Below are 112,438 nucleotides of genomic sequence, written 5' to 3'. Positions count from 1 at the left end.
TCTGTATTCACCAGCTGGATACTATCTTTTGGGAGATGGGGGATACCCTTGCTTGCAGCATCCTATTGCAATCATGACCCCATACCGCCAGCCTGTCGCAAGTAAGAACACTTTTTTTATGTCAGACAGACAGACACACACGATAAACCAAATTTTTACTGTTATGAATTTGCAATACACTACACATTTTCTACACGATTTTTGATTAACAGGCCAAGTTGAAGCCCGATACAACAGGCATTATGCACAAGCACGGAACATCATCGAGCGCACTCGATGATGGGATATATATACTCGATGATTGGGATGTTAAAAACTCACTGGCGTGCAATTTTCTTGCGGGCCCTGGAGATCAGGCCACTGTTCGCCCCAAAGGTGATTGGTGCCTGTTGTATCCTCCACAACATCTGTGTGATGGGAGGTGATCTCTTGGAGGAGGAGGAGGAAAGCCAAGGACAAGAAGACCGCGAGGATGGTGAGAATGCAGCAGTGGGTGAGAGGGACCTATCAGGGAACCATCTCCGAGGACGTCTGGCTGCGCAGCTTTCTTCTCCCGTGGAACTGCCTGGGTGTCTAACTGAACAGTACTACATCTAGACAGTAAACCTTTCCAGATGTTGTCATGTTCATTAAAAGAGCAACATAAACAGTTGAAATAGCTATGACATTAATTAGAAAGATAGGTATGAATAAATGTGCAAGTAGATGGGTATAGATACATTTATACGTTTTCTTAATTTTGGTATGTTCTTCTTGAGATTTAACTGCATGATTGTAAATAATTGTATACCACTATAGACATTGGATATTACATTATTTTATATTATTTGTGTTTTTGTTGTAAATATAAAGAATACACTGTTGCTATAACAATGATTTGCCAGGGTTGAAATTGAAACATTCATTTTTTATTTTTTTTAATTCAAATAATCTATATAAAATCATTTATCATTAAATACAACATTAATTTAGAATTTATTAAGTTTTTCAAACAGAGACAGATATGTCTCTGCTCTGGCTGTTGCTGCCCTCTCTCTCTCCTCTTCTCTCGCCAATGCTTCTCTCTCCTTCTCCTCTTCCCTCTCTGCCTGTTCTTTTAGAAACTCAAGAAGAGCCTGGCTGTCCCGTCGCCTCTTTCTTGACTGCTGGCTACTCCTGGCTTCCACAGAAGGGGTAGAACCTGGTGTGCTGACTGAGCCACCTGTAGTGGCAGTGGGTTTGATGCAACAACTACGGGCATAGTAACCGAGTGCTGCCCTTGGAGTGCAGCATCCATTGCAGTGTACCACTGCCAGGTGGCAGCAGTCACACTACCGGCCTCTACCCCTTTTCCTGTGGGTGGGTCCCTAAGCTCCTGAAATAAAGCAAAATGCTGTCATGTTCTCACCTCACGTTGTTCCACACTTTTAGACATTTTTTATTTTTGCTCTACACAGAGAAAGATATTCTTAAGAATTTTTGTAACCTAACAGTTTGAGGCACCAAAAAATTACACATGTCAGTGGTGCCCCAGAACTCTTAGGTTACAAATATTCTTCCTTTGTGTAAAGCAAAAAAAAAAAAAAAAAGAATAAATAAATAGTGTATACAGGTGTGAAACAACTTAAAATTGTAGGTGAATGGCAGAATGTTCATTTTGGGGTGAACTATTCTTTTTACAGTCTCAGAGTAAACAATGTAAACGGAGTAAACTACATTTTACAAAATAAAATGTAAGGGCCAATGCATCTATGTTAGGTTTCAAATATGACCGGAAAGTCTTTACACACATCTTGGTAAGCCTCTTTCAGTAACAGAAAGTAGAGAAACAGGCAGATTACCTTGTATTTATCTTTTAGGTTATTCAATTTTTTCTTTGCCTGTTTGGCAGTTATGGCCAAACCAGAAGTGGAACAAAATGCCTATAGGCAAAACAAAACCATAAAGATTTACATGATTCCACTTCAATAACGTATTCATTTTTATGGATGAAGACTGTCCAAATCTAGCTCCAAACCTTCAGACATGCAGGGAATTATACAAGCACTCAAAATGAATACTCACTCCCATCAACTTTTGGAGGAATTGCGCCTCCCGGTGAAAAGCCTTTCGTTGGCCGCCCGCCACTCTATCAAGGCCCGAGTTTCCTCAGCAGTCCCTTGATAAAAAATAATGCTTAATTTAAGTTGATGAAAAATAATACAATTATAAAAGAACTTGTAAAAAAAATTTAAATAAAGACAAGCAAACTATTTGGTTAAAATGACAAGAGCACTCTAAAATAAGGTTTGCATTTGATATAAGTATCGTTAGGCAAACGTTAGTTAGGAAACTTTTCCCTCAGGCAAAACAATTGCCCATTAGATATACCCAAAGCAAAATATATCAAATGTTTATCCACTACAGAATCAACACAGGCAGCCCCATATTTTACAAAATGTTACAGGGCCTAGCTACTTTTTTGGAGGACTTGTCGAGGGTTAGGCTACTTTTCAACTCGTAACGAAATCGTCTGAGCAAATTTTCAAATAGTTCCTTAAAATTCGACGGTAGCTTTGAAGTTTAAACAACATTCTGGCATCAAAACTCTTAGAACTACGTTACATTTTGTGATAAAACAACAATAGTATTTCGAAATGTATAACTTACAGTTGTGAGTTTTCTCCTCCGCCATTGATGCTAACCTGGTTCGAGCTGAATTCTGGGTTATGGCCCGTATCAAGTCCGCACAAGTCACCTCTCCATGCATCCTCGGTAAAAGGAGCGGAGCAAGAACACATCCGGGGATTTGAACTGGACTTGGCTAGATGTGAACTTTGAAAAGGGAAACAGTACTTGGGCAGCGACTGATGACATTTCACAAGTCCACAAGTAACGTTACAGACAAGTACGCATAACATGGCCGATCAGGCAAGACGCCCCCCCCCCTGGATTTAAGCCAAAACGTGATTGGTTGAAGCGATAACGTGCTACGATTGGTCAGCTCAATGTGGCCGTTATTTGATTGGCTTGAGTAAACGGTGGGTGGAGTCCACTTATTTGTGGATTTATCTGCACGTCGACGCTAGAAGTGTTTCAAATCCACAAATGCACAGGAACCGATCCACAAATGCGTGCAGTGATTTACAAATGCACAGACAGCGGTTCACAAATAAATACCAGGTAGAGTTGTGTTTGTGACATTAAACACATTTGTAAATATATATATTTTTATTTGCAAATCTGATTTTATTTATTTGTGAGTTTTATATATTTTTTTTAAACTCTGTACATTTATTTGTGAATTTGATATATTTTTGTGAATCTTGTTACATTTATTTGTGGATCATAATCTATTTATTTGGAATAAAGCAACAATTCTAACCCCATAATATACTCACACACACACACACACACACACACACACTCTCTCTCTCTCACACACACACACACACATACACACACACACACACTCACGCTCTCTCACACACACACACACACACACACACTCACGCTCTCTCACACACACACACACACACACACACACACACACACACATACTCACACACACACACACACACACACACACACTCTCACACACACACACACAATTTAAGTATCATGGTATTTCTTTTCTCTTTCGTTTATATATATATACTCACTTCCAGTCAAAAGTTTGGGATCAGAGCCATTTTTTCAGGAAAAATATGTCATATTGTGAAATATCATTATGATTTTTTTTTAAGAAATTAAAACTTTTATTCAGCAAGGATGTGTTAAAGTGATAAAAAGTGACAGCAAAGATTTATATTAATGCTTTTTTTTTTTTACTTTTTATTTATCATAGAATCCTGAATAAAAGTATGACAGTTTCCAGATAAATATTTGTAAGCAACTGTTGATAATTCTAATAATAAATCAGCTGTGACACTTTACACTGGAGTAATGATGAAGGAAATTCAGCTTTGCATCACAGAAATAAATTATATTATAAAGGATATTAAAATAGAAACCATTATTTTATATTCTAATAACATTTTGCAAGATAACAGTTTTTTTCTGTATTTTTTATCAAATAAATGCAGCCTTAATGCGCAGAAGACACTTCTTCAAAAAAAGTCTTACTGATCCCATACTTTTGCATTAATTCCTGGTGATGTTCCAAAAATATATTTTTTTTACTAAAAAAAGTTTACGTAAAGGTCAATTAATTAATCTAACCAATTAATTAATCTAATAATCTAATAATTTAATAATCAACACTCTCATAAAAAGCCAAGAGAGCCTTTTCTTTGCATAATTAAATATATATTTATCCACTATAGAAATTCACACAGTGTGTTTACAATATTGGTTTATTTTCACGGCTTTTCCAGGGCTGATATTTCCAAGGTTATCTACAGTTTATTTTCTAGTGATTCTAGAGAAATTGTTTTACAGAAACCCCAAAATCAAAAAACTATTTTTTATTTAGCTGAAAACTGAAATTAAATTAAATAATCGATTTAATTCATCAATAAATAATCCAAAGTAAAAGAGATTTTAAAAATGTATATAAACTATAGAAGTGTAAGATTATTTTGAAATTTTGATTTCTACTCATGACTATTCCAGGTTGTTATTATTATTTATTTATTTAATTTTTTTTTGCCAAAACACTGAAAATGAAATTAAAGTTGTAAAGTAGCTGAAAAACAAATATAATAAATAAATTATAATAATAATTTAATAATCAACATTCAAGTTATTTAATCTGAACATAAGACATACATTTTTATCACCTTTTTACATTTAATTTTTTTTTTTTTACCTTTTTCATATAACACTAAATAAAAATAGCAGAGAGCTGTTTCTTTGCAGAATACAAAACATTTATGTTTACCCAATGTTTTTTTACTGGAACATTGAAACTGAAATGAATGTTTACATTTAGCTAAAAAAAATAATATATATATATATATTTTTTTTTTTAAGTGATAAAACACATACTAGGGTTCTTTGATGAAGTGGGTGATGGCTCAGTGATTGATCAGGTGTCTCTAGGAGCCCGTGTGTTGCCATGGTGACACGTATGATCCTGTACTTTGAAACGCTCTGATGATTGCAGGCATCATTAGTCCTCCAAGCAGATCAATACTAACTGCTCACACTCTCGTCCTCCTCCTCCATTAACATCCATTAATCCATCAGTGTGAGTCTGCATTAATGACATCACAGCCTCACAGCCAACACAAAGACTAGGGAGCGAACTGATGCTGCCTTCTAAGAAACCTTGTTTAACTAAAAACTAAGACAGCATCGCATGTATATGTCACAGAAATTAAAATCCCCAAATTGTATAGTGCATTTCATGCACAATAGTAAATCAAATGTGCTTTAATAATAATGCTTAAAACATAACATTAAAAATGCTTAATTTTTTTTATGTATATATTATATATTTTTGATATATTTACGGTAACAAACTTACAAAATATCTTCATGGAACATGAGCTTTACTTAATATCCCAATGATTTTTGGCATAATTTTGACCCATACAGTGTATTTTCCGCTATTGCAACAAATATATCCCATCGACATATAAACATATACATTTATTTAATAATATATATATATATATACTTATATATTTATAATCTAAATGTAATTATAGGTAATAATTATACGTATTATTATATGATTTAAATATATTGTATTTTTATATCATACTACATTAAATATTTTATTATTATTATTAAATAATATTATTAGTTAAATTCTTCAATTATCTAAAAAAGCATTTAATAAAAGTTGTAAAAATAAAATATATATATATATACACATAAAATATAATTTAATTTAATTAAAATAAATGTAATAGAATTTAAGTAGGTAAATATAATTTAAGTAGTAATTACATTTAGAATTAATTCAGTAGATATAATTACTAATATTAAATAAACAAGCAAATTGTTTATTTTAATAGCACATTTCATACATTTAATTGCCCTAAAAAGTTTGTTGGGTACAAATAATAAAACAATAAAAAGTAAGAAATATTTTTGGGGGGGTTAAAATGAATCCAATATGGTGGACGAATGCGTATATTTTTAATTTAAATGTCTTTATTATATTATATTTATTATATAAATGTATCAGTGTATTTATGATAATATAAATTTACATTTATTACATTTATAATTTAGACAATACTAATTCAAAAATGAAATGCAATAATTGGATATTATAATAAATATTTTAATAAAATATTCTAATTGGAAAATGTATATTTATAAGTATTTGTAAATGGTGTATTTTTATAAAATTGAAATATAAGTGTCAATATTTATGTGAAGTTGCTGTCTGCGAGAGCATTTCTAATCAGTCGTGTGTCAAAGTTCTATTTGCTGCCTTAGAAGTCAGCTGTCTTCGTAGGGCACTAGGATTTGGAACAGTTCCCATCTCAGCATCTGATAAACAGATTTGTGTCCTTTAGAGAAATGTGTGTGTTGCAGTGTGTGTGTGTGGTGATTTTCATTCTTCTCTTATTTCTTTCATCATTCATCTTTCTCCAGATGATTGTAAGTATAACAGCGCTTGATTCTGTTGCTCTGTCTCCAGTCTGTCTGTGTCTCTGTGAAACTCTAGCATGATGCACGACAGACTGTCTTCTTCATTTCCTGTCAGCACTCAGCTTGGACTTCCTGTCTCCCTCTCACTGCTTCCTCTTTCTCTGTCCTTCACGCACATGTAACTCTAATCCAGCAGATTGAGTCTGCATCAGGATCATTATCCAAAACCAAAAATAAAATAAAATTATAATTTTATCAATAAAAACGTATTTATTACTTGAAATAAGAAATAATACTAACTAAAAAAAATCTAATTAACTTGAAATATACTAAAGTAACTAAAACTGAAATAAAAATTAATAAGATCATTTAGACTTATTTAAAAACTAATACAGATGTAAAAAAAATATAAAAAATTATTATTAATATATCAAAATATTATTTAAAAATATAATAGTATGTAAATTATATATTTTTTTAAAAACCTGGTCTGGATGCCACTGTGTAGTTGTGAATGCAGCATATATCATAAAATAATTACTAAATTAGCTAAATAATAATAATAATAATAATAAATGCATGCTTGAGTGTTCATATTAATCAGTAGTTTTTATTTACAATCTTTTTTTTTAAAACAACAGTTTAAATTTTCATAGTCTTGTCTGGATAGTTATAAATGAATTTTACATAAATTATCATCTAAGAAATATTTAGTATGGTAAAATTGTTTAATCATAATAAATAATCATATTAAATTAAACGCTAATAAATATAATTATATATTTAATTTAAACATAAAATATTTAGATATTAAATTGTATGTATTTATTCAAATTATTATTTTGTGATTTAATCATTTATTTTAATTTAATAATTAGCTTTTCATGAACTCACAATGGTCATATGACATGCAGGTTAACAAATAAAATATTTAATAATAATTTATTTTTATAAGTGTTTTATATTGATCTGTTCTTTTATTTTAACATTTATTTAGATTTAACATTTTTGTTTTTGTAGCTTTTCTTGAACTCAAAATGACACTAATGTGATCTGCTGTAATCAAAGGAAGCTTTTCTCTTTTCAGTAACTGTGTGAGAAAAGTGTTGGTCTTTGTGTAATTGATCACAATTCTTGAATACAAAATATGCTTTGCAATGCCCTCTGATGTGTGTGTGTGTGTGTGTGTGTGTCTGTAGGGCACACAGCTCATCTTTAATGCTGCTAAAGAGTTGGGTCAGCTCTCCAAACTAAAGGTGCGTTCAAACGGACTTCACCTCTCTAAACTTTTATAAAGACACAGATGAGTAAAAGCTCTTTGTGTCTTACAGGAGCACATGGTGCGAGAAGAGGCCAAAGCACTGAGCCCTAAACAGTGTGCAGTCATCGAGCTCGCACTGGACACTATTAAGGTACGAGTGAATCAGATCTGTCTGTTATCAGAGTTAGTTTTGTCTGCTGCATAATGGTTAAACTGATAATCACAATTACTTTCCTCAACATTAATATCCTAATTGCTCATCATGATTGTTGTCTGTCAGCCTGTACGCACAAATCATGAGAATATCGAAACATATGATCTCGTTCCTGATTTATTAGATTATATCATAAATACAAACACTCTTTACATTATGGAAACTGGTAAAACTCATCAGCGACTCTTTCTCGTCATCGTTTTTGTGAAGGGAATGAATATTAATGCTGATGGTGTGTGTGTGTGTGTGTGTGTGTCTGACAGCAATACTTCCACGCAGGGGGTGTGGGTCTGAAGAAGACGTTTCTGGAGAAGAGTCCAGATCTTCAGTCTCTGCGCTATGCTCTGTCTCTCTACACGCAGGCCACAGATAAACTCATCCGGAAGTTCGTCCATTCGCAGCACACTCAGGGTACGCTCCGTCTGCGCACTGCATTCTGGGATCGCCTTATCTGTGAAACATGCAGTGCTGCTTCTTCAGTCGGAAACAAAAGATCTTTTAAAGGGGTGGTTGATTGCGATTTCACTTTTTCACAGTGCTGAAAGAACATCATCTTTTTAAAATTAAGGCAGTTTGATGACTACAAAAATGGCTTTAGGAACTACAACGAGCTACTTCCTGGGTTCGTGACATCACAAACCCTCATAAACCCTGCCCCCGAGAACATGCCACAAAGGGGGCGGGGCCATGCTCCGCTGCTTTAGAAAAGAGAAAGGATTCTTCTAACGATTCTAATGGATTCACAACTTTCAAACTCCTTAATCCTGTTCCTTAGGCTCTTTTGTACGTCTCTCTTTGTCTCTCTCTCATTCAGATCATCAGCTCCAGCAATGAACTGTTCCAGTTATACACTTTATGTGTATGGACATATAGATATTTTTCACATAAATATGAGAAGTGTTAAACATGGACGCAACTGTATTAAAACTTTAATCAGGATAAAAACGTAACGGAAAAAATGTATGAGATGACAACAAACAAAAAACATGCCGTGTGTTTGCACAGGTTCTGCACGATCCTCTTCGCTTATATTGATGACGTCATTGTTTACATCACAAGCAGAGCACAAAAGCACAAAGAGCTGAGGGGTGTGATGTATAGATGCACTCTGGCAGATCAGCCAATCACAACACACTGTGGGCCAGCTAACCAATCAGAGCCCACCGCGTATTTCTGAGGGAGGGGCTTCATAAAAACATAAAATCATCAGGGCGTTTGTATGAGAAGGGACAGAGCACTGTAGAATATAATGCGTTTTTTAAAAGCGAAGCATTAACACGTTAGACTGCATCCTATAAACACAATCAAGCCTAGAAAAAAACAGTCAACCACCCCTTTAATAGTGCACACTTGTTTGGAGAAGGAAAATACAGTCTATGTAGACAGCTCAAAAGAGTTATACAATATTTCTTTGGTTTTCTAGGGTTGTTTTTTGTATCATCTCCATAGGAAGAACAATCAATGATGAAATGCTTTTGTGCCTTATAGTTAAAGACCATATGTGACCTTAGAGCACAAACCCAGTCAAAAGGGTCAGTTTTTTTTAATTGAGATTTATACATCATCTGAAAGCTGAATAAATCATCTCTCCATTGATGTCTGGTCTGTTCCGAGGACAATATCTGTCTGAGATACAACTATTTGAAAAATAATCTGGAATCTGAGGGAGCAAAAACATCTAAATATTGAGAAAATCATCTTTAAAGTTGTTCAATGAAGTTCTTAGCAATGCATATTACTAATCAAAAATTACGTTTTTATATATTTACAGTAGGACATTTACTAAATTTCTTCAAGGAACATGATCTTTACTTAAAATCCTAATGATTTTTGGCATAAAAGAAAAATGGATTATTTTGACCCATACAATGTTTTTTTGGCTATTGGGAGACTAAAGATTGCTTTTGTGCTCCAGGGTCACATATATATGCTCAATATTAATTTTTGGTATTTACTTAATCTATATCTTTCTATAATCTATAATCTAGGAATGGCTGTACATTGCAATAATTAATTATGGATAATTAAAATTATGAAATTCCATAATCTTAATAACTGAATGCTCATTATGGTCCACACTTGTTATTCCCAATGAATTTATATGACTTGTCTAGTATGCAATTTTTTGTTTAAACACATTTTTCTAGTCATATAGGTTATTATATAAAGGGTTGTATAAAATATATTACGTTTAACTTTTTGTAGTTTAAAAAAAAAAAATTCAATTATTTTTTTCCCACAGAAATTTACACAAACATTGGCAAAAACAATATAAATTTGATTACATTAATTTATTCAGTTATGGTATATTTAAACATATTTTTATATAAAAGACAAGATAATACTTGTATTACTTTATTAAAAAAATATATTATAATTATTTATTATATATTTTATTTTAACTTTTTTTTTCTTCTAAGTTGATAGAAAATATTTTACAATATTTATTTATTTCTATGGCAGAAGTCACACATAGAGTATATTCAGGCCATCCAAGAACATGCGAGTCCTGGTTCTTAAGGGAATGAATTAAAATAAAAAATATTATTTTAGATTCCATCTTGTTTTTGCTTTTTTAAACCTTTTTTTGTTTTATTTAAAATAAATGTAAGTCATCTTGTTGCCCTTTTGGGAAGCTCGCTGAGGCCCCCTAGTGGGCCCTGCTCCTCTGCTTTAGATCCACAGCAATCAGATTCAATGGAGATTTTTGCAGAAATCACGAGAAAAAGTGTCTCCTGTAAAGTTCAGACATTTCTCACATGATGATCTGAGCTCTAGACTCTCATTACTGACTCTGGTTTTCCTGTTAGTGATGTTTAATGCTCTTCTCTTGTGTGTAGTTCACGGCGGTAAAGGCGTTCGATACACTCACAGTGAGGATGTTTATCCAGAGAAGGGTACGTATCTGCGGCTCTCCGCTCATTTATATTCATAGATGCAGATATTAATCCATATTCATGTGATTGTCTAGTTCTCCATCTCGAGTGTGAGGATTTACACAAAACTAAAAGATGTTTTGCATGGTTTACCTAACAAAAAATGTACTCTAGTAATAATAATGTCTAGGAAATACAACACATATGCTTGTTGTTATTATTATTATGGTAAACTAAAATTCTTCGGTAGCTTGAAATTGGCCACAATTGTTAGAAAAACAAATTAAAGTAGATACATTTTTAAAATTTCATAAGGAGTTGCATATTAATAACGATTTTAACTATAGTTACTATCAGTGTTGGGGAAGGAAATAGTTAATATAATATGTAAATATTTCAATCATTTAAAGACACATTCGCATGTTTACAGTTCTGTGATGTTGGTTAAAGCTGAGATTTCATGCAAGTTAAAAAATATAAAATATTTAATCTTTTTAGTAAGTGTTGAATCCTATTTTTATATAAAAAATTATTATATATAGAACGGCACGACTTGTTTATATTTGATTGTTTTTTAATTATTTATAGGACTGTATGAGCATTGTGATTATTCCATAGTCCATTTTGAGTTCAACTATTATTAGACGGGGTATTAGTATTAACTCTTATTATTATAAATTAAATGACTAAAATGTATATTTACTGTTGTAAATGACAACTGTTGTATTATAAAATAATGAATTTTTGTTATATTTTATAATAATAGTCATTATACTAATATCAATGTCTTAAATTCTTCACTTTTCAGAATGTTCAGACCCTCAAGAATTAACATTTGAAATCATAACGCTTTTATTTTGCCATAACTCGAAAGGTTGGAAATAAAAGAAATACTGTAGAAATAAAGGTGCTTAAAAGATGCCATAGAGATTTTTGGAAAAGGTTCTTCGATAGCATCGTGAAGCATCTTTATGCTATAAGTGAATGCAGTGCACAATATGTTCCTAAATGCACATTAAATCTTTTTTAAATGTATTCTGACCTTTGACCTGTTGCTCAGCCTCAGGCGTGGATGACGCGGTGGGTGAGGTGTCCATGACCGTGGAGATCTTCAGTGACCCGAGCACAGGAGGACACAAGATCACAGTTAAAGGTGCTTGTGTCTGTCAGCCCTGTTCTGTTTCCTCTCTGTGTCAGGAGGATCATGTTAATGATGTGTTTGATTGACAGTTGTGGCAGCCAATGAGCTTCGCTGGCAGACCCAGGGAATATTCCGGCCCTTCGTGGAGGTTTACATCATCGGGCCGCACCTCAGCGACAAGAAGAGGAAGTTTGCCACCAAATCCAAGAACAACAGCTGGTCTCCTAAATTTGCCGAATCCTTCCAGTTGTACGTTTGTAACCGTATGATTAACTCTTCTATTGATTTTTTTTTTAAATGCTTTATCCAAATAATTTTGACTTCTACTTGTTGATTTTCAAAATGGGTTTATGATGCCATTAATTTATGAAGGCATCTTCTTAAATGTATAAAAATTACATTATAAAAGTATATTATTTATTTATATTTATTAAATACAGTTGTTTTATTTATTTTTACATTTTATAAAAATTTGTAATAATTGTTTAGAAATTAAAATTTGAATTAGAAATGTTTCAGAATTGATTTGTCTGCTACTAAAGGTTTTTAAAAATAGGATTATGATGGCGGTAATTGATGATGGCATTTTCCTAACCATATAAATATATAATGTATTTTTAGTTATTTTAAGTCAAGTTTTCTTTCAGTTTTATCAATAATTAAGTAATCCGAGTCAGAAAAATTATTAGGCATATTTTTATAAAGTAACTGCATAAAAATGTACTTTCATTATTTATATGTATTGCCGAGTCATGCACATTTTATTCTCCGTCTCTCTCACACTCTGTGTTTGTGCATCAGTTAAAGCAGTGCATTAATATAGAGCAATGATTAAACTAACTTTGTACTACCTGTGCATTAAACAGTTTAACTGCATACCTGCCAGCCAATCAGAATCCAGTATTCAGAGAGACCATTGAGTGTTCTCGGTGTCTCTGATGTGATTCTGTCTCGCTCCCTCTTTAGTGTGCTGGGCAGTGAGCTGGGTCCCGAGGGTTACGAGCTGCAGGTGTGTGTGAAGGATTACTGTTTTGCGCGTGAGGACCGGACCGTGGGGATGGCTGTGCTTCAGCTGAAGGAGCTGACGTCCAGAAGCAGCGCCGCCGTCTGGCTCCCGCTCGGCAAACGCATCCACATGGACGAGACGGGGCTCACCGTCCTCCGTATCCTCTCACAGCGCAACAACGACGAAGTGGCCAAAGAGTTCGTCAAGCTGAAGTCGGACCAGCGCTCGGCCGAGGAGGGAAGGGGTAGCTGAGGTGTAAAAGCACCAAACGAAGGCAAACCGTCCCACAGCACACAGCTGCTAAACTCAGACACATGTGCGATCCCACGGGATTCATGCAACATCAACTCCTGACAAAGATATGAAGAGTTGAGATCACTCAAAAATAGTTTTTTCATTGTGCATTCCAGTTATTCTCCATCAAAGTGCAGTTGGGTTATTTTGATTAGGTAAAAAATAACTAAAAAACACTAGCTGAATAGCACTATAAAAAACATGATAAAATACTAAAAAACAAGATTTTTGACATTAAATTAAAGGAGTTATCTGTTTTTGCAAATTAACTCTTCATAACTTTGACCCACGTTTACTTCCATAACAGACTATTAGGATAAATCAAAACATCAACATGTTTTCATTTTCATTTAAAGTTGTAATCATTTTGTGTTTTTGTCATTTTTATAATTTTTTTAATGTCTATGTAGTTTTGGTTTTAGTCTAGTTTGATCATAAAATAAACTAAAACTTAAATGAAATTAATAAAAAAATATGTAGAGATATTTTTTACGAAAATGACTAAACAAAATGGCTAGAACTTCAACAAAAATTTACGGAAGAGGATTAAGGGCAAGCAATTATAAATAAATAAAAAAAAACATCTCAAGATTTAACTCATTACATTTCGAGAAAAAAGTAGTGTTTCAAGAAAAAAAACTTGTGAGAAAAATTTACTTACGAAAAAAAAGTCTACATTAAATGTTAAGAAATAAACATTAAATTACGAGACAAAAAAGTAATATTTCGAGAGAAAGAAATCGTTACATTTTGAGAAAAAAAGTGAAAATTATTTGTTGAGATTAAACTTATGAGAAAAAAGTCATTGTTTCGAGAAAACTAAAATCATTAAATAAAAAAAGTCAAAATTAAATGTTGAGAATAAACTCATTGAATTACGAGAAAAAAAGTTGAAAATGTTGAATAAACTCATTACGAGAAAAAAAGTAACTGTTTTGAGAAAAAAAAGTTGAAAATGTTGAGAATAAACATTAAATTATGAGAAAAAAAGCAATGTTTTGAGAAAAACGTGTTAAATTTCGAGGGTTGAAAATAAAAATTGAGAAACTCATTACAAAAAAAGCAATGTTTCGAGAAAAAACTCATTCAATTTTGAGAATGTTTAAATTAAAGATTGAGAATAAACTCATTTTAAACTCAAATTTTTATAATTAATTGTTTCAATTTTAGTCAAGTACATCGAGTTAGTTAAGTTTAAATGATAAATGTTAATTTGTTCAAAAGTCCTGCCCTGTTTTTCTCATTAAAAATCCTGTTTTTACTTAGAAATATGTCACATTATGGAAGTAAAGTGGGTCTGAAAATGCTCTTTCATGTTGACTGTAACATTCTCACAGTAGATTTAATTCTACACACTTTGTTTTGCACTCCAGGGCCGCGTTTAAGTTTTACAGACAGCCCTAACCTTTAGCACAACGCTGGTTTAATGTTACGCTGTCTCTTATTGGTGGATTACAGACTCCCTGACCAATCAGAGATCACGATACTGCTGAAGGTTAAGTTCACGTCAAATCAGAATGTGCGCAATTTTAACAAGTCTTGAAAGGTATTGGAGCTGCATGATTTATAAAATATAAAATTTAAATGCAATAAATAAAGCGCAGCACTGTGTTCATTTACACGTGAGCTGCTCGTGACTTTAGTGTCTCCAAGCGAATCACAAAATGCTGCTCCACATTAACATAAGTTGCTTATAATGTGCATTAAAAAATTTAATTTATATAAAACTTATGAAAAGCACTTATAAAGCGGCTTTTGTCAACAAAAGGGACTTCCTGTGGTTTTCTCCCAGAATAAATGTTTGATCTTTCAGATTGATTCTGACTTGACGTGAACACAAGATGATAATGTTGAGATGATGCAATACTCCTCATGATGAAAAACATTTGCCTTCACATGCACAAATGTTACCCACAATGCATTGCAGCCTTGAGATGCCCAGAAGCAGATCCGCTGACTCAGTCTTCGATTGGTTTGCTATCTCTGGAATATTTTGCACTTTCTGCATGGAGTCTCGTGCTCTTGGTGTCCGTCTCTCGTCTCCAGCATGTGAAGATGAGCCTTACCTACACTGTGACTCACTGCAGAGCACACGCTGTGCATTATGGGCCTTCTGTTTGTTTGTTTGTGGAGATATGGCCAATCTTTTCTCTGCAGAGCATCCAGAAACACTCAGTAATGGTGGAGGATGAGGAGTTTATATTCTTCCAGACTGATGTGTCAGAAGTGATTGTTGTGCAGTGAAACTGCTATATTGTTAATTTTAATATTTTAAATTATGCTTAATTTTTTTTTTAAGGATTTTTTTTGTGTTCTTTATATATTTTTGCAGTAGATTTAATTTTCATTTAAGTTTTAGTTATATTGGTACATGAAGTTAAATTAACTGAAAATGAAAAGTGAAAATGTTTTTTCTATTTTATTTTATTTCAGTTTGTTTTATTTCAAGTAGCGCACGTTTATATATTACGCAAAATAAATTTTATATATACATACATGTATGTATATATATATATATATGTATATATAAAATGTATTTCATCCACAACAAAAAATTTTTTTTAAGTTTGTCTTTGTAATTTTGTGTTGCCTCTGAAACGTTGTTATTTTAGTATCATTGATATTAGTTTTTGTTAATATTTTTAAATTATATATATATATATATATATATATATCATGTTGTTTTCATCTTAATTTTAAAGTTTTAGTAATTTTTTGTCATTTTTATTATCTTTTGTTTACATGTCTACATTTTTTAAATAATATTTTATAAACAATTTTTTAATATAATTTTTTTTATCTAAATTTTAGTTATTTTAGTACATCAAGTTACACTAAAATAAATGTTTCCTTATCAACTAGGTGAAATGAAATTATTTTTTGTTGTTGTTGTTGTTTTTCCATGTAACAGCAGTTTTTTTAAGATTATAGTTTTATTTGACTATAATAACCCTGGTTGTTGACACTGCATCGAGGTTTGAAACACAAAAAGTACTTCTGACATTCAGTCTGATTATTATAAGGGCAGAAATGTTTTCGTCTTCATGTTTTGGACTGCTGTGTCGTGTTGGAACTGCTTTGTTGTGAGTCTTCTTAAGTAATGCATAATTCTGGAGCAATACACTGGACTCAAACTCTTTATGAATGCATTACAGGAATAATTCGCCCAAAAACAATCATTCACCCTCATGCTGTTCCAGAGCAATATTTCCTCTGAATTAGAAAATAATCTGCTCGTGTCCTCTCAGAAAACTAGAAGTCATCATAGAGACTTTAATGGCACTCTTTTAGTCTTTTCAGCGCGTCATGAGGGCGAGGTGTGATTTTGAGGTGAACTATCCCTTTAAATGACAAATGATCAGTGTTCACCATACATCTGCTGTTTTAGACTAAACCACAGTGCAATTAAGTGTCTTTGTAAAGTTAGTTTCCGGTTTGATTTAAACTGATTTCACATGTTTACGAAGTCAAGTGTTTGCAGCTGTTATCGCTGTACATACATGCTGTTATTAGAATGAATCTCATGGCTGTGAGTCTATTATTTACTTACTTTTTACATGTGCCTGTTGTAATTCACAATGATTCAACTGCACTAAAGAATTTTTTTTTTTTTTTAAAGTTTGTATTCATAATTTTGTGCTGCCTCCAAAACAACTATTTTATGTCTGACATCATCAAAGCCAGCTATTTGTTAATGCCATACAGGTTTTAAAATGTATATATATTTTATCATTATTTTTTTAAGCTTCATGATTTTGTGCTGATTGTGTAATGACTTTACAGCTGATGTCAGGTTTAAAAATGTATATTTTAAAATGTATTTTCATATATTTAAGTTTGTCTTGTAATTTTGCACCACTTCTGAAACAACTTTACAGCTGATTTCCCTATTTTATTTTCTTAAAGATTTTTTTTATTATTTTAGTTTGAAAACTTTTTTTTTTTTTAAATGTTTTCGTTTTATTTTATTTTATTCAAAAATATATATTTTATTTTTGAAGTTAGAAATTGTTTTTTTTTTAATTGTTTTTTTTTACAGCTGATGTCATCTAGGCTGGCTACATGTTAACATTATACAATTTAAAATATAATTGAATTTAAAAAAATCTAATAATATCAAATATAATAAATATTTGGTTAAAAATATGTTTAGTTAAAAATTAAATAAGTTTAGTTTTTTATGCATTTTATTTTTTAGGTTTGAAATGACTTTATGGCTGACATCATCTGCTTGCTATTATTATGTTACATAATATTATCACTGATGTTTTTTGTTGTGTGAAATATGAATCCAAACGCAAAGCAGCCATTGAATGTTGATTCACACAAGCCTTTGTCATCAGAGAGACGTGATTTAAATCACATTACACACACATGCTGAAGCACAAACAGGCATGAAGAAACTCATATGCATGCGTGCATGAGCGCAGACACTGCAGTGCATGATGGGAAGCCAGTAAACAGTCTCAGTGTTAAGTTGCCACTTATTGACCATTGACTTCACTGTTGATTTTCCAAAAGAAGAGCTTGTGAACTGTGTCTCTGATATGAATGTCGCATGAACGGGTGTTTTTATACTGAGAACGTTTCTAATTTCATTTTTAACCATTTTGATTGTTCTTAATGAGGATGATCGTGGATTACTGCAGCATTTGCTCCCTATTAAAACAATAATGATCAACCAACTGTTTCTCTTGTCTTATTAAAGTGTTCCTGTAGCTCAAGTGGTAGAGTAATGCATTAGCAAGCGCAACATTGTGGGTTCGATTCCCAGGGAACACATGATAGGTAAAAAATGTTAGTCTGAATTAAGTCGCTTTGGATAAAAGCATCTGCTAAATGCATAAATTTTAATGTAATTAAACACCCGCATCAGCAGGGAGCTCAGTGCTTATTTTTTGTTTACGAACTTAATCACATTTATTTATTATAAAATGTCCCAGTCGTTATTGGGAAAATGGGTCGTTTCTTAAAATAAACTTTTTAGTTCTGAAAAATTCTCAAAAGCTCAGTTTCCTCTAACCTGCCTTTTCTGATTACATTTTTCTCTTATACAATTTCCTTTTGTAATAATACTTCACACTGGTTAATCTTTATGCATTGTATATTGAATATGCATGTGATGTTAATGGAAATGTAACTGAGAATTTACTTGCTTTTAAAGCTTTCTCTTAGACTTTTCTTACTAAGGAACCAGGTAAAAAAAGGCTTTGAAGGCAAACACTAATCTATCATCACATGCGCCATACAGCATTAATATCACAGAAATAAAGACACGGACACAAAGGATTATTGTTTTACAGTACAAAAACGAAAACAAAAACGATTTTATTAAAGAAGCATAAAAAATAAAACTCTTGATACATTTCTTATAACCGTCAAGTCAGCTCAAATTATACGTGTATACAATTGTTCCAGCTCACGGTTAAAAGGTCCATAAACTTTCAAATAAAATATATTTCAATTTTAAATTTCTTCAATAATTTTTTCTCATTTTGTTATAAATTGCCTATATGTTGTACACAGGAAACAGAAATATGGAAAATAAAGATAAATTTGCTGTAATAAAAGGGTCACATTATAATCTGGGATATTTACGTCAAGATAAGCAAATAAATTGTAAAAATAAAATGTGTAAAAAAGTTTTTTTTTTTTTTGTCATTTTCATTTTTAGAAAATTATTCGCTAATGCCTCACGGCTTCAAGACATGCAGAGAGTTTAACTTACAAATAATGATACGTGTTTTAAAAACTACATTAACCTTTTCCATCATACGTTTGAAAACAAATCCCAATGATTGTAATTCAGGATATTTACAATTAAGCCTGAAATCTGGTTATTGAAATCGCTTTTGGTTCTGCGTACAAAAGAAAGCGGATGTAAAAGCCGAGAGAGTTTAGGGCACAAATGAATCATGGGAAAACAGCGTCTGACGTCTTTCCAAAAAGAACGTCCTCAGCGAACCCAGTTTGAGGGAAAAAAAACTAAAGGAAACCATTCGACTTCAGGCCAATTCTTCACTAGTCACATGACCTTCATTGCCATAACCAAAACACGTCACAAACACACAACCGAAAAACTACTTGCTTCTTGTACCTTTCAACCAATTACACTACTTTTAACAACGTCTGGGGACAAAAAGAAGATAACGAGCAGCTCTGATTCGACACGGCTCTCTATACAAATCACTAAAACTGGAAGAGCGGAGAGAGATTACGCCACAATCTTCGTTCCCGGCAGTGAGTTTCACCACCAAGGCACCGTTAGCTCTCGAATCCCGGCACGTTTAATATATTAGACACGCCAAAGAAAAATCTAAAACCGCATCTAGAGGAAAAAAAACCTGTACAAACCGAAACGCATTCACGCCCTTTAAGACATCAGTGTCCTGCGTGTTCAAGGGAAAAACAAATAGTGGATTGCTAAAACATGCGGAAGCCCTGGTGATTTAGCTGCCACGCTGACTAGCATCCTGTTTATTAGGACAACCTGAAGTGTAGTGTGTAACCGGAAGCCCTTTGGAGTGTGAAAGCATGGCTTGTCGTGTAAAAACCGTTCGGCAGGACTAGAGATTTGTTCATAGGCAGCGTACGGGGTGAGCAATCGTAAACGAAATGCTCTCGCAAGGGCCGGAAGACAGACGCAAACTCCAGCGAAAGACAATTCTGTATGTCGCATTCGCTCTCGCACACATTCACGACTAAACATTCGAAAGATAATTCAATATGCTGTTTGATTCGAAAAGTTGTAACAGATAAAAACTCCTTGTTAAATACTATCAACCCTGTTTCTGGAGTGCAGGAATGAACCGACACGTGAATGTTTTAAGGTAGTGTGGCAAAAAGAGAAAATGCACGGTAATGATATTCATAACATGTACTATTCTAGCGATTTCAGATCCTACATCCACTAGCACGTTGCGTATCGACTTGTAACGCGTATAAATATTAAGTGTTCGACAATAAAACAGGAATATCTCATGTTTTGGTCTAAACGAGCGCAGCTTTCGCATTAAAAAAACCCGCAAAAATAATTTAAAAACTACTGCATCGGCAACACGAAAAACGCGTTAGAAAAAAGTGCAGCGTAAAAGTTGAAAAATCTGCGAGTAGAAAAAGTCGGAAGCATGAATGGAAAAACAACCCACTGAATATGAATAGCTAAAGATAAGACGCAGTTTGACAAGTACTTGAGTGGGTAATAAAGTCACTGTTGTTGCTATTATTATTATTATCATTATTATCATTACTACTGTCAATAAATCGGAATAGTGTCATATCTAATAATTACTCAAGGCAGTCTTCGTTTAAGAGAAGATCCGGATGCACTGTGTGGCAGGAGTGTGGCAAACGGGACACTCGGGATCCTGCGACTGGCAAATCTGCCCGGCGCAATCCATGCAGAAGAGGTTATGACCGCATGGAACGAGCGCAGCGGTCACCTCGCATTCGCAACACACAAAACAATCCCGCGACACCATCCCAGCCAGGCCGCCCGCTTTGAGTCGTCCCAACATAGTGGAAGCGATTCCCACTCCGCTTCCACCACCTTCTGAATCAGTTGGCGAGCCACCCGGGAGCGACGACGCAGAGCAAGATGAGTATCCAGTGCTGCTTCCACCGCTGCTGCTGCTTCCGCCCGAGAACGAGCTTCCAGTGCCCGTTTGGAGCCAGGAGAGCGTGCAAAGCGGGTCGCTTTGGGCCCGGCGGGCGAGCGGGTGATCTGGGTCAGGTGAGAGGCGCGGGGTTACAGCTCCTCCGCTGAGGACGCTACTGTTGCGACGGACTGTCTGCGTCTGTTGCTTGGCGCCATTCGCAAACGGCGCCCAGATATTCGCAGCACTGAATTCGAAACCCAGATCTTCAGGCGCAGCCGGCAAATTCTGAGTTGAATCAGCCGCGAAGGAGAAGCTCCCGCCGGCACTGCTCGTGCTAAATGGGCTTGTCGGGCTTCCCCCGCCATCTGTCGCCCGTCGAGTCGCCGAGAATGACTCGGAAGACATTTTGCGCGACGAATGGTTAATCTGTGGCGGAGGTGGAGGCGCCGAGTGAGTCGCACGTGACCAAAGTGCACCAGCCAAACCGAGTGACCCGAGACTCTCTAAACTCACATCAGTCCCATTGTTGTGGAAGTCATTATCGCCTTGGAGGTCAACGAAAGCACCGGTGCGCAAGGTAATGTGCGTTTCGATCTCTTCTCGCGCGCGATCCACGTTCTCAGGCATGCCGGTGACTTCAAATACAGGGTCTTTCTCGCGGCTGGGTGTCACGATGTAAGTGTGCGTCTGCTGCTGGATGCGTTTGATCGTGGCTCCTTTGGGTCCCACCACTAGGCCCACGACACGGTAGGGAACGCGCACCTGGATGGTGGTCTGTCCTGGGAGATTGGGAGGGCCGGGAAGCGAGCCGCTCGATCCGGGGCCGTTTGCACCGGCTTTGCAGCGCGAGGCGCGGATCATGGAGAAGTGCTCAGCCGCCGAGACAATCTCACGTTTGGCCATTTCCACGTCCTCGCGGCGGCCCGTCACGATGAACACGGGCTCTTCTCCTCTCACCGGGGTTTTGATGTAGGTGTTTGTTTTCGCACGGAGTGCTTTGATCTTGCAACCTGCAACAAAAATGAGAAAAAAACATTAAAATTGCATTTGAATCAAACCGACAAAGATTTATTCATTGTAACTAGTGTTGCAAAGGGACGGAAACTTTTCAAAAATCTCTGGAATATAAAAAAATAAAAAATAATCCTGGAAAGTTAAAAACATTTCTGGAATATTTCCGAAATTTACTAGAAATGTTCCACTACTTTTTGCAACCCTTATTGTAACAATTTAAATTGTTCCAGTAGTATTATGCTTTAATATTATTAGTTACAACAAAATTAGTTTTTACTAGGCCTGGGACAATAAATAGACATACTCAAATGCTCACGAAGAGCACTTGTGCATTCAGCTGAGTTGTGGAAGTAGTTAAATGTAGTTGCGCCTTGGCTTTTATACTTTTATAATATTAATGTAACCACAGCCCACTATGAGCACCCTTGTAATTCATTTCAACCTTTTTTCAAACTTTATGAATGATAATTTTATGTTTAAGTGGTGGGTGTAAGGAACTGGAAGGAGGAGAGTACAGCTGTTTCTAAACCACGCTGGGCCATCTGCTGTTAAAAACTAAGCTCAGAATCGATTCAAGAGAGAATCACAATGCTTCCCGATAATCATAGAATCGATGCAAAACAATTACTCCATTCTCGATGCATCGATTTATTGTCCCAGCCCTAGTTTTTACTAATACACTCAATTAAAAATTATTTGAGAGACATCGTGGTATACTGAACTTTTAAAAATATGTATTCATCACACCACAGAAATGATTAAATGAACTAGCAAGGCCAAAAAGAGTGAATAAAAAAGTAAAGCCAAATTATGACAGATGTAAATTTATACATCATACTTGAATACAATGATTACATTATTTTATTAAAAATTTGTAAATAATACTGACTTCTCATTGATTATCATACATGTTCAGGGCTGCGCGATTAATTGAAATGAAATCTAAATCATGATTCGACAGAAGGTGCGATTTTCTTGCGTGTCTTTTACAGCTGAATTAACAGAAGATTTAACTACTTTCACTGATTCAATGTGACTAATAAACACAACTAAGACAATATATGGTTTATCGGGGTTCTTATTATTTTATATTAAAATAAAGCATATTTATAATGCAATGCCGTTGTCACTGCTTATAATACTATGAAATATGTTGCGTGCCTTTTTCTGTATCATTTCACAGAAGGATTTATTTTAAACACTCAACTGACGTTATAAAGTGAATTTGGAATAAAAACATGTTATTAAATGTGGTATTTTCACGTGTTCTCAGATGGAACAACATTTAAAGTTTGTCACCACAGGACCACTGAAAGTGAACTAGCAAAGACAAAAGGTTGAGAAAAAAAAAAAAAAGAAAAAAGTAAAATGCATATTATGCAAATTTTATGTAGATTTCATACTTGATTATAATAATTCCAGTATATTATTAAAAGTCAATAGTGACTTTGACTATCATAAATGTTTAACCAAAACAATAAAGCCTTGTTTCGACTATATTTTAGAATACCATTTTAGTCGTCATTTTATTGGATTTTTATTATAAAACTATCTGACATGCTACAAGTAAAATGTATATTTTCCGCAGAGAGAAACTGTAGCTTTTTTGTAAACTCATTCAACACATCACAAGAGAATTAAAAGTAGCAGCAAGGATAAAAGGTTACAGACATATGTAAATTTATGCATCATTAATGAATAAAAAAATGTGTAATATAATTATTGTAATTAAGACATTATTGTAACTGAGACAATGTGGTATATCTCCAGTTTTTCAAAATTCATTTGTCAGCACATCACCATTGAAATGAACTAGCAGAAGACAAAAAGGTTGAATAGAAAATGTCCAAGTCATCACTTCATCATCACACAGGTCATTAGTGATTATTATACTTATTATATATAACCTAAATAAACATTTCACTTTTAAATAAATCAATGTTTCTAATATATGCAAGTATACTATTTAAATTAGCCATCATTTAATTTATTATAATGCTGAAATTGTTCCATGCTATAATTTTTAAGTGGAATTTTTAAAATTAGTCAAAAGGTTTTAGGCAAACATGTAAATCACAATAATTCCAGTATATTATTGATCATTTAAGCCAGTATCAGGTACATCTTTGCCTGTAAGAAACCATAAAGTGAATATCCACATCATATTATATCATTTCAGTAATGGATAATAATACATCGATATTTTATTAAAAATATATATTTTGAATACATTTATAATGATGAAAATGCAGTTTAGTAATGAGCTCACTAACTGAAATGGTATATATGTACTTTTAAAAATACATTTGTCAGGACCATTTAACATTTTTAATGAATTAGAAAATGCAAAAAGGTTGAATACTTGGGACATTCTTTAATATAAAAATTATAAATTAAATTCAATATTAGTAACACTTTCTTGGACTATCATATGTGACTCTGGAGCACAGAAGCAGTCATCAGTAGCACAGGTGTATTTGTAGCAATAGCCAACAATACATTGTATGGGTCAAAATTATCGATTTTTCTTTTATGCCAAAAATCATCAGGATATTAACTAAAGATCATGTTCCATGAAGATATTTTGTAAATGTCCTACCATAAATACATAACTTTTGATTAGTAATATGCATTACTAAGAACTTCATTTGAACAACTTTAAAGATGATTCTCTCCCTCCCTCTATATATATTTTTTTTTTCTTTTTTTCTAACAAACCATAAATCAATGGAAAGATTATTTATAAAGCTTCAATTAAAAAAAATAAATAAATATATTTATGACTGGTTTTGTGGTCCAGGGTCACATAAAAACATTATCGGGTCACATAAAGCCTGCAAGTATGGTGTTTTAAATAGTTCATAATTTACTCAAACTAATCCATACAACTGATAATAAATTGCACATACACACACACTGGCGTGGATTGTTTTCTACACTCATCAGCGGCAGAACAGAGGTGCGCTGTTCCTTTAAATCCGCGTGACTTACTTCACTCAGCCAATGGCGCGGCCGCTCTGTGACGTCATCGCGGGAGCTGAACGCATGGCATTTCAAACAAAGAGAACAATGCCGCGCCGAACCAAACCTCGCGCCGCTCGCAGAAATCACGCTCGTTTTACATAAACCAAATCATTTAAGACGATTTCTCGCGGGTGTTTAACAGATAATAGCATCAGAGCTGAAATGCGCGAGCCCCAGCCCTCTACACTTGCATAACTCGTATCCTCATATGACCCCTGCCTGCGTTCATATAACACGGATTCTGAACTAAACACAATCATAGATCGATCATCAGCAGACAGAGAGATGGGCGGGAGAACCGGTCGATACGAGTCTCTATTGTCTGGTGTAGACCTGAGCATACCCTCTCCCAAACCCCTCCTCCACCCCACAGCCACAACAACATCCATCCACCAACCCCCAACACACTACTGAGGTTTATGAAGGAAAACAACCGCCAAAACGACAAAAAACACCAAAACAGCCGTGCACGCGTGCCAAGACAACGACAGAAGCATTAGTTAACTCATGTGCAACTGGCAGATCACTTGTGCTCATAACGCCAGCTTATTGTTCTGATGCACTGCATTGCTTTGTTTATGATGTCCAGGAACACAGAACAGTTGTGAATATTCAAATCACAGCTTTTGCATGCAATCTCAGACGATTTAAGTGATCATTTTCCTGTTGCTCAAATTCAAATTTACTATTCCAGAACAAAGAATTTAAATAAACAATCATATTTTCAATGCAGCTAACCAGTAAACAACCTCAGAGGGGGTCACATGACTGATCCCAGTAAGGTTATACTGATATATTGTTGGACTGCATTATTTTTTGAGCATATTTTGGAACATTATTCATTAAACATTGCATTTATTCTTTATATACCTTGAAACAAAGAATACTACTAAATGTTCCTATTTTGTATCCAAATAACTACCTTTAGTGCTTTCATACTGTTAAAATGCATTGCATTTGTTTATCTTTTGGAAAAACTTAATATGTTGCATGCAAATACCTACTTGCAATGCTTTCCTATTGAGGAATTGCATTGCATTTGTTTATTATCTCTTGTAATATAGTATTAAAATACTCATTTTGGACACAAATAACTACCTTTAATGCTTTAATATTGTTCAAATGCATTGCATTTGTTTTTCTTTTGGAATAATTTAATATTTTGCACACAACTAATTACTTGCAATGCATTGCATTTATTGTTTACCATCTCTCAGAACACACAAGATGCAAATTACTACTTATTGTTCTACTGGATTGGATTTATTGTTTATCATGGTTGGTTTACTGTCGTAAATATTACCTTGCCTGCCGACGATCTCGGCCACATGCTCTGACGTGGGCACCGGGACGCACTCAGTCATGTTGACGCTTCTCTTGCGGAGCACCGAGCTTTGTTCCCCGAGGATGGAGGAGTGCGGGCCGGCCATGTGGTATCCCCCTCCTCCCGAGCCGTAGTACTCCGGAGAAGGCGAGCAGGAGCCAGGGGATTCCCGGGAGCCATTGGTGTGCTCGAGCATCTGCAGGTCGTATCCACCTCCTCCGTTACAGTTCTCACCGGCCGAGGTGCCGTCCAGACAGTCGACCTTCTCCATCGCTATGAGTGATAGCTGATCCAGAGCGAAGCGCAGCGCCTCCTGATGGTCCTCGTCCCTGGGCTCCTGCTCGGTGACCCCGCCGGACGGTCCAGTGCTGCTCACTACCATCTCGTGGTCCATGATGTCAGGGTGAAACAACGGGCTTGGCATAGTCGTCTCCGCGTGTGCATCAGACACCGAACCAAGCACGTTTCCTAGAAAGAAAATACACATAAGTGACTCTGCCGCACAAAACAGTCATCAGTAGCACAGGTATATTTGTAGAAACAGACAACAATACATTGCATGGCTCAAAATTATCCACTTCTCTTTAATGCCAAAAATCATTAGGATATTAAGTTATATTAATGTCCCATTTCATAAATTGCCTACCTTATTAAAAATACCAAAACTCCATTTTTGATTAGTGATATACATTGCTAAGAACTTCACATCTAGACATCTTTAAACGCGATTTTCTCAATATATGGATTTTTTTGTTGTTGCACCCCCAGATTCTAGATTTTCAGATAGTTGTATCTCATACAAATATCGTATTATGCTAACCACTTTTGACTGGTTTTGTGGTCTGGGGTCACATCTAAACCCATCGAACAGCTTGAGGAGTGACACAGAGAGCGAGTGCGCGTGTTGTTCTCGAGCGCTTTTGTCTTCATTGTTTCTGCTGCTCATTAGCTCCGCGCTGAAGTCTCACAACGCGTTTAACGTATATTTCATGACAAGTGGCCGTTATTGAAACAGCTTCGCGGTGGGAGCGTGCCGCGTGCATCCGCGACTCCAAACCGGCGGATTCGTGAGTTTAAACGGAGATGTTGGAGTGTTGTTAGCCGCGCCGCTAACCGGAGACGATCAGTCACATTGTCGCCTTTGTTTGTGGATCTCAGCCGCGCGCCACGCGGGCGATACGGAAACCGGCGAACAAGAAACCACCACACAGATACGTTAAATAAAGCGGAAAAACCTCACCTGATGTGCTCCCGTCCCGCTCGCTGCTCGTGTAGGGTGTTTTGTGGAAGATGAGGGAGATGGTGATGATGGCTAACCGCTAGCGGAGCTGCTAACGTTTATCGTTGGGGGGCGTTGGGGAAAATACTCGTTTCAAAAGCATTCGCGGTCAAATTCGACCCCCAGCGCGCGCTCGGATCACGCGTCCCGCCTCGGCACCGCTCACTCGCGCGGTCTGCTCATTGTTTTTCTGGTAGTTTTCACGCGTGGAACGCTACAGAGGTATTACAGCGTTTTCTGCCGTTCGTTCCGCCGTGTCTTTGTCTGTCTGTGTGCAGTCTCTCTCTCTCTCTCTCTGCGTCGCTCGCTCGCTCACGGCGCTGACGTCACAGACGCACAACAATGAGTTCAAAGGCCACTTGCAAATGTTTCTTGTCTTATAAACGTGACACACTCCTGCGTCCTCAAGGATGTTATTGTGTATTATGAAAATCCAAAGCAATTGTCTGTTTAAATAAACATTTAACTATTAAATACATTTAACTAATATATAACGTTAACTATGATTACAACTTCATAAATATTTTATACATTTATAAATGTTTTCATAAATACATTGTATCCTATAAACACATTTAATAACAGTTAAAAACATGCCTAAAAGAAAAAAAATGTAATTGGTGACCAAGCATTGACTCTACATTTGCTTTCTTTGAAATGTGAGATATCGGCATTAAAAGAAAACAAGAATGTGCCAACATGTGTTCATTTTTATTTCCCAAGTTTACAAAATGAGGTGTCCTTTAGCTACAAGGTTTATATTTCCAAAAAAACATTTTTTCCAGATAAAGGACAACGTACAGAAAAATAAAAAACACCTCTCCTGCATATTTCAAATATGACTGTACAATGCAATCATTTGTGAAGAACAAAACATCAGGGTATGAGTCAATCCTCTATTAAATTCGATCATGGGTGTGTGAAGTGTTAGTGTAAGTGAAAAACAAGTCATCTACTGAGCAAACACTGATGCATCGTGTAGATCTCTGTACTGTACCCATTCAGTCCATAACAATAAACCACGCTGCATCAGTGAATGATGACAAATACAAACAGCTTGATCCAATCTGGTGCAACTAAAAAATATTCAATGATATCAGCTATGCATTGACAAATTCATGAATACAAAAAACCGAAGCACCAACGTAAGAGCTTATGTCATGTCTACTGTAACGAAAGCTAAAATATAGAAGAACAAGGAAGAATTGAGCACCGTATTTGTAACCAGTATGTACTACTAGCACATTATTTCCAGAATCAGTCATAAAAACATGCCATTTTGATTGTATGAAAAAAACAAACAAAAAAACTAATGTGAGTAAAAATCATGATTTGAAACTAGCTTACGATGTCTGAATAAAGCGGAAACCCAAACCTGACGGAGCACAAGCCCACACTTTAAGCTCATACAGTACAAAAATAGAGCAAATCCAGTTCAAACGAGTTCAAGTTAGAAAAATAAAACTGTTTGAAATGTTCTGGGTCAAACAAATGTTCACAGTTGAGTTGGAGAAGAAAGGCATCGAATCAGCTCGAGTCTGAGTGCATCTTTGGGTTCAGGAGGAAATACTGTCGTCCAGACGCTTTCCTGCAGACACAGAGATGAACAGCATTACAATCAGACTAAACCAGATCTTCTTCAAAGCGTTTCTTCCATGCCCAATCTGTCAATACATTTCCCTGAACACAGATCTGACCCTGGCCTTCGAATATTTTTGTTTAATGCAGCTGCACTCGTTCACAATTGACTGGTTTTATTAAAACGCTTGATGTGAAAGTGATGACAGCCACATTAGGGATTATTTTAAGATATGAAATAAATATATTAACTTAAGATACAAAAATCAATAAAAATGCCAAAAACAAATAAAAAACATTAATAGCAAATTAACTAAAAATACGCTTTTTTTTTGCAGATAATTGCAAAGTGGATTTTTCCTGATATTTAATACGCTTAATACACTAATAATACATTTGTACAAGACTAGGAAAAACGGAGCACCTTATTCATACCAGTTATCACAAACCAGAGTGCACTACTAGTCACGATAAACACTTTGTTGTGAGATGTATTGCCCTAGAAATAACTGCAATAAGCAATATTATTGTCATTTTAAAGAACATTTTATGCCACTGAATATTTAATCATAATGTAACAGCATAATAATGCAAGAATGTCTACACACGTCCATGACAAACTTATTTGTAAGAATATTTAGATCATGGAATTAAGTATCAAAATAGTAGATACCTTAAAAAACCTGAATGAATAGTAAAACATTTTCAAACAAAAAGTGCCAAGTAACAAGCAGAAAAAAAAGCAGTTTTTAAATTTGAAAGAGCACCTTATGACTACATCACGACACCGGTGCAAGCGGAAAGTAAAAATCACGCAGACATTCATTTTTAAGTAAATATAATGCTTCACAAAACCATTGAGCTCAAGTATTTCGCGATAAGTTGAACTATTTTATAGTATTACATCAAGATATTAATCATAAATCATGTATTGCATCGTTGTTACAATACAACTGATTTGTGCAAACGTGTTACAGACGATCATGTTTTAACAAAGAACAACGAAAAAAAAAAAAAGTTTAAAATCACAATTTTACAGTGCACATGAATTAAAAATAGGCTTGTTTTGTTATAAACCTGGATTTAATTTTTAAATGATATTTACGCCCGTTAAGTCCCCAATGCCCTAAACTGAAAAAGACTGCAAACGATGCATTTCTACAACCGTTCTAAAATAGTCAAGTATTAGAGACATCCGTATTATTTAATAAGATGATATATATATATATATATATATATATATATATATATATATCTCAATCAATAAAAATCAATTATTTATTGATAAAGCATCCTCTTATTAAAGACTGCTCTATTCGTCTGATGTGTTCTTTCTCTTACAGCTATACAGACTCCATTTCCTCGTCGTTGGACTCTTCCTTCAGAGATTTGGCCTCGATGGCAGCTTCCTCGATGTGTGCGAGCATGTCTGCCATGAGCGCTTCCTCCAGCCTCTTCCTCACGCTGTACACCAGATCCTCCTGCTTCCTGTGGACCACACCGAGCGTCTCAATCAAGCATTCAGATATCGCTCATCTTCATCCTTCTACTGTAACATACTGGAGACTCCACACATCCTTCCCAGACTGATATACCATTACGGTTCTGTATTACCATTTATTTCAAATCTTTAAATTAGCTGTTCTCATTCAAGTTTAAATGAGTACTTTTGTTGTTTTTGTCTCTTTTTGTTGTTGTTGTTGTTGTTGTCTACATAGTTTGTTATTTTATTTAGTTTTAGTTATTTTAGCAAATCAAATTAATTTTTTATTTTGTTGTAGTTTAGATAAAAGACAATTAGAAATGTCGCTAAAATAGCTCAAATAAAATGCATTAAAATTGCTAAGTTAAACTTATTTTACACTAGCTAAAATAAAATAACCTTTTTTTTATTTCAGTTAATGCTTTAATATTAATGTGTTAATAATTCTTTATTATGGATTTAGTTTAAATTAAATCCTCGGTTAGACAAAAAAAATTCCTTAACAGCAGATTTTTTTTAAGTATATATATATATATAGGGCTGGACAATAATTCAATATCAATATGTATTGCAATATAATTTTCTTCAATAAATCAAAATATGATTTTTAAACATTTAAAATAATTTCATACTGTTAAAAGTGTTTCTCATACATTGATTTGTGGCAGTTGACTTAAAAAAAAAAAAAAAATACATTCTGCTCTAATCAAAGAAATAAATTACATTTTCAAATATATTCAAATAGAAAGCGGTTATTTTAAATGGTAAAAAAATATTTCAAAATATTACTGCTTTTGCTGTATTCCAGATCAAATAAATGCAGGCTTGGTGAACAGAATATAATTCTTAAGATCAAAACCTTTTGACCTGTAATGTATTATTAGCCTATAATTTGAAGTTTCAGATATTAATATTAATAAGGTGATTCTGAGAAGTTTATTTGACAGTGACTTCTTGTATGCAGGTTAAATACAAATAAAGGTGAACGTTAATTTATTTGTGTGGTTTTCCTTTCTTAAAACATTATAGAGTTTAATAAGAGGAGACTTGGCAAATTCATTTTTCATAAGTTTGTATGTCCAGACATCCTTGACAGTTTTTAATGAGGCTTAATTTTTTAAAACAGTGTTCAAATCGATATCGGAATTATATCATATCAACTGAAATTAAGAAATATATTCGTAATACACATATTGGCCACATCATCCAGCTTTAAGAATCATACAATAATGTAGAACTAAATTCAGAAGAGCACGCTCTAAGTGAACCTCACCGAGAAGAAAGAGGAAGCTCGGTTTAGCTCCAGAACAGCTGCTTGGGAGTTTCTAGAAGCTGCTTCAGGCTGTGTTTAACTAGATCTAGTGTTTAAAACACTGGAGTGTCAGCTCGTACCTGATGTCTTCGTCCGTCACCATGAAGGCTTTGCACAGAGGCTGTGTGGTGTTGAGCCAGACCCCGGGGTTCTTCTCCACCGCGGAGGACAGCTGACCGGTGATGGGAGCCGAGCTGGTGTGCAGGGCGCTCGCTAGAGCCGAGAGCAGCGTCTTATCTGTGTAGCCCGGACCCACACCTGCCAAACAGTTACAAACACAACACGCCATTTAAGGGTGCGCACTACTGACAGAGTTATAATAAGGACTCCTGAAGTTTTCAATATTCTGTGTGCTGGTCAGTTTTACCTTTTAATGGACATTTTAACCTTCATAAAGCCATTTTTCTAAAAGCATCTATTAGCTTTGGAGTCAAATTTATACATTTAATCAGTGAATTGCTGAATAATAAGACATTGGGGATGTAACCAAATAAATTAAATCAGTATCAATAAAATTCATCTTTGCAATGCAGAGGAAACACAGAAGCTGCGTCTGAAGTTGCATTTAGATGCATCTACACAGGACATGAATGCATTGAACCTGCAGTCACACGTGCATAATGGTATCGTTATTTAAATGTATCTAAATAATTAAAATACAATTTAAAATGTGAAATTAAAGTGGCAGCAAGTCACTGTTAATAAGAGTGTCATTGTAATTGAACCGAATCATTTAAACACATGATTCATTCAGGAACGAATCGCTGTAATGTTGCTCAGAGACACAAAACAGTGGAAATTAAAACAGGCCATATGGTGTCTAACACACGAGTGTCTTAATTAACTTCTTGTTTAACTTCTTTACTGAACTGTTGTAAAAAAAAAATACAAATATAAATCAATCACATTTGTAATCATGGTAATCTTTAGAGATAAAAACGGCACTCTCTTTTTGATATTAACTATATGAAATTATATAAAAATATACATTTTCTATCCTCATATCTTGAATTTTGTGATCGTTCTAAATGCATTTTAATACTGAATCCAGTGAAAGAACAAACTCTTCAGGTGTTCTGAAAGGTGTTTGCTAAATACTAAATTTCAATTCGCACATCGTTCAAAACATCAATCACGTCACATTTATTTGTATAATGCTTTTCACGATATAAATTGTTGCAAAAGCAGCTTTACGATATTATTGCAGAGCCCTAACTGCATTATTCAGTGCCACAGTGAGTTTGCTCCTGCAGTGCTGTGTTTGTATGAGAGCTGCTCTTCTATGTTCACCTTGCAGTCCTTTAGGAAGATCCATGGTCTTCACCAGCTCCTCTGCGATATCATACGTGTTGAGTCCGCTCAGCTTCTTCTCCCAGAACAGCTGAGAAATAAACAGAGCAAAAGTGATTTCAAGTTTGCATCACTTTGGGTGTATCAGGAACTAATGGACTAGATTGCAGTCTATGGATCTTTTTGATCTATTTGGAGCTAGCCAGCTGGGGCTTTCCTTCTAAGTTCATTGCATTCGGTGCAGGAACTCTGAAGCGACTGATAGTGATGTCTTTATTCACAGCATTTACAAACATCAACAACCAGTGTATGACAGACGCTGTTACGTCACTTATAGTTCCTATAGAACTATAACCCTGAATGGAGTTCCTAGAACTAAATACACTCCTAGTTCCTGAAGTGCAAACACGGCAAAAAGTGGGAACTTCTAATAGTTATAGGAACTATGAAAAGATTCCTCTGGTGTGAAAGGGCTTATAATTTAAAGTCGACTTGTATTCTTAAAGTTTGGGGCCAGTAAGATATAACACATTTTTTATTAATATTTTTATTTAGCAAGTACACATTAAATGTATTAAATGCGACAAAGTATGGTAGCCTATTTATAGCATAGGATAAAAAAAGGTAACAGCAACTTTATATCTCACCAATTGTATCTTTTTTTTTTTTTGCAAGATTAAAAAGTCTCAATTGCCTTTTTTTATACTGTAACAAAAACAGGCTTCCGTAATAAAGACATTTATAACTGTTAGAAAAGACTTTTATTTCAAATAAATGCTGCTCTTTTAAACTTTGTTCAAAGAATCCTGAAAAATAAAATGCATGATGAAATGTTTCTGGAGCAGTAAATCATCATATTATCATGATTTCTGAAGATCATGTGACACTGAAGACTGGAGGAATGATGCTGAAAATACAGCGGAGCATCACAGAAATACATTACACTTTAACAGAGAACCACACAGAAAACTGCTATTTTAAACTCTAATAATATTTCACAATTTTACTGTTTATTTTTAATCGAATAAATTTTAGTTTTAAATCTTTCCTTTGTAAACCGCTACAGCATCACGTGTGATGTGTACCTGTCTGGGCTGCTCGACAGCTTTCTGAGGGTCCGTCTTAACCTTGTTGCTAGGGTGATTTGTGACCTTAGTGACGGGCTGTTTGAAGATGGATGCTGTCTGTCGGACCGGCAGTGAGGTGTTCAGATCCGGTTTACCCTGAAAACAGTATCCAGAAACAAACATTACAAACAGCTCAATGCAGAAAGCTGCAGCGCACATCATTGGGTCAGTCTTGACCTTGTTCTGACTGTGATCATAGCGCATCTGCTGCCGGTTCTTGTTCAGTTTGCTCATCAGCATCTTCCCCGTGCGGAAATCAAAGGAGCTAAGGTCCATGGAGTTTCCCAGATATCGGACCAGCTGTGGTTTACTCCGAAACTTCTTCCCTGTGGGACTGGGAGCGAAAGGAAAGATCAAAAATTGTGCATTTTTGCATTGTATTGTTCCTTATTGCATGTTTTAAAGATAACTCTAGCGTTAAACAAGAAAGATAGATTATGCATGAACACAAATCACCACAGAACAACACACAACCCATTTTAGATGTCACAAATATATTAAAGAATTAGAATGAATACCTAGAAATACCCTAAAAACTGTGTTTTTTACCACAGTAAAGGGAGTCTCAAACGGTGCAAATGATAACTGGCATTTAAATATAAAATCTACATTGTATAACTTTAATAGTTCAGCTCATCCAGCGATTCTCGTGATAAATAAACGATAATTAATAATAAAAAATACGTCATTAATTTAATTCTTTTTAATCCGCTGCATAATTTACCGGTTATCCGTTAAGTTTTGCATGTTAAAATCGTGAATACAGTGTAGACTCGAATATAAACGATAGATAAACTATAAGCAAATATGCACTCAGCTGAAACTAGAAGAAAACACCAGTTAAACTAGATCAACAGATAGTAAACATAACCAAAACAATGAGCTAGCATGGGTGCTAGCGGAGATTAGCGTTCAGTGCTAACTCGCAGGAGACGCTTAACACGATTAGTTTAACAAACGGTAATAATCTGGAATAATAACGCACTAAGAGCACTCAGTTAGGCAACTGTGGTCGGATTAGAGATTGTTAATTGATATATAAAGAGAGTTTCTGTCCGTCTCGGCTCGCTGGTCTCCGGCTAATCCCGCTGCAGTACCTAAAATAATAGACATCGCTTTTCCCCGCGGACAAGCCCGACTTTCTGGTCACTTCTTCCCTTTTCCAACCATTTGGGAGAGCCGAGCACTCCCACCTTTTCCTCTCCATGTTTCTCCCGGAGTCTCTCTGGAGGAAAAGCTGTGGATGTTTAGGGTTAAAGACGGCGATGCTGCTTCTTCTTCTTCTTCTTCTGGTGTGATTCGAGGAAGTTTACACTCTTCAAAGGCGTACTGCTGCCCTCTTCAGTTCATCTGAAGAACTCCATCTCATATATTAAATACTCAAAGACCAGTGTGGTGTAAAAAACTTATAAAAATCTGTTTACATATTGCTTATTTTAAAAAATTGATTTTAAGGATAAAGATGACACTCCAACAGATCAGAAAACAACCCATAATCCAGTCATTACCACACTATCCCTCCTCTTTATATTACTTAATTAAAAAGATTAATTTTATGTAGCACTTTTAACCAGTCATGCCCTCCATTTTTGTGTGTCATTCCATAAGTCATAAAGTTTCGTACCATTCTGATGAAGCTGTGATTTAAAAAAATTCTAATGAAAATATTTTTCTGTCAAAAGTGAGCGAAGAGCACCAGAGGGTTAAAGTATTTATTTATATATATATATATATATATATATATATAAAAAAAACCCTTAAATACATTTTATTCTGTCTAGTTACCAAAGCAATATTTCTTATTTTCATTTAGTTGAAGTACTAAAAGTAAATAAACTTATACTATATAAATAGAAATAAAAACGAGTAAAAGTTAGAAACACAAAATGAAATGACTAAAACTTTAAAATTAAAACAGAAAACGTAAAAAATTAAATCATGCACAACATTAAAAAAAATCATAAAATAACACTGGTGTACTGCAAGATTTTAAGACTTATAAAAAATAAAAACTTACGCACATTAAAAGAAAAATCTATTAATTATATATAAGAATCAGGTGACCTCAAAAACACATTAATGTTGGTAAACTCATGTATAACTGTTGATCATAAAGCATATCAGACACCTCAGATTTTCAGCTTTTCTTTGATTTATCATCAAGCATCACCAGTAACCTGCGAATGATTAGTAGCCGCTCTCAATAACAGAATCAGTGGTTTTATTCCACGAGGATTCAGTGGAAATAACTGAAGAAGCTCTTCAGAGAAACATAGAAAACATCACGGCTTTACGTCTTTATAAGATTGTGAGACTTTTCATGAGGGAAAAATGTATGAACACTACAAAAAATAAATATGACATTGTTCATTAGCAGTGATGGTCGATTCAGACGGTGGATTGATGTCTTCATCTCCAACAGGTACAAACATCTCCGTCTTCAGTCCATCAGAAGCACGTCTGACCTACAGAACACAGAACACAACAGAAGAAAGAAACAGCAACAGGCAAATCAGAAGAGACAGGCTTTGTTCACACAGATAGTGGAAATACAGTTATTGGATGAAAAAACTAAACTAAACATGAAATCTGATTCATCATTTCATACACCACCAGTCAAAAGTTTTAGAAAAAAAATATTTTTAATGTATTTTAAAGACTTATTTTTTTGCTCACCAAGCTTGAATATTACATCTAAAGTACAGCAAACACACTTCAATTTTGAAATATTTTTACTGTTAAAACATCTGTTTTCTGTGTGAATCTGTGTTAAACTGTAATGTATTTCTGTGATGCTCCGCTGTATTTTCAGCATCATTCCTCCAGTCTTCAGTGTCACATGATCTTCAGAAATCAGAATAATGATTCAAGAAACATTTCTGATCATCATCAAAAGCAGAGTAGAATTTCTTCAGGTTTCTTTGATGAATAGAAAGTCCAGAAGAAATACAATTCTTTTGAAAACATTATAAATGTCTATCACTTCTGATCAATTTAAAGCATGCTTGCTGAATAAAAGTATTAATTTCTATAAAACCACCTGGAGTAATGAAGCTGAAAATACAGCTGCACATCACGGAAATAAATTACACTTTGTTATATATTCAAACAAAGTAATAATACAAATATTTCACAATATAACTGCTTCTGCTGTATTTTTGGATCAAATAAATGCAGGATGGAGAACAGGAGAGACTCTTAGATTGGTGGTGTGCTGTAGTGTCTATGGAAATAATCCCTTTAATGAGACATCAACATGACAAACCTTCATCTAATCTTCCTTCTTGAACTTTCCATTGATGTAAGGAACATAGTCCATGATGAGCCTCCAATCTGTGAAGTAAACGAGAGCGACTCCTCCAGTTCCTCCCCAGACGGCGAGCGTGGGAACCCTGCAGAACCAGAGATTCATGAGCAAACATACAGCGAGAGATTTCATATTTCATACGCAGAGGTTTCTATATGATCAGTCTGTTTCACACTCTAGAGGTTACTTTAAAGCAGAACATGAAGGTTTTAAGACAAAGGAAATCAAACTGAAAGTCAGACCGACTGTCAAACAATCCTAAAGATATTCCTCGTTGTTGTTTTTATCTGACTGAACAGTTTAACCCTCTGGGCTTCTTCGCCCGAAAACGGGCGAAAACTTGAACGTTTTGAAATGTTTAATTTTTTTGCTTCATCGGATGGGGATGAAACTTGGTGACTTTTGTTGTATTACCTATATGAACACACAAAAAAATCAAGGAGATGATTCTGATATGTTAAAGGGTCGTAAAAAAAAAAGTCACACTTAGCTTCCTCCCACCCGAAAACGGGCGACATAGGAAATGAATGGGAAATACGAAAAAATAGGAAAACTCAGAGAAACTTTTGGTGGTACAAGCTACAGATCAGCAACTGTGCTGAAAAAAAGTGTACAGCAATGAAGGGGTGACACTCTAGAACATCAAGAGTGCAAATAAGACCCCCCCCCCCACACCCACGCACACAAACACACACACACATACACAGATAAACTGGCGACTGCAACAGCAAATTTGTAGAATATTCCACATAAAATCAATAAATGAAAAAAAAAAACTTGCTCAAATGCACACACACACACACACAGAGAGAGAGAGAGAGAGAGAGAGAAAGAGAGAGACTGGTAAGACTGCAACAGCAAATTTTGAGAATATGCAAAAATAAAAAATACAAAAAGAGACTCTCGCTCAAATGCAACACACACACACACACACATTCACTCACACATACACACACACATTGTGTTCCCTTTCTAACCAAATGCTATAGTTTGATTGTAATCATAATGCAAAACCTGATACTTATCTAAACATTTTTGTTAAGAAAATAAAGTAATCATCTTTTAGAATATCTAAATGTATATCTAAATAAAAAAAACGAATAAGATAGAGAAATCATGTCTAAAACAACAAAAGGAATCAAAAAGCCTTTCTATATAGGATATATAGGAAGCTATAGACAGCCTACAGGCTGGTACAGGACATTACACAAAAGTGGCTATTTTTTAAAGCCACTAGATGAAGTTCTTCTCCTGGAACATTTTTTTTTAGGCTGGCTCTCTATTTTGATGTGAAATGCTGCATTTATTGATTTTTTTTTTTAAATAAATATAAAATAAAAAATGAGATATTAATTCTAATGGAAAAAATAGCTCATAAAAATTATATAATTAATGCAAAGTATCATAAAAAAAATCTAAAAATTCTAAATAATAATCAGAAAACATTATAGAACAAAAATATATTTGATTGGTTATCCTGGGAAAAAGTAAAGTACAATTTTAAGGCTTCGCCCGTTTTCGGGCGGGAGGAAGCTAAGTGTGACCCATTTACGAAGAAGCATCTTTATATCGTTTGTTTTGATAATGACTACAACAATCACGCCGATAAACATAGGTAAGAAAACACAAATAGCTGCCACAAACACACACTACACTATCAAATACATAATATATGCACTATAAAGCAAAATAAACAGTCAAGTTTAGTGTGTTTTCTCGCTAGCTGAGCTCATTAGCATTAGCAGCTACCGTCAGGTCGCCACAAGGACAACGCTATTAATACAAAACAACACAGCATATTCATAAAAGAGCAGGGTTCTGCTGCTGCACGGGGCTTTACCATGTTATTACCATGATTTGGCGATAGACAAGTATTTCTGTCCGATTATTTTGCCCAACATGATCAGACGTCGTGTGTGAGTAGAAGAACGGCTAGAGATCGCGCCGGAATCTACGGAAGACGCGTCATCGACTGAGCGACGTGTTACAAATTAAAAGTCTTCGTGTAAATAATTTGTGTGAAAGGGAAATTGTGTTTCTTTTTAATCTTCTTTTTATTTGTATTTTTCTTAAAGGTTTAATTTAACACGTCACAAAGAAGATGCGTATGAATAATAAGGATTAATATAAAAACGAAGAGATAAGTAGCTTGATGTCCAGCAGGAGGCGATATGTAAACACCTGCGTTACTTTTAACAAAAGCAACTAATTGCATGTCTCAAAATGATCCATTTCTCCTATGCCAAAAACCATTAGGATATTAAGTAAATATCATGTTCAATGTAGATATTTTGTAAATCTCCTACCGTAAATATATCAAAACTTATTTTTTGATTAGTAATATGCATTGCTAAGAACTTCATTTGAACAACTTTAAAGATGATTTTCTAAATTTTTAGATTTTTAATGCACCCTCAGATTCTAGATTTTCAAATAATGTCCTCCTAACAAACCATACATCAATGGAAAGATGATTAATTAATTTTCAGATGCTGCATAAATCTCAAATCTCACCAACTGAACCGTTATCACTCCAGATCTGACTCGAGCTAAAGCTGGAACAGAATGAACACGAACAGATCCAGGTTTACAAAGAAAGTACTTTATTTGCTCGGAGGAACAGGAATCCACTTTAACATACATCTGGAATTCTCTCGTCCCTCCTCATGTGAATTTATAAAATATTCTCAAGGTCGAAGCCACGAGACGTGACGTCTGAATAAAAACCTGACTTGACTCCAGGATAAAACTGAACAAAACCATGCAGGCACTAGAACAGAATCACTCTCCGCCGCCGGAGAATGAGGAAGGCCACGCTCTCGCTCCTTTAAGAGTTTACATTTTTGCAATACATAAGAATAATTCATATAACCATCTTTTAGTTGTAAAAGACGATGTTAGTACTAACGAAGAAAAGAAAAAGATCTCTAGAGATAAACTCGGAACTGTGTTTCCTTTCAATTTGGATCAAGAATGAAACCACTGATGCAAAGTTTGGGCACAGTGAGCGTTCACCTTATAAACAACCAGGAATATTTTGGCATCAAATTATTATTTCCAAGATCTCCCGTTATAAAATTGGAACAGAAATATGAAACACAATTTGTTCCTGGCGTACATTTATCTAACATTAAAAAAAAATCAACATATAGAATAACAAAAACAAGTCAACAAACGTTTAATAGAAATTTGTAAAAGAAGTAAAAACAACAACTCGGGGGTCGACCCTTGCGATCTATTTTTCTCTACTTTGTGTAGAAATATTGACAAGAAGTGGCAGCAAATTCATAGAGTTACAACTTTAGCAATGAATCGCTCATAAATCTGAGATTCTGTTAACTACGTACGAATCAGATTTTGTATCGTGAGAGCAAAATCTGCTTTAAGAAACCAAATTCGAGTTCAGTTTGTGTCAAATCCAAAGCAAATTGATAGACGCGTGTTAAAACACGGCTGAAATGCTCAGATTCTGCATAAAGAAAACTTTCCGAGAGCTTTTCTCTGTGATATAAAAGCAGTTGCTTTAAGCACACAAAGAAAATATTATCCAGCGTTTTCCGATGCTTCAGAAATCCACGATGAAAGACACAAGCTTTTGTGCTTTGGTGAAAGATGGCAGATATTAGCGTAAATCCCACAAAAACCATCAGATATTTCACCACAAAAATCAAAAAGCCTACTTTTAGGATCATTATGAGGTTTTCGATTTTTTTTTTAATTTCTGTAACGTGTCCAATTGTTTTATATTTAAGTGTTTATTCTTATATCCTTATATATTTTTAAATACAATACACTAAAATACTGTCATACAATTATTTGCATTTAAATAAGCAAAAAGGACATGAATAGTTCATATTTAATATTTTTCTGCATTATAATTATGCAATTTTGAGGCAAATGTGTTGGTCTTAAAAGGTCGAAATAAAAAATAAATAATCGAATGTCCTTTAAAACAGGCTTGACCTTCCTTTAAAAAATCAAATTAAATCAACAAAACACATTCAGATATTTCACCTTCCTTGAAATAAAATAAAAAAATATATTTATCTGAAGAAAATAAAGCCTGTTTTTAAGGATCATTATCGTAAAGTTATATTTTTGTATACTTATATCCTCATACAGTATAAAACAACTGTAATTCAATTATTTAAATTTAAATAAGCATAAAGGACACACAATAAACACTCATTTATGTATAATCTACATTTAGATTGTTATTTTTTACTTATAGTGTACTATATATGTATATATATATTGGTCTTAAAAATGTAAAATCTAAAATGTTCCATTTAAACAGGCTTAACTTTGCTTAAAAAAATGAATTTGATATACTTTCTTGTTTGTTGGAGGTGAAATATGGGCAGTTTTGTGGGATTCACGCATTAGTGCCGATCCCCGAACAGAATCACAAACATTGCGTATCAAAACTGAACATTTCTCTCTACATCATAAACACAAATCGGTACAAAAGAAAGTCAAAGTCGAGTACATGAACTAGAAAAACAAAGAAGGAATCTGTTCCCGCAGCGGAGTGTGTGCTATATAACAGCACACTGTAAATCTACAGCACAGCATCAAACACCGCAGACGCTGGTTTCCACCGATGGTCCATGATCACGAGCCCAACGAGCGGCTCGGGAAGTTACTGTGTGTGTGTCTTCAACACATCTGTTTATCATATAGAAATCACCAATGTGTGTGTGTGTGTGTGTGTGAACTAAGAACGGGAAGATAAGGCCACGTCGACGGAGAGCTTCCTCATGTCAGGATCTGTGGGGAAAAGCACAGAAACATCATCAGAAGCTCATCTAAAAGCTGATTTTCATTCATTCAGAGTAAAAGCAGAATGTATCAGTTCACTTCACCAGCATTAAACTATCCTCAGATACAAACACATTCTTCATGAGCTCTTCTACAACTCGTCAAAATAAGAGGAACTCGGAGAAATAAATAAGAAATATATTCCTGCTGTCTTAGAGTGATAATATTAATCATAGAATTTTTTTTTTTAAATGGTCAATTTTTTTTCTTTGTTTTAATGTAACAGCTGTTGTGTTGCACTGTTTGCCAAAATATGAAAGGCATGGTTAACTTTTATGAAGTTGTAAAAAGTTTGATACTACAGTATTAAACCATAAATCCAGAAAAAGTCAAACAGACAAAACAGAGTTATTTAAATAGTGTATAAATTATATACAGAATTTAATAAATTATTAAAAATGTTAAAAGTTTTCCAAATTAAATTGGATTATACATTATCTTTGACTATTAAACATAATTTGTAAAAAATAAATAAAACAGGGGAACTTAGAGGGGGAAAAATAAATAAATAGTTAAATTAATTAGATAAGTTTTTGATTCATAATTTAATTTAAGCATGAAAACAGAATCCATGAAAAAAAAACTGTGGGAAAAAAAAAGATTTGGAATTTGAAGAAAAAAAAAATAATAATAATAAAATAAATCAAAGCCCTAAATTGTAATTTTTGTTAATAACATGTTAAATTATGTAGGTTTCATGATTTTAATTAATTAAAAATACTCTGATTAAAAATAAATAAATAAATAAATACAGAATGATAAAAAAAATGCAATATGGGAAAAAAATATGTATTTTTTGTTAAAACTTTTATAACCCTGTTTAATCAGAAAAAAAAATATCAGAAGCAGAAAAAATAAAATTTTGGAAAATAGTAAAAAAAAAAAATAATTCATATGCACATTTTTATGTAATTCTATGTCATTAATGTCATTTCATTTTAAAATTTAAATGATTTTAGTTAAATTCAAAATTAAGTTTAAATTTAAAGTTTAAAATAACAAAAAATTTATTAAAATCCAGAAATTTGAAAAATGGAATGCAGAGTAATCGAAAGAGAGAGAGAGAGAGAGAGAGAGAGAGAAAAAAAGGAAATTTGGAACTACCTAAAAAAAAACAAAAAAAGAATTCTGGGAATAAAATAAAACTAATTTCATGGAACTATAAACATTGTACCTACATGAACCAATCAAACTGACACATTTAATGCAATGCAACTGGTTTTGGATAAAAGCAGCCACCAAGTGCATAAACACACAGTGAATATTCAGCTGCTTCATCATCATAATCCCAGAAGTGGAGCTCACCTGAGCGTTAGATATGTCCGTGTCCGTCTCCTCCCAGACAGTCTCCGGACACCTTCTCCTCCTCTCTCCTCTTCAGACACGCCGCCTTCGGGTTCAGATTACGCTCTGAGCAAAACAGCCATTCAGATCACAGATTAATGTCTGCTGTCAAACATGTTTAATGAAGGAAGAAGCACAGTGTTTCACTTCAGTTACTGATGTCTGGATCATAATTCATCCCAAAAACAAAGAACACACATACTGTCTTTACTGCAATGTGACACAGAAGACATACTTGTATAAACAATCTATTTTATATAATATATTATGCAATTAAAAAGTATATAATTATTATATAACAATATATGTGTAAAAAACACTTCTGTTATATGCTAAAATATAAACAATAGTTAACTATATACATTTTATTCTATACACTGTATTTTTTTATATAATACATTATAAAATGTAATGTACATTTTATAATATAGATGCATAATGCAAATATGCTATAATATAATATATGCTATTCTATACTCTATTGTATTATATACTGTAAATTTAATATATTCATATTTTTATATAACAAAAAAAATTATATATATATATATGCACACACACACACACACACACACATACACATATACATGCATATATTTATATTCATGTAATTAAAATTATATATAAATATTTAATATATAAACAAAAGTTTTTCTTAAATATATACATGCATGTATGTCTATTTATATATACACACATGATAAATATACACAATGCACAAATATATAATGTAAACAAAGTTTTATTTTGGATGCGATTAATCATTTGACAGCAAAAATTTGTATATATATTTTAAATATCTATAATATTATATAATTTAAATTTAATACATTATATAAATATTTTATATATATATATATTATAAAATATATATTTTATTTGATTATCTTCATAATATATATTATTATTTTAAGTATTTATACCTCAGGTAACACTATTCGTTCATGATAAACAGGGAATCTAATGGCAATTAATTTTAAGAACAAGAACAAAAAATGTAAAAATGTAAACATTAATTATAAATAATTAGAAATGCCACAAATAATATCGAAGCCTTATTGCTTCACCATGGTAATACCATGATTTTTTATTTTTGGGTGAAATATGATCCATGCATGTTTTTGTGAGATTAACCCTAACATATTTAGTTGCTCCAATCATATTTAAATGGAAGCACTGAAAGCCTGTTAATGAGGCAGAAGTTGTGCTGAAGGTCAGCATCACACAAACACACAGCAGCAGCAGCAGAAGAAGAAGAAGAAGAGAGGAAAGAGACGCGGCTCTCAGCAGCAGAAGCGTGCGTGCGTGTGTGTGTGTGTGTGTGTGTGTGTCTGCTGGTTCTGGGCAGGTCGGTGGTGGCTCACAGGGGTTTGGTCCTACCTCGCACCTGTCTCTCCAGGCCCAGGATGACCTGCACGGCCTGCTGGAGGATGAGGAGTTTAGTCTGAGCCTTGTCGCTCTTCAGGTGCAGCTGCACCATGCGACCGAGCTCCCTGAAGGCTTCGTTAATGTCGCGCACACGCACCCGCTCACGAGCGTTATTAGCCATGCGTCGCTCGCGCTCGCGCTGCTCCTTCTCCTCCAGCGTCAGACACTCCTCCGACACGCTGCTAACAGGAGCAACCGCCGCTCGTTAGTCATTTAGCCTCTCGTTAATCCATTCTACAACTACATCAACCGTCTCGGCTTCATCAGGTTTGAAAGAACCTTACTAATCAACTACTAAGGACTACAGAAGAAACTGTTAATTTGTTCAAAAATAGTTATTTAGTGAATATATATATATATATATATATGTATGTATGTATGCATGTATATGTATGTGTGTGCTTGTACATAATATAAAATTTAAATAATTTAATTTAAAATTATGATTTATATAGTAAGAAAACATATTTAGTTATTGTATTAATTTCTCTAATTCATTATACTTTGATAAATACATATATACAATTTATGTAATTAATTGATGTTAAAGTATTACATATATAATTTATCATATTATAATTCACTGTATTTTTCAATAATTTTAATTATACAAATCACAATTTTAATTATGTATATTTTTTTATACATTAAATTAATTTTGAAAGTATAATACTATGAAAAATATATTAGATTTATTAATGTATTGTTACTAACTATCATGAATACATAACTATTATTTTCTTGCATTATAAATATATTAATTATAATTTTCCTAAACTTTAGTAAAAATAATAAAAAATACTTTTACAGTGTAATTACCATTTTATTACATATATTTAAAAATATTCCAATTTTACCAAATAAAACACATATATATACACATTTATATATATACATATACATATATATATACACATATACATATACATATATATATATATAATATTTTTTTTCCAGTTAAGAAAATTTCCCCAATTTTAAAATGTCCTAAAAGGTCCCTGCAAAACCTCTTTACATGTTAAACAATACACAGATATTAAAGATGATTTCAAAAGCAGAAACAAATGCTGCTTTTCTAAACTCCATACCAACTTGAAGTGGTCTGAACCGACTAAACCAATTAAAACTGCACTGATTCCAGTTAAACGAGGATTGCAGAGAGGGATCCAGTGGAGGTGCAGAGAGAAGAGCGGGACGCGGCCGATCCAGAGCATCTTTCTTACATCGTGACCGGACACGTAATTTCAAAGCTGACACAGTCGGTCGCTACGCATTAAGAGTCAGTGGCTTTCAGGAGGCCTGTGGGATCTGCCGCGGAGCGAAAGAGCGCAAGACGAGAGGACAGCAAGATGAGAGAGATGCACCGTCTGCCAAGAACCGAACAGAAACACACACTGCCACTGAAAGAGCCAGACAGAAGACAGGATGAGGTGAATGCGACTGTCTCATCCTAAACACATCCCGCTGCTGAGATGCATTTATGATGCAGCATGAGACTAAAAACCACTGCGGCCATCTGCAAAGAAAACGGCTGAAGAACAGATGGAGAGATGGGTAAAAAGAAAAACAACCTGGCAAACAGAGGGTTAAACATGACATGCAAGCATTAATCAGACCATTAGAGTCTGAAGCGAGTAAAACGGTAAGAAGGAAACAAAAAAAAAAAAGAGTCTGTCTCTTCTAATCTGCGGGATTAATGCCTGCAGGAAAAGCGTTTCACAGCGGATCGGAGGGGGGCGGGGCTACAGACATGCAACAGTCAAACTGGAGAAAAAAGAAAACCATGAGGTGTATGAATGTAGATTTAAAAAGCATTGAACAACTAGAAAGAAAAATAGAAGCATAGATGATATCCACTGTGGAAATCAGGATGGTTGCATGCATTATGCACAAGCGGCTGGATTCATACAAGTCTTAAAGGACTAAGCAAAATGCCATCATTTACTCATTACTCAATTGGGAACAGATGCTGCCGAACTGCAAAGATGACAAAAAAAGCACCATAAAGCAGTCCATACGACTAGGGCACTACATTTCAAGTCTTCTGAAGTCAAAATTAACGTGTTCTACGAGAAAAATTACTGAAATGTAACACTTTATTTGCTGAAAATCTATTTTGTGCATGTGTTTATTGATACTTGTCACGCCAAGACGCATTTGCACAAGGGTTGATACTCTTAACTAATACTTAAACCACTAAAAACATTTTTAAAATAAATTAAAACTTCAATACAATTTCAATAAAGTTTAAAAAGTTTAAGTTAAATAAAATATTAGATGAAAAACTAAACTAAATGTTGCTTTTTTGACCAATGACCTAATGCTTCATTACAGTTTGCGCATATTTTTTCATTGCGAACCTTCCTTCAAAACAGCTGGTAAAAGAGTCGCGCAATAACGTGCGTCATCACTTCGACACGGCATTAGATCTGGTTTTTGTTCACACAGTGCTCGTCCCGTGTCGAACCCGGCAATGTTACTAGGTCCCCGACCCGGGTTCAATGCCGGAATCAATCCCGGGACGTGTTTGCTTTCACACAGAAGGTGACCTGGCAATGTTCCGGCAATATGCCGGGTCGGACGTGCAGTGTGAAAGGGGCTTAGGTGACATAGAGGGAGACCTCCGACAGACCAGGATCTTGTCTTCATGACAACAATATCTATACTTCATGTTGAGCATAAATATAAAGCTTGACAGGTGCAATATTTGAAAATCGATAATTATTAATTATTATTTTTTATTACATTTATATCTGAATTTATGTCAACCTATAGACTTTCAAACATCAAAGTGTCATGAATTAATATGTATTTGTGTACAAAATGACATATAAACATGTTTTCCTATTATATTTTGACTGGAAACGCTTCCAACACGCTTGCGTGAAAAATGGGCGTCGGTTCTATTTCTAGCATGCACGCGTTTTCCGCGCGGCTCGAGCCACGCCTGAGATGCGTGTCTCACGCAGGCAGTCTGCAAGCTGTAACCTGTTAACATGGGAGCCGAATTAAAAACGGACACGCCATGCAGCTGAGACGCTTACGCCACGAATCCAGTGTGTCGCCGGCCTTAGAATCAGCTGCAGGGCGGGATTTGCGCTGAACGCGGATATGTTAATATCACTTAATATGTTAGTTTGGAAACACAAAAATTTACTTATGTTCCGCGCACAAAATATTGCATTCCGTAATTCGGTACACATGTGCACCGTACCGAAAGCCCTGTACCGAAACGGTCCGGTACGAATACACGTACCGTCAAACCCATAATATATATTGTTCCATAAAGATATTTTGTAAATTCCCTACCATGAATATCAAAACTTAGTTGTTGATTAGTAATGTGCATTGCTAAGAACTTCATTTGAACAACTTTAAAGATGATTTTCTCAATATTTTGATTTTTTTGCTCCCTCAGATTCCAGATTTAGACTCCAGATAGTTGCATCTCAGACAAATATTCTCCCATGCTAACAAACCGTACATCAATGGAAAGCTTAATTATTCAGCTTTCAGATAATACATAAGTCGCAACTTTAGTTTTGTGGTCCTGGGTCACAATTGGCGTCAGGACCGACGGTACGAGTGAGATCTCTGATTGGATACTCAGTTTAGCGTATGAGTCACTGTCCCAGAATTAAAGAAAAAAGTGATAAAAACTAGTAAGTAAATGAAGGCAGCACAGAAAGAAGGTTTTCTAATTTTACGTGATCTTTTCCAAGCATTCCAATATTTTTTATAACATAAGACGCTTAAAATGAAGAAAGTTGCCAACATAACTGATATTTAAAATGGATAACCAGCGCTGCTTTATGTTTTGTATATCTGCAAATATCTCGTAGATCCTTATTTCAGTTTCTCCTTTTAAATGATGATTATAGTCTATTGATAGCTGCTAATATAGATAGCTAATTCCTCTCATACAAGTGCAGAACATGTGTTGATTTGCAGTCTGTAGGGCTGTCAAAATGGCTAAAAACTAAATTCGAATTTTGTACTTAAATATTATCAATATTCGAATTGTATTCGAATTAAAAAAGGCATCATTTCAGTTGGGGGGTAAAAGCTTTTGGCTTCTCTCTTGAGGCAACAAGAGGAAGCATCAGGCAAAATATTACTATTACACGTTTATTCAAAACAATAAAATAACATTACTATTTGTGAAAAAAGTGCATAATGTTATAAATAATGTTTATGAACCATATATAATTAAGTTGCTTAAACAATTAGAAACAAAACAGAATCATGTATGTATGTATAGTTTAATACAAAGGACCGGAAACCAATCACAAAGTACTTTCATCATTTAAAAACATGAGATGCTGTGGGATAGGAAAAGCCGCCATAAAGTCTTGAGACATGTTTTAAAAAGTTGAACTTACATTAATTTTACATGATTTTCTAAACATGCGGCTCTCTTGTGCGAGACACGAGCGTAACAGTAAATAGATGTCCCTATAGAAAATGTGATAAATGTGTTTGTGTGAACGGCTTTGTTTCAGTTTTGACATAAACATCATCATCTCTGCATTGATGCTCTCTTTTTCCACAATATTTTGAATGAAATACTTAGCAGCGCCGCATTGTGTCTTCAACTGGATAGGCTAAAAAAAAAAAGATTTTTAAATGCAATGACACTTACATCATCATTGTATCTTGTATGCTACTGATACGGCTGCCTGATGCACATCTAAACAATGTTTTTGCATTCAAATGTGGTCTTTTATTTTAAATTCGATAAATATTCAAAATTCCAAAAAAATTTTGGAAAGCCCTAGTAATCGACAACACATGAGACAACAACACCGCTGGATTTTGTTGCCGCTAGCTCTTTGAAGTTCGCTTTTAAAGTCATGTCTGTTTCCGAAACAAAACGTAAGACTTGAGAAAAAGGAATATTGTGCACAAGACAGTTGGGATACTTTCATGATGCTTTTTTTGAGTTGACAGCGGTTGTACATTTACTCTAGCATCCTTCAAAATGTTCCTAGAGTTAGTAAATTACAATTTACATTTATACCTTTAACTATTCCAACTGGCTTTAAGCTGAGTTTGTTAGTTGCATGAATCTTGCAAGCAGGTGAGATGAACAGAAAACAGGAAGAGACAAGTGCTAAACATGAAACGACAGACAGAAACACATGCACAGTTACAGAAAGTGCAGACAGTCCCACAATCACCCTAAACAGACACCTGTGTGGGCCGCGAGGAGGCAGAAGGCTTACGTAACATACTACATAATGCATCTCGAAAGAATTACCACCAAGATAAATAACTTACATCTTTTAATATATTTACATTTTAATAACTTAAGATACTATTAAAAGGAAACATTCTTGAGTTTAATGCAACTCAGCTGGTTGCCAAATGTTGCTAGGCTGTTTCTAGGGCTTATTTTAAGGCAAGACACCACATGTGAAAAGTGTAAAACATATAATAGATTTCACCATACTCCCCCAGTTAATTAATTACATAAAGTTTTCAGAAAATATGTGTTTAAATACACAAATGAGGCATTATCTAATTAAAGATGCACTAATTTGCATACATTTTTCTTAACATTGGATAAAGTCAGGTTCAAAATACTTATTTGATTTTGTCAACACATTACAGCTAAAGGTTTATACAGAGGGGATTTTGTATTTTTCTTTTCCTCTCTTCATAAATTAGATTTTCACAATGTTTGTAGGGATAAAATGTTCTACAAATAAGTGTGAATTATGTTATATGAACAAACCCTTCAGTGAAAGCCTTCATAACATAGATATAAATAAAACTCTAAGTTTTGGTATATGTAAGTGCTGCTAAAGTAGAGAAAAAAACCCTCAAAGCCTTTAAATAAGCATTTTTGCCATGTTTTAGGAATAAAATGTTATAAAAACCAATGGGAATCATATATAAACAAATGCCTCAGTAAAAGCCTTCAGAATATAGAAGGGAACAAAACTGTAAATTTTGGTGTTTGTAAGTGCCCCTGAAGTGGAGAAAAAACCCTCAAAGCCATTACAAATATACATTTTCGCCATGTTTTTAGGAATAAATTGTTATATAAATCAGTTTGAATGATATATGGACAAACCCCTCAGTGAAAACCTTAAGAATAAAGTTAGGAATAAACCCCTAAGTTTTGGTGTTTGTAAGTGCTCCTGAAGTGGAGAAAAAACCCTCAAAGCCATTACAAATATACATTTTCGCCATGTTTTTAGGAATAAATTGTTATATAAATCAGTTTGAATGATATATGGACAAACCCCTCAGTGAAAACCTTAAGAATAAAGTTAGGAATAAACCCCTAAGTTTTGGTGTAAGTGTTGCTAAAGTAGAGGAAAAAAAATCTTAAAGCCTTTAAATATAAGCATTTTTGCCATGTTTTAGGAATAAAATGTTATAAAAACCAATGTGAATCATATATAAACAAACGCCTCAGTAAAAATCTTCAGAATATAGAAGGGAACTGTACATTTTGGTGTTTGTAAGTGCTCTTTAAGTGGAGAAAAAAACCCTCAAAGCCATTAAAAATAATAATTTTCGCCATGTTTTTAGGATTAAATTGTTATATATATATCAGTGTAAATGATATATGGACAAACCCCTCAGTAAACACCTTCAGAATAAAGTTAGGAATAAACCCCTAAGTTTTGGTGTAAGTGTTGCTCAAGTGGAGAAAAAACCTTTACAAATATGTTTTGTAATTAAAATCTATAGAATCAAATAGGTAAAAGTTTAATAAAATCAACACACAAAAGTGTATTTTACATGTTTTCATTCCACTAGTCAGAAAATGTCCCAAAAGCTCAAAACTAACAATTGAATTTTTGCTTGTAGTGTCTTGCCTTAAAATAATTTAACTTGTATTGAACCTAGATGCATATGCATTTATCCATCATGCATTTAATATTTCCAATCAACAAATCCGTCCACCTCCCCTTGCACCCACTCAGGTGTCCCAACCACAGATGAATCTCTGCGGTGTCTGAGAACTAATCGGAGGTCAGCCACACACACTGACCTCGCACTTGCTGCTCCAGGTTGAGAATAACATTTACGGCCTGGTGAAGGACGAGCAGTTTGGTCTGAGGTTTCTCATTGTTCATGTGCAGCTGGCACATGCGGCCCAACTCTTTGAAGGCCTCGTTGATGTCGCGAACGCGCAAACGCTCACGGGCGTTATTGGCCACGCGCCGCTCTTTCTCCCGCTCCGCTTTCACCTCAATCGGCAAGTCCTCGTCATCTTCTTCATCATCTTGACTTCATGGGTCAGAGGAACAAAGGGGTGAGAGGGGTTACAGGCAAAACAATCAGGGCACACTCACAGGGAACGACGTGTACCTTGCGTCAAGGTTTTAAAATTGACCAATCAGAAGGTGCTGGAGTTGGGAATGTCGAGTATATTGAGTGTGTTCTGATGCAACTTAACTGGCAATCAAAAGTTTGGAATAATCATGACTTCTTAATGTTTTTAAAAGAAGCTGCTTCTGCTCACCAAGGCTGCATTCATTTGACTAAAAATACAGTAAAAATCAGTAATATTGTGAAATATTATTGCAATATAAAATAAGTGTTTTTTATTTTAATATATGGTAAAATGTAATTTATTGCGGTGATCAAAGTTGAATTTTGATCATCATTCAGTGTCACATGATCCTTCAGAAATCATTGTAATATGTTGATTTGCTGCTCAAGAAACATGTTGAAACCGTTTATGCGGCTTATTTTTATAGAAATCATAATATTCTATCATTCAATAGTTTGACATTTAGGAAATTTATATTAATACACTTGAGCGAGTAAAATTGAAGACATTAATACTACAAAAGATTTCCTTTTTTTTAATAAATGCTGTTCTTTTGAACTTTCTATTCATCTGTGAATCTTGAAAAATAAAATGTATCACGGCTTTCACAAAAATACTGTGCAGCATGAGTGTTTTCAACATTGATAATTATCACAAATGTTTCGTGTCGCAGCAAATTTAGCATATTAGAATGATTTCTGAAGGTCATGTCACACTGAAGACTGGAGTAATCACAGAAATAAATTACAGTTTAACATTCACATTTAGTCACTTCGCAGACACTTATTCAAAGCGACTTACAATTGGGGAATACATAAAACATAAAATTCACAGTGAAAAGTTATATTATATATTTATATTTCACAATATTACTGTTTTTCGGTCAAAAATGCAGCCTTGGTAAGAAAAAAAATCTTAATTATTCCACAATTTTGACCAGTACTCTATATGAATTTCTCCTGGGATTAAATGATGGTTTGCAGGGCAGGCAAGTACCTCGATCGCGTGCGGCTTTTCCCGTCTTTCTTCTCATCCTCTGATTTATCTGCAATAGACAGGTTCTCATCATCTTCCTTATCTTCCCGCTTTATATCTGAGCTAGATGAGTGAGAGGAGTGAGGCATAGAAAGACCTAACAGACAAAAACAAGAAGAGATTAAACGCTGATCACACTGTGCGATAACAGCACTCTGAAATCATCCTGTAATTCTTTAAAGGTGATGTGTTTGATTTCTGGATGTTAAAATTAGACTCATAAATGCTGAACATTTATGCATTTGGCAGATGCTTCATTCCAAATCAACTTGCATTGCATTCAAGGTATGCATTTTATCGGTTCATGCATTTCATGAGAACCGAATCTATGAACTTGGTGTTTCTAGCACCAAGTTTGAGCTACAGAAACACTTTATAAATCAGAAAAGCATGCATGATACAAAGACGTTTTGCATGCTTGTCTGCTAAAATACCTGCACAGAGCACATTTATGAATCTCAATCAATCAAATGTCATGAAATGAGCATTAAAACTCAAAGAGCAGCACTGACTGGTAAAGGTGTCGGACTGGGAAGTGGGCGGGGCCTGATGGGGGGCGTGGTGTCCCTGCAGCGGAGCACTGGACTGTGGTAAACCTGCGGCATCATCACTGTGATTTGACATCTAGAGGAAAGAGCAGGAGTTAATAGTAATATAGACTCATCTGCCTTCTCACTCCACATGAGCTGCCCTGAGAGTCACTTTACCAGCATTTCACCATTTCACTTAAGAAAACGATCATCACATAGAGCAAGAAACTCAAAGCTTTTTACAACAACCTGCCAAAATAAAACTACAGTTTAATTACTATTGTACAGTGGAATTTACTTCTCAGTAAAGTACTACAAAATTATAATACCATTTATTTAAACATTTTTAAGGGATATCACACAGTTTTTGTATGACCATGTTTTGATTTAAACCATAAAATTATTGTTTGTCCAAGAAAAGAATTAAATTAAAATAAATAAAATAAAAAAAGATTGTTGAGGTTTTATACGTTTAATTGTTTACCAATTTAATCAAAAACACACAATTCAGTTTTTTTTTCTTAATTGTTAAAGTTTTAGTAATTCAATTGATTAGACATCCTTTTTAGATTATAAAAATTTTATTAATTGGCAAAATTTTATTTAGTTTTGACGCCAGTGAATTGATTTGATAGTTCTGAACTAAATTTAGTGAAATGTCTATTTGTCTATTTCATTTTTACTTTTTTATTATTACAAATGTAACAAACTATTAAACTGTTAATCACATTCATTTGATTACCACCGTTGATAAATTTATATTCAATCATAAAACACAAACCAGAAAAATTTAAACTGACAACACTGAAAAATAATGCTTGTTTGCTTAATTGTGGTTACATTTCAATAATCAATAAGGATGTCTAATTATCTGAATTCATATAACTACTTTGAACCATTGAAAAATTGAAGAATCTGTTAAAAAAAAAAAAAACTAATAATAATTTGTGGGCAAATTTGAGGGTCTCTTTTTCTTGTGCAAAAAACTTTATTAACATAAGTTAGCCTCAAGGAACATATTAAAGAGGTCATCGAATGCTCATTTCCCACAAGTTGATATTATTCTTTAGGGTCTTAATAAAGTCAAACTTAGTTTGGTAAAAAATTCTCAAAGGTAGTGTAAAAAATCTTTTTTTATTTCTGTCAGAATCTGTTCTTTTCAGAGCAAGCCGTTTTGTAGCATGTTCCTTGAAATGTTAATGAGCTCCGCTGACTCCGCCCCTCTCTTCTGTTTACTTTAGCCGCATTCATCGTGAAACTTGCTAATTAGCACATTATAGGGAAAGGCGATTTGCAAAGATTCATAATAAACCTTACACTCATTCTGTAGGTGAAGCTGGATCATAAATGATTCGTGCAAACAAACACATTATGTAGATCAGAGGATGCATTCCCTTCAGAAACAAACACAATCCACTGCGTCTTCAGCGGCTCAGGAGTAAATGACGACTGTTGAGTTCATTACTACATCTAACAGAACATTTGTGTCTACATCTGCTCCAGCGGTGAAACAATGGAGGACTGATGACATGAAAAAATCCATGTCATGTCAGGAACAAATAAAGCAGATTTCACAGGGCCCTAAACACTCACCAGTCCTGGCAGACGGCTGGAGAGCCCGAAGGCCTGACTGATGGAGCCCAGGGCCGCTGCTCCGGCCGAATGTCCCGCTGCGCTCAGTAAACTCTGCATGTCTGCACCCACTGCATAATGACTCAACACTTGCAGCGCTTCACCCAGACGGTCATCCATCTTACTCTGCAAAAACCACACATCACTCAAGCTGCCCAAAGAGTTCATCAAATGCACAGCAAGACAGAGGTTTGGCAATGAACGTTAATTCTGTGAGCCTTAAAGATGAAAATAGGGGGGAAAAAAAGTTAATACTGACTATTTGTTCTCTTAAATGTAGAACACACTTTCATTAACCGATTAGACATACTTCCATAAATATAGTTCAGTCATTAATACCCATCAAAACCTTTTAATTTTGCTGCTCAGGAGTGTTATTTTAATATCACTGAGATAGTATCATGAAACTTTATATTTTCTGTTTTCATTCAAAATGTAAAAAATGTTTCTTTTTTTATGTTTTTGTCTTTTTTTATATACATGCATCTATATCATTTTCATAAAATTTCTTGTTAATTTTGTTAAACTTGCCAAAATAAAAAAAGTTATTAAAATTTATAAATACATTTTTTTTAATATCAGGTAACATTTATTTTATTTCAAGCAACACACATTTTTTTCATAATGGATTTTATTTTTAACTATAAAACCTGGTTCAGAACAACAAAATGGTTCAACACATTGAACTTTAAAAAAAAAGACACACTGACAAAATTTGAAAGTATTGTTTATATTATTATCGCGTAAATGTGTGCATTCTGAAACCATAAAGTGTATATATATATATATAACCTATATAATTTATAATGCCTATATAATAAACTTCCGATATGTGGACATCAAATATTGATCATGAATATTATTCGATGTTTGTAGAAATACTATACATGCATATTTCATATGTAGCACAACTCACAGAAAAATCTCCAGTTTAAAACTTTATTTAATCTCTAGTTTCTAGTTTTCCCTCTCTATGGTGATGCAAAGGAACGTACCAGCGCCTGCAGTCCGGGCTCGAACCCCGGAGACGACGCGGGCTGAGACGAGCCTTTGGGCCATTGAGACGCAGAAGCTGAAAACACAAACACAGCAGTCAGTAAAGCCTTGTGTGTGGAGCAATCCCACAGCAGATGGCACTACACAGCCCTTTACAAGACAACAACCTTCAGGAAACCCACCAGCAACATTTGAAGGAGAGCCCACAGGAGTGGAGGGACTCGGAGAGTAGCTGCTGCTGTTATTATCAGAGGGATAGATCTAAAAATCATAAGAGACACTATTCAGTCAGAGTTATATACATGGGCTTTACTATCCATCATCCAGAGTTGATCATGCTAAGTTATAGACACTGAAGTGCCTTGAAAAGTAATGGGTTGAAAGTCACATGTCTCATGAGTTTATATTTTAAATCTGAAGAAAATACCACGAAAAATGAGATTCCTGCAATGCCTTTTTAATTTTTTGTGGATGGTCTCATTCTGTTTCTGGCAGTATATTACTACAAAGATACACTTTTTAATATAGATTTTTGATAATGGATCCATACAATAACCCTTCCCTGAAGAAAAAAGACGTAAACAAAGGAAAATCCATCTATATTACAACATTGTTTAATAGGACTGAAACCTTTCTAACTAAACTGGGATTTCCATCTGTGGATGCATTTGTGACTTGTTATTACGATGAATCTGGTATGCACGCATTATTATGCATGTTTTGATGTGTCCTGCTTAAACAAATTTAGCAAATACATTGCTTATAATCTTTCCAACCACCAGGAGTTTATCACCACATTTAATAGTAAATGACACACTCACCGAAGCGAGCGCTTTCCCGATCTCGGCGCCAGAGCTGCCCGTGTTTCCAGCTCTGCTGACTGTGAACAGAGAATGAAGCTGTGTTTACAGGTGAACTGAAACGAGAGCCGGTCGTTTCTCTATGGTTTGTGGTCACGTCAGGGTGGAGAGTGTTACCCATGATGCTGTCGGAGCCGCTGATGGGCGGCGTGTGGTTGGGAACGCCGTATCCAGCCGAGGTCGGGTGGAAGCTGGTGGGTAAGTTGACCTCGCTCCCGTGCACAGGGTAATTCTGCGGCGACAGGGGCAAAGGCTGACGCTTCTGCGGGACACACACACACACACACACACAATTATTCACGAGCACGAGGCAGACATGGTATGGTATCTATCATGCAGCTCTGGTGCGGCCCAAAAGCAATTGAGACGCTGAAAAAGAGCAGGTTCAACATCAGGAATGTTCGATTGCTTTTCCACATGAAGGTCTGCGGTAATTGAATGCATTTCTTCTGTGGTCTCTGGCTCATCACAAAGGGAAAAAAACATCTAGATGAGGTCATCAGGAGCTATTTTTTTAACAAACGCATCTGAGCTCATGATGATCAGACACAACTAAGCTTTGATTAAAGAAACGTCTGATCTCCAACCGTCTGTGTGCATATATATATATATATATAATTTGATATTAGGGAATAAATACTGTAAATTTATTTATACATTTTTACAAATATATATACACACACACTTATATACTGAGAATTTATTTTCAAACATAATTTATATTAAATCGAAAAATAAATATTTATATATTTTTTTAATAAATAATTTTGACAGTGACCTGAGAAGAGTTAAATATGACAAATTAAAACATTTAGCCATTTTTCTATATTTAAATACAATTTTATAATGTAAAATTTATATTTAAAAATAAAAATGTATATTAAAATAAATTATTAAAGTATATTAATTTTTATAACTAAATATCCAAGACTATGACAATCTATGACAATTTAGCCATTTAAATATATCATTTTTATATTTAAATACAAGTTACGAATATACAAAAATGTATACATTTAAATACAGATTATTAGTATATTTAAATATTTTTTACCCAAAATTAATCATTTTGAGACCCATCAATACTGAGAGACCTATGAGACACCATAAATGTGACAATATTTTAAATTTAGCCATTTATTTAAATATATTATGATGTATTTATAATTTGTATTTAAAAATAAATAGGCACAATATATAGATATATATGTTTTTTTAACTCAATTTTGCACCCTCAGATTTTCATATAGTTGTATCTCTGCCAAATATTGTCCTCCTAACAAACCATATATCAATGGAAAGATGATTTATTCAGCCTTCAGATGACCCTTATGTGACCTTAGGTTTTGTGCTCCAGGGTCACATATTAGAAATGGTTCCATTTGAATCCATAATAAGATTATTTATTGATTTTCTGTTTGAGAAACCAAATCCACTTCAGCTGCAGATGGACTGTGGGCGCTGGGCTCACCTGTGTGTTTATGGAGGGGAACGGAGCCGGCTGAGCGATGTGAGGAGAGTTACTCATGACCGGAGGATAACCAGACTGTCCCCAGTGATCCGGAAGCCCATCTGAGAAACCAAAACAACACCAAAAACTCATCTAAACATTTGATCCAAAGAAACCAGCCTGAAGATTAACTGTAGAATTATTGCAAAGCAGCCAAAATGCCTATATCTACACTTTTGCCTTTGTGGATTTTCATTTTCTTGGTTTGATTTACCTCCAAATATCCAAAGAGCACCGATGATTACATGAAGAGACCAGTGCAGCATTCTAGGCTCTTGTTGTTTGGTCACAGCTTTTTTATACTGGATATATTCCTAAATATTTATGTATTTGCTCTTGCATGAATTGAAACACACAATATGTACCAAATATGCATGATTGCCGAGTCTATTGTAAATGCCAACTTCTAAAATAGATTGGATATAGGGTTAAAAATTCATTTAAAAAATATTCCATTAAAACTAACAAAGGATAGATTATATTTATAATCCATCTTTCGTTAATTTAAATGGAATTAAAAAAAAAAAGTTTATTACAAAATATGTGCGGCAATGCAGTTTAAAAAAGGCAGAACAATGCTTTTAAATGCAAAATGTCACATTAATTAGGTGATGCAATGCAAATAGGGATGTAACTATTCACAACTCAATTCATAATTTTTTTTTTTTTTACAAAATTAGATTTAAGACAATTATAAATTAAACGTGTCCTTTTATCATTGCTTGGACAAAATTCTGCATGCTTCTTTGTGAAATATAACACTATAATAATAATACTAATTTAGCACTTGCATATTATTGCTCTTTTGTTGGTTTTGATTGCTTCTATTGTCCTCATTTGTAATCACTTTGGATAAACAAAATTTAAATATAATGTAAATGTAAATAACAAAATTAAATTACATTAAATAAAATTTTAAAACAAGCCCTAGATAAAAAAAAAAAAGGTTACACAAATAAAAGAAATCTCTTCATATAAACAAATTAAGGCTTTGTCTGTGCTCTTTCCATTTAAAATTAGAGACAACCATTGCATTTTAATCATACATGCAACATGAGCAGTTTTTAATCTAAATTAGATTGTAGAATTACCCAATTTAAAGCAAAAACAGAATGGTTTGACTTCAGTTTTGTGAGCCTATATATAAAAATATCTTTATGAAACAGAAACCGCAGACGAGCTGAACAAGACGCAGATCCGCTCTCAGCCAGCAGGTGGAGGTTAAAGCGTTTCCTTGGTTACTGATGTAAACAAAGCACTTATGAACACAACAGCAGGCGGAGCTTAAAGCGTTTCCTTGGTTACTGATGTAAACAAAGCACTTATGAACACAACAGCAGGCGGAGCTTAAAGCATTTCCTTGGTTACTGATGTAAACAAAGCACTTATGAACACAACAGCAGGCGGAGCTTAAAGCGTTTCCTTGGTTACTGATGTAAACAAAGCACTTATGAACAACAGCAGGCGGAGCTTAAAGCATTTCCTTGGTTACTGATGTAAACAAAGCACTTATGAACACAACAGCAGGCGGAGCTTAAAGCGTTTCCTTGGTTACTGATGTAAACAAAGCACCTATGAACACAACAGCAGGCGGAGCGTTTCCTTGGTTACTGATGTAAACAAAGCACTTATGAACAACAGCAGGCGGAGCTTAAAGCGTTTCCTTGGTTACTGATGTAAACAAAGCACTTATGAACACAACAGCAGGCGGAGCTTAAAGCGTTTCCTTGGTTACTGATGTAAACAAACACTTATGAACACCGCAGCAGGCGGAGCTTAAAGCGTTTCCTTGGTTACTGATGTAAACAAAGCACTTATGAACAACAGCAGGTGGAGCTTAAAGCATTTCCTTGGTTACTGATGTAAACAAAGCACTTATGAACACAACAGCAGGCGGAGCTTAAAGCGTTTCCTTGGTTACTGACGTAAACAAAGCACTTATGAACACAACAGCAGGCGGAGCTTAAAGCGTTTCCTTGGTTACTAATGTAAACAAAGCACTGCTGCACTTATGAACTTTAATATGCTTTATACAGAGACAAGATGACAAGAAAAAAATATAATCTAAACTTTTCTAAAGACAGTAAATTCCGCTTAGACACACATTCATATAAACTCCAACACCTAATTGAATAGTCACATTCTAATTGATTTTCAACTGGCTCGTGGTTAATCGTTACATCCCTAAATGCGAGTGTGAGTGAGTGAAGTGACATTCAGCCAAGTATGGTGACCCATACTCAGAATTTGTGCTCTGCATTTAGCCCATCCGAAGTGCACACACACAGAGCAGTGAACACACACACACACTGTGAGCACACACCCGGAGCAGTGGGCAGCCTTTTATGCTGCGGTGCCCGGGGAGCAGTTGGGGGTTCGATGCCTTGCTCAAGGGCACCTAAGTCGTGGTATTGAAGGTGGAGAGAGAACTGTACATGCACTCCCCCCACCCACAATTCCTGCCGGCCCGGGACTCGAACTAACAACCTTTCGATTGGGAGTCCGACTCTCTAACCATTAGGCCACGAGTTGCAAAGTTGCAAAGGGAATGCAAAGTGCAATATTTACAATATTACTAATAGAACCAACAAATCCATACACGCACGTACCTGGCCAGAAAGAGCCTGGATAAAGGTTTGCAGCTTTGGATCCGGGGTATCCGGAGCCGTCAGGGTTATAGTCCTCACCGGTGGAACCGGGATAAACCTGCCACACAGAAGACACCAAAGCTGGGATTCAGGTCAGAGCACACCAAAGTCATGTGATCGTCCAGAAGACGCGGTTCTGCTTTAGCCGCAGTATGTGTGCATGTGCAATAAATTAGGAAACATTCATCAGAAAACGAACCCTGACTCAAGGGAAAGTCCAAAATAACACACCGACGACCACAACATACAGCAGACAAGAGGAACCGCAAGCAGTGCCCAAAATAACTGACATTTCAATGACGACTTACCATAAATTTGGCCCTTTACATATTTTAATACATACTAATACTAATATATATATTTACTATAGAATAAAAAAAAACTAAAACTAATAACATATTTACATATTTAAACATTTTCCAGTCAAGAAGCTAAACTTCACATTTTTATTAAACATCTTTGTCTATTTATATTTATAGCTACCATTTTATCAAATTACTAATTTCTATATAGCTTTATTTGTGTTGTTTAGTCACCATTTCTTTTGTCATATATACAAAATACATGTAGCTACATATATTTTTTTATTAAGTGGTAAAGTTACCTTTTTTTGAAAATGACATGCATATAATGTAAAATTAATAATGTTTTTATTTAATATATATTTTAATAAAATACCAGCTTAAGTTACAATTATATATGCATTTTATTTATATATTTATATAGATAAACGTATTTTTATTTAACAATTTTGTAAATAAAAATGGTAAATTGTTAACATTTTTGTAATATATTATGATAATTTTTACAATTTTTTTTACTTTTATTAAATATATATTTTTATTTTTTTGTAAAGAATTTTTGTCACAATTTGCATTCTCTATCAACTTTTTTTTTATATATATAATAATAATGTGTTTGATGTGAAGCACATCTGATCAAACAGGCTTTCCTTAATATGAAGTGATCCACCATTGATGAAAGTCTTTAGTTTTCACACACAAAGGAATGACGCGAAAAACACTGTATACTTTGTTATTCGCTAAAACAAAAGAAACAACAATGCACGCCTGTCTAGCCATGCAAGAGTGTTAATATAATGAACATACGACTGAATTACAAGCCAATTAAACAACGAAGGGGTCGAAAACAAGCCACGCTCCAGCGATCTGATGTCAGTGATGGAGAAATCCAAAGAACAGAACCACGTGAAATGTGCATAAATAAACGATACGAAATAGAAGACGAGAGAACGAAGGAGATGCATGAACACAAGGAAGAAATAAAGAAAGAACAGAGAGAGAGAGATGCATTCCCAATTACAGAGCCATCTGGCCGTTCCTGGAGAGCAGCCAAGACCACAGACAGCTGGAGACACGCGGAGAGAACGAGCAGGAAAAATGAAAGGAAAGAGAAATAGATGAAGACAGGGAGAGTAAAAATAGATGCACTATTAGAGAGCTATAGAGACTATAAGAGCAGTGTTAAGAACAGAGAATTTAAACACTATATGAGACAAGTCAAAGACCTTCACATCAAAGCCAATTCACAAAAGTTATTTATGCATAGGATGCATATTAAATGCATCTGTCAATGTTTCAAATAACTTCTGTGAAATATGGGGGAAATAATGTTCCATCGTCATTTAGCGTGACATATTTGTGCAAAAATGAAACAACTTACTTGTGTGACCATACTACAATGTATTATATTTAAAGGCAATGAGTAAAACCTGGTGGTTTTGAAGGATAGCAGCAAAAATTGCTAGTTATATATTTATGATTTAACATCATATCAGCACTAATGGCTACATTCATGGCAAAATAAACTGTATTATGATTCCAATATAATTTGTTTAACAAAAACACCCAACATATAAAAATGCACCTGTATACTTGCAATAACAATAATGAATATAGTAATAACAGTTATATAGAATGTTTAAATTTTAATATGCATGATTTTTTTATTTTTTATAATTCCGGGAAAAACTTTTTTTTTTTAAATGTCCATTAATGTATAGATTTTTTAAATTATGGATTATTGTTACAGTGAAAGATATTTTATTGTGTCGTCTGTAAATCATGGTAAAAATGTATGAAAAAATAATACAATTTTAATGTATGGGGAAAAAACAAACAAAAACAAAGCAGCTTTAAACTTTTATTGTTTGATGCTTAAAAAAACATTTTGTGTGTGTGTGTGTGTGTGTATTATACAAGTATAATTTGGGTATTTGAGATTATCAGATGTGTCCAATTGACCGATTAAAGCGATCGTTCACTCAAAAAGAAAGTTCTCTCATCATTTATTCACCATCATCATGTCGTTCCAAACCAAAATGACTTTCTTTCTTCCATGGAACACAAACAGAGATATTCTGCATAATTTCCCAGTTACTCTTGGCTCAAAAAACCCAAAATATTAGTCTGTGAAAACCGAAACATTTTGACGGTTTCTGCACACCGGGATGATTTTACTGTAATGAATGAGCAGATCAGAGGCTTCATTTCCACAGAAAGAAAATATAAAGAGTGGAACAACATGAGGGCGAAGACCAGGGTTATTAGAGCTAACGTAAATCCCCCCCCCCAAAAAAAAAGTTTTTTTTTTTTTTTTTTTAAATAATTCTTTTTGGTTCCTTAAAATAGAACAGACATTAAATTAAATTAAATAAAAAAAATTTTTTTTTATAAAAAATATATTAGCTTGATGCACTAAAATACCTAAAACTTAAATAAATGATATATACACACTACTTAAAACAAACAAAATTACTAAATATGTAACGCATTAAAATACAAACATTATAAACTATTTAAAATATTATCTCTCTAAAATATTTACTAAAATTGTAAAATGTCTACATTTCAGTGTAAATTTACTGTTTTCAAATATTTTGGGAATAAATTAAGTAAATATTGTGTCAAACATTCATATAATATATATTGCGTGCACATCTCGTATAATTACTGTATTTTACAGAAAATAACTTGGTAAAAATAAAACTACAAATTAGTAGCAAAATTTTAAAATGTAAAATATCAGCAAATAAAAATATGTATTTTAGTTTCTACTAATGCTTTTCGAATACTTTAAATTAAACATTACTCAGAACAGGATGAAAAACAAATATAGAAAAACTAATTATGGTGGTATTTATAACGCCAAGCAATAACAAATGTATTTAAAGTGAACCATTATGATCAAAACAAAATGTGTGCTTGATATTAATTGCATTATAGAATTGACTTTAGAAATAAGTCGCAGCATGTTTAAAAGATAATAAGTGTGACATTGTAATGATAAAATGTGACTTTTTCCCCCCTCAACAATGCAGTTTTGACCCACCAAGAGTTATTTTTAGAAACACATAGCAATATATTTATGACAATATTTACTGAACTCACTCACTAATTTTTTTTTAGAAAACATGAAATTCAGACATTTAAAGCTAATTTTGCTCTGCATTGAAAGGAGGAGGAATGAATGGGTTCGATTTCAGCAGCCATGCCTCAAACAGGAAAACACACAGGAAGTAGATCATGCATCATGCAAAGCCTCGTGGGTATTAGTAGAGGAGTGCTTTGTCCATGCAGAGATTTGCAAGAGAGGGTGTTTTGAGCATGATTGCACGGCTGCATACACAGCAAACGCAAAGAGAATAAAAGCACAGTATGCATGTAGTATGTGACATGAGCCCTACAGGAAGGGATCAGACACTAATGAGGGCACATCAACACTCACTGAAGACACCGACGACGGCAGGCCAGAAGGAACCTTCCGGATCTTCTTGGGCAGTGGATCTGAAACGAAAGCATTATTAGCGAGCCGTCCAGACCGACAAAGTTGATTTACACTTAAGGTGATCGGTCGACATGATGCAAACGAAGACACACACCTCATGCTTTTCAAAAACCACACTCATTTTCATGAGAGACACGTCACTGCACGAGCCCACAAAACCATCATGCATGAGGGGAACTAGCACAAAATAAACCCTTGAAACGATACGAGACATCACTAGATCCGGGCGCTGTATTCAGATATAATCAATATTGCGATAAGGCTTAGGTGCACAGTTTAACATTTGATAATTACGTTACACATTTTAGATCATGATGCATTCATTTTCTCTGAATCAAATCATTTGAAATGCTAAAGAGTGCTGCGTTTCACTCTGAAAACAAACAGCACATAATTCTAATAAATCATTCAATAAAAAGTGCAATGGTATACCATTTGATATTTAGATATTAGTATTGAATATTAAGATTAAATATTGGTTTAGTATTGTAATTTTTATTTAGAATTTTTCTACTTCACAGTATAAATTGTAACTTATTTCCCATTTTATTTAAAATACTTAATTAGCAATTATAAATCAAATATTATAAACTTATTTTACTTCTGCGACATTTTTCATTTTAAGTATCAAAACAAATTTACAACTACAAAAACTTCAAAATTAAAGTGAAAACAGACAACAATAATTAATTAAATATTAAAATCTATTAAAAAATATTATTTTATTAAAAAATAAAAATTATTTTAGCAATATTTACAATTTTCATTTAAAGTACCAATTAAAAAAAACAACAACTAATGAATAAACAAAACTAAAAACACAAAAGCAAAGAAAAATCATAAACACCACAGAATTACAAAAATATATACATTTATATTAAATGGAAAACAGAAAAACAATCTATTCTAAAAAAACAAAAACAATAAAAAAAAGTCCTAAAAATGATTGATTTCACAATCATAAAAGTCTTCTGCATTTAAAAAAAAATATTTTTTTAATTTCCTATGCAGATGCATTTAACAACAAAATTATTTCACTCACTCCAGAATGATTTTTTCATTACACAAAATTAATCAGGTGAATAAAATCCTGTATTATTTTATATGTCACTACACAAAAAACAGAAAAACCAATGTTTATTTAGCAGGAGCCTGTACATCATTGCACATCAATGATCTAGAAATCTGTTTTATACAATTATACAGTTTGGTGTTTTATACTACCCACTGAAATCCCCAGCAGGTATAAAGTCTGAGTTTGACAAGCTCATCTCACCTAAACTGGAGTCTGCACCCCTTCGGCGATGAAGACTGTAGAACTGAGAAGAGACTTTCATTCCCGGAGGAGAAAGACCATCGCTAATATCAGCGGGCAAGAGCTGCGGCTAAAACACAGAAACTGAGTTCAGCAGACAGACTAACACCCAAAACTGCTCAAAGACTTAATAAAAGAGTTCATTACCTGAGTAACAGGGTACCCTCTTTCAGATTTCCCTGCAGAAGAAACACCAGAAACTCTTAAGAGTGACATCACACAGTTCAGTTTCATTTCTGTGCTGCTGAGTAATCTGGAAACGCACTGAATGACAACATGAACTTTCACATTTGCAACCCATTAAAGTTCCGTAATGTGGCTCATATCTGAGCAAAAGATGATTTTTTGATGTGAATAGATAGGAATAGATTTTATGCATCTGCAAATGATTGAAAGTTAGTCAAGTTTGCATTTTAATACAGTAACAGAGCTATAAAACTAAAGTAACATCACAACAAATGAATGCATTCAAATTTATCCAGTCCAGCCACAGAAGTTAATTCTATATTTTAATTCAATTAGAAATTTTTAAATATATATACACTAATATACATACATTAATTAATAATTAAATGACACACACACACACACCAGGGTTATTACAATTAAATAAATTAAAACTATTTAAAAAAAAAAACATAAAACAAATACTAAAATATTTATTTCAGCACCATTCTCATAACTCGTTTAGTTTAACCGGAGTACTAAAATAATTAAAACTAAAAATTATATATAAATGATAAATGATAACGGACATGATAGACGTGAAAAAATAAATAATAATACTAAAATAAAATAATAAAAAAAGACATTATACAAGTACCAAAACATCACCATATATATATATACACACACACACACACACACACACACACATATATATATATATATACACACACACACACACACATATATATATATATATATATATATACACACACACACACACACATATATATATATATATATATACACACACACACACACATATATATATATATATATACACACACACTAGGGCTGCACGATATTGGGAAAAATTGACATTGCGATATTTTATTTTTCTGCGATATATATTGCGATATTTTTTCTTACAAACAAAAATGGGGTGAGCACACTTACATTCTCATTTCGTGTTGTTTGAAAACGGCTTGCTCTCTCTCTCTCGCTCGCTCTCAATTCAATTCATATTGCTTTATTGGCATGACATACAAAGGTACATATTGCCAAAGCATTGTACATAGCAGAATAGAAACAAACAAAACAAAAATACATATATATTCATAAGAAAAAAAAATTACATGCAAAATAAATCCATATACATTTCTATAAACATTGATGGTACTTCTAATGTACTCTGTCTGTCTCTCTCGCGCGCGCTCGCGCTCTCTCTCCCTGTCTCTCTCGCGCACGCGCGCGCTCTCTCTCTCCCTGTCTCTCGCGCGCGCTCTCTCTCTCCCTGTCTCTCTGCGCGCGCTCTCTCTCTCCCTGTCTCTCTGCGCGCGCGCGCGCTCTCTCTCTCCCTGTCTCTCGCACGCGCGCTCTCGGTCTCTCTCGCGCGCGCTCTCTCTCTCCCTGTCTCTCTCGCGCGCCCGCGCGCTCTCTCTCTCGCGCGCCCGCGCGCTCTCTCTCTCCCTGTCTCTCTGCGCGCGCGCGCGCTCTCTCTCTCCCTGTCTCTCTCGCGCGCCCGCGCGCTCTCTCTCTCCCTGTCTCTCTCGCGCGCCCGCGCGCTCTCTCTCTCCCTGTCTCGCGCGCGCGCTCTCTCTCTCTCTCTCTCTCGCGCGCGCGCGCGCGCTCTCGCTCTCTCTCTCTCTCTCTCTCGCGCGCGCGCGCGCTCTCGCTCTCTCTCTCTCTCTCTCGCGCGCGCGCGCGCGCTCTCTCTCTCTCTCTCGCGCGCGCGCTCTCTCTCTCTCTCTCTCTCTCGCGCGCGCGCTCTCTCGCTCTCTCTCTCGCGCGCGCGCTCTCTCGCTCTCTCTCTCTCTCTCGCGCGCGCGCGCGCGCTCTCTCTCTCTCTCTCGCGCGCGCGCGCGCTCTCTCTCTCTCTCTCTCGCGCGCGCGCTCGCTCTCTCTCTCTCTCGCGCGCGCGCGCGCTCGCTCTCTCTCTCTCTCTCTCTCGCGCGCGCGCGCGCTCTCTCTCTCTCTCGCGCGCGCGCTCTCTCTCTCTCGCGCGCGCGCTCTCTCTCTCTCTCTCTCGCGCGCGCGCTCTCTCTCTCTCTCTCTCGCGCGCGCGCTCTCTCTCTCTCTCTCTCGCGCGCGCGCTCTCTCTCTCTCTCTCTCGCGCGCGCGCTCTCTCTCTCTCTCTCTCTCGCGCGCGCGCTCTCTCTCTCTCTCTCTCGCGCGCGCGCTCTCTCTCTCTCTCTCTCGCGCGCCCGTACAGTTAATGAATAACGGATCAACTACGACAGCCTACATCGCACATCCTGCAATGTGACTATCGCGGATTCGTACATCGCGATATCGATGCTTAAACGACACATCGTGCAGCCCTAACACACACACACACATATATATATATATATACACACACACACATATATATATATACACACACACACATATATATACACACACACACAAGCACACACACACACCGTATTTATAATATCAGTGTTATTTTAGTATCATTGAGATACTTTTAGAATATTAATATATACTAAAAAAAGATGTATATACATATAGCTATATTTATATAGCAGTATAACTGAGGTACTAGCAGATTAAATCTGAATGAGCGTGTTGGGTTGGAGGGGGTGTGGTTTGTGATTTATTCATTGACTGATAATGTAGGGCTGAAGGGTTGCTGGACTCCATCTGTCTGCGTGTGACCTCGACTGGCTGAGGTGCAGCATTTATGGCTTTAAGACTGGCCACAAACAACAAATCGCCCCATTATAGATGCCTAAGTGCTAATTAGTTCAAAAGCAACCCCCACCCGGCTGTAGAGCCCAGCGTTTGGATTAACCCCCCTCCAAATCCCAGCGTGACCTAAACCTGCTCAGGACAGCAGGCAATGCACGGGTTTGTGTGCTCAAGTGTGGCTAAACTTCAGACGCTGATGACCTGCAGCGGAAATGAGGTCAGATTTGATGTAACACACAACAAAAACAAAGAAACCACACCTCATCTATGAAAATATGATCTGGGATTATAAAAACCCACCTCCTAATAGCCTAAATGAAAGCAGCTGGTATCAAAAGTGATGTGAAATTTTGCTGGTAAATGTTCTGAACTCACCGTCGATCTCTAAGTTGTACATGCTGTCGTGTTCAGGGTAGTGACTCTGAGGACCGTCTCCATACAGCTGACACACAAAAACACACAAGAATTCATTACGAAAGTCATGATCAGCAGCACTGAGAAGTCATCACATCATGAACTATCAAGATTAAAGAAAGATAACATTCTGAACTTCCCCTTTAGTGACCTCACGACACTTTACTGGAAGGAAAATTATTTTAATTCAATGCATAATATAATTTTACGCTCCTTTAAATTATAAAAAAATTTAAACGAAAAATGAAAATTAAATACAAAATTTAAAATGTAAATTTAAAATTAAAAAATGTAAATGAAAATTAAACAGGTAGCCTAGTGCATCCCAAATTTTTCAACATGAACATTTTAATATAACATTATAGTCATGGCCTTTAGAAAAATGTGTTTTTGAGGAGGTGGGTAGTGCACAATAGGCCCCTGTAGCGCGGCCTAAGTTTTGTTCTTAATGGCATTTTTTTTCCCTTACATTACTTTTATACTTTAAGTAGTTTTATAAACTTTTACTTTAGTAAAAAGCGTTGATACTTCAACTTCTACAAAAGTCTTTTTAAACCCTAGTATCTATACTTCTACTCGAGTAATGAATGTGAATACTTTTGACACCGCTGGTCATGAAAAATGTTGTCACCTTGACTGAAATTACATCCTCCTTGTTTATGAGCAAAATAGGTCACGGAGAGAATAGGGCGCATCATTAACACACGTGAAACGTCTCTAACATTCATGAACTCTGACAGGTGAGAGATCAGCGCTAGACTAACTACAGCGGCTAATCTGACCGACTGACCTACAAACACACGTCTGCTGACCTTCCCATCTACAGCTTTACACTAACATCCTGAAGAGGAGCAGATATCAGGTTCCTTTCCTTTAGAGATTAAGGTCTGATGGGAACAGCAAACATGAACACACAGCAGAGACGAACTGTCCTCCAGCGAGTGAATGTACATGTGTGTGTGTGTTCGTACCCGTGCGGCGAATGCAGGACCGTTCGCTTCTCCTGAAGCCCAAGAGCCGGAGCCACTTCTTTCATCTAAACCTGAAAAACAAGCAAACATTATCAATTCTAGGTATGCACGGTTTTAGAAATGTCGGAAATTATGAATGTGGCATTATAATGTATACCGTTTTATGTACACTAATGTTCAAAAACATGATTTTAATCTGCATTTGTTTGTTCAGAAACAGTAAAATTCTAAAATATTATTAGAGATTAAAAAAACAACTTTCAATGTGAATGTATTGTAAGCTGTAATTTATTTCTGTGCTGTATTTTCAGCATCGTTCCTCCAGTCTTCAGATCTTCAGAAATCAGAATAATGATCAAGAAACATTTCTGATTATCAATGTTGAAAACCATTCATGTGTTTTGTCGAAAATGTGATGCATTTTATTTTTCAGGATTCACAGATGATTAGAAAGTTCAAAAGAACAACATTTATTTGAAATAGAAATCTTGTGACACAAATGCACTTCTAATAAATGTAATGCATCCTTGTGAGTGGTGTGCATGCACGACTAGTAAACTAATAGGTCTAAACCAAACCCTGCGTACTTAAAGTCGACGAGACGAGCTTGTTAAGCCTCTTACACACGAGGTTGTTCAGACACAACAGATTTTGTTTGTTAAATCGTTCTCGTAATGTGTCTGTCTCACCAGCTGATGTGTGATCTGACCGGTCAAGAAAACCTCAAAAGGTTTCGAAACCCACGAATGCCAGCGACCCGAAATCACAAAAGCTGGAAAGACGCAGAACGGAAGAATTTTAAAGATCGACGGTGCAGAAATTTCCCAAAAACCGTCTCCCCCTTTAATTCTCTGGCGAGAAGCAGCTTAATTGTGCGCTGATTTGCATAATTGCACATATTAATGAGGTCTCTGCTAATGCATATTCATAAGTTTTGTTTTGTTGTCTAATTAGAAAGGGGGAAGTGGGGACTGATCATGACAGCGCTGGAGACGGAGCGGAACAGAAGTACAGCGGACGAGTGAATTACGACTCGAGAGCCATTGGTGTGAAACTGCATGGGACGAGTGCACACTCCACCGACGGAGCACAACCAGCAAAACAGGAAGAATTACTCAAGCTCTGCTGAGACGAGCTGCTCACTGCAAACAATGAGACGGAAATTCATTACGAACGGCATTTTTAACAATGACTGGACTTCCTGTGGACGGCTCGGACTCCTACTGAGACGCCATCCGCAAATACACATTCATATAATGCGGTCAAAATGAAAAAATAGTTAAAAAAAATATTTATAAAGGGTACAAAACACATTTAATCATAAACTGGTATGACGTGTGAATTAGTGTGACGTATGAACAATCAAAATGCAGAAATAAGGATTTAAATATCAATATTAACTATTTTATTTATATTTGTATATTAAATATATTTGTATTATATATGTAAATATTTATAAAAATATATACTGTATGAGTGTGTACTTATAGACAATCCACACATTATGTAAACAAAAACTTTTTTTTTGGATGCGATTAATCTTGATTAATAATTTGACAGCACTAATATTAACCAATATGCTTCACAAATAAATACAAATAAATAAAATGCATTATTAAATTATCAATAGTAGCTTATAATCTAATAGTAACAAAATTGCAATAAAAATTGTACAAATATTTTTACAGATCTATATATTTTATAGCACTAATATTAACCAATATGCTTAAAAAAAATTAATAAATAAAATGCAAAAAAAAAAAAAACTTTGGTTAATGTTCCCAATATATAAAAATAGGCTGTTCAACATCAATATTGCCTAATCTTGATCCAAAAAGTGTTAAATTATTTACAACCTTCATAAATAATTCATTTAGAGATCACCAAACTATATTACTGTCAGTTATATATTAATATTGGCTAATATATATATATATATATATATATATATATATATATATATATATATATATATATAAACAAACAATACTAATTGATATACTGCAAAAAAAAGATTAAATTATATGTTATTAAATTAGATTAAGTGAATGCTCGTTAATGGATAATTTAAATATAAAAACAGGCAGTTAAATATCAATATTAGCTTATATATGCAATATTATCTGATATGCAATAAAAATAAAGATCAAGTGCATTAAATTATCAGATTAACTGTAAAAGCGATCAAGTGTTCAAAATGTAAAACAGGCCATTAAACATCAATATTATGATATATATATCATATACCACTATCTTAAAATAATAAAACCTAAAGTAGTATACTACTGGACATCCCTAGATAGGATGCTGTCTATGTAGGGAATGAAAGGCAAGGCAGCTCACTAGTTGTGGTTAATGTTAAGCAAGAGGATAACACTTCATAACATGAACAGATGAATAATTCACAAATACACTAATAATGTATATTAATACCAGCCAGTCTGGTCAATTGTGATCCCGATCATGAGAGTTGAGGTACAGGGAAGTGAGATTGATATTTACAGCGATCCGTGGCGGGTGGGAGAGAAAGACAGAGATGAAAGACAGCTAATACTGTGAAATACAGCACGAGAAACAACAGGAGGGTGATGACATATCAGCACAGTATGAAAAAACCCCTCAAAAATAGAGGTGATCCATATTCATAAGCGCACTCAATATTCACTTCAATTAACAGAACTGATTAGTGGGTGGAAAAGTGAGAAATTCATTCAGAAAAAAGGCTCTTTTCCTCTCCAGGAAGCCAGAAAAACTCTTTAGATTAAAAGCGAATGGTTGGAGTTATGAGACATTCCCCTCCGCAGCTGAATAAACAAAACTTTACTCCGTGGGCTAATAAAAAGTGTGTTTGGGCGTCTAATGACTCCAGCTGATCCACAGAGGCCAGAGACCTCTCCAAAACACAGCCACGCTTTATGTACACCGCAAACAGGTAGAGTTCAGAACGGGAAAAGAGCTATCAAACAAATCAGATCAAAGTTTAGGAATGATGCTGTGTTATGTTTGTCTAAGTTCCAGCTCCGCTTACTCAGTCTGTTAAAACCCTCCTAAAGGAGGTCAGACACACGGAGGAAAAGCAGGGGTTGGGACCTGATGTGAAACGAGTGACTTCTTTTAATCTGAGGAATCATTATTTTAACCAAATGGTCACCGTACCCAAGTGAACTCAAAATGTTTAAATCGGAAAAAAAAAAAAAAAAAAAAACGGTGAAAATCAAGACATGTTTTGAAACTTAACACGATGCAAAAAATAAAATCTGTAAATTAAAAAAAAAAATTAAATATAAGACATGTTTTGAAACTTGACGCAAATGCAAAAAAATAAATAAATAAATATTCATAAATATATATTTTTTTAAATGGTCACCGTACCCAAGTGAACTCAATCTGTTTAAATTGGGGGGGGGAAATCAAGATAATTAAACAAGATAATATAACATTAAATAGTATTATAAGATAATATTAAATTCAAATAATGGTAATTAAAACTGTAATTAAAACTGGCATTGAAAAAATAATACATTTATATTATGAATTGGTAAAATTAGAGGTCTAAAAATTTGTGTAAGAAATTTTTTTTTATAAAAATTTAAAAATCTTTTCAATTAATTAAATGTACATAATTAAAACAAGATCTAGAAATATTAACACACTTTTAGGAAAAAAATACAACATTTTTTTAAATGCATTTTACAGGCCCTTAGCAAGTGTAGACCGGCATTTTGAGTTGATTAAATCAGAAAATGTTTCAATTAAATAAAAAATTACAAAAAAAGAACCCTCTTATTAAATATTAAAGGATTTAGTTAACCTGGATGTCATGTGACCATTAGCCAATATCAGATAATCGTGAACGATTGAAAATCGACAAGTAAACATTTCAAGTAAACACTTTTCAAGGAACTTCAAGTAATATTTGAGGTCAATGCGTTCAAGTGACAAAAACATTAAAGAAACCTTGGACTACATTGACTTAAACAGCAATATCAGCCGTAAGCGTTTTTAAAGCATGTAAAACGGCAGGCAAGAACGGTCAAACCTTTAATGAAAAAAATTTATATGGGTGGATTTTATATCAAAGAAATCTAGACATTAAGGATAGGTTGTAGCTCTTGATTTATGAGCAGATGAATCATGGTTATATTGTGTCATCCTGAGCTCTAAACACGTTAAATCACACGAAACAAGAGGCGTTAGAAAAGAGTTTGTGTCCCGAGGGGATCGTGAGCGAGTCGGTGAGCTCACAGTGACTCAGGACACACACACACACACACTCACACAGCAGAGCTATAATTATGAGCAGAGAAACGCCGAGCCGAACGAGTCACGACTACAAGGGTCCCAGACACACAAACACATCAAAACATCACGCTCAAGCTGAAACAAACACCATTTATTACTACATCTCACTCCGTGTGACTCACACGCTCATCTCAGGTTAGTTTTATTCAGTCTGCATACTGAAAGTCTTAGGGACGGGTGCTGTAACGAATATATTTCCAATATGTGAGAGGATTTACAGGATAAAAGATCAAGAAGTGACGTTTCACAAACGAATTTCGGGAGGAGTGTGCACGGATAATTAACACGGCCAGTTCATCATCATCAGCAATTACACTGTTTACCAATCAGCTCGAGAAAACGCTATAAATAATCAAGTACATCCTACCTTCGTTATCTCTCGACTTTCAGAATTCGGTTCGCGCAGTTTGCCATCTCATCACAGACCCAATTTTCCATCCAACGAAGAGATCTAACGTTAGACCGGGGATTTTTTCAGATCTGCTGCAATTCGCCGGCCCCGAGATCACTCCTATCCCGCCTAACACAGCCGCCGAGCATCAAGCATCATCGCGACACCTGCTCTTCTCAAACAGCCACACGCTGTGGCCAACAGACCGTGCAAAGCCCCGAGCTCGCCTCGCTCGACATCACCAGAGAAGTAATGGGGCCGCGCCCCAGATCTCACCGAAGCAAAGCCTCACTCACTTCTTGCCGCGGCTCAGCCCTTCACCGCGGCCTTTCCGGCAGCAACGCAGTTCGAGGCTGCCTCCACTAGTAGCGCAGACCATGTGTTGCAAATTAATATTTTCAGGCGTAGCTGCTAAAATGCAGGTTTCGCTGCTAAAGTTTGTTAAACGATGTTATGACATAATTCTGTCCGATGTCGATGCCATTTTTTCATGAAGCCAACAAGGCATTTTTTCCAGAGTTGTTATCCACACCGAAATGTCTGAAACCATTAACGCTACACCTGCCTTGCCGTGCATGTCCAAACCTCACTCAGATGATACAGACATAAGTTTCATTAAATTTTCTGGCAGGATCAATTTATTTTTGGAAATATTTCACTAGAGCTGAAACAACAAATCGATTTAAACGATTAAAATCGATTATTAAAATAGTTGTCAACTAATTTAGTCATCGATTCGTTGCTAAATAACTTTTATTTGCCGTAAGCGGCTCATTTCGTGCATATTTCAAATCTGCGGTGACCAAAGTGCGGCAGTAATGAGCCACCGGAGGTTTTACTCAGCCAGTACAACAGGAGAAGTAGCGAATAGCCAATAGCTGGCCTTGTTTTATGTCACGTGCTTCCCGAACAGCGTCTCTGCAGCCATAGACATCATATGATGTCTATGTCTGCAGCATTCAGCGTGATGTGGGAGTACTTTACATTGAGCCTTTAAAAAAAGAAGAGTAACCTGTAAACTCTGCACTACTGCACTGTTTAAGGGGACGTTCACATATCGCGTCTTTTGCGCGCTCAAGTTCGTTATTTCCAACACCGCACTGCATCGAGTTAAAAACATTTCAACTTTTCAGAATGCAGCAACCGCACCGCGGGTCATGTGACAAGAACTAACCAATCAGCTTCATCCTTTCCCGTAACAACGTTAAAAGCTCAGTCAAGATGAAAGGAACAGCTGATCATAGTTGTATATGGATTTCCATTTTGAAATAAATTTAGTAGCAGAGCTACTGCAAGCGATTTTTTGAGCTGCAAATCCATTTATCCTTTGCTGAAATTTCCGCATCTTCAAGGAGAGAGCACGTCATGGTTGCTTAGCAAAGGCAGACGCCTCAGGGGCGCTTCTGTCCGAGCGCTTTGGAAAGAAGGAGAAAGCGGTGTGCCTAGCGTTTTCCACGCGTTTTTAGGCGCGATTAGTGAACGGCCCCTAAGACTTTCATTTGTGCAGATTCTCCAGTACAATGTTGTTTGCAAATGTTTAGTCATAAAAGCTGATAACATTGCTTTTTAACAGTTAACATTTAAAGCTTTACAAACATGTTCTGTGATCAGTTTGTCGTTTAGTGAAGTGAAGTGACGTGACATTCAGCCAAGTATGGTGACCCATACTCAGAATTTGTGCTCTGCATTTAACCCATCCGAAATGCACACACACAGAGCAGTGAACACACACACACACACTGTGAGCACACACCCGGAGCAGTGGGCAGCCATTTATGCTGCGGCGCCCGGGGAACAGTTGGTGGGTTTGATGCCTTGCTCAAGGGCACCTAAGTCGTGGTATTGAAGGTGGAGAGAGAACTGTACATGCACTCCCCCCACCCACAATTCCTGCCAGCCCGGGACTCGAACTCACAACCTTTCGATTGGGAGTCCGACTCTCTAACCATTAGGCCACGACTTCCCTAAACCAGTACCAGTTCAAAATTCAGTCGTGCAGCCTAATTATGACTGAATGAGAGAGGTAAATGTAGATATTTGAAATGCACTTTTTTTCTAAGTATTATTCACTGCTCTTTTTCACACAGCAGGTTTTTTGTGTGTGTCCTATTTTTTTTTCTGGACAACCTTCTGATGGATTTTACTTTAAATTGTGAGTTCCATTCAGGTTTCATGCCATTGACACTTTTTTTGAAGGATTGTTTACAATTTCACAGCAAAAGCTATAAAGCTTTTTCCCAGTAAATAATAAAATACAATGCACTGCAATTTTATTCTGTTTTATCCTTATTCTTCGTGAAAATATGTTCTGAAAGATTCCTTAATAAGCTTTGTTCGGGATGTTAAACTACTTTAGGAGCTCTAAGGACTGCCCTGGTGAAAACATTATTTGAAATCTCCTTGTGAAATTTGCTAGAGTATGGGTCAGTGTTCTGATTGCAGAAGAGTTCAACAAAGGATTACTAACACAATAAAACAACTCCAGGTATATTTTTGATGAGGATATGACAGTGCAAAATGGTTAAAATCTCTTAAATCTATGCTGAATGATAAAGACCATTTATTAATAATTTACTTGGGGAAAAAATGGAAAAAACTAAAATATAAGTACATAAACCGATTAATCGTAAAAATAATCGACAGATTAATCGATTATCAAAATAATCGTTAGTTGCAGCCCTATATTTCACCATTTACTGGCGCGATCACTCAGAATTGATCTAAAATGCAACTGCCCTCGTGTTTTCCGCAGGACAGCAATCGTGAGTAAATTTTCTGTTGTCTTTTAGGACTGTAATATGAAAAGCATGCAAAATAATTTTTAGAAACCATGTGAAAGTGAATAGCACATAACTGCAAGTTAACTGCTATAAAAATGTCTATTGGTAGAATGTGTTACAAGACTAAACATGCTTCGTTTTCAAAGCCTCTGTTTCTACAGTCCATACAACAACGTGAAAACAGCATCTTCAAATTTATCCACTCTGGAGAGCATTCAAAGGCTGGAAGGCCAAAACGAGAGGGAAATATGTTTTTCAACAGGAACATATTAATGTGGACAAGGCTCGAGGAATTGTCTAATGTTACTTATCCCTCTACTTTCCCGTAGCCAACATCTACAGCAGCCGAAGCAAGCATAAGCTGCTTTTACTGGCAACACTGGCCTGCACATCCCAGTATTTGCATCCTGTTACTTTTAACCCCCCCTTTTTCTTTTTTAGTGTCTCAAGTAGCAGACATTAGCATAAGGTTGCCTCTGCTAGCAGTGCAGGCTACTCAGGTTCAAGACATCACAAACCCCCAACCCATTCGCATGGCCTACAGCTACAGCATCTGAAGCAAACGTGAGGCTGCCTCCATTTGTAAAAATGCCCACAACTCTTCCGCTCCCTCATGCTATTAATAAACCATTTTCTTCTCAGCGGCCTCCAGCTCCTGTAGTAAACACTAGCGTAAGGCTGCCTCCGGTAGTAGTGCAGGTTGCACATAGGTTCTTCAGGATTCCCTTCCTGCGATCAACAACACGTGAAGCAAGTGCGAAGCTGCTTCCACTTGCAACCCAGACCCTTATTTTCTTCCTGCTGCTACTTACCTCCTTTTTCCTTTTCAGTGGCCTCCAGCTCCCGTAACAGACGATAACGCGAGCATGCCTCCGATAGCGGTGCAGACCCATCCACAACCCCTTTCTTGACAACCCTCTCCCCTACTCATGGCCTGCAGCCCCACAGTCTAACCCCAATGCGACATTGCCTCTCATATTGGCGCAGGCCCCTTTACCCGCCGTTCACCTCCTCTTTCCCCCTCTTTTCATCCACTTCTGAGGCCGTCCCAAGCGTGAGCACGTCTCCGCAGGCGGCTCCAGCAGCTATCTTTCCTCCTCCTCTCTTGCTCCCCCTTCCTACTCTATGTTCCGCCCTACCCATCCCTCCGAACAACCTTGGCTCAGGCCCCGTTGTCCGCCATTCCCCTCCTTTCCCCTCTCTCTTCCACTCCCAGAGCTGTCCCAAGCGTGAGCATTCCTCCGCTAATGGCACAGGCCCCAATGCCCGCCATTTACCCTCTCTTTATTCCACTACCAGAACCGTCCCAAGCGTAAGCATATCTCCACATGCGGCTCCAGCAGCTATCTTTCCTCCTCCTCTCATGCTCCTCATTACTTCTCTGTTCCGCCATACCCTAATGTCTCCATATAAAAGATCACCGAACCCTCATCAGCCAACCCCCTTAACGCCAGTCCATCCCTGTTCACTCAAACTCGTGACCCACCATAACTAACCCTCTTTAAAGATCCTCTTATCCATCCATAATAGCCCATCCTCACTCCAGCATCCCAGCAGTGCCTGCTCCTGCAGGAGCCTCTATCTGTTTTTCTCCACTGCCACAGCAGTGTTTGCTCCAGCAGGAGCGTCCATCTGTATTTCCCCGCTGCCGCAGTAGTGCCCGCTCCCGCAGGAGTTGGGCGATATGGCCATTTTTCTAATCGTCATATCGTCAGCCTGTAAGATCGACAATGCACGATATTATCATGCATGGGTGGAGCTAAACCCTTTGTTCTTGACAAATCATAACTATTGGATGTTTTAAAACCGCGCAGGTGCGCGAGAGAGAGCCTATGGAATCACCAATAATCAAAAGCCGCCGCCCCCTCCATCGGTTTCGGAGGATTTCACCAAAATCACTGGTCCGCTTCTACATGGCCCTCCCAGCCGTTAGATTTTCCCCAGCCATTAATATCCTCACCCCTTTTTTGAGCTATATCATCTTGTCCTGGCAGCCTTTCTGTGGGGAAAAGAATGGTCCAGCATCGTTATTCACTGCGATAACGAGGCTTCTGTACATTGAATTAATAATGGCCGTTCTCATTCACCCACCTTAATGCCCTTTCAAAGACGTTTAATCTGGATCTCCGCTAACGATCAGTTCATCATAACCTCAAAACACATTCCTGAGGCAAGTTTTGCCTTTCAGAAATTCAGGCTGTTGGCACCGCAGGCGGAACCACTCCCAACCCCAGTACCTCCTTATTCAGAACTAATATTCCTCTGAATCATCCTCTGAAACCCCTTCTTGAAACTTCAAGAGATTCTATTATCCAAGCCATTTCCTCAAGTACCCTGCAATCATACTTAACAGCATGGATATGTTTTAAAGCATTCCATTCTGCCTATAATCTGCCGTTCCCCGATTCTTCCCTGCTCTCTATCACTTCATTTATTTCCCACCTCAACGCTAACAACTCATATTCGGTTCATCCTCACCCCTAATAGCCAATTCACAGACCTCCCTTCTGAAAGGCATTCAAAGAGCCCACCCCATGCACCCAGACACCAGGCAGCCCATAACCTTTGAAATCCTGACTAAATGCATTTCCACGCTCCGCAAAGGTTACCGTTCCGTCCACACCGCTCGTACGCTAGATGCCATGTTTATCCTAGCCTTCTTCGGCTTTCTCAGACGCTAAGAGCTCACTACCACTTCCAGCTTTAAACCGAACATCCACCCCACCATTTCTGATCCAGCAGTCCTGGACGATGAAGCCATGTCATTTCATATAAAGCAAAGTAAGTAAGTGAGTAAGTGAAGTGACATTCAGCCAAGTATGGTGACCCATACTCAGAATTTGTGCTCTGCATTTAACCCATCCAAAATGCACACACACAGAGCAGTGAACACACACGCACACTGTGAACACACACCCGGAGCAGTGGGCAGCCATTTATGCTGCGGCACCCGGGGAGCAGTTGGGGGTTGGATGCCTTGCTCAAGGACACCTAAGTCGTGGTATTGAAGGTGGAGAGAGAACTGTACATGCACTCCCCCCACCCACTATTCCTGCCGGCCCGGGACTCGAACTCACAACCTTTCGATTGGGAGTCCGACTCTAACCATTAGGCCACGACTTCCCACAGTAAGACAGACCAGTCAATGAAGGGCCACTTTATTTATATTTTATATATTATATTCACCTATTCTTTAATACCAAACTCTCCTAGCCTTCCTTCAGCTCAGGAAATCCCAAGCTAAATCCCTTTTCGACCCTCTTTTTCACAGATGACTCCAGCCGTCCTGTCTCCCGTTGTTTGGTTCTAAAAACGCCTAAAGTCTGTCTTATGTCTTTCTGCTATCTCAGCTGATGATTTCTCCAGCCATTCCCTCAGAATAGGTGCAGCCATCACAGTGGCTCAAAATGGCCTTTCCCAACATCAGATCCAAACACTCGGTCGCTGGTCATCAGAAGTTTTTAAGAGCTACATCCGATCAGACCGCTTTAATCTCAAGAAAGCCCACCAAACCCTCATCAGTCACCCTTTTTTCCCTAGCCATCTCCATTTCTCATTCCAACGGCACCCCGCTCCCGCAGGAGCCTTTCCGCATTCCCTCACTACCACAGCAATGTATGCTCCCGCAGGAGCCTTTCCGTATTTTTTCACTGCCGCAGCAGTGTCAGCTCCCACAATAGCCTTTCTGTATTTCCTCACTGCTACAGTCATGTATGCTCCTGCAGGAGCCTTTCAGTATTCCCTTACCGCCGCAGCAGTGCCAGCTCCCGCAGGATCCTTTCCATATTCCCTCACTGCCGCAGCAGTGTCTGCTCCTGCAGGAGCTTTTCCGTATACCCCAATGCCACAGCAGTGTCAGCTCCCGCAAGAGCCTTTTCCATATTATCCTCACGGCCGCAGCAGTGTATGCTCCCGCAGGGAGGCTCTCCATATTTTCTCACTGCCGCAGCAGTGTATGCTCCTGCAGGAGCCTCTCCATATTTTCTCACTGCCGCAGCAGTGTCAGCTCCCGCAGGAGCCATTCCGTATTTTTCCACTGCCGCAGCAGTGCCAGCTCCCGCAGGAGCCTTTCCATATTCCCTTACTGCCGCAGCAGTGTTAGCTCCCGCAGGAGCCATTCCGTATTTTTCCACTGCCGCAGCAGGGCCAGCTCCCGCAGGAGCCATTCCGTATTTTTCCACTGCCGCAGCAGTGCCAGCTCCCGCAGGAGCCATTCCGTATTTTTCCACTGCCGCAGCAGTGCCAGCTCCCGCAGGAGCCATTCCGTATTTTTCCACTGCCGCAGCAGTGCCAGCTCCCGCAGGAGCCTTTCCATATTCCCTTACTGCCGCAGCAGTGTCAGCTCCCGCAGGAGCCATTCCGTATTTTTCCACTGCCGCAGCAGGGCCAGCTCCCACAGGAGCCTTTCCATATTCCCTTACTGCCGCAGCAGTGTATGCTCCCGCAGGAGCCTCTCCATATTTTCTCACTGCCGCAGCAGTGTATGCTCCCGCAGGAGCCTTTTCACATTTCTACACTGCCGCAGCAGTGTATGCTCCCGCAGGAGCCTCTCCATATTTTCTAACTGCCGCAGCAGTGTCAGCTCCCGCAGGAGCCATTCCGTTTTTTGCACTGCCGCAGCAGTGTATCGGGAGTCTTGCCGGGCTCGGAGCTCTCCCCCCGGACAGCACGCCAAATACGCATAACCTTTATTTAATTATAAGTAAATACGAACTCGTGAAGTGACGTTTCACAAACGAATTTCGGGAGGAGTGTGCACGGATAATTAACACGGCCAGTTCATCATCATCAGCAATTACACTGTTTACCAATCAGCTCGAGAAAACGCTATAAATAATCAAGTACATCCTACCTTCGTTATCTCTCGACTTTCAGAATCCCCCCGCCACCCCGATCTCGCACCTTCAGCCAAGTTTCTACCCCAGCTCATGTAGAAAAACTCAGGGGAGCACTTGGGCTAAGCCAAACTCCGAGTTCAGACCCCTCTCCCCGGAGGGGGGGGGGGGGGGGCCTGGGCTCTGGAGTCTTGCCGGGCTCGGAGCTCTCCCCCCGGACAGCACGCCAAATACGCATAACCTTTATTTAATTATAAGTAAATACGAACTTGTGAAACACAGTGAATGTTGTTATAAGCTGTTAAATGTTAAAAATGTCCTCCTGATTCTTACAATACTGCATTACACTGAAAAATATCTTTACAGTATTGAGTTAAATACAATTTCAATCAGTTTTGTAATAAATGGCTGTGTGGCCTAAATGATAATTCAAAAAATTGAGCAATTAGGTTAAAAATTAATTAAAATAAAAAAAACTTTGTTTACTTTTAGTATATGTTTGGGAAATGGCACAGATTTTGAAATATCTAAAAGTACACTCTTATCACCATCAGTCAGTCAAGAATTATAAATATATTATGATAATCGAAACTGGGATGATGATGATGATGATGGTGGGAGAGCGCCAGCCAATGAGAGTGTCGCTTGACCATTAGCTCCGCCCACAACCAGAGAACCTGGCAGTTCTTAAAAGCTGAGTGAAAATATCTGTGTAGACATTAGCTAATATTAGACATCATTAAGTCGCATTGTAGAGGGTTGCTTTAATATTTAGTCTATTATTTTTAAGTATATTTTAGGTCAAATTGTAATAGAATGATATTAAATTGCAATATTTACCGGAAATATTTTGAAGCATGCTAAATGCAAGGCAAAACAAACAACAACAAAAAAGTCCACAAATGTGGAATTTGACAAAAAAAAAAAGATTTATTGTAAGTTAAGCACATCTCAGGTCATTTTAATGTAGTATGCATATCAAAAGTCTAAGTATATAATATCAGCCTTGTTATGTAGGAATATTGGGTATTTACGGTATGTGCAATGAGTGCAAGCTGTTAGTTTGACAAGTTACAGTTCCCTAGATTTCTCTTAGTGTTCAGTTTTTTCAGTATTTTGATTCTTTTCAATCAGTATTGGAATAACGGCTGTATGCACAAACAAGGAGTCAAAAAAAACTTTTTAAGCTATTTCAGAACAAATACATAACTATAGACTTACAAAATCAAGTAAAAAAATATTCAAGTAAATATTTAAGGTCAAATGGCTCAGCTGACTATAGACCACAACATTTACTATTGTGAAAACATGACAAAAAAACATTATTAGTAGTTCTCACTCATGAGTGCATCTGAGGTTTATCTGCATGTATAATATGTAATATTAAAAGCTGTTAAACTGACAAGTGGAGATTTCCAAAAGGATTCTCTAAGTGTTCATTAAGCAGAACCCTTTTGCTTTTTACAGTAGCAGTATTGTGTTTCTTGCATTGAACATTATCAATCAGCTGTTTGGCCTCAATGATGAGTCAAAAGGAAAACATTTAAAGTCCTTTCAGAGCAAATACATGAAGTGAAACGCTGAATGTTGTCACTGGAGCAGGAAGATGATTCTTCTTTCCTACTCATGAAAACTCTTTGCATTTCTCTGTATTTTTAACTCAAGTTCTGCCGTTATAAATATCTGACTTATTCTCGGTTTCAGGTGCTCAGTAAATGAAACTGTGGCCGGTGACAGACGCAAACGGCCTCCTCAAACTTCAGAGCAAATCTCAATGCATCTTTGTGTCATAAAACACAATATACTGACACTCAAATCAACATAGAATGTCAAACAATTGACTAATAAATTACAAAGCGCAAACACTGGGCAGGACTTTTCTCTCGCTATTCAGAGTCACACAAAAAAGGCTAAAAGAAAGCATGTGGTTTAGTCTTTGATGAGCAGATACGTCTCTGCTGGATTCAGTCATAACACTCATATTCTCTCAATCAGCGCAATGGGATTGTCGTGCTGAAACCATACGTTCCCCACACGCCATCTATCGAGTTATGAACCACTTTTGTGCTTTGTGTGGAGGATTGTGCCGTTTGGACAAAGATACGAACCATCTCTCTTAGAGGAGAGCGTCTCCGGATCTGATTCCAGACACTACATTAAATACAGTTTACCCAAAATTCAGAACGAATAAAAGACGAGAGAACGTTCATGTCATTCTGAACCTGTATGGCTTACTTCATTAGAAAAACAACATTGACTTTCACTCACAAGAATAGGGCATTGAACATGAAATCGGTTTTATTATTTCCAAAATTCAGGTTTTTCCCATTTTAATTTTTAATATTCTAATAACGGTTTTAATGATTTAATTCAATTTAAGTAATCAAAAAACATGTCTAATTAATTGAAATCATAAATTGCATACAGTTTAAGAACCATTACAAGTTTCAAAAGAATTACATTTTTAGGGCCCTATGAAATCGAGTTTTGTTTTCCCAAATTTTTTTTTCTGGATTCTGAAAATTGTAACAATCAAAAAGCGTGTTTAAATCGCTTCATAAAATTTTAATAAATGTAATTTTTTTTTTTACAATATGGCCCTAGGAAATGTTTTATTTTTCAAAAACAAATTCAAAGTGTTGTCTGTTTTTATTTTTATGGATATATGTTTTAATACAAATTTATTACGATTTTCTTTTACGTTGTAAACTGTAATGTGGCATGACAATTTAAAACTTTATTATTATTTTTATTTTTGGTGACAGTTGTGCTGAAGAATAAAGGTTTACTGTTAAAAATGAAAACATGGAAGAACAATGGTGCAATAAATGGATACATTTAGTTTTATATTATTATTTCTACTTGGTGTATATTCAACTGTACAACAGTAACATTTCACAATTCACAGTAAAGTGTCACAAACTCTTCAAGTTAAACTGAACTTTTATTTTGGCAGGTTGTTATAAAGACTGAGACTTCACTTTGAAATACTTTGTGCAGTTTAATATTTACAGAAATAAACTGATTAAGCTCTACTTTTAAATTATTCATTAAAAATGCAATGTTATACAGTTCACCACTAACAGGAAAATATTATATCACGGTCTAATGCTTTGGTATTAGATGAATACAAAACTATATAACAATTAAATACACACGCTTTCCGTGAAGCAAGGTTCTGTGATCAGTAGTAGATCTGGGTGGCACACCTTATGAATTAAAGCTTGTTTTGGTTAAACTGTAAATGGTGAAAAGCCACCCGAACATATTCAGTTTTGGGAGATTCAAACAAAAACCTCTGATTTCAAATCAAACAGAATGCAATTTCTGAATAACAGAAAGAGACTTCATTTGGGTGAGATGGTGCAGTTAGCGGGGGGCTGTTTTGCGTGTTGTTTTAATGTTTGTTGACATTGTTCGCAGGGGTGAGAGGACGACTATCATTTCCCATCATCCCCTCCTCCTCCGTGATGGAGGAACGACAGCTGAGAGAGAGAATGACGAGGATCAAACAGGCTTCGCAAACACTCGGACCCTAACGACATCCACACGTGTGCAGCGAAAGAAAGCTTTACACGTGGGATTTACAGGGTTAAAATCCATCATCCAAAAGTCCTCTACAGATTATATCACTCTCTCTGTATCCTGAATCAATCATTTCTATAATCAGAGGAATTAAAGGAGCTTAAATTGCCTACCATACTGACTGCTGGGAATAGTAGGGCCTCGGTTTCTCCCGTTTGACACCGGATGAGGAAACATCTACCGAAGGGAGAGAGAAAAATTAGAAGAGAAAATACATGCCATTGCTTCAACAAAAAAAAACAACAACAACATGCTTCAGTAACAGTTCAAACATTTTTACTTAAATGTAATTCTTCATTATTTATCTATTTAGGTTTTATATGATTTTTTTCCAAGTTAAAATTAAGTGTAAATTAAATTTGTGTTTATTTAAAGAATTTAAAAATTTTACAATTTTATTGTTATAATTTAATTATAAGTAAACCAATTAATATATACATAAAAAAAATTAAGGAAAGTTTATATTAGGGGTATTTTGGTTATTCAAAACCAAAACATACACTTGCACATACAAAAATACACTTGAAACGAAAATGTTAACGAAATAAAAAATAAATAAATAAAAGCAACATCTCATTTTAATTTAATAAAGCTGGAAAAATAATAAATGAGCATAGAGACAAAATCTAAAAAAAATAAATTAAAAAAAATCATAATTTCTCAAACTTTAACTACAATTAAAATTGAAAATATAAAATCTCTTTTCAAAATATTAATTAAAACTATAATAGTATCTTAGTAACATGGGTATACATGTTCACACACAAAAACATATATGCATTCATATACATTTTCTATTTTTATATTATATATATTTTGTTTTCATTTTGTGTCTATAATTATAAATTAATAAAGTTAAAGGCAATAAGGTACAATATAATAAAAATGTGTGGCCTAACAACAGCCTTTAGTTATGACTACCATACAGCACAGTTTACTGCATGTCACACTGCTTGACATCTGATGTCAACTATCCATAAACAAAAGAGAAGAGTCTCTTTGACTTACAACACTGAAGTCCAGCAGGTCGTTCAGCTCCATGTCGGTCCCCGCTGTCGCCATCCTGATCTTGATCTGCTTCTCTCTCTCTTTCAGCTCAAACAGGTTTATGATCCTGTAGGGAAGGAGATGCATAATGGACAATCATGCTTTCAGATCATTTATGGACTCTGGGTCTAGTAATCAAATCTGACGTGAACGCACATGATCTAAAATAATCCGACTGCCGCTTCTTTCTGAACAATGACTCTACATTACAGACCTGCTGTAAGAGTGTTTTCCCAGAATGCACCACATCTGAACTCGGTTAACCACCAAAAGAGACCGCCAGCGAGTCTCCAGTCCAGCGCTCGAGAAAAAAACCCAATCAATTACCCACACCTAGAGCATGGGAACTAGTTAGCGGCGCAAGAAATAATAACCATGATTCCTGAGTTAAAACAATGCATGTGTAACATTTCCATAGTGTCAAATATCAAGTTTACGTCTATACATGGATTTATTTTTATTATAGCTAATAGGAAGGCAAGCTCTTATACATAACATTGTTTTCATTTCTATGCAATACATGCTTTTCAATCTGAAATATTGAAGGGGGAAAAATTGGCAGCTTTCAGAAGACAAATGTCATCAAACAGAGCAAAGAAAGCACTGCGATTTTACACTTTTCTTTAAATTCGTGAAGCAACTCATTAAACATCCGAGATAAGAAAAGCGAGAAGCCTTATCCAAAAATACTTTAGTCATCATCACTGCTCCAATAACACATTCACTTGAATCATAATCAGCACCTCCATTGATGAAGATCAACAGGTAGATGATTATGAAATATTAAAAGATCACAAATGCTGCAATGAAGCCAGCACAATACTGGCTTTACTTTCACTTTTGGGATGCAGTTTACACTGACAAAAGAATATCCACAAGTGCTTGGGGCATGTAGCATGGAAATACCATGGTTTTGAGCATTAATTATGATTATACTGTTGTGTTTTTAAATGCAGCTTCACTGAGGCTCCATTTATTTGTTCAGAAATGTAACAATTTCAAATAATTGTTTTAATATATGTTCAAATCCAATGTATTTCTGTGATGCACCGCTGTATTTTCAGCATCATTCCAGTCTTCAGTGTCACATGATCTTCAGAAATCAGAATAATGATCAAGAAACATTTCTGATTATTATCAATGTTGAACATAGTTGTGCTGATCAATTAGTTTTTTTGTAATTACCGTGATAAATGTTATTGTTCAGGATTCGTAGTTGTATAGAAAGTTCAAAAGAACAGCATTTATTAGATGATGACTATTTTGTAACATTATAAATGACTTTACTGTCACTTTTGATCAATTTTAATGCATCCTTGATGAAAAAATATTAATTCCTTTAAAAAAAATAGCTGATTTTAAGTCATGCTTGAACTGTAGCATCTGCAATGGAAATACCATGGTTTTAAGGACAGACACCATTGGGCATACAATCCCAAAGTGCTACACCATTTTTGAAGATGCAGTGTAATTACCATGGAAATATAGGTTATAAATTTCAACAGTGGATAAAGTAATGTTTTTGAGTATGACCATCCTTTGGAGTCATTTTGGACATTTCTATTGATTTGTTTACTTGTAGCATGACAATGCATGCAATATCTTTAAGAACACAATGTAAACACAACATGATGAACACTCAGCATACACACACACACACACACAAGCTCCATGTGCTATCATAGTACTTCTTGGCATTAACTTTCTACAACACGTGCAAGTGCAGCATTATAGATCGAGGAAAATAACCCACAGGACTCAACACAAGCATGATCAGCAACAGGCCGAGACACATGAAGACTTTAGGCCACGTTCACCCTAGATAGTGAACAAGACCCCCCCACCCCCAACATCTCCAACACAAAGAAACACACGGCCCTCGACACTAAGTTTGAAAACTACACAAGAACAACAACAAGAAACACTCCAGATGGGAGAATAGAGACAATACAAGTGCCCAAACACCTCCACTAGTTTTCCAGAGAGGAAAAGATGGGCGAGACATTCCCAAAAGTGGAAAAGGGAAAAGTTACTTCCCAAGAAAAGTCAAATAAGCAGACCGTGGCATTAGAAGAACTGAAAATAGCAGGAAACTCCAAACAAAACGGATGAAAATTGCTTCAAATGTACTTCGCAGATGATTCATTTAACCCAAGTACAAACTTTTATCTGTTATAACCATCATAAACTTTAAAAACACGAATTGCAGCAAATATACAAGCGAAAGAGGCAGCAGATGTTCTATAAAGTTATAAACACAGTCCCTCTGGTAAAAACGAGCTATACAGGGGTTTTAAACTTGACATTGTTGCCAATTATTGAACAAAGAAGCCGTTTCCTCTGGACTCGAACCCCGCTCACACACACACACACACACACCGAAGCTCACAGACAAAACACTTCACACACATTTGCCGTTTAACAAAAGTTCATTAATCACAACAGATGCGTCAAAGTAAAAAAAAACGTGCACGTTTTCGCGTGTAAAATCGGATAAACGCGGTAAATACTCACCGTTCCTCGCGTCACGCGCGCGGCATCCAGCGGGAGAGAAACGCGCTTCAGCCCGAGAGGAAAAACAGAAAAGTTGGGGGACAAAATCCCCCCCCCAACCCCTCCGCGTCTCTGGTCCCGCTAATTCACGGTGCGAAACGCGTCCAGTCTCCCGGGAAACACGAACAATCCGCGTCGAGAGTTGTTACAATGTAACCGCGCTCAAATGTAACTCTGCATAGAGTTATATTCTAATTCTTCCGAGCGCTACAAATGTAACATCTCATCTTCCGAGGAGACATTTTAGCACCGTCCACATTGTCAGCTCCGACAGTGTATCCCTCCGCGCTGAGGTTATAGCGGTGTCCGATTTCAAACGCCCAGAAAATTAGGACTGCGTTTATGACGCAATTACTCTGATATTTACCATACACTTAACACGAATAAACTGCGAAATGATACGGGAAGCACTATACCCAACTTTATCGTAATATGAGTAGGATTCTGCTGTAAATTGCACCGAACTATACTAACGCGCGGAATGCGACGAAGCACAGTTAAAGACAGATGGACTGAAACAGTGCGAAATGGAGCGATAGACCCACCGAGCCGACCAATAAGGGTTCAAGGAACGTTTGATTGACATATTCGGTGGCCAATGAAAACACTTGTAACACTAAAGCCAAACCTCTTTTCCCTGCACACCCTACCCAGGTTTTACAGAATGGCAACAGGAAGCCATGGAAGACTGTATTTTTTTGTTTTACGCAAAAAAAGCGGTAGAATTGTGATTGTACATATTCAGATTCGTTAAAAAAAATCTTCGGATCCAATTAAAATGTTACACAATGATAACAGTCAGGCACGTAAAAAATATATACACACACACACACACACATATATATATATATACACATATATATATACACACATATATATATATATATAACCACCTTACTTTATTGAGAAACTGGAAATTTTTGTTAAGATAAATGATACAGAAAACTAAAATTAAATGCACAATTTGAATTAATATCTATTTATATGCCTTTTGATCCCACATCCCCTGGTTTGGTGAAAAATACTCTTACTTGAGATAATGCATGACATTTTGATATGCTTTCAAAAGCAATAAACCTGTTTCTTTTTTCACCTTGTGTTTGTTAAAACAGCACGCTGGTGTAAAGGCAGTGTTAGCACTTCCTAAATCCATTTTAGATGGAGAGCTGACACCTTGGATAATCTGAAACTGAATGGGCCATAATCAGAACTGAAGCGAAGCAAAAGGCTTGTGGCTGGAGGTGTGAACAGGACTTTTAGGGGGCAGGAAAGAAGAGGAAGCGCCGACATTTGGTGTTGTGGTGGGAAAACAGAAGCTCCACCTCTGCACTTTAACTGGTGTTTTTTTGAGGTCACTGTGGTGCAGAAACCACACCAGGGGAGAGATTAATATGAGCAAACACCAACCTGATGATTCATATGTGTAATATATCTGTCCTCAGGTGCTGACAGTGAAACTGGCATTTACAAATGAAAATGAGTCCAGGTAAACACTGACATTAAAGTCACACACGAAATCAAAATCCATGCTGTTTACGTTCTCGCTTCATGGGTCTGACTGTAAACGAAACATCAGAGTGCAAATCAAAAATGTTTCTTCTTCATAATCTTTCATCAAAGTGTAACATCTGTTTTCATGTATTTTATTGTTTTCAAGAAATCGCAATAACAGAAAATTAAGCTATCATCCGTCGTCAGATGCAAAACTCTCTCTCAAAGTTATGAACACACATTCTTTCATAAACGTTCCTTCAAAATTCTCTGGTCTTAATAATGCTCTCAAAACGTTAGCACAAAAACGTTATTCATACGCCATTTCTGTTTTTCTGAAACATTTTAGTTGGACGTTCATCTAATGTTTTTTTTTAAATGTTACTTTAGAATGTTCGCGAAACATTCTGAAGTAGTAACATTCAAAAAACATTTTCCTTAACGTTTGCATAACAAAGAAAAAACACGCAGAGAACATTCAGAAAAAGGTTTTCATAACTTCATGTTTTTGTTTGCTGGGAATATTTCTGTAGAGTAATAAGAAGTGCTTTCCAGCTGACATCAGTCTAGGCCAGAATTGAGAGTTATATAACTATTTAGACACATTTCAGAATCCAATCAAAAGGATAAAAATCAAGTTCCTGATTCATTCATACGTCACATTACAGAAGCAAAATGGGTTGTGAATGCTTCATGTTGCAGCTAAATGGCAGATAATGTTGCAAACCGGTGAAGATTACATTCTGCATTCCTCATCCTCCTAGTTTTAAACACTGAGGTAGACACTTGATAGATCTCTCTCTCTCCGGCTTTGGTCTCCTGTGATTGTGAAGGTTTAGTGCTGTATTTGTGGAAGGAGCAGACGAGACAGCAGCATCATGTCACTGGAACACAAACACAGACGCTCAGAGAGGCATGTCGATCAGTTTAACCCCAGCATGAATAGAGCTGTGTGTGAGAGCTGAACCCTGCGTGGGGGGTTTACTAACGCTTTCATCATGTTGTCTTCACAGAGACCAGACAGTCCACAATACTTTGTTTCAGTCATTTGGTCACTCACTCTAATAAAATGAATCTTTTTCAAAATGAGCACAATAATTTAATGCATTTGACTATTTTTATTTATAGAATTATACCATGGTAAACAGATCACTCTATTATTTCAAACTAAATTAAGCATTTTAAACTCAAACCAAATTAAAACAGACCAAGAAAGACAAAAATGTAAATCTAATACGAAGCAGAAAAATTTATTTGTGCGTTTGCCACATGCATGTCAATTCACAGATCCCCATATCACATTTCACTCAACATAAAAAATACATATAATTTTCTTATTTCAATAATTTTATTTAATAATTTTATTTATAGAATTTTACTATGATAAACCAATTATGAATTATTTGAAATAAAAATAAGCTTTTATTTGTACATTTGACATGCATATGCATATATATATATATATATATATATATATATATATATGAAAATTCATAGTTTTTTTTAAATATATTTTTATGTATTAAATGTATATTTTATTTCTACAATTAAACAATATTAATGTATTATTTTAAACTAAATGATCCCTTTTAAACTCAAACCAGATAAAAAAAAAATGGTATAATTCTATAATTAAACCATCAATTATTTTATTTTAAAATGTATTCGTAGAATTTGACCATGTCTAAACACTACATTTTTTATGTTTTCTAAAAAAAGAAGAAAAAAAAGCTAGTGCTGTTTGCCATGCAACATTTCCAGAGAGCTGCTATGCATATTTATTATTCACTGAAGTCTAATAGTTTAGAACAGTTAGATGTTACGTTTCACATTTCAATTGATGTGCTGTCCAAAGCTAGCACGCTTCTCAAATGACATCCCTGCCCGCACAAGCTCATCTTGTGGTCTGTGATGAGTGCTGATGTTTATACTCGCAGGCGCTTGACTAGCTGCTCTGTTGAGTCGATGGGCCTGTGAATGCTCAGGACTGAATGCAGGGCCAGCTGCGTCTGGCATCAAGTGCATTCATCAGGATTTGGAGAGCATCGAGCAGGAATAGCTAACTGAAAGCATCCGCCAATACCATCGAAACCATAGCAACCAGCACCTCGCACAAGCAACGCATACAAGAGATGAGATACGCTGAGCAATACAATGGATAAGGGTCAAAACACACAGGACACACACAATGAGATGGTCCTGTGATATCTGGAGACGGACCGGGGCAGCTGTGCACGACATGAATGGACTGATAATTGCAAAAATATGTATTCCAATTAAAATGGAATTCCACAATCCTTCAGATAATAAACACTTGGCAGAAGAACGTCATTGAGAAGGACCTTAATAAACCTGCATGTCACAAATCAAATTTCTCTCTGAGTACAAAATCCAAGATGTAGATGAGTTTGTTTCTTCATCAGATTTGGAGAAATGCATCAGTGTCTCATCAGTGGATGCTCTGCAGTGAATGGGTGCCGTCAGAATGAGAGCTGATAAAAACATCACAATAATCCACAGCACTCCAGTCCATCAGTTGAAAGGAAGGCTGACTAACAGGTATCTGTGCACCTGAGACTGCAGAGTCATATCACAGAAGAGGGCTTTCCACCCTGAAACCCTCACACAGACTTACTGCAAACAGGAAATCAGCGTTCATGTGACCCAGATCAAACCCTCGACTGCGGAGAGAGCCCAGCGCTGCAGCTTCACACACATCATCAATGCATTCCACTTATTTCAGTGCATTATTTATGAAACGACACTCAGAACCCTTTTATAAGCTGGCTTGTTCCTGAGTATAAATGTGAAGTAAACGGAGTGGATTGTGATTGCTCAGGTGTGGTGAGGTGTGTGTTGTATCAGAGCTCACAGTGTTAATGTTGTGGGATGATTCTGCACCTGCTTCTAGCGAATCTCATCTTTGATGATATGCTGGCAGCCGTGTGTCTGGGCTTGTGGTTTATAATTCTCAAGAAAACCAAGCAGCGTTGAGAGGGACAGCAGCGTACACACACACACACACACACACACAAACATGCAGCGAGACCACCGTGCAAACTAGTTCAAAGGGGCTTTTTCTAGCTCTAGTTCACACACATACTACTTCCTCTGACACTTGCAGATATTTCTCAAGACAGCGCATGCATCTTCGTCCCGCAGGTTGGGAGGGAGTTTTAGGGTACAAATGAAAAGGTTTCTGCATTCCCTGACGAAACTGAACAAAACTCCTGGGTGCCCAGCTTACAGAAACACATTCGAAGAACGTTGTGCTAATGTTCACTTTAAGTTATAAAAATGTGTTTTCTGAATGTTCTCTAAAAGTTCAAAATTTCCAGTTAAAAAAAATTAAATAAATCTATATAGATGTTAAGGGAACATTCCATTGTATCACTCTGCTAAGATTATGGGAATGTTACATTTTAAAGTTTTCTGAACATTCCGAAAAAAAAAAAAAAAAATTGTAGCAAACGTTAGACGAGCTTACAACTGACGTGTCAGAAAATAAATTCCATCAACAATGCATTAATAACGTTTTTGTGCCAATGCTTTGAGAACATTCTATTAACATTACTGGAACATTTAAAAAATGTTAGCTCAACATCAAACTAAAGCGTTTTAAAAAAAAGTCCATGCACAATGCATAACGTAACATTTAAAAAAAAATGAAAGACCAGATAACTTTGAATCAACATTCTATTAACAATATTAGAAAACTTTTGAGAAAACATTGCGAGAACGTTTCCTGTCAGGATTAAAGCATTTTATTAAAAGATGTTCCATGCACAGTGCATAAATAAAATTAAATCTCGCTTTGAACGAATGTTCTGGAAAAACCTTTGTTCATAACTTTGAGAGAACTTTGCCAGAATGTTTCCTGTCAGCTGTGGTGTTTGCAAGAGGGTTTTTTTTCTTTTTTTTAACAGGTCCTGCACCATTGCATCTCTGAGATCTTCTGGTCTCCAGATGAGGTTTTTTTTCGAGTTTTCTGCTTTGTAAAACAGCAGAACTCCTCTCCTCAAACAACACTCATGATTTTGAAGAGTCATTCTCGTCTAGTGCAGCATCTCCCAGTCACATCTATCAGGATTACACACAGAACGAGAAGCAGAGATTGATCGCTCTTCCTCTGAGCAGATGTTGGCGTCCTCAGGCTGTGTTTTCAGTGTTTGTCCTGTACGCCGGGGTTCCCTTGATATCGTTTTTGGGGAGACCCGGTGTGTCTGAACACCCACGCTCAGGTTACAGTACACGACACACACTTCCTGAGCACACACTCCTGCAGCTCGACACACAGCTACTGTGCAGCGCTGCGGTTGCAGCGGCGCTGATGAGGAGAGGAAGTGTGTGTCAGAGCAGAGAGCTTCATCAGCTCTATTAAAGAGCCACCAGTTACCTACCGACTGCAGCAAAGAGCTTCATGCAAAAGAGCACAAGAAAACTAAACAATATGCAAATGTTGCACAGAAATTTGCTCTGATGCATCAAAGAGAACTGCACAGAAAGTTTACAGATACAAGTTGACAGATTTCACAGATGCTTCAGAAATGTACTGAAATTAAAATCTACAGATGCAAAAAGACGAAGTGCAGTGAAATAAACATTTAAAAGTGTATTTTGGATGTTTTCAAGCAAAACAGACCAAAATCTCAAAATTGAGCAGTGCATGAAAAACCGCTGCCTTTGCCTGTAGTGTCTCCTAGATCAAATACTGCTCAAAAACTACACATACTGTGCACTTAATAAAACGTATGAACCCTGTTTTGGTTTTTTTAAATGATTAGGCACTACAGTAATCCTCCCATATTCTGTCATCAGTGACGCTCATAAAGCATGACTCAAATCGATCATAACAGCCTCTTTACGGTCAGGAGTGAGATCTGCCTCTCTTACTGGCATCTGCCCCAAAACTGTAGGCGAAAACATTAATGAAACCATGATGAGCTTGACACGGCCCAGTAAATAACCACTACTAAGACCCTAAAAACCACATTACAACATGTTAAAAAAAACACTCAGAAGACTTAGCAAACACTCTATGCACTGACATCTTTTGTTCATAATGTCATAGTGACAATGTCATGTGATCAGGTTTTCTTACAGATGTTTACCTGCCATTGATTCAATGCAACAACACTTGCATCAAATATTGTGCATTGCTTACATTAGTTCTTAATGCAAGTGAAAGAATGTATGAGACAGACAGACCGAGAGAAAGACAGATGAGATGCAGTCGTCAGGGGAGCTCTAAACAACATCTCCGTCTCTCTCTGCATATGTGAAGTCATGGCTTGCCAAAATGGTAATTTAACATCGTTTGGGTTTTGCAACACATATGCTGCAGTTTCAGGCTTTGCCAAAACCCCCAAACCCACTCGCTGAGTGAGGGTCAGACGCAGCAGAAAACAAACACGCAAACACAAATAAGGCCTCAGGGGAATGCCATTTATCATTATTTATTGAGTAATGCATCTAAGCAACTAAATAAATAATGCTGAAGGTCTGAACCGGATTCAAAGGAAAGCTGTGTCTGACACGGGATAAAAAAACTATCTCATATTTAGTTTTTGGTCTGAATTCTGAATTCACATTTCCCACCTAATAAAAAATGTAAATACCTTTTTATCTCAAAATTATGAGTTTACAGTATATCTTATCTAAAATTTATTCAGACATTTTTTGAACTGTAGTTATATCTCGCAATTCGGACTTTTCTATTGTAATAGATTTTTTTTTAAATGCATTATGCAATTCTGTTTCCACCTCATAAAAATAAAAAAATATATAAGAAGTAATTGCAACTTTTTATATCACAGTTCTGACTTTCATTCTTGCAATTCTAAGTGGGCATTTTTTACATTTAGGGTTGTTTTTTTAGTTTCTTCCAGACACACACACACACACACAAAACATGATTTTTTTTTTTAGAACTGCAAGTTTATATCTTTACAAAAGTCACAATTTCAAATTCAGAAATAAATTTAGACTTGGTTTGGATTTTAGATTAAAATTTTAAAACAATGTCACACATTAAACTAATCTTAAAGGCATGCAAAATCATAATATTTGCATGCTGAACCATGATTGGAAATGTCATTATTGTTTGCATGCATTATTTCAAGAAAATCAAGTTTAGTTTAAATGATTTGGGTTGTACAAAACCAAATTTCTGAGCGAGGGTTGAATAACGAGTGCATGTGTCTCTCCTCTTTCTGTTTTCATCAGCCCATCCCCTGTTCTGCCAGATTAGAATTCATTAGCAATCAAAGAGCCTCTGTGGAACTCCTGCTCTTAATTACCCACTCATTTGCATTTTTGCATATTAATGACTGCAGAGCTTGTGGTATGACTGCGGCAGTAAGAGAGGCTTTAAAGTCCCCCGTCCTGACGACTGTGGGGTAAATACCCAGAATCAGTGTGAAAACACACCATGACCTCATACACGGGTCACCAGTAAAACATCACTGACCAGGACTAAACCTTCACGCTTTCAGCCACAGATTTGCCACAGATGCTAGTAATAGTGAGAGTAAACCGCATGTTATTATGAGTTCACGAGTCATGCACTGCTCAGTATTTCTTGTCTTGGTTTTTACTTTTAGTTTACAAGACACCACTAGATCTTATAGTGATTTAAGGAATAGTTCAACCTCAAATTAACATCTACTGAAAATGTCCTCATCCAAGATTAGGATGGGTTTGTTTCTTCATCAGATTTGGAGAAATGTAGCATTGCATCAGTGTCTCAAACAGCTGATAAAAACATCACAATGATCCACAGCACTCCAGTCCATCAGTGAACATCTGGAGAAGACACAAGATGTAACAAATCCAGCATTAAGATGATTTTAACTCAAACACATAGAGTCTATAATCCATAATAACACTCCCTCCAGTGATAAAGTACATCAAAATCCAGACACATATTAGTTTAGAGCTGTTTAAACGCTGCTTGATCTGTGCAGATTTCTCTCCTGATTCAGACCAGAACACTTTTTCACTGGAGGAAGTGTTATTATGGATTATAGACTCTATGTGTTTGAGTTAAAATCATCTTAATGCTGGATTTGTTTCATCTTTTGTCTTCTCCAGATGTTCACTGATGGACTGGAGTGCTGTGGATTATTGTGATGTTTTTATCAGCTCTCATTCTGACGGCACCCATTCACTGCAGAGCATCCATTGATGAAATGCTACATTGTTACAAATTTGACCCACTATAGGTTTCCTTCTTAAAGAAAACATTCTTATAACAGTATGAATTTTGTAAAAATAAGTTACATAAAGAATTGTAAGCATGAAAATGGACAAATGACCCCAAAACTCCTCATGCATTTGTGACAATGAATAAAGACTGATACAAGCACAAAAAAAATTACAAGTCAAAAAATTCAGTCATTATTGATGCTTGACTAATGTTTCAAGGGCTCTTAACTTCTTGGTTTCAGTTTTTGCACCAAAAAGTTGATAAACCTCAAAAATCTGCTGAAGCTGGTTGCCTCAAGTTTTTCTCAATTTAAAAAAAAAGAAAAAGTGAGTGTACTGCCCCCTGCTGGCTGACACAGGCGTCACATCCCTCACATCAGAACACGAGTGCAAACTTGGGCAACATGACTAAATCATCACACTGAGAAACTCTTACCATAAACTGGTTTTGAAGATGAACCGGTGTGATCTGGATCAGGAAATCACTAGACCTTCTCTGTGGGACATTAATGCAAACTATTATTAAACTTCCTCATTCAAGAATCAGTATTAATACTGCTCTTTCAGGTAAATCAGGTGAAAAGTCCTACTTACATTGAAGTGGTATCTAGAGAGCAGCAAACACCCTAGCATCATTATAAATCAATAATGACCGAATGACAAATCATATGACATAAAAAATTATATATTTGAAAATATATACATATATAAATCAATATTTATCACTAAACAGAGCACATTATATGTACATTGAACAGTGAAGATTAGCTTTTAAGTCACTGATTATTAAATGTCAGTCTTTATTTTGGATGCCAAACGTGTTTGTAAAACTGAAACAGCATAGATGTGATATTAAGTCGCAACTTTTCCATTTTAAAAACAACAACCCGCACAAGCCAGAATCAGTTCATCCCCTCTACAATCACTTTATTGAGTCTTTAAAGCAGCAACTGTGTGAGAAACGCAAGAATGAACAAACAGAAATCATTCTGTGTTACACATGATGAAGAATCAGTCGAGAACATGTGTGTGTGTGTCCAAAACATGCTCCGGTCATACGACACAAGGACAAAACCAAACGAAAAATATACGAAATAAGACCAGACTTTAAGATCGCTTTTGCACTGTGACATTTTCAAGACAATTAACCAAAGCTTCCTTTTACTAATTTCATCTTTGCAATTATTTTTATTAGTGAAGTACATAACAGTACCTGTATTTTTTGCGTACTACAGTACAAATTACTACTGTAAGTACTACAAATACACTCTTATAAATAAAGGTGCTTCACGATGTCACAGAAGAACCTTCTTTGTCTAAATGGTTCTATAAAGAACCTTTAACATCTGAAGAACCTTTCTGTTTCACAAAAGCATCTTTGTGGTGAAAGAGGGTTCTTCAGATTCTAAAAAGGTAAGATAGAGATGCTTCTTTGTGGAACCAAAAACGCTTCTTCTATGGCATCGCTTGTGAAGAAGCTTTTGAAACAGCTTTATTTTTTAAAGTGTACAGGACTTTGCTTCATGATTTAATATTTCATTGAGTTTCTGGGGGGCAAATGCACTTTTTTGGCAAGACAAAGATCTTAAAAATTACATGCATCTCTTACTTCGCAGGTTTGTGCGTGAAACGTTCGTGTTCTCGACTGGATCCATGAGATTCATCCTTGAATATAGAAGTCAAAGTAGCTCTGCAGTGTTCCATCAGATAGCTGGAAACGCTTGTATTCTGAAGTCATGTGACGGTCAGGTGTGTGTGTGTGTGTGTGTGTGTCATTCAGATGTTTGAGTGGGTGTGCTGGGCTGATTGAGCCCCATCGTTTTACACAACCATCCTGCGAAGTCCACCTCCTCCACCTCGGAGCGCTTAATAAACGTGTGATTCTGGAAACGAGAGATATCACACACACACACACACACACACACACACGTCACGACTGCGTTTGACTCCACCAACGGTCCAGAAAGTAGGATATATGATATGGTTGGTTGTTATTAACTTCTGTAATAATAATAATAATAATGGATACTGCATGATCAAACACATTTATCAAAAGTAAACAGGGTAAATTGTGATTTGATATTATAAACATAAGGACTGTGCTCTCACCACCAGCATCTTCAGGTCCGCTCGGTCCGCAGGGTTTTTAATCAGACTACAAGACAAACACACAAAGAAAAACCGCTGAGATTGTGTCTGAGAAGACGAACCAAAGATGTTCTGCACTTCACCTGCTGAGGAACAACTCTCACCATTTGGTCACAAAGTCCTGGAAATCAGGAGTGAAGACGCCGTGAGGGAGTTTAGGAGGCGGCTGATGGATAACACACACATAAAGTCTTCATTTACACTTCTACATCAATAATAACGGCACCAGTGACTTAAAGAGCCCTGCACTGGAAACTAGTGCTCTACACACTATGTGCATTTTTTCTTAATATTGAATCTACAGTATGATGACTGCCTGATTACTCTGGACATTCATGTTTTCAGAAGTAATAAATACGGTTATTTTAGACACACAGACATCAGCTTCAGGCTTTCAAACTGAAACTGAAGCTTGTGTTTGAAAGACTCTCACCTCATTGACTATATAATCCAGCAGCTCAAATATAGCCATGACTGGCCCTGGACCTGAAAGAGAACAGGACACTCAGAGTCACACAGAGAGAAATGAGGAACTTCATGTTTATGCGATTCTACAGTGATCTGTGTCTTTATACTGACCCCTGCTGGCATTCAACATGATATTATACGTGTCATAATCACTGCTTTGAATTTACACTATCAGTAACAAGTTTGGAATGAAGTCAAAAATATACTAATAATGTGAAATATTATTACTATTTCAAACATCTGTTTTCTGTGTGGTTCTCTGTTAAAGTTTAATTTATTTCTGTGATGCTCCGCTGTATTTTCAGCATCATTCCTCCAGTCTTCAGTGTCACATGATCTTCAGAAATCAGAATAATGATTCAAGAAACATTTCTGATTATTATCAATGTTGAAAACAGTGTATTTTTGTGGAAACTGTGATATACTGATATATTTAAAATTTTGGGGTGTATAACACTAAATAAAAAAAAACTTATGAATCACAGAAAGAGTTCAAAAATTGCTCAAAAGCGAGAGTAAAGACACTGATAATGTTACATAAGATTTCTGTTTCAAATAAATGTTGTTCTTTTGAACTTTCTATTCATCTGTGAATCCTGAAAAATAAAATGCATCACGGTTTCCACAAAAATATTGAGCAGCACGACTGTTTTCAACATTGATAATAATCAGAAATGTTTCTTGAATCATTATTCTGATTTCTGAAGATCATGTGACACTGAAGATGCTGAAAATAATAGAGCCCGACCGATATATCGGCCGGCTGATATTATCGGCCGATATAAGCTAATTGCATTTAAATCGGCATCGGCATTTATAACGGCCGATGAAACATGAGAAACAGAGTCTCATGCTTCACTCATGTTATGAGTGTTGCATAGTGTGCCCACCAGAGGGAGCTCTGCAGCTCCAGAGTTAACAACAGCGCCAGAAGTCCACTACAGAAGAAAGCGATCAACTGTTTTGACGGTGAGTCTGTCGTTCGTCATGTGAAATGATTGTAGATTTAGTTCATACCCTGTATATAAAAACTGTGTGGTAGTTCTAGCTAACGGTCCTATCATTATCACTTCTAAATATTCTGTAACATCACTTACAGCCGCTAATGCATTGCTATATTAGATTAGCCACAAAGCTAATACCATGTTTATCAGTGGAAGAGCGCGAACGTTAATAGGAGGTCAAACTATAACATTAGCGTTTAACTTATTCTTATTCTATTGCGGTGTGTTTCCCACATAATGACCGCGTAATTGGGCCTTTCACACAGTACGCGGTATGCACGGCGCTTGCCGCTGGGCTCAGCGTTGCCCTTCAGATACAACGCGATTTGCGCTGCGCTATGGCATAGGCGGAGTTTTAAAAACGTTTAGCGGGAGCTCTTTCATAGTCTGTTCCTCCTCCTTTCGGTCAGCAGCAAACATGTATCTGTCCCGTTGTAAGAAGCGAGCGATAGCGCTAGTCCTGCTGATGAGAATTAAGAGAGAAGCAAGGAAGAAGAGGCTACCCTCAGGTCCAGAGAACAATTTGGTGAATTCAGGCTGGTTACGTTACTCTAACGCTAATAGCTTCCTTTTTAGCAGGCCCCTTAAATGCTTGCTATTAACTTGTCTGAAGGTGGTTCTTCTCAAAATTGACAGCGGTGTGTTCATGACACTAACGTTAACCATTAAACTTCGAATTGATTCCGTAATCTTCCGGTAATAGTAGGCAAGACGATGTTTTGATTCAGACTGCACAAAGAGAAGAGAAGATATACGGGTCTGTTGTGAATGTGTCTGTGAGAGCAAATATAGTGTAGTTACAGTAACTACAGTAGGTGCGTCAGAAATGATTAAACCAGAGGGGACATGTAAATAAATGTGAGCTGAACAAGCGCTTTTTTTTTTTTACATATTGTTTCAAAGCAGCTTTACAGACATAACAGGAAAATGTTGAAATAATATTGTTAAATATAAGTAGGTAATACCTATTGCTTGACAAATAAAAAAAATATATATATTTCTCATTTTTGCCTATGTAGGAGATCCCAGTTTATTATTATTATAATTCTAATGATGACATGAGTAATGATACATGGTGATATTATTAATACACATGCTTATTCTTTCTCCGTCTCTCTTTCTGCCTACAGATGGCTGAAAAAGGTGAATGCTGTAGCAGCAAAGTGTGGGACTACTTCTGCAAATACTTTAACTTTAGTATTATAATTTATTTACAGTACACACACAGACTGTTAAAACCAGCTTCAACTGGAAGAAAGTAAAAGTGTTAAATGTTTAAAACCAGACTGTTTTTTGATCATTAAAAAATATATACTTTTGATGTGCAATTGTTTAGTCATTGAGACTGTAATCTAAGGCGTTTTTTTAACATAATGCCTTCTGGAAAATGGTTTATACAGCCCACATACATAGAACAGGCAGATATTTTGCTATTGAATGTTGTGTAAGTGCAGTTTATAGGAAATGGGTCTAATATCCAGATTATTTTTAAAATCAAAATATCGGCTTATAAATCGGCTCTTTTCGAGTTAATATCGGCATCGGCCCCAAAAATCCATATCGGTCGGGCTCTAGAAAATAAACCTGCATACCACAGAAATAAATTACACTTTAACATTCACACCGAAAAACGGTTTTAATATTTCACAGTATTACTGTTTTAACTGTATTTTTCATCAAATAAATGCAACCTCTGTGAGCATTTTTGTCAAAAACATAAGAATCTTAACCCTTTGAGCAGTAATGTCTAATTTTGTGAAGCTAATAGCACAGAAATTCCTCACTACTCCTTTAAGTGTCATCACAGCCAAATAAGAAAAAGTCCACAAGACTCTCGCTGTCCTCCATAAAGACAAAGCTTTCTCACCGCTGACGGCTCTGCCGGGGGGTCTGGGTCGAGCAGACGTACTGTGTGTCCCTGGCTCCCTAACATCCATCACTGCCCTGCCGAAGATGCCCTCCAGCTCCTTCACATCGGGTGGAGGAATGGGATAGCGGCCGATGGCCAGCTCCACCAGAGACAGACCCATACTCCACACGTCTGACTGCACCGAGTAATGAGTGCCCTGCAGGCGCTCCGGCTGACACACACACACACACACACACACACACATGAATTCATGCAAACATGCACTTAAACACATCTAAACCTCTCCATGAACACCAGTGGAAACATACCGACATGTACGAGCGTGTTCCTACAAAAGAGTTGGCCATGGAGTCGATGAGCTGGCCGCTCACGCCGAAGTCACACAGTTTGATCTCCCCGCGGGAATTAACCAGGATATTGGAAGGTTTCACATCTGTGAACAAGAAAACACAGCCTTATTTTCCTACAAGTGCTCATGTTTGACAGATACAGACAGAATTATTTCAATATTCTGTACCTCTGTTTTTAATTCAGACAGAGCACTGCACTCATGTTTCTGACCACAAATCAATGTGTACAAACTTTACTTAGGAGCAAGAAAAGTCCCTGTTGATCCTTAAAAAGGTCTTAAATATCAGAAATACTACAACAAACGTCTTATTTTAAGAGCTGTTACACTGGAGGATGAAAAAACAGGAATCACGTTATCTCCAGATATGACTTCTATTGTCACAGTAACAATATACAGTAACAACACATTTCAGATTAATAACTGCACGATTATTAAGTGCAGTATGAAGTGGAGAAGTTCAAGTATTTTATTTTTTACCTCTGTGAATAATCTGGTGCTTTTCTCGAAGGTAAGCGAGACCTCTTAAAACCTGTTTGAAGAGAAAAAAAGAAATAAAAATCTATTTTTTTTAAAATGAAAGAAATAAAAGTATACTTAAAAATGACAAAGTATAAATGTTGTTCCAAAACTATATCTGAGAGCAAGAATGATATTTAAGAGCTTCAGTGGTAATTTGTTCCATCGTTTGGGGAAAAAAAAGCGCAGCATGAAGATTGTGCTAAACGTCACCTTTTGTTTTGTTTTTTACAGAAGCAACTTATTCAGGTTTGGGAGGAATTAATTATTCTTATAAAAAAGTGTGACAACTTCAGATCATAAAGAGATTTCACGCCACTTTTTAAAATACCGTAACGTTTTTTTCATTTTGACACCTGTTTTGGGCAGAGAAACCAAAAATATCATATTAGCTTGCAAAATTTATTTTGGTAAATAGATGTTTCCTTTAGACATTTACATGCTACATTCCACTTGTTAAAACAAACTGTACTGTGTCTATTCACTCTTCACTGTATTTCACTTTCATTTATCTGTCACTTTATTACATTTAGAGCTGCTCCGGTGCAGTGGCACAATAATCACAGTGTTTCCCTGTAATAATGTAGAGATCCACTCATTAAACATAAAGCTGTTTTGTATCAGTGCATCACTAGTACACATCGAAAAACTCAAACTCTCTGAAGTAGGGCTTTTGTAATTGAACACATTATGGGAGTAAACACTCACGGCTATGCTGACTTTCCCCAAGATCTCCTCGGGAATTCTGCGAGCCTCTTTCTGAACCTGATCCAGAGAGCCTCCGTCCTGACGAGAAGAAGAAACACACAAAAGCACAATTAAACACATACGGTAATGTGTGAAGTGTGAAATACTCGGAATTTGTGCTCTGAATTTAAATATATTTGTATGCATATATTTTTACACTTTTACATGCAAATCTAAAAAATGTATACATAATATACACAGTACACACACATATAGTATGTAATCACAAACGTTTGTTTTGAATGGGATCAGTCGTTTTGCAGCACTACAGTCACTGTAAAAGCCTCTAGACGCACCATGTTCTCCATACAGATGCTGATCTCCCCGTCGCTGTAAAACGCTCCGTAGAAGCCCACGATGTACGGAGAGTTACACTCGTGCAGGACCTGCAGCTCCCGGATGATCTGATGTCTGATGGCTGGCTTGATCTCCAGATGAATTAACTACACAAACACATGCAGATCACATTGTGGGGTGTTTTCATTATGGCTATAATATATAACATCCTTCAGCTTGTGAAAAATCAACCGGAAACATTTATGATAGAATGACTGACTGGAGATCGAATGATGCATTTTTTTTTTGCAGTTTTGGTTTTTTAATTGGTTTTGGGCTACGCAAGATATTTTGTTTCCGTTTTATTCTAGGACGTAAAATCCACCAGTTGTTTCTCCTAATGATTTTTAAAGCTTTTCCTTGTCTTGAAATATACATTTGTTAACAATTGACAAAATAGGACTATAGAGATCGTCAGGACATTAAACGTCATGCCCAAACAGGTAAACTCATCCAATATAGTCACACGGTTTACTCCTGGAGCCATATTAAGATTCTAATATCTCTGGAACTGAACCATATAGAGCCTTAAAAATAAAGATATCTAAAGAAAAGCTTGTTCAGACCCAATTTCTTAAAGGGCTTTAAGATATCTTTAATACTTCTTGAGTTACAAGCATGCAAACTTTGGAGAAAAAACTTGAAAAGTGCTCTTTCCTCATTTTTGGATGGTCACCATTGGCACATAACGCAACAAAGATAGCTGAAGTCAACAGCTTTTACTAACAGATCTAACAATCTCTGTGTAAAAGTAAGATTACGATGCTGCCATCTTTCTGAAGTCATTTTTACCCCTCTGTAATCTGACTCTGAATCTCAGGTGAAAACTGCAATTTTGACCCCCATCTAAAACAGTGGATTACTCCGTAAATATTAATCCAAGACATTTAATATTTTGGCTTTCATCCCTACACATGTCTTTCTTTACAATTTTTTTTTAGCTAAATCATAAATTTAAACCCGGGGAGCCCTGGTTGAGTTGACATGAAATTAACCTTCTGTCAAACTGTTTCTGATGAAAATGGCAAATGATAAATGTTGGAGACTCACTTTCCGGGCCATTACGAGGCCAGAGGGTTTGTGGCACACTTTATTAACCACCCCTCCGTTCCCAGCGCCCAGTTCACTGATATGTTGGAAATCGTCATCTTTCAGCTCGCCCAGATTGGCTTTCTGCGTGAGGAAAGCTTCCAGACGCTTCTTCTGCTGCTCGTCCAGATCCAGCTCTTCCAGCTTCTTCTGCAGGGCCTCGAGATTCGCTCTGAGATTAAATGAATGAAAAGAGGTCAAGGGACATGCACACGATCTTCTCTTCCCAGACTGGACTTCATACTTACTCTGAAGCTGCGTCGATGGATGTAGAGCTCGTCTGTGCTTCCACAGATCCGGTTATAACTATGGGCTCGGGTCTCTTCTTGGGAGCCATGGCTGATGTTTAATCTAAGACGAGCTCAGACTGAGCTTCACCGTGTAATAACTCTGATTCACAGCTTGACATCGAGCTGCTAAGTTCCCAGATCAGTCTTTATACTGTCCAGCTCTTCTCATTGTTTTATTAAACCTCTAGGAGTATGAATGAGCTGGCATTCACTTTACTAATGGGGACTCTTATAATACACAGAGATAGACAACAAACTAAGAGTAAAAGCACCTGTAACTTAGAAACAACACGTGCTACTGTCACTAACACACATAACACCACGCCTGTGTCTGAGCGAGAAGCACATTCACTTCATAAAAGCAGTATAAATGAACTAGGAGTAATAAATAAAGACATTGTTTTGATTTCTCGGTCCGCGCGACAGGATGCTGTTAGCTTGCTAGCATCGGTTCGAGTGTCCGCTGGTTTAAAGCGCCTGTCAGCGCTCTCTGGATCTCTCATGTAACGGTAAATGAGCTCCCGAGCTCCGTTGAGGGTGAGGGCGGTTCCGGTGAGCGTGATGTCCCGGTAGAGAAGGCTGAGGGTGAGGAGGGCGCGGTGAGCTTCGGTCCAGCTGCTTGCTCCGCAGGATACCGAAAACATCACAGCGCAGATCCCGCGCCAACTCTCGCGAGATGAGAGAAGAACGCTCGCTAAAAGTTCATTTGGCATTTTATTAATAGTGTATGTTGCTATTTTATTTTTTAACATTCTGCCACGTTATTTTTGTATCACTAATTGTGACCTTTTTTTTAAATACACTACCAGTTAAAAGTTTTTGGACAGTAAGAATCATGTTTAAAAAAAATTAACTTCAAAATACTGCAAAAGCAGCAATACCGTGAAATTTTAAATAATATTAATATCAATAGTAATAATTTCTACCAAAAACAGTGACTGGTCTGGTTAGTGATGTTGGACTGATATTAATTTGAGTAATTTTATACTGGCAAATATATGTTTTTCTATTATATTTCGATTTTATTTATTTTACAGGTGTATTATGGTTATCAGTACCTTCTTTAAAGGTAATATATATATATATACATATATATATGTTGTTTAAAAAGCAATGTTATTTTAGTATGTTTGAAATACGATGAGTTTTTTATATTTTGAATTAGTTTTGATTTTTTCATTTTTAATTGCAACTTTACTTCTATTTTATTTTTATTTGCAGACTCATTGCAGACAAGCTGCAAATGCTTTGTCAATACAAAAGTACAGTCATACAATATAATGCATAGAACGTGTAAAGTAATTTAAAAAAAAGCTTTGAATAAGTTTCTTATAAATTCAACAAAATTTAGAACTTACAATTTAACAAGGAAACTTTATTGTTATATATAACACAATGAATGAGAAATGCTTACTAAATTCAGTATTTAACGGCAAAAGAGTATTTGCATGAGATCTTGTTTTTAATATTATAACATCATAGCAACAGCACAAGAAAGCTGTTTTCAAGAACATGCATGATTGCTAACATTATATTTATGTTTCCAGGAAAATATCTTTGCTCGTGTTCACAGAGGAATAAAGACTTATTTTCAACATCGTTATTATTGATAACTAAAACCATAAAAACACTTCCTTACCTGAAACTAAATTGCTAATTGAAATCGAATTAAAGATTTAAAAAAAAAAAAAAAAAATTCAACTGGTTGTCTAGGCAACATTTCCTATTTTTTCAGATTAAATTGAACTTAAACAAATATATAAGATATCATATTATATACAAAGTTTGGACCACCTAAAATTTCAAGACTGGACCATATGTTTTGGTCTTGGAACATTTCACTGATGTTTAATGGTTATTGCTGGTCTGTTAGCGGTTGATTAAAGTTACAGACACTTCAACTTATCAGAGCATGAAAGAAGCATGAGACAGACGTTGATGAAATATTTTCTTTATCCTATAGAAAACTATTGTAAACATAGTTTGAATGCAGTGTTTTGAGAGAAGTCACATGGGAAAGAATGAGATTATAGCTGAAGTTGCTTGCAGCTGACATCTGCATTGAAACTAGGTTGCTCTTTTAAGGTCACACTGTCCTCAAACATGGCCTTTTGAAACAAATAATGAGGCAAACACACTCAATGTCAAATGTAAAAAATGTTAAACCATGCATTTATGACCTCAAGGTTAGATTATTGTAATGCTTTATTGGGTGGTTGTTCTGCACGCTTAGTAAACAAACTACAGCTAGTCCAAAATGCAGCAGCAAGAGTTCTTACTAGAACCAGGAAGTATGACCATATTAGCCCGGTCCTGTCAACACTGCACCGGCTCCCTATCAAGCATCGTATAGATTTTGAAATATTGCTTATTACTTATAAAGCCCTGAATGGTTTAGCACCTCAGTATTTGAATGAGCTCCTTTTACATTATAATCCTCTACGTCCGCTGCGTTCTCAAAACTCAGGCAATTTGATAATACCTAGAATATCAAAATCAACTGCGGGCGGCAGATCCTTTTCCTATTTGGCGCCTAAACTCTGGAATAACCTACCTAACATTGTTCGGGAGGCAGACACACTCTTGCAGTTTAAATCTAGATTAAAGACCCATCTCTTTAACCTGGCATACACATAACATACTAATATGCTTTTATTATCCAAATCCGTTAAAGGATTTTTAGGCTGCATTAATTAGGTAAACCGGAACCGGAAACACTTCCCATAACACCCTATGTACTTGCTACATCATTAGAAGAATGGCATCTACGCTAATATTAGTCTGTTTCTCTCTTGTTCCGAGGTCACAGTGGCCACCAGATCCAGTCTGTGTCCAGATCAGAGGGTCACTGCAGTCACCCGGATCCAGTACGTATCCAGACCAGATGCTGGATCAGCACCTAGAAAGGACCTCTACATCCCTGAAAGACAGCGGAGACCAGGACAACTAGAGCCCCAGATACAGATCCCCTGTAAAGACCTTGTCTCAGAGGAGCACCAGGACAAGACCACAGGAAACAGATGATTCTTCTGCACAATCTGACTTTGCTGCAGCCTGGAATTGAACTACTGGTTTCGTCTGGTCAGAGGAGAACTGGCCCCCCAACTGAGCCTGGTTTCTCCCAAGGTTTTTTTCTCCATTCTGTCACCGATGGAGTTTCGGTTCCTTGCCGCTGTCGCCTCTGGCTTGCTTACTTGGGGTCACTTCATCTACAGCGATATCGTTGACTTGATTGCAAATAAATGCACAGACACTATTTAAACTGAACAGAGATGACATCACTGAAGACTTTCCCCCACTCATTTTTAATGTACCATCTTATTTAGCCTATCAAGTATATGAAAAACTATTCTAAGCGTAACATGAAAGCAATAGTTTAACATTTAAAAATGGCGGCAAAACTCTCTTTAATAAAGACGACAATGAATCTACTTACTGTGGCTCCCAAAATATCTGTGTACATAATCACAAAGAATCAGCAAATATGTTTAAAATGTCTAAAGTAAAACCCACAAATATGTCTGAATACAACAAACCTCTCAGAGTCAGCATCGATCATACGTCATCAATCAAAGAGTCTTCTTCTTCTTCTTCTTTTGGGTTTATGGCGGGTTGCGAACCAATTTCAAAGGTGCATACCGCCACCTACTGTTATGGAGTGTGAAAAGAATGAACTAATTTCTATATCCTATAATATAACCCACACTTCTTGATGAATTTTATGACTTCATTTATCTGTTTCCTTGAATTTGAACTATCATTTAATATATTAGTTAAATTGAATTCCCGGCAACCTACTGCTTGAAGATCTTCCTTAAGAATCCTCCTTTCTTCTTCATATCCTTTACATTCCTTAAAAACATGTTCTACCGTCTCATCTACCAAACAAACCTCACATAAACCTGTGTTGTGCTTCCCTATAATGTGTAAAGTGTAATTTAAATTAGAATGTACTGTTCGTAAATGTGTAAAAATTTGTTCTCTTCTACTTAAATCGAGACTTATTTTGCTTTTCTTTACCATTTTTTGAATCCTATAAAAATACCGGTCCTTATGACATGTATCCCAATCTGTCTGCCATTTCCTATTGCACGCTTCTAAAATTAACTGTTTACCTTCTGATCTACTGAGTGATATGTTTATATTTGGTTCTTCCATTTTTAATGATTCTTTTGCTACTTTGTCTGCTTCCTCATTCCCTTGAATTCCCACGTGTGGAATTATAATTCTCATTTGTTTTAAACTGTACAACCTGATCATGATTTCTATTAAAATGTCAGTTCTATTTGTTTCGAAGCATTGTAGACTGTTAAGAACAGCCATTGA

At 36.1% G+C, this 112,438-nt stretch overlaps 5 protein-coding genes across 8 annotated transcripts in view; 1 reads left to right on the top strand and 4 right to left on the bottom strand.

Annotated features, from left to right (window-relative positions):
* Positions 1 to 13,628, top strand: part of LOC132095962 (protein unc-13 homolog A-like) — a 92,357-nt gene extending 78,729 nt beyond the window's left edge. The window contains exons 36-42 of the mRNA XM_059501058.1: positions 7,710 to 7,766; positions 7,842 to 7,922; positions 8,249 to 8,396; positions 10,826 to 10,882; positions 11,922 to 12,014; positions 12,092 to 12,251; positions 12,969 to 13,628. Of these exons, the coding sequence (XP_059357041.1) occupies positions 7,710 to 7,766; positions 7,842 to 7,922; positions 8,249 to 8,396; positions 10,826 to 10,882; positions 11,922 to 12,014; positions 12,092 to 12,251; positions 12,969 to 13,260 (888 nt within the window). The 3' untranslated portion in view covers positions 13,261 to 13,628. The remainder of the gene's footprint in view (positions 1 to 7,709; positions 7,767 to 7,841; positions 7,923 to 8,248; positions 8,397 to 10,825; positions 10,883 to 11,921; positions 12,015 to 12,091; positions 12,252 to 12,968) is intronic.
* Positions 13,629 to 18,591: 4,963 nt separating this feature from the next.
* On the bottom strand, positions 18,592 to 27,868 carry LOC132095960 (RNA-binding protein MEX3B-like). The gene is made up of 3 exons (XM_059501055.1): positions 27,503 to 27,868; positions 26,242 to 26,730; positions 18,592 to 21,910 (listed from the first exon to the last, which is right to left on the bottom strand). The coding sequence occupies exons 2-3, from the start codon at positions 26,684 to 26,686 to the stop codon at positions 20,610 to 20,612; spliced, it is 1,746 nt and encodes a 581-aa protein (XP_059357038.1). The 5' UTR covers positions 26,687 to 26,730; positions 27,503 to 27,868; the 3' UTR covers positions 18,592 to 20,609.
* A 365-nt stretch (positions 27,869 to 28,233) lies between these two features.
* LOC132095959 (methyl-CpG-binding domain protein 3-like) lies at positions 28,234 to 35,664 on the bottom strand. 2 transcript variants are annotated; one of them, XM_059501054.1, is made up of 7 exons: positions 35,525 to 35,664; positions 34,509 to 34,665; positions 34,290 to 34,427; positions 33,205 to 33,295; positions 31,995 to 32,172; positions 30,461 to 30,607; positions 28,234 to 29,129 (listed from the first exon to the last, which is right to left on the bottom strand). In XM_059501054.1, exons 1-6 carry the CDS (start codon positions 35,536 to 35,538, stop codon positions 30,463 to 30,465), a joined length of 723 nt encoding a protein of 240 aa, XP_059357037.1. In that variant the 5' UTR covers positions 35,539 to 35,664; the 3' UTR covers positions 28,234 to 29,129; positions 30,461 to 30,462. The 2 variants fall into 2 exon arrangements, with proteins under 2 accessions (XP_059357037.1, XP_059357036.1); XM_059501053.1 differs by having other exon boundaries at positions 35,429 to 35,628.
* A 6,096-nt stretch (positions 35,665 to 41,760) lies between these two features.
* Positions 41,761 to 90,884, bottom strand: LOC132095958 (transcription factor E2-alpha-like). Of its 3 annotated transcripts, XM_059501051.1 has the most exons (21): positions 90,557 to 90,884; positions 88,004 to 88,109; positions 87,109 to 87,172; positions 71,103 to 71,173; positions 70,093 to 70,159; positions 67,006 to 67,037; positions 66,820 to 66,922; positions 65,484 to 65,542; positions 61,698 to 61,794; positions 59,050 to 59,150; positions 57,696 to 57,840; positions 57,540 to 57,598; positions 56,901 to 56,979; positions 56,718 to 56,794; positions 55,684 to 55,848; positions 54,073 to 54,184; positions 53,522 to 53,657; positions 52,241 to 52,479; positions 43,765 to 43,869; positions 42,329 to 42,408; positions 41,761 to 42,295 (listed from the first exon to the last, which is right to left on the bottom strand). In XM_059501051.1, exons 2-19 carry the CDS (start codon positions 88,055 to 88,057, stop codon positions 43,772 to 43,774), a joined length of 1,758 nt encoding a protein of 585 aa, XP_059357034.1. In that variant the 5' UTR covers positions 88,058 to 88,109; positions 90,557 to 90,884; the 3' UTR covers positions 41,761 to 42,295; positions 42,329 to 42,408; positions 43,765 to 43,771. The 3 variants fall into 3 exon arrangements, with proteins under 3 accessions (XP_059357034.1, XP_059357032.1, XP_059357033.1); XM_059501049.1 differs by lacking the exons at positions 52,241 to 52,479; positions 67,006 to 67,037; positions 70,093 to 70,159; ... (2 more) ...; positions 88,004 to 88,109; positions 90,557 to 90,884 and adding an exon at positions 45,184 to 45,413 and having other exon boundaries at positions 66,820 to 66,956; XM_059501050.1 differs by lacking the exons at positions 52,241 to 52,479; positions 67,006 to 67,037; positions 70,093 to 70,159; ... (2 more) ...; positions 88,004 to 88,109; positions 90,557 to 90,884 and adding an exon at positions 45,184 to 45,410 and having other exon boundaries at positions 66,820 to 66,956.
* A 10,145-nt stretch (positions 90,885 to 101,029) lies between these two features.
* LOC132095957 (dual specificity mitogen-activated protein kinase kinase 2-like) lies at positions 101,030 to 108,777 on the bottom strand. Its single transcript, XM_059501048.1, has 11 exons — positions 108,071 to 108,777; positions 107,784 to 107,994; positions 106,694 to 106,840; positions 106,359 to 106,436; positions 105,612 to 105,663; positions 105,091 to 105,215; positions 104,780 to 104,993; positions 101,874 to 101,926; positions 101,545 to 101,606; positions 101,402 to 101,447; positions 101,030 to 101,175 (listed from the first exon to the last, which is right to left on the bottom strand). Exons 1-11 carry the CDS (start codon positions 108,157 to 108,159, stop codon positions 101,065 to 101,067), a joined length of 1,188 nt encoding a protein of 395 aa, XP_059357031.1. The 5' UTR covers positions 108,160 to 108,777; the 3' UTR covers positions 101,030 to 101,064.
* Positions 108,778 to 112,438: the final 3,661 nt, after the last annotated feature.

This window comes from Carassius carassius, chromosome 20 (assembly GCF_963082965.1).
Source record: "Carassius carassius chromosome 20, fCarCar2.1, whole genome shotgun sequence".
Lineage (NCBI taxonomy): Eukaryota > Metazoa > Chordata > Actinopteri > Cypriniformes > Cyprinidae > Carassius > Carassius carassius.
This window is presented reverse-complemented; position numbering and strand designations above follow the sequence as displayed.

Bases quoted from the DNA above. Each gene is read 5' to 3' on its own strand.
- LOC132095960 (XM_059501055.1), bottom strand. From the start codon at position 26,686: ATGCCAAGCCCGTTGTTTCACCCTGACATCATGGACCACGAGATGGTA. The intron at 21,911-26,241 runs GTAATATTTACG...TTTTTGTTGCAG, and splicing joins CGAGATCGTCGGCAGGCAAG to GTTGCAAGATCAAAGCACTC.
- LOC132095959 (XM_059501053.1), bottom strand. From the start codon at position 35,538: ATGGAGAGGAAAAGGTGGGAGTGCTCGGCTCTCCCAAATGGTTGGAAA. The intron at 34,666-35,428 runs GTACTGCAGCGG...TTTCGCTCCCAG, and splicing joins AGCGATGTCTATTATTTTAG to TCCCACAGGGAAGAAGTTTC. The intron at 34,428-34,508 runs GTCAAGACTGAC...TACTGTTTTCAG, and splicing joins ATGATCACAGTCAGAACAAG to GGTAAACCGGATCTGAACAC.
- LOC132095957 (XM_059501048.1), bottom strand. From the start codon at position 108,159: ATGGCTCCCAAGAAGAGACCCGAGCCCATAGTTATAACCGGATCTGTG. The intron at 104,994-105,090 runs GTATGTTTCCAC...TGTGTGTGTCAG, and splicing joins GAACACGCTCGTACATGTCG to CCGGAGCGCCTGCAGGGCAC. The intron at 101,448-101,544 runs GTGAGAGTTGTT...TTTGTCTTGTAG, and splicing joins CAGGACTTTGTGACCAAATG to TCTGATTAAAAACCCTGCGG.
- LOC132095958 (XM_059501051.1), bottom strand. From the start codon at position 88,057: ATGGCGACAGCGGGGACCGACATGGAGCTGAACGACCTGCTGGACTTC. The intron at 71,174-87,108 runs GTAGGCAATTTA...CTTGTTTTTCAG, and splicing joins TATTCCCAGCAGTCAGTATG to GTTTAGATGAAAGAAGTGGC. The intron at 67,038-70,092 runs GTGAGTTCAGAA...TTTCTTCTGCAG, and splicing joins GTACAACTTAGAGATCGACG to GGAAATCTGAAAGAGGGTAC.